At 42.2% G+C, this 121,896-nt stretch overlaps 3 protein-coding genes and 2 long non-coding RNA genes across 57 annotated transcripts; 3 read left to right on the top strand and 2 right to left on the bottom strand.

Moving 5' to 3' along the window:
• Positions 1–8,495: 8,495 nt before the first annotated feature.
• On the bottom strand, positions 8,496–11,720 carry LOC109903185 (uncharacterized). 3 transcript variants are annotated; one of them, XR_002256985.2, is made up of 3 exons: positions 11,635–11,720; positions 11,107–11,418; positions 8,496–10,677 (listed from the first exon to the last, which is right to left on the bottom strand). It is a non-coding gene; the product is annotated as an uncharacterized LOC109903185 (long non-coding RNA). The 3 variants fall into 3 exon arrangements; XR_004209778.1 differs by having other exon boundaries at positions 11,610–11,716; XR_004209772.1 differs by having other exon boundaries at positions 11,576–11,673.
• A 34,079-nt stretch (positions 11,721–45,799) lies between these two features.
• On the top strand, positions 45,800–52,943 carry hnrnpa1a (heterogeneous nuclear ribonucleoprotein A1a). Of its 2 annotated transcripts, none has more exons than XM_020488684.2 (12): positions 45,800–45,988; positions 46,681–46,797; positions 48,859–49,005; positions 49,182–49,392; positions 49,511–49,588; positions 49,684–49,725; positions 49,862–49,936; positions 50,037–50,198; positions 50,322–50,528; positions 50,673–50,742; positions 51,263–52,707; positions 52,848–52,940. In XM_020488684.2, exons 1-10 carry the CDS (start codon positions 45,977–45,979, stop codon positions 50,732–50,734), a joined length of 1,113 nt encoding a protein of 370 aa, XP_020344273.1. In that variant the 5' UTR covers positions 45,800–45,976; the 3' UTR covers positions 50,735–50,742; positions 51,263–52,707; positions 52,848–52,940. The 2 variants fall into 2 exon arrangements, with proteins under 2 accessions (XP_020344273.1, XP_031679068.1); XM_031823208.1 differs by having other exon boundaries at positions 45,837–45,988; positions 52,606–52,707; positions 52,848–52,943.
• Positions 52,944–57,816: 4,873 nt separating this feature from the next.
• On the top strand, positions 57,817–68,486 carry LOC109895015 (coatomer subunit zeta-1). The gene is made up of 9 exons (XM_020488675.2): positions 57,817–57,932; positions 58,185–58,253; positions 61,397–61,478; positions 61,677–61,768; positions 61,871–61,926; positions 63,689–63,766; positions 66,374–66,425; positions 66,550–66,588; positions 67,761–68,486. The coding sequence occupies exons 1-9, from the start codon at positions 57,915–57,917 to the stop codon at positions 67,806–67,808; spliced, it is 534 nt and encodes a 177-aa protein (XP_020344264.1). The 5' UTR covers positions 57,817–57,914; the 3' UTR covers positions 67,809–68,486.
• Positions 68,487–84,579: 16,093 nt separating this feature from the next.
• Positions 84,580–117,802, bottom strand: LOC109894777 (gastrula zinc finger protein XlCGF57.1-like). 50 transcript variants are annotated; one of them, XM_020488465.2, is made up of 24 exons: positions 117,363–117,802; positions 115,614–115,782; positions 115,123–115,308; positions 114,485–114,631; positions 113,793–113,919; positions 113,458–113,541; positions 112,601–112,684; positions 107,857–107,940; positions 105,610–105,693; positions 105,195–105,278; positions 104,430–104,513; positions 103,022–103,105; positions 100,458–100,541; positions 99,441–99,524; positions 95,530–95,613; positions 94,887–94,970; positions 94,561–94,644; positions 93,688–93,771; positions 92,709–92,792; positions 91,663–91,746; positions 91,155–91,238; positions 90,120–90,203; positions 89,534–89,652; positions 84,580–88,006 (listed from the first exon to the last, which is right to left on the bottom strand). In XM_020488465.2, the coding sequence occupies exons 2-24, from the start codon at positions 115,656–115,658 to the stop codon at positions 87,833–87,835; spliced, it is 2,226 nt and encodes a 741-aa protein (XP_020344054.1). In that variant the 5' UTR covers positions 115,659–115,782; positions 117,363–117,802; the 3' UTR covers positions 84,580–87,832. The 50 variants fall into 50 exon arrangements, with proteins under 50 accessions (XP_020344054.1, XP_020344103.1, XP_031679167.1 ...); XM_020488469.2 differs by lacking the exon at positions 117,363–117,802 and adding an exon at positions 116,992–117,192 and having other exon boundaries at positions 84,753–88,006; XM_020488514.2 differs by lacking the exon at positions 90,120–90,203 and having other exon boundaries at positions 117,363–117,801.
• LOC116374019 (uncharacterized) lies at positions 114,578–115,958 on the top strand. Its single transcript, XR_004209820.1, has 2 exons — positions 114,578–114,691; positions 115,112–115,958. It is a non-coding gene; the product is annotated as an uncharacterized LOC116374019 (long non-coding RNA).
• Positions 117,803–121,896: the final 4,094 nt, after the last annotated feature.

Genomic DNA, 121,896 nt, shown 5'->3' on the forward strand with positions numbered 1-121,896 from the left:
GGTAGGCCGTGACCGAGCCAGAGAATTAGCATAGTAAGTGAGTGAGAAGCAGTGTGGTGCCTCTACATAACCCAGCAGCACACAGCTCTCTCCCTGCTTCTAATGACTCCAGAGATGTAATGAAGACAAACCCGGGCAGAAATTAGCAGTGACATTAACTAAAACATTGATAAATAAACCACTAATAAAAAGGAGGGAGTGGGGGTGTGGAGGGGGAAGAGAAGAGAAGGGAGAAGGGAAGTGATTAGTACAGTGCTCGGTGCAGAAACGTGGCGATTTATCTGTCTCGTTTCGTAGTTTCTCGAGACACACCGAAAACAGTAATGGCCAATGGTAAACGGATTTGCCTGGGAAAATCAATGCCCCATATGACCGTGTGCATGTATGTCCGTGTTGTAACCGCACGGTGAACCCTCACTGTTCTTTCCCCCCTGCTGATGCGACTAATATCCTTAGCCTGTATGACTTATCTGTGTGTACCATGTGTGCACCGTCCTACGCTCCGAGAGCACACCATGATTGATGGGCTTTGCAGCCGGGGAAAAAAATAAGTGCTTAAGAAAAATGGGAGTCACACAAGACTTATTAAAACAACAATTCTTATGATAAGTAAAACACTTAGGAGAATTAAAGTTAAACATGAAATCCTTTTTTAATGATAACATTCATCTTGCAAGAATCTATGTAATGCATTTCACAGTAACCCTTTCTTATAAGCAGGATGTTTTTTAAATGACATTTTCTAGAAGATTTTCCAAAAACATGAGGCTGGTTAAAACTGCACATTTAAAAAAAAAACGTTCCTGCTGTATGTGTGGACTGTGTGGAGGTTATCAGTTAGGTGTGCCACCCCCGTGCCCTCAGTCTCCTCATATGGCGGGCGGCCCTGGAGTATAAAAAAGAGTGATGATGCTGATGTTGTGCCATCCACCTCCCTCAACATCCCCCTTCCTCTCCTTCTCTCCTCTCCACCCACACCTCCTTCATCCTCTCTCGCAGAACCCCTCATCCCTTAATTTATCACCTGTCCCATCTCCCCCTCCTCCCTCCCTCTCTTCCCTCCCTCCCTTGCTCTAATTCTGGTTTAATAACTGCCGCCTCCATTCATCACAGTATCGATGGCTCTGACAGGCCGGCAGTGGCGCAGAGGCGGCTAAAGCTCCCCTGTCCTTTCCTCACACGGCCGTGGGGTCACCTGCAGGTCAGGCTGTCAATATGCACGCCCAGCGCCTTTGTTCCTGGGAGTAAGATGCTGAAATGTACATACGCATACCACTCACATGAACAAAAATACTAGTTTACTATAGAATTCTGTTGTAAACTGTAGTGTACTGTATCATTTGCTGTGGAATGTACTTACTATATGGGCTTTATGGGCTTTTGAGTGGCGCAGCGTTCTAAGGCACTGCATCTCAGTGCAAGAGGTGTCACTACAGTCTGTGGTTTGATTCCAGGCTGTATTACATACGGCCATGATTGGGAGTCCCATTGGGCGGCGCACAATTGACCCAGCATCGTTCGGGTTTGGCCGGGGTAGGCCGTCATTGCAAATAAGAATTTGTTCTTACTGACTTGCCTAGTTAAATAAAACCAGAAAAAAATATATATAGAATGTTGTAGTATACTGATTAATACTATAGTAAATACTACAGTAATCTCTGCAAAAACACTACACTTTTAAATATAGTAAATACTACAGTACCTCATTTGCATATAACACACTCATTCCCCTCCCCCATATCCCAATTTGTGCCACCCATAAGTGGAAACCTACTAGCCAAGTATAGACAATATGTTGTGTTCCATTAAGATTATAGAAAATAGATGATGTCATGTGTGCTTCCTCAACCTTCACATGATGTCATGTGAAGGTTATCAGTTCCCTGATAACCTTCACTATATATGTCATTCCCTTTGGTTCCTTCCCCAGGTGTCATTGTTTATGTTCCAGTTTTATGTGTGTTCTTGTTTTCATTTATTTATTAAATGATTCACTACCTGAACTTGCTTAATGACGCCTCACCTAAGGGAAGCATCAGGGAGTGTTTTTTTTGTTTCGGTGGGAATGACGTCGGGTCTGGGAGCCGCTACAGGCTCTCATGCCTCAGACAGATCGCCAGGCTCGCCTGCCGCCGCTGGTTTGTCAGGCTCTCAGCCTCAGCCGGAACGCCAGGCTCCCCTGCTACAGCCGGCTCATCGGGCTTTTATGCCTTCACCGGATCGCCAGGCTCTCTGCTTCCACCGGCTCATCAGGCTCTCATGCCTCAGCTGAATCGCCAGGCCCCCCTGCCTCAGCCGGTCTGTCAGGTTCCCGTGCCCCAGCCAGCGATAGGTCCCATGCATCAGCAAGGGTGACCGGTCCACTCCTGGGGCAGGATTCACAAAACCTTCTTAAAACTTCTTATGGTTGCAGGGGCAGTATTGAGTAGCTTGGATGAAAGGTGCCCAGAGTAAACGGCCTGCTCCTCAGTCTCAGTTGCTAATATATGCATATTATTATTAGTATTGGATAGAAAACACTCTGAAGTTTCTAAAACTGTTTGAATGATGTCTGTGAGTATTACAGAACCTGAGAAGAAATCCTAACAGGAAGTGAGAAATCTGAGGTTGGTATATTTTCAACCCATGCCCTATTGAATTCACATTGGGATATGAATGAAGTTGCAATTCCTAGGGCTTCCACTAGATATCAACCGTCTTTAGAAACTTGAATGAGGCTTCTGCTGTGTTGTGGGACTGAATAAGAGCTGAATGAGTCAGCTTACTGGCAGAGAGACATTTCCTGGTCATGCGCATTCCACATGCGTTCCGTTGCTTCTGTAGACACAAAGGAATTCTCCGGTTGGAACTTTATTGAAGATTTATGATAAAAACATCCTAATGATTGATTCTATACTTAGTTTGAAATGTTTCTTCGACCTGTAATATAATTGTTTTATTTTACCCCGTTTTCGTGGTATCCAATTGTTTTAGTAGATACTATCTTGTCTCATCGCTACAACTCCCGTACGGGCTCGGGAGAGACGAAGGTTGAAATTGTTCGTGTTTCTTGTTTTGTATTATGTTTTAATTTATTCATTAAATTATTCACTCCCTGAACTTGGTTCCGGACTCCCAGCACACACATTACAGCTGGAATGCTGTGTGTTCTTTAGTCTTTCTCCATTAGGTTTCCTCAAGTAGAAAGACTCCACTTCTTTGTCAAAAATGTATATTTTTTAAAACAATAGTAAACACGAGAGTAATTTCTACAAAAACACTATAGTGAATACTACAGTATATAGAGTGGTGAGGAATGTCTGGAAGTGACCTAATTTATTTTCTGTGTTTCTCATTCAAACATCGTTTTAAGCTTTGTGTTACTATTGACAGTTAAAGCTGATTCCAGGATTGTACAGTGCATTCGGAAAGTATTCAGACCCCTTCCCTGTTTCCACATTTGTTACGTTACATCCTTATTCTAAAATGGATTAATTATTTGTTTTTCCTCATCAATCTACACACAATAGCTCATAATGACAAAGCAAAAACATGTTTTTAGAAATTATTTTTACATTAGTATTCAGACCCTTTGCTATGAGACTCAAAATGTCGCTAAGGTGCATCCTGTTTCCATTGATCATCCTTGAGATGTTTCATCTGTGGTAAATTCAATTGATTGGACATGTTTTGGAAATGCACACACATATCTATAAAAGGTCCCACAGTTGACTGTGCATGTCAGAGCAAAAACCAAGCCATGAGGTAGAAGGAATTGTCAGTAGAGCTCCGGGACAGGATTATATCGAGGCACAGATCTAGGGAAGGCTACCCAAATATTTCTGCAGTATTGAAGGTCCCCAAGAACACAGTGGCCTCCATCATTATAGAAGAAGTTTGGAACCACCAAGTTTGGAACCATCATCCTAGAGCTGGCCACCCAGCCAAACTGCGCAATCCGGGGAGAAGGGCCTTGGTCAGAGAGGTGACCAGAAACCTGATGGTCACCCTGACAGAGCTCCAGAGTGTCTCCAGAGTTCCTCTGTGGAGATGGCAAAACCTTCCAGAAGGACAATCATCTATGCAGCCTGCTTGGAGTTTGCCAAAAGGCACCTAAAGGACTCAGACCATGAGAAACAATATTATCTGGTCTGATGAAACCATGTTTGATCTCTTTTGCCTGAATGCCAAGAGCAACGTCTGGAGGAAACCTGGCACTATCCCTACGATGAAGCATGGTGATGGCAGCATCATGCTGTGGGGATGTTTTCCAGAGGCAGGGACTGGGAGCAAAGTGCTGAGAGATCCTTGATGAAAACCTGCTCCAGAGTGCTCATGACTTGAACGTTCACCTTCCAACAGGACAACAACCCTAAGCACACAGCCAAGACAACGCAGGAGTGGCTTCGGGACAAATCTCTGAATGTCCATGAGTGGCCCAGCCAGAGCCTGAACTTGAACCCGATCAAACATCTCTGCAGAAACCTGAAATAGCTGTAGAGCGATGCTCCTCATCCAACCTCACAGAGCTTTTCTGCAGAGAAGAATGAGAAAAACTACCTAAATACAGGTGTGCCATGCATGTAGCGTCATACCCAAGAAGACTTGAGGCTATAATCGCTGCCAAAGGTGCTTCAACAAAGTACTGAGTAAAGGGTCTGAATACTTTCCTTTTTTTTTTTTTTTTTTTTTTTTTGCAAATATTTCTAAAAACCTGTTTTTACTTTGTCATTATGGGGTATTGTGTGTGGATTGATGAGGGGAAAAAACTATTTCATACATTTTTAGAATAAAGCTGTAACGTAACAAAATGTGGAAAAAGTCAAGGGGTCTGAATACTTTCTTGTGACTCCCTGTTGGCCCAGCCAACCTTAGTTCATGGAGATGATTCGCCTACGGGGACCCGTGGAAACTCCCGTTGCGCAGGGACCTGTTGTCCCAGGTGCTAGGGCAGGTTTGGCAAGCGAGGCCAGAGATTTGTTTCCTATGGGCCTGGGCTCTAAGAGGGCCAATCTGATGGCTAGAGGTTAACCTCCAAGTGTTATAGTTACCATTCAGTCTGCAATGGTGCCCTCCACAAGAGGGCTGCATGCGTATTAGTGGCAAGCGTTTGAGCTCTTTCAAACATTATGCACTTTAAAGGTGTACATAGCCGCTGTCTCAGCGTGTCATGTGGGAATTCACAGGACCCTGGCTCACCACCTGGTGGTGCGGTTCCTAAAGGTATATGTCATCTCAGACCGGTCTCTAAACCACCAGTCGCCCACATGGGAGTTGCCACTAGTTTTGGAGGCACTGTGTTCGGCCCCCTTTGAGCCTCTGGATTCGGTGGATCTGAAGATCCACTCCTACAAAACATCCCTGCTCAGGACTTTAGCCTCGGCTAAACCTGTTGTGGACCTACACCCTTACTGTACTAATTTAGCCCCGGGTAAATCTAAGGCGATGTTGTGTCTAAATGCAGCCTTCACCCCGAAAGTCAATGCTTTGCCCTACAGGTCCTTAGCTTTTGAGCTATTTCCCTTTTTCGCCTCCTCCTTTTGCTTCTGAAGAGCAACAGAGGTTACATGCCCTGTGTCCGGTGTGAGCTTTACGCACCTACATTGAACAGACCCGGGATATCCAGTTATGTGACCAACTTCTTGTCTGTTTTGCTAATCCAGCTCGTGGCAGGGCGCTCTCTAAGCAGGATCTCTCTCACTGGATTTTAGAGGCTATCTCCCTGGCATACAGCAGCAAGGGGCAAGGGTGACCTAACGGTGTACGCGTCCACTCCACCAGGGGTCTGGCCGCATCTTGGGCATTGTTTAAAGGGTTGCCTGTAGGAGATATTTGCGCTGAGGCGAGTTGGGCATCACCACACACCTTTGTGAGGTTGTATCGTTTGGATGTCACTGCTCCCAGTATATCACACAGTGCGCTTACGGCTGCGACAGGGGAAAGTCACTAGGCAGCGGGCCATGTTTGCAATACCCAGACTGACGCATCTGGTGGGGTCAGGTTTGGGTGGTCTGCCATGGGGAATTTAATTTAGTATCCGTTGGTGTCAGCTTGTGGCGTGATTATATTCACCATAGTGTGTTGTACGAAAGTTGACTGACTGAAAGGGAACATAACAATATGACTATAACTACTGTTCCTTGAAGGAGGGAAACGAGGTACAAAACCTGTTTGGCCCCACACCGCCCATTCCTAGGCTGGGTGGGGCTTTACCTGCTTTCCACAGGAAAACTGCTATGAACATTTATGTAAAAAATACATGTTTTATGTTTCTGAATGATTCATCATGCTGTTTTGTTGACATTATGGCCCGGTGATGCTCGATTTGAGCAGGGCGTTCTTCCCTAACCACTTTTGCCTGGCGATGTGACGGCCCATAGCACGATTTACCCTGGTTCAGTCTAATCGAACTTCCTCAGTGCTACTTAACGCGGACCTAAGTTCAGTTTTGAGATCCACCAGCATCACTGGTGGATTGGGTTAGATAGGGTGGATAGGGTTTCTGACTGGTATTGGAACTGTGACTACGGGCAGCCTCTCCCCACTTGGCTCGATGGGATATGTAGTGATTTTGCCAACACAGACATATGTACACAGTCTTGTAACCATAACCTTTTCTAAACTGACTATCGTATTTGCTGATTAAATCAGACTTTATTAATATAATGAGTAATCCCGGAATGTAACGAGTTAATTGACATGAAAACTAGAGAAAATTGCAACTCTACTGAGCGCAATGACTACAATGAATGGCAATGAAGTTACTTCTGGAGCTGGAGCAACAAGCAAGCTACAAATACCAAGTCAAACACATGTTGAAGGGATCCGTCTTGAAATGGCAAATTACGCACTTGAGAAACAACCGCATCGATTAAAGCATTAGACTGGACCATATTTGAGGAGGTATTTTCTTCCCTCATTTACCATAATACTGAATGTACCTATGTGTGTCTTACCTATAGGTAACTGCCAAAATAAAGGAAACACCAACAAAGTATCTTAATAGGGTGTTGGGCCACCACAAACCAGAACAGCTTCAATACACCTTGGCATAAGTTCTACAAGTACCTGGAACTCTATCGGACGGATGCGACACCATTCTTCCATGAGAAATTCCATCCTTTTGTGTTTTGTTGACGGAAAACAGCGTCTCAGGCGCCACTCCAAAATCTCCCATAAGTGTTCAGTTGGGTTGAAATCTGGTGACTGAGACGGCCATGGCTTACATCGTTTTCATGCTCATCAAACCATTCAGTGACCACTCGTGCCCTGTGGATGGAGCATTGTCATCCTATGGGGGCATAGCCATGGTAACCTAAATAATGGTCTGACCAGCGTCTTTGTTACATGACCCAAAGCATGACGGGATGTTAATTGCTTAATTAACTCAGTAATCACACCTGTGTGGAAGCACCTGCTTTCAATATACTTAGCAACCCTCATTTATGCAAGTGTTTCCATTACTGTGGCAGTTACCTGTATGAGCAACATTTGTGTGTCCAAACAGATGTATGGAATACTGCGGCATAAAACAAACCCCTCTATTGTCAGCCACCATCTTGCCAGGCCGTTTTCTCTCCACAGCACAGCAGCTGAACTTCACCCAAACCCACAGCCAGAGCCCATACCACAGCACACAGGGGGGTGCTTACTGTGGAGTGAGTGTGTGTGTGTTTGTGTGTGTTGTACTGCAGGACTTTAATCCACAGATCCGCGTCCCATTGGCAAGGCTCATTGAGCTAATTAATAATGCGGCACAAAACAGAGCGGGATGGGAGTCATTAGGGAGCTGCAGCTGTGCTCTCTCAGCCCTGTGGTGTTGTGCCAGTGTGTGTTTATTGTGTGTATGAGAGAGATAAAGAATGCAAGGGAGCTTGTGTGCGTTTTTGTGACTGTATTATATGAAAGTGTGTGTGTGTGTGTGTATATGAGTGAGCATGGGGGAGGATGTGAGAATGCACACATACATGACTACATGTGTCACGGCAGAGACGAGAGTTCAGATAGAGTGCCTGCATTTGAATGTATGTGACTTTGAATGTGTGACTGCAGGTGCTTTGAAGTAAGAGACTGAGAGAGATAGAGTTTGTGTGTGAGAGAGAAATAATGGCCATTTTACAGACACCCAGTCCCGCCTCACCAAGCCCTCCCCAGACAGACACGTCCTCCTGACAAACTCAGTTAAGATGGCAGCACCTTTCCTCTCTCTCACACACATGCACCCTGCAGTGGAGAGGGCCGCCGCTGGTGTGTATGATGTATTCATTATCCAGGATCAAAAGACAAACAACATCACACCACAAACTCCGGGTGACTGGGAGACATTGTGATTGGAGTCAAAAGAGGAACAGAGAGTATTCATGGAAGTCCTTTACACTAAAGTTGCTTATGACAGTGCAATTTAGTTACAACATTCTGTTAGCATGTTGTTACACAGCACCACTGTGTAATGACTCACTAAGCCATAGCGTATAATAATAATAACCGGCTGATCAAAACAAATCTAATAATGAGAATGCAGTATATTGTCCATTTATTGCCTTACAAAATAAATGCAACATAGTGGAAATGAGTTCATGTGCAAAAACATTCATTATAACAATGCCAGAGAAAACTCAATGCAATGAGAAATGTACATCTATTTTTAAAAAACATGGACAAGACAAAAATCTTTAAAACAAAACACTAACTTCAAGTACAAACTAAAGTACATCACAACCCCATAGTATAAGATGAATCCCATGCATATAGAAAAATATCACCTGATTTAGGTTCACACACACACACACTTGATCACCTGCTATGTGGCATTTTGTCTGAGTTGTTCAGAATGGTGTGTAAGGGAGGAAGCATCATTGGAGAGGAGCCTGCAAGGAGGACTGTACACTTGAGCCCCTTTTCCATTACAAGCTTAACCTCCATTACAAGCTTAACCTGAGTGGTATAACAACATGGTGCAAGAACATTTGAGTGCCCTTTATGTCATCAACAAGGGCTTATTCTTATTCATACATGACCTAATGGGGCGTACGTTACAGAGAGGGCTTTACACGTACTATGCACTAGTGTGGGTAAACAGTAGGACATTGACAGTCAGAACTTTCTTAGTAGTAATGGTAGGATTCCAACAGAGGAAGAGACTGCAGAAGTCCTTCCAAGATGTAACAAAGGTAAGGACAGGGCATCCACATACATACAGCATCAGCAAAGGTCAATCGTTGGCTTGAACATGTACTAAATTGGTCAAAGGAGAAACATTGCTATTGCAATGCTGTTACAAAAAAACTGAAACTAGTCTACATTCACTCCCAATTTGCAAACCACTGCTGAGACCAAGTGGGAAACAAGAACAACTACCATAATGACCACAAGAAGGACCCTGGTTTAAATTGAGAGTAAGATGTCATTAGCCTCAGGCTAAATTAGTGGTTCCCAAACGTTTTCACTTGTGCCCCGTTCCTCATTGGGGAACACCCCTGCATATATTTTTTTGAGGGTGGGTGGGGGACATGCCCCTCCCGAACCCTCACGTCCCACCCAAGGGTCGCGCCCCACTGGGCTACATCATGAAGGCAACATAAAGTCATGGCTCTTCATAATAGCGGGTCATTATTGGTAACAAGCTCTGCTGTCTGAGACTGGGTGAGGGAATAGAAAACTCATTAGGAGGTGTGATTGACAAACTACGTTTACCTGGAATATGTAGTGAGGTATTTCTTAGCCAGATCTGGGTGTAATTGCTTCAAGGTAATATGCTACAGAATGTCCTCACAAAGGTCAGAGGTCAGAGACAGTGCAGCTGTCTACATGCTGTGAGGCAGTACACACCACAGTGAGGTAAATACAGACATTTATCTTCTCTGTAATGGATATAACAGGATCTGAGGAGAGTCATTGTGATGCAGTATGCTTCCACATGGCCTATAAACATGAGAGCTCTGGGGTAAATGCTGCTCAACTGGGAACTGCTGTGTGAGAGGGCCTGGGAGAGCAGAGAGGCAGGACAACACCATCTGACAGCAATGTTACAGCAGAGTGATGAGTCATTGAACAATTTGTAAACACAATGTGAGTGTGTTAAAATTTTAAGGTACCGTGGAGGATAGTGATCCCATCAAACATTGCCACTAGATGCTGATCTAAGGCAACTCCTACCCCCAGGCCAGCAAACTGCATTGTTCATGGAGGCTGCTTGGCTAGAGGTTATGTGCTCAGTAGGGATAGGATGCCTTGTTCCTCCAGCTTGGCCTTGGACACCGCCTCCCAGCAGAGGAGTGCATGATGCCCTCCACTCATGCCTCCATGTCCGCAGCCGAGAGGGCTTGCTGTGCTTGCTGCTCTGCAACCCCCAATCCCCATGGTCACGCCCAGCGCAGCCACAGCCTGGCACAGTGCTATGTCACAGGGGGCACAGGAGGGCCTCACATTCCCCAATGACTAGCTCGGGGGGGCATCAGGTTCTTGCCGGTGGTACCCATGAACACGTGGGCACGGGTTGTGTACGAAGAAATGGCAGAATAATACAGCTGGCTCAGCACACAGCTTGCGGAAGAAGTTCCAGAAATGGGTGACTCTCACTTCCCTCTGAATGCAGGCCATGCCTTTAATTAGTCGCTTTGGGTGCTCCGAAGGGGGATGTCCCACCTCACCAGTGATCTTCAGCCAATCATGGGCATGGTTCACCTTACCAACGGGGACCTGAGAGCAGAGGACTGATGATTAGGTGGATAATAATACAATACTCTACTTTACCTTGAATTTGATCAGATTCAAACAGAGTGGACAATGTTATTTAAACATTCTTCATGTGTACCCTTTAATATCCTTTTCATCCCAATTCCAGACCTTTTCATTCTGCAATGGTGAAGATGAGAATGACCAGTATTCATACATGATAAGAGTTTATATTATCCTCTATCAACCAAAATCTCCACTATTTACCACTTACAACGACCTTGGAAAGAATGCAGAGTAGAGGGGCATTGAATGGATGAACTAGGCTAACAAATCACGAGCATTCCAGTGGCAATCCACGACCTTGGAAAGAGTGCAGGGTAGAGGGGCCTTGAATGGATGAACTAGGCTAACAAATCACCAGCATTCGTTGACCTGCTTGCACATCCTTACCCCGGCCTGAGCCATGCCGAAGCGTCCCGGGTTCATCGGACAGACGCGGCTGACAGCCGAAGGGAATCGTCTGTCCGCAGCAAAAGTATGTCTAATCGAAGCAGCAGTGCAGTTCACAGGCATACTCCAGTGGATTGTAGCGCACGGGCTCACTAAACGACAGGTGGCGAAGGTGAACTTTCAGCTCCAACTCCACGTGCAGAAAACCGGAGGCTACCATGGAACCGTACGACATTGACCACCTGACCCAGTGTGAGTGAACAAATGTGGTTCTCCTCCGGTTCTTCCTTCTCCACAACTCCCTTTCCATCTCTGCAAAGAAAGCAATGGTATTTAGCTTATTAATGGGAGTGCTACCTCAGTTAGCCCTCAACGTTAGTGCCTATTACATTCAATATCCACATACACAATTACAATTAGAGTTATTTTAAAGTAGGCATAACAGTGATAATGCGCAGCTCTCTTATACCAGAACGGTTGCATTACTGTCTTTAAAACAGCACCTTTGTCGCTGTAGTTGTTCTGTACCTTTGGAGTTCATGTCTGTTCATCCTGAACGGATGTTTTCCGGCAACAAAGCCAAGCAATTGCATTCTGGGAGTGGTAGTTCCACGCAGATAGGCTACTAGCCATTCTAAACGAGGTGGTGCTTTTTGTTTTATGTAAACAGCACCACCTACCGTTGACTGCACTAATATCAAATGGCATGTTTCTACGGGAACACAGAAGTATGCCTATTTTATCCTGTTTCAAAGCTCAATGATTTTCCGTCTCTGATAAGAGTGTCCTCGGATCTGTACAGAGACGGGTTCGACAAGACGACACACACACACTTAAATAGGTAACACTACAAACAAAAGCTATAGTAAATATGGGTGGTCTGTTTACTTGGAGCCATCCTCCCTCTCTCTCTCTCTCCCTCTAATTTAATTTATTGGCATGTGAAACATATGTTAACATTGCCAAAGCAAGTGAAGTAGATAATAAACAAAAATGAAATTAACAATAAAAATAAACAGTAAACATTACACTCACAGAAATTCCAAAAGAATAAAGACATTTCAAATGTCATATTATGTCTATATACAGTGTTGTAACAGTAAAATAAATAAACATCAATATGGGTTGAATTTTCAATTTGTTTGTTCTTCACTGGTTGCCCTTTCCTTGTGGCAACAGTTCAGTGATGTACTGGGCCGTACGTGGTCTGTAGTGCCTTATGGTCGGAGGCAGAGCAGTTGCCATACCAGGCAGTGATGCAACCAGTCAAGATGCTCTCGATGGTACAGCAGTATAACATTTTGAGGATCTGAAGACCCATGCCAAATCTTTTCAGTGTCCTGATGGGGAATATGTGTTATCCTGCCCTCTTCACAGCTGTCTTTGTGTGTTTGGACCAGGAGCGTTTGTTGGTAATGTGGACACCATGGAACTTGAAGCTCTCGAGCTGTAGATAAGAATGGGGGTGTGTTCGGCCCTCCTTTTCCTGCAGTCCCCGACCATCTCCTTTGTCTTGATCACATCGAGGGAGAGGTTGTTATCCTGGCACCACACTGCCAGGTCTCTGACCTCCTCCCTATAGGCTGTCTCATCGTTGTCGATGATCAGGCCTACCACTGTTGTGTCGTCGGAAAACTTAATGATGATGTTGGAGTCATGCTTGGCCATGCAGTCATGGGTGAACAGGGAGTACAGGAGGGGACTGAGCACGCACCCCTGAGGGGCCCCCGTGTTGAGGATCAACGTGGCAGATGTGTTGTTACCTACCCTTACCACCTGGGGGCGGGCCGTCAGGAAGTCCAGGATCCAGTTGCAGAGGAAGGTGTTTAGTACCAAGGGTCATTAGCTTAGTGATGAGCTTTGAGGGCACTATGGTGTTGAACACTGAGCTGTAGTCAATAGCAATCTCACGTAGGTGTTCCTTTTGTCCAGGTGGGAAAGGGCAGTGTGGAGAGCAATATAGATTGCATCATCTGTGGATCTGTTGGGGCGTTATGCAAATTGGCTTGTAGATGACCTGGAGCCAGTGGGTTTGGCGACGAGTAGGAAGCGAGGGCCAGCCAACGAGAGCATACAGGCCGTAGTGGTGGGTAGTGTATGGAGCTTTGGTGACAAAATGTATGGCACTGTGTTAGACTGCATCCACTTTGTTGAGTAGAGTTTTGTTGGCTATTTTGTAAATGACATCGCCGAAGTCAAGGATCGGTAGGATAGTCCGTTTTACGAGGGTATGTTTGGCAGCATGAGTGAAGGATGCTTTGTTGCGAAATAGGAAGCCGATTCTAGATTTCATTTTGGATTGGAGATGCTTAATGTGAGTCTGGAAGGAGAGTTTACAGTCTAACCAGGCACCTAGGTATTTGTAGTTGTCCACATATTCTAGGTCAGAACCGTCCAGAGTAATGATGCTGGACGGGCTGGCAGGTGTGGGCAGCGATCGGTTGAAGAGCATGCATTTAGTTTTACTTGCATTTAAGAGTAGTTGGAGGCCACGGAAGGAGAGTTGTATGGCATTGAAGCTCATCTGGAGGTTAGTTAGCACAGTGTCCAAAGAAGGGCCAGAAGTATACAGAATGGTGTCATCTGCGTAGAGGTGGATCAGAGAATCACCAGCAGCAAGCGCGACATCATTGATGTATACAGAGAAAAGAGTCAGCCCGAAAATTGAACCCTGTGGCACCCCCATAGAGACTGCCAGAGGTCCGGACAACAGACCCTCTGATTTGACACACTGAACTCTGTCTGAGAAGTACATGGTGAACCAGGCGAAGCAGTCATTTGAGAAACCAAGGCTGTTGAGTCTGCCGATAAGAATGTGATGATTGACAGAGTCGAAATCCTTGGCCAGGTCGATGAATACGGCTGCACAGTACTGTCTTTTATCGATGGCGGTTATGATGTCGTTTAGGACCTTGGGCATGGCTGAGGTGCACCCATGACCAGCTTGGAAGCCAGATTGCATAGCGGAGAAGGTACGGTGGGATTCGAAATGGTCGGTGATCTGTTTGTTAACTTGGCTTTCGAAGACCATAGAAAGGCAGGGCAGGATAGATATAGGTCTGTAGCAGTTTCAGTCTAGAGTGTCTCCCCCTATGAAGATGGGGATGACCGCGGAAGCTTTCCAATCTTTGGGGATCTCAGACGATACGAAAGAGAGTTTGAACAGGCTAGTAATAGGGGTTGCAACAGTTTTGGCAGATCATTTTAGAAAGAGAGGGTCCAGATTGTCTAGCCTGGCTGATTTGTAGGGGTCCAGATTTTGGTATTAAAGACTTGGTCAGGGACAGGTTGATAATGTCAGTGAAGACACATGCAAGTTGATCAGCGCATGCCAGGACAGAGAAGAGCTTGGACTGGGCTGAACGGGAGCTTTGACTGGGCCAAGAGACCAGAGGTGGCAAAGCTCTGGTTGGGGTGTAGGGTTTGAGCTTGAAGGTAGGGAGGGGTAGTTCCTCTTGCTGCTTCGTATGCAAGTACCATGTTGTTATATTGGATAAGAGCATCGGTTGGAAACCAGTGGAGTGTGAGGAGGAGCGAGGTGACATGGGTGAATTAGGGAAGGTTGAACACCAGGGAGGCTGCAGCTTTCTGGTTAAAACCACTTCTGGGAAAATTTGAATATTACATTGAATGAACTACAGGACAAAATGCAAACCCTCTAACCCTAAAAGGCCTGTGGTGTTGATGGTATCCTAAATGAAATTATAAAATATACAGACCACAAATTGCAAATGAATATACTTAAACTCTTTAAGCTGCTCTTCCTCCTGGGGAAGGCCTGCCCAATCCAAGACCTCTTCATCACAGTTGACAACTCCATGGTGTCTCCCTCCCAGAGTGCACAGAACCTTGGCGTGACCCTGGACAAAACCCTGTCATTCTCTGCCAACATCAAAGCAGTGACTTACTCCTGCAGGTTCATGCTCTACAACATCTGCAGAGTACGACCCTACTTCACACAGGATGTCTAGACTTCTGCAACTTGCAACTTATTTTCTATGGATTCTTCAATTACATTGAGATGGTGTCTGACGAGCTGTTCCTTCTTTTTCCTTGCTGTTTTTCTGTACTGTTTTCGTGTTTCACCACAGTGAATGCTCAGATCTTGGTCTCTGTGCTTTTGGTTGGATAGGTTTCACAATTTATTTATATGGTTTCTCTCTCTCTCTCTCTTTCTGCAGACAAGTAATACAAAAATGTAAACTAGTAAAGTAAAAAATGGCATTTGGATCAACCAGTCTATAATCTTAATGGGCAACAAGGAAACAAAGGAGAAAGAAGACATACATGGCTAGTTTGGTGGCTATCAGGCTCAATTATAAACTGATGATTTACTTGTACAATTCTCTCTCTCTCTCTCCTTGTCCTTTGCATGACCTGGAACACGGAGAAAGTAGCATTAGCAAAGCTTTGACACTCATAGCAAGATGGTAGACAAACCCTGCCATCGATCTTTGATGTTACTAATGGCTGTGCAATTAGTTATTACTGACGTGTGTCAGTGTTATCTCCTGTCCTCTGAGACTCCAGGTCAAAGGTTAAACACATTGCTACAGTTTTTTTATTAGTGACATTTATGCAGTTACTGTTGGCATTAAAAGCTTCCTATCTGCAAAAAAAACACTGTGGTAAATACTACATTTTTGTCCCCAACAGCACTACAGTTCGCAAAAACACTTTTTAAAAATATCGTAAATACTACAGCCTTTAATAAGCTTATACACTGCCCATTCCCCTCCCCTATATCACAGTTTGTGCCACCCATAACCATAACCTACATATATACAAGTATAGACCATATATTGTGTTCCCTACAGGTTATAGAAAAAAGCAGAAGCTCTGAACTATCCTATCAGACCCAAGTCCCACCTGCCTACAGGTTATGGAAAATGTGCTCTTTTAGTATTCCTCCAGTATGGAAGAGTCCGCAAAAAACACTACAGTAAAAACTACAGCATACTACAATCTGCAAAAACACCACATTACTATAGAATACGGTATACTACAGTTTTCTTTCACTACAGTATATATACTATAGTTAAATACTACTGTATACTACAGTATAGTCTGCAAAAACCCTACAGGTGAATACTATAGTATGTATACCATAGTAGACTATAGTTTGGAGTTTCAGCTTGTGAAATATTGCCATGCTCTGAACCTTCCCACATGAAGAAATACTATTCAGTATTTATCTACAACATCCTGTAACTGTTTCATAGGCGTTCTTGACCATCTGTGCCAATTCTAGGTGACAATACACTCAACTGAAAATGGATCAATGTTTCTACAACACTTTCTTTGCACTTTTATTCATCGCAGTGGTCCACAGTTATTGAACAATAATTGAACCGCTAATAAAGTATAACAAACACATTTTTAACACTAATGGCATATGTTCAAAGGTGATGTAATTATTTTCCGTATTGATGATTTATCATAGATTTTTCCTTGTGGGTGTATCTTCGTTTTTTTATGTTGTACATCTCATGATCCTCTCTTCAATGCAGAGATAAACAAACCAGCGAAAGAATGCCGAAGAAAAACAGGAGAGACAGAAAGAGAGATATACACCTGGAGGAAGAGTAGGACATGGGGGAAATTGAAAAATAGAAAGAGAGGGAGGGAGAGAGAGAATGCAGTAAAGGAGTGACTGGGAGAGATGACAGGAGTGTTACATTTGAGACCAGGGCTCCAGCTCCTCCGTGCAGCCAGTCTGGTGCTGTTGCCATGGCAGCAGCAGCAGCCCTGTATCCTGTATCCGCAGCACAGGCAGAGAGCCTGCAGTCCCTAACAACACACACCCCTCCCACGCCTGACCTGCAGCTGAACCTGAGTGAGGTCGTAGGTCGATGGCTGGCAGCATATGGAGGACAGTGAGCAATGAGTAGGGGATAGAGAGAAGGAGGGAGTGAGAGAGAAAGAGGAGTATGTGCCACACAGATGGGGAGAGGGAGGGGGGGGACTGAACAGAATCTAATTATCATACAAGGAAAAGATGGTATTGACAGTGGAAGGGTTTTTGTTTGTTTCGCCATGAAAAAGGAGACTTCCTATCTCTTTTGTTTTCCTATTATTATTTGAGGGGTGGGACGGCCATTTTTGCTTATTCAGTGTTCTTTATGGATATTTGCAGGTGTTTGAAGAAAGGGGTTGAAACATAGCAAATCAAAATACCGACAGACACTTCAATCAATTTCACCATGGATCATTTAACCCCTGTGTGCATGTATCTCTGAGTGTGTGTTGGCGTCTTCATGTTGAAGATGAGTGAGGATGGAGGAAGCATAGGTGTACTTGTTCCTGTTTGCGAAATGATTTTGCCTGCATGTCTCTGTGCATTCTGCGTGAATTTGTCTTTGTACAATGTCTCACAATGGTGTTAGACACGGCACATTTTGAGCTATGTGTTGTTCACTGTACCTGTCCTGCGTGCCTGTGTATATTGTGTGTGTGTGTATCGTAAGTGTGTTTGCATGTATTCATGTCTGAACGGCACACTGTTAGATGAGCTTGCTTGATAGATGTTATTTAAACATCTCCCTGTAATTTCCCCTATCAAGCTCAGGGGGTGTGTGTCTGTGTGTGCCTGTCGGGTGCCTGTGTGTGGGTGCCTGTGTGTGGGTCCCTGTGTGTGGGTGCTTGCCTTTTGGGGGCCCTAGGCGAGATTGACGGCAGAGAGAAACATGGGCAATTTTACAGGTAATTTCCTGCAATTCTACACATTTTGCCATGGATTGGAGAGACATTTTTGCCGTATTAAAGCTAATTTCCTGTAATTCTAAACATTTTGCCACGACTAACAAAATCAATGGGGTCCCCTGGAGGTCAGGGTGTTTTGTCATTAAAAAAAAAAAAAAGTGTCTATTTTGTATTTAAAAATGTTTTTTTCAAGAAATCATATAACTGTTTGACAACACTGTTTGTAAGCTTTCAAATTATATCAAACTCAACCGCTTCTCTTTTGGATGAAGACATGGGCGTCTCATGGTAGGGTGGGATATGCAAACGGACCAACTTTGAGCCCATTTATCTCCTGCATGCTGGTCCAGAACGTCACTTTCTAACCACTTCCACCATGTGCAAACATGTACGGAAGGTTTTGTTCAAATCAAATGGGGTGCAGTCAGGAAGTGATTGATATCGCATGGAATGACCCTATAGTATAATAGTTTACTCCTCTCTAAGATATGAATGAAGTAATGCCCTACGGTCTCTGTCAGTTTTTCTATCTGTTCTAGAGGTCTTAACCGGATCTTATCCAGGAGGGACTTGGATACAAGGGGGTCAAGTGAGTTCACCTTTGACTCCTCACCTTACTAAGGGGTCATGGCTGCAGGTCTGTTTGTGAAGTGTCCTAATATTTAGACATACGCAGTGTATACATCATAAAGTGTATACATATCTTGTTTTGAAAATAACGATATGGTCATCATTAAAATAATAACCAAATGATCATTGTAATCACCCTTCAGTCATTGTAATCACCCTTCAGTCATTGTAATCAGTCATTAACAACAATATTCATATTATTAACAATAATATCATATTGTTTCATTATCATCAGTAGCGATAATAGGCAGGGTATTTAGTCAGTACTTGATCAGTAATAGCTGCGGTAAAACCAAGTATTATCGAAATTCTGAAGAAGCAGAGAAAGAAGAGGATAGTTGACTGGAGCCTCCATAGAAAATACATCACAGAGCGCCCTCTAGTGGCTTGCTGATATCTCATCATTACCTACACAAGGGCTGATTGTCAAGTGGTATGATGACAATGCAAAGGATGCAAGTGTCACAGAATATGTCTCTCTCTTTCTCATTCACTCGTTGCCCTTCAGACGTCTCCGTCATTCCCCTCCTGTGTTGGTCCCCCGCCACCAGATCCTCAGTCAAGGGCCTCTAAACATGTTAGGGAGGTACAGGCAGACATCCACAGGAGCCTCTCCATCCATCAGAACACAGGCAATAACTTTAGCAGGACTCCCAGGGCCAGTCTGAAATGTGCAATGACACAAAGCAACCACACACACACACATGCACTAGTAGAATGGACACACGCACACACACATACAGGTAAGCCTCATTCCAAGGTATCTCACCCGGGCAAAATGGTACTCAACTACACACGTATGCACACACGCACACACATGACACACATCTCTGCCTCATTCCAAGTCATCATCCCATATATGCAAATACAACACCATGCAGTGATGATCCCGATCGTCTACACACACACACACACACACACACACACACACACCCCTTCCCAACTGTGACCTCTAGAAGCTCTCCGACTAGAGGCTGGATGAGGGGCAGTGAGAGGGTCATCATCCGTCTGCCTCCCTGTGACCATGCCCTGACCCCAACCTTTAACCACACACACACACACACACACACACATTACCCCAGACAGCTCTCCCTCTCTCCCCAGTCCTTCTCTGTTCTTTCCAAATGCCAAGCCTATTGGTCCCATTCAGCACTGCCTAATGAGTCCCTTACAAAGCCATCAGCTCTACTGCACTGGCTGAGGTAAGCTAGAGGCTAGAGGAAAATGTTCACTAATATACATGATCTGCTTTCTAATATCTATTGCCTTATTAGTTGTAGAGGGATCTTATTGTGGTCAAGTGGTTAACCAATACTTTTACTATCTGTAATAAAACGTTTTGAAAGCAAAGAAATCTGTAACTGGTATGTGGCAATGTGTAATCTGATTGAAGTACTATTAATGCCTTATTGTTGATTCCTCCCTGTGTATCTCTTTTTAAGTCCAGACCTAGGTAACAGGAACTAGATCCCCCCCCCCTGAGCTTTCAGAGTGATATCTAAGCTTTTTCAAAAAAGATTTCCCTTTCTACCTAAGCTATCATATGCATTAAGACATTATATGCTATTATACTATCATTTTCTGTGCACTGGCTATAGATAAGAGCAACAGCTAAATGAATAAATGTAGTACAGTAAGAGCATTGGTGAGGTCTGATGTGATCTCCAGGCCAGGCAGACTAAACGAATGCAGATCCTGCGTGGTGCCTGGTACTGTGAGTACAGGATGTGGACCACATGCTCTATCTGATGATGATTAGGCTGTGCTCCTGGATTACCCTGTCACACCACTCAACTCCTACACCATCGAGCCTCTGTTTCATCTTCAAGTGTCTCCGCTGCCCGCGCCGGGCTGTGAGTACCCTCGGTGTGTGTGTGTGTGTTTGTCTGTCGACCTTCCCTGTCTCTGTGCACAGCTGTTCCATACTTTCACCCCCCATTCCTCTTCTCCCTCTCCTCAGGGTGTATACAAATCTACACCAGAAAAAAAGTATCTCTCCCTCCATCTCTGTTCAGCCTTTAGCGTATCTTTCTCTTGTCCTCTACTGCTCACCTCCCCTGCCTCCTACCCTGCCTCCTACCCTGCCTCCTACCCTGCCTCCTCCCCTGCCTCCTACCCTGCCTCCTACCCTGCCTCATCCCCTCTCCTCTTTTCTTTATATCTTTCTCTCTTACTCTCCATTCTTTCTCTTCCCCTTTCCTTCCCTCTCTTTCTCCTTTGCGCTTTCTTCTCTTATCTCTAGCTCCCTCCCTCACCTCTCTCTCTCATTCGCTCCCTCCCTGTCTACCCCTCCCTCCCTCTCTCTCTCTCTCCCTCTCTGATGGATAACCTTCCCCTCCCGTTGAACTCCTCTGATAATCCAGGGGAAGCAGTAAGAGAGCTTTCATCAGCGACGCTGACAGATCCGCAAGCCGCTGCAGTCTGACATACACACACTACACACAGAGTGGTGGTGTGTGTGTGTGTAATCAACGTTTATTTGTCACATGATTTGTAAACAACAGGTGTCAGCTAACAGTGAAATGCTTACTTACAGGCCCTTCCCAACATTGCAGAGAGAAAAATATATAGAAAAATCATAGAAGGATAATAACACAAGGAATAAATACACAATGAGTAGCAATAACTTGGCTATATACATGGGGTACCAGTACCGAGTCGATGTGCAGGGGTACAAGGTAATTGAGGAAGATATGTACATATAGGTAGGGATAAATGCATAAATGCAGATAGCAGCTATTTGGTTAACTATTTAACTAACTATTTAGCACTATTATGGCTTGGGGGTAGAAGCTTTTCAGGGTCCTGTTGGTTCTAGACTTGATACATTGGTACTGCTTGCCGTGCGGTAGCAGAGAGAACAGTCTATGACTTGGGTGGCGGAAGTCTTTCACAATTTTTTAGGGCCTTCCTCTGACACCGCCTGGCATAGAGGTCATGGATGGCAGGGAGCTCGGCCCCAGTGATATACTGTACCATACACACTACCCCCAGTAACGCCTTGTGGTCGGATGCCAAGCAGTTGCCATACCAAGCGGTGATGTAGCCAGTCAATATGCTCTCAATGGTGCAGCTGTAGGACTTCTTGAGGATATGATGGTCCATGCCAAATCTTTTCAGTCTCCTGAGGGTGTGTGTGTTTGTGTGTGTGTATGTGCACACACAGGATAGCTGCAATATTACATTATGCATGTCTGATGTGTTTGCTTGTGCTCTTTGTAGCATAACAACTTAGCTGAGATTTTATGAACATGTGTGGATACACTGAGTGTACAAAACATTATGAACACCTGCTCTTTCCATGACATAGACTGACCAGGTGAATCCGGGTGAAAGCTATGATCCCTTATTGATGTCACTTGTTAAATCCACTTCAATCAGTGTAGATGAAGGGGAGGAGACAGGTTAAAGAAAGATGTTTAAGCCTTGAGACAATTGAGACATGGATTGTATCGAAGAGCTTTGACTGCTTCTCGATCATCCTATTTTTCCAACTTAATTGAGGAAAATAAGAACAATCCGAAATTTATTTTTGATACTGTCGCAAAGCTAACTAAAAAGCAGCATTCCCCAAGTGAGGATGGCTTTCACTTCAGCAGTAATAAATTCATGAACTTCTTTGAGGAAAAGATCATGATTATTAGAAAGCAAATTACGGACTCCTCTTTAAATCTGCGTATTCCTTCAAAGCTCAGTTTTCCTGAATCTGCACAACTCTGCCAGGACCTAGGATCAAGAGAGACACTCAAGTGTTTTAGTACTATATCTCTTGACACAATGATGAAAATAATCATGGCCTCTAAACCTTCAAGCTGCATACTGGACCCTATTCCAACTAAACTACTGAAAGAGCTGCTTCCTGTGCTTGGCCCTCCTATGTTGAACATAATAAATGGCTCTCTATCCACCGGATGTGTACCAAACTCACTAAAAGTGGCAGTAATAAAGCCTCTCTTGAAAAAGCCAAACCTCGACCCAGAAAATATAAAAAACTAACGACCTATATCGAATCTTCCATTCCTCTCAAAAAAAGGCTGTTGCGCAGCAACTCACTGCCTTCCTGAAGACAAACAATGTATACGAAATGCTTCAGTCTGGTTTTAGACCCCATCATAGCACTGAGACTGCACTTGTGAAGGTGGTAAATGACCTTTTAATGACATCAGACCGAGGCTCTGCATCTGTCCTCGTGCTCCTAGACCTTAGTGCTGCTTTTGATACCATTGATCACCACATTCTTTTGGAGAGATTGGAAACTCTAATTGATCTACACAGACAAGTTTTTGCCTGGTTTAGAGCTTATCTGTCGGAACGATGTATGTCCTCTGACAAATCAACTGTAAATGTTGGTGTTCCTCAAGGTTCCGTTTTAGGACCACTATTGTTTTCACTACATATTTTACCTCTTGGGGATGTCATTCGAAAACATAATGTTAACTTTCACTGCTATGCGGATGACACACAGCTGTACATTTCAACGAAACATGGTGAAGCCCCAAAATTGCCATCGCTAGAAGCCTGTGTTTCAGACATAAGGAAATGGATGGCTGCAAACTTTCTACTTTTAAACTCGGACAAAACAGAGATGCTTGTTCTAGGTCCCAAGAAACAAAGAGATCTTCTGTTGAATCTGACAATTAATCTTAATGGTTGTACAGTTGTCTCAAATAAAACTGTGAAGGACCTCGGCATTACTCTGGACCCTGATCTCTCTTTTGCCGAACATATCAAGACTGTTTCAAGGACAGCTTTTTTCCATCTATGTAACATTGCAAAAATCTGAAACTTTCTGTCCAAAAATTATGCAGAAAAATGTATCCATGCTTTTGTTACTTCTAGGTTAAACTACTACAATGCTCTACTTTCCGGCTACTCAGATAAAGCACTAAATAAACTTCAGTTAGTGCTAAATACGGCTGCTAGAATCCTGACTAGAACCCAAAAAAATCGATCATATTACTCCAGTGCTAGCCTCCCTACACTGGCTTCCTGTCAAGACAAGGGCTGATTTCAAGATTTTACTGCTAACCTACAAAGCATTACATGGGCTTGCTCATACCTATCTTTCTTATTTAGTCCTGCCGTACATACCTACACGTACGCTATGGTCACAAGACGCAGGCCTCCTAATTGTCCCTAGAATTTCTAAGCAAACAGCCGGAGGCAGGGCTTTCTCCTATAGAGCTCCATTTTTATGGAATGGTCTGCCTACCCATGTGAGAGACGCAAACTCGGTCTCAACCTTTAAGTCTTTACTGAAGACTCATTTCTTCAGTGTATCATATGATTGAGTGTAGTCTGGCCCAGGAGTGTGAAGGTGAACGGAAAGGCTCTGGAGCAGCGAACCGCCCTTGCTGTCTCTGCCTGGCCGGTTCCCCTCTTTCCACTGGGATTCTCTGCCTCTAACCCTATTACAGGTGCTGAGTCACTGGCTTACTGGTGCTCTTTCATGCCGTCCCTAGGAGGGGTACATCACTTGAGTGGGTTGAGTCACTGATGTGATCTTCCTGTCTGGGTTGCCCCCCCCCCCCCTTGGGTTGTGCCATGGCGGAGATCTTGGTGGGCTACACTCGGCCTTGTCTCAGGATGGTAGGTTGGTGGTTGAAGATATCCCTCTAGTGGTGCGGGGGCTGTGCTTTGGCAATGTGGGTGGGGTTATATCCTTCCCTTTTGGCCCTGTCCGGGGGTATCATCGGATAGGGCCACAGTGTCTCCTGACCCCTCCTGTCTCAGCCTCCAGTATTTATGCTGCAGTAGTTTGTGTCGGGGGGCAAGGGTCAGTTTGTTATGTCTGGAGTACTTCTCCTGTCTTATCCGGTGTCCTGTGTGAATTTAAGTATGCTCTCTCTAATTCTCTCTTTCTCTCTCTCTCTCGGAGGACCTGAGTCCTAGGACCATGCCTCAGGACTACCTGGCATGATGACTCCTTGCTGTCCCCAGGCCACCTGGCCGTGCTGCTGCTCCAGTTTCAACTATTCTGCCTGCAGCTATGGAATCCTGATCTGTTCACCGGACGTGCTACCTGTCCCAGACCAATTACTTGACCATGCTGGTCATTTATGAGCATTTGAACATCTTGGCCATGTTCTGTTATAATCTCCACTCGGCACAGCCAGAAGAGGACTGGCCACCCCTCATAGCCTGGTTCCTCTCTAGGTTTCTTCCTAGGTTTTGGCCTTTCTAGGGAGAGTTTCCTAGCCAACATGCTTTTGACCTTTGGGCCGCCTGTTGCCAACCCTGCTTAAGGAGTCCACATGCTTCACAGTCGAAACAGTTTAAAAAAAATGATCAAGTACCTTGAGACCTGGTGAACAGCACTGTAGGACTTTATTAAACCTCTTAATCTCTCTGAATTCATTTCCATATAACAGCATGTTGTTATGATGCGTTTGTATTCCAGTCATTGCAGCCAGAGCATCTCCAGGTCTCTCCGCCCGCTGTGTTTTGTCCTAAATGGAGCAGTAAGCCAGGCCTCATTTAGCTCTCCATGGGGAAAAGCCATTTCCATCTCCATCCTCCTCTCCTCGTCTATTTCCCACATTAAGAGACCCAAAATAACAACAGACAAAAATATCCAAATCACATTACATTGTAATGTAGTAAAGACCCCTCATCAGAGTGCTTCAAGCGACACCTAGTGGTGAAAGGGGATATGGCATGGTCTGCGTATTTCGACAAATTGCCACAAATAACCACAAATAACCACAAATGGCTATTGATGTGGATGGGGAACACAAAGAGTACTTCAATGCAAATTGTGTACAAATTGATCCGTTATGTAGAAGGGAGAGTCAATAAGAGGACAAAGACTGTGTAGTGGAGCAGCTTGTGACCTCATGCACAGGGAGAACAGACTCTTCCAAATCAAAAAGGATTGGGGATATAGAACACACCCTCGGTCCATTAGACTTCATCATGAAAAACAACAGGTTCTTATAAGAGTCTATAATTATTGCCCAGATTTTTCCTGGCTGTAACGGCGACTGCTTACATACAGTTTGAGCACATAACTCAAGGCCGAAAGCTACCTGACGTGCTGACAGCCTCTAATGATTATTATCAAGTCATTTTGACTGTCAGGATGATCACTGTCTGACTCATAGTAAATGTAAATTCTTTATCAGGGACCTCAATGAAATTTCAGGTATTGTCATAGAAATGGCCCATCAGTTATTTAACTAGGCAAGTCAGTTAAGAACAAATGCTTATTTTCAATGACGGTCTAGGAACAGTGGGTAAACTGCCTTGTTCAGGGGTAAAACAGCAGATTTTTAACTTGTCAGATCAGGGATTCGATCTTGCAACCTTCCGGTTACTAGTCCAACACTCTAACCACCAGGCTACCTGTTTATGTTATGCCAAAGTTAACTTTGTGAGAGTATTGGAAAATGTCTGAACATGAAGTAAGTATTTTTGTCTTTGAGATTCGATTGAGGTGTTCATTTGTGTAGTGCTTGAGCAGGTGTGAGGTTGAAGAATGTGCATGTGAGTGAGTGAGTGACTCTCCGAAGAGGACAGATTGATTGATCACACAGGTAGTTATGTGAGTGCAAGTTCCACTGTTCCCCTGTCACACAGCTCCTCCTCTGTGTGTGTGTGACTCTGTGTGCATGTATGTGTAGTGGGAAAGGTTACCTGTACGCAGGTGACTCTTCCTCATCTTCTCCTCCTCTTCCTCTCTCCTCCATCCTCCAACTCCACCCCTAATTCCTCTGACTGCGGCTCGTTTTGAGCTTCCGCATTTCTTGTTGACATTTCAGAAGGCTGGACATAGAAAGAGCACGATGACAGTGGAGAGGTGAAGAGAGGTGAAAAACAGATAAGGGGAGGGAGGGATTCCAGCACCATCAGAAATGTCAAATTATTCAACCTGTGAACATTCTGTACAATGTTGATTGTGATTGAAACAATATGTTTGTAGAATACTATATTGTTATTAATAGAATATAATTCAGTCTAATATAACGGTCTATATATTAGATACTGTTTTTCTAAAATAGCTAGCTGCCTTTTGGTGTTTGTACCTGGCAGGTCTGTTTTAGTGGCGCTAATGGACACAGAGAATAGTTCAATGTCTCCCCCTGGTGGTTAATTTGTCCTCTTCAGTTATTTTTTTATTATGGACTAATATAGCTGCTTTATGGGGATCTACTGAGTGGTGAGTCATGACTTCATTTTTCGTTTTCGAAAAATTATATAATTTATGTAAATCATCTCAGCTAATAACAATCCTCATATTTCCCTGGATACTGTTTTGGAATTGTAGCATGTACAACTCTAAGAGCAATTGATGTTTATACAAAATGTAAAAAATGGACTGCTGCACGTGCATTTCCACAGCCCACTGCTGCACCTTCACTCCTTCACCTTTAAGTCCCAACACAAGCACGGACGTACAGGCGGGAGCACACACACACACACACACCTCCCCTCTAGCTGCAGTGTTTTTATGGCGGGCAATTTAGGTGCAGCTGCTCTCTCAGTGATCTCAGAGCTGGGGAGGCTGAAGCCTCAAGTGCAATAAACGGCAGGCCACTGCAGATGGTGCAGACAGACAGAGAAGAGAAATAAGGGAGGAAGAGAGGAATAGAAAGGGGGAAGGAGAGCATTCTGCTAAAACATCCTCTGTGTTCAACATTAAAAAAACACTCAATAATGCAGCAGAGCAGAATTAGGCCGAAACCCGCTAATTATCAAAAACCAGAAAAGCGATGTTAAATTCTACAATTGCCCAAAAGGAAGCAAGCTGGTCTTTGGAATCTGTTCACAAACACAAACAGAGCCCCAGGACAGCAGCACAATTAGACCCAACCAATTTCACGAGAAAACAAAAAGATAATTACTTGACACATTGGAAAGAATTAACCAAAAAACAGAACAAACTAGAAAGCTATTTGGCCCTAAACAGATGACTGACCCAAAATTAAGGAAAGATTTGACTATATACAGACTCAGTGAGCATAGCCCTGCTATTGAAAGAGGCCTCCATAGGCAGACCTGGCTCTCAAGAGAAGACAGACTACATGCACACTGACCATAAAATGAGGTGGAAACTGAGCTGCACTTCCTAACCTCCTGCCAAATGTATGACCATATTAGAGACACATATTTCCCTCAGATTACACAGACCCACAAAGAATTCGAAAAACAAATCCAATTTTGATTAACTCCCATATCTATTAGGTGAAATACCAATTTGCCATCACAGCAGCAAGACTTGTGACCTGTTGCCACAAGAAAAGGGCAACCAGTGAAGAGCAAACACCTTTGTAAATACAACCCATTTTTATGTTTATTTATTTTCTCTTTTGTACTTTAACTATTTGCACATCGGTACAACACTGTACATAGCCGTAATATGACATTTGAAATCTCTCTATTCCTTTGAAACTTTTGTGAGTGTAATGTTTACTGTTAATTTCTGATTGTTTATTGTACTTTTGTTTATTATCTATTTCACTTGCTTTGGCAACGTAACCTATGCCAATAAAGCCGTTTGAATTGAATTGAGTCAGAGAGACGTCTGGGACACCATAATAAAGGAGGTAGAGAAAAGAAGAGAGAAAAAAGCTTCAGCAAGTGCTTCAGTGGTCTGTCTCATCAACACCCACCTGGCTGCACATACTCAGTACAAAGATTAGTCTACTGTCGTCCGGTTGGTTTAATGTCTTGTAAGCCCAAGCCCATTGCAGAAACACCCAGAGGAGCTCATTTAAACTCGCCCCCACAAGCCCCCCACCGCATGCGCACACATACGTACGTAACACACACACACACACACACACATATATCACACACACACAGAGGTTTAGGACTCAAGACTGAGATAAGGACAAGAGGAGAGAGGGTGAAAGGGGGAAGGGTTCTAAAGATGAAAGGAGGACAGGGCTATGAGACAGAGGGAAAGGAAAGGAAAGGAAAGGAAAGGAAAGGAAAGGAAAGGAAAGGAAAGGAAAGGAAAGGAAAGGAAAGGAAAGGAAAGGAGGACAGGGCTATGAGACAGAGGGAAAGGAAAGGAAAGGAAAGGAAAGGAAAGGAAAGGAAAGGAAAGGAAAGGAAAGGAAAGGAAAGGAAAGGAAAGGAGGACAGGGCTATGAGACAGAGGGAAAGGAAAGGAAAGGAAAGGAAAGGAAAGGAAAGGAAAAGGAAAGGAAAGGAAAGGAAAGGAAAGGAAAGGAAAGGAAAGGAAAGGAAAGGAGGACAGGGCTATGAGACAGAGGGAAAGGAAAGGAAAGGAAGGAAAGGAAAGGAAAGGAAAGGAAAGGAAAGGAAAGGAAAGGAAAGGAAAGGAAAGGAAAGGAAAGGAGGACAGGGCTATGAGACAGAGGGAAGGAAAGGAAAGGAAAGGAAAGGAAAGGAAAGGAAAGGAAAGGAAAGGAAAGGAAAGGAAAGGAAAGGAAGGAAAGGAAAGGAGGACAGGGCTATGAGACAGAGGGAAAGGAAAGGAAGGGAAAGGAAAGGAAAGTAGGACAGGGCTATGAGACAGAGGGAAAGGAAAGGAAAGGAGGACAGGGCTATGAGACAGAGGGAAAGGAAAGGAAAGGAATGGAAAGGAAAGGAGGACAGGGCTATGAGACAGAGGGAAAGGAAAGGAAAGGAGGACAGGGCTATGAGACAGAGGGAAAGGAAAGGAAAGGAAAGGAAAGGAAAGGAAAGGCAAGGAAAGGAAAGGAAAGGAAAGGAAAGGAAAGGAAAGGAAAGGAAAGGAAAGGAAAGGAAAGGAAAGGAAAGGAAAGGAAAGGAAAGGAAAGGAAAGGAAAGGAGGACAGGGCTATGAGACAGAGGGAAAGGAAAGGAAAGGAAAGGAAAGGAAAGGAGGACAGGGCTATGAGACAGAGGGAAAGGAAAGGAAAGGAAAGGAAAGGAAAGGAAAGGAAAGGAAAGGAAAGGAAAGGAAAGGAAAGGAGGACAGGGCTATGAGACAGAGGGAAAGGAAAGGAAAGGAAAGGAAAGGAAAGGAAAGGAAAGGAAAGGAAAGGAAAGGAGGACAGGGCTATGAGACAGAGGGAAAGGAAAGGAAGGGAAAGGAAAGGAAAGGAAAGTAGGACAGGGCTATGAGACAGAGGGAAAGGAAAGGAAGGGAAAGGAAAGGAAAGGAAAGTAGGACAGGGCTATGAGACAGAGGGAAAGGAAAGGAAAGGAGGACAGGGCTATGAGACAGAGGGAAAGGAAAGGAAAGGAATGGAAAGGAAAGGAGGACAGGGCTATGAGACAGAGGGAAAGGAAAGGAAAGGAGGACAGGGCTATGAGACAGAGGGAAAGGAAAGGAAAGGAAAGGAAGGAAAGGAAAGGAAAGGAAAGGAAAGGAGGACAGGGCTATGAGACAAAGGGAAAGGAAAGGAATGGAAAGGAAAGGAGGACAGGGCTATGAGACAGAGGGAAAGGAAAGGATGGGATAGGGGGTCTATTACTCCACAGGAATGTTCAATTATTCAGACACAAATGAACACATTACACATACGGACACAAGATGTCATACACATATGCACCGCCATACACTAACACAACTTAAATGATGTCTCCCTCTGTGTCCCACATTCTCTTTCTCTCACATACACACACACACACAGACACACACACAAATGCGCTCGCACTGGACAATAAATCTGGCAAGGACAGCCATGGCCCAGGACTAGAACAGGTGTTGGGGGTATTGGGGGGTGAGAGTAATCAGTGTGTGTCTGCTTGCATGAGTGTGTATGTGTACTTCACTCAGCCAGACCAGGTGGTATCCCATAATGCACTGCAACAGCTCCCTCTAACTCTGTCTTCCAACCTTCATGACCAACATGACTCATCACAGCAACCATATCATCTCTAGGTGAAAACACCTAGTGGTGCTGTGGCTCATATTACTGGACTTGTGTCATTGAGAGGAAGTTGTAAATTCATATAATTTGGGTTGAGAGTTATGTCACTTAACTGCCTCTTAGCCTCAACTATCTTGTAGCCTCTTCTTTACAGGTGGCACAGACTTCCCTGTTATGTTTTGGTATACTGAAAGTCAAGGAGCACACATTACATAGGCTTGTCTCGTATCAAACGCTTAAACTCTTTTACATTACAGTAATAACATCTCATCATAACATATGTATGCTCACGCCAGGAGTCACTCTCTGGTTCACTGGCATAACCTAACTCATACACAACATACATTTTTTACATGGCATTTTAGTCATTTAGCAGACACTTATCCAGAGCGACTTACAGGACAAATTAGGGTTAAGTGCCTTGCTCAAGGGCGCATCGACAGATTTTTCAACTAGTCAGCTTGGGGATTCAAACCAGCAACCGTTCAGCTACTGGCTCAATGCTCTTAACCGCTAGTCTACCTGCTGCCCTAAACACATCAAAATGAGATTGCACACCTGCAAACACACACACGGTTAAAATACATAGCTAACATTGCAGACACACACACAGGCCAACACGTTCTAATGCTTAAGAGGGATGGATATAAACACACACACACGGTTCTGGAACTATTGTGATTTATTGGGGAGTAAGTGGTTTAAGCTGCACATCTCGCTCCGACACATAAACACCTGACAGCGGGCCTCATAAATAAGGCTATACAGACGCCTGCTGGGTAAATTACACTCAGCACTATCTCTTAACCCTTCAACCCTATTCTCAACCAGCTGGTAGAGCATGTTTAGACAATGGATTTAGAAGTGGATATAAAAAAAACAATATTCACTTGAACTTGATTGGTCAACTCTCCCAGCCCTTTTGCATCAATTTACATATGTTGTATCCTTTTGGGTTAAGGCAGTTCAATTGTGGCACGCTAGCTTTGCCCACTCAGAGGGCTTTAAGAAAACTTGATATCAGTCACCAAAGATATGGGATAAAAGGCAGGAATTCAGTTGGTGAGGGATTAATATTGCACCAGTCCTGTTAGTAGACATTGAAGAGTAGGAGTATGAAGATAGTTACAAATGTAAATATGATTGAATTGTTGACAATGCACTATATTAGGCAACATAAATAGGTTATACTACATTTCATGACCCATGACTTAATGTCACCTGTAAAATAATGCCTGAGGGAGATTACACTATACACCACCTGAAAATGTACACCACATCAGTCACTGGCTTCATCAATAAGTGCATCGATGACGTTGTCCCCACAGTGACCGTAAGTACATACCCCAACCAGAAGCCACCAGAAGCCATGTCATCAGTCCGGTGAAACCTGTGCCGGCTCCACGCACCAGGCCTCCAGTGCGCCTTCCCAGTCCGGTATGTCCTGTGCCGGCTCCCCGCACTCACCCTGAGGAGTGTGTCATCAGTCCGGTGAAACCGGTCCCGGCTCCCCGCACTCGCCCTGAGGAGCGTGTCATCAGTCCGGTGAAGGGGAGGCGGGGGGAGCCTTCGGGGTTCTCTATGGTGTAATAGGTCAGTGCGTGACTAGGGGGGTTTTCTAGTTATTTTAGTTCTATGTTGGTGTGTGAGTATGGTTCCCAATTCGAGGCAGCTGAATATCGTTGCCTCTAATTGGGGGATCATACTTAGTGTGTCCCTTTTCCCACCTGCGATGTGGGATATTGTTTTGTTTAGTGCCTATGTGCGCTATGTACTGCACATTCGTTAATTCTTTAAAAAAAGGTTTCACTGGAATAAATATGTGGAACTCTACTCACGCTGCGCCTTGGTCCACTCATTCTTACGACGAACGTGACACATCAAGTTGAAAAAAAAAACTATTGCAAGTTATTACTTATTTTAGTTATTAGTAATAGGAATTTAAGGTGAAATGATTGTTCCAACATGTTTTTCAAGTAGAGACAGTTAAAGGGTTAAACTGACATGTAACGGGTTGGCGCTTTCTATTTAACCCCACGGCCAGTCAGGGGAGAAGAGCCCACTGTACACCACTCACTCCCCACAGAGGTCTGCCCTGGACCTCAAAAGCCTCAGAGAGGGTCTGCACTATGGTGTGGTGACTGTGGTGGTTTCACACTGCACTGTGGTGTGGTGACTGTGGTGGTTTCACACTGCGCTGTGGTGTGTGTGTCTTGTGAAAGTGGGATCTTCTGCGTGCCTGGTTAGTAAGTGGGCATACCATGGCATGCACATTTTGTACATACTATGATACACAACACTGTTATCTTGACATCCTCTTTGTGCTAAAATTAGATTATGGATCGTATCTTATTTGTTGCAGCCTTCTAGTGACTATAAATTAGCTGAAGTACGACCTAAATGAAGTACAAGACATGACTTTGTGTTACACTCCCATGGGAACTGTCACATTTGGCTCGGATTACCATTCTATGTAAATTCGTTAAATTGAGGTGAGTCAGCTAGAAATACCAGGTGTCATGAACAAAACAGATGATACATGGAAATCAACATGAGTGACAAGACCCGCCCATTCACCCTCCTGAAGAGGAAGTGAGATCCCTCCTCCTTTCTTCTTCTTGTCTTTCTCCTGTCGGTTGATTCCAGAGGTGGTGAGAGAGTGGGGCGTGGTGGGAATGTGATGGGCCCTTGTAAGGTGACAAAGAGAGGCTGGAGGCCAGATCCATCATGTGCCCCCTTCCTCCATTCCTCTCTGCCTGGGGCTGGGGAGAGACAGGCTGCAGAGGTGTTTACCTTTACCTAACATACACAGGACACACAGGAACACACACACATGCACAAATACACGTGCATGCACATAAGGGTTCCCATACACATACAGTGCCTTGCGAAAGTATTCGGCCCCCTTGAACTTTGCGACCTTTTGCCACATTTCAGGCTTCAAACATAAAGATATAAAACTGTATTTTTTTGTGAAGAATCAACAACAAGTGGGACACAATCATGAAGTGGAACGACATTGATTGGATATTTCAAACTTTTTTAACAAATCAAAAACTGAAAAATTGGGCGTGCAAAATTATTCAGCCCCTTTACTTTCAGTGCAGCAAACTCTCTCCAGAAGTTCAGTGAGGATCTCTGAATGATCCAATGTTGTCCTAAATGACTAATGATGATAAATACAATCCACCTGTGTGTAATCAAGTCTCCGTATAAATGCACCTGCACTGTGATAGTCTCAGAGGTCTGTTAAAAGCGCAGAGAGCATCATGAAGAACAAGGAACACACCAGGCAAGTCCGAGATACTGTTGTGAAGAAGTTTAAAGCCGGATTTGGATACAAAAAGATTTCCCAAGCTTTAAACATCCCAAGGAGCACTGTGCAAGCGATAATATTGAAATGGAAGGAGTATCAGACCACTGCAAATCTACCAAGACCTGGCCGTCCCTCTAAACTTTCAGCTCATACAAGGAGAAGACTGATCAGAGATGCAGCCAAGAGGCCCATGATCACTCTGGATGAACTGCAGAGATCTACAGCTGAGGTGGGAGACTCTGTCCATAGGACAACAATCAGTCGTATATTGCACAAATCTGGCCTTTATGGAAGAGTGGCAAGAAGAAAGCCATTTCTTAAAGATATCCATAAAAAAGTGTCATTTAAAGTTTGCCACAAGCCACCTGGGAGACACAGCAAACATGTGGAAGAAGGTGCTCTGGTCAGATGAAACGAAAATTGAACTTTTTGGCAACAATGCAAAACGTTATGTTTGGCGTAAAAGCAACACAGCTCATCACCCTGAACACACCATCCCCACTGTCAAACATGGTGGTGGCAGCATCATGGTTTGGGCCTGCTTTTCTTCAGCAGGGACAGGGAAGATGGTTAAAATTGATGGGAAGATGGATGGAGCCAAATACAGGACCATTCTGTAAGAAAACCTGATGGAGTCTGCAAAAGACCCGAGACTGGGATGGAGATTTGTCTTCCAACAAGACAATGATCCAAAACATAAAGCAAAATCTACAATGGAATGGTTCAAAAATAAACATATCCAGGTGTTCGAATGGCCAAGTCAAAGTCCAGACCTGAATCCAATCGAGAATCTGTGGAAAGAACTGAAAACTGCTGTTCACAAATGCTCTCCATCCAACCTCACTGAGCTCGAGCTGTTTTGCAATGAGGAATGGGAAAAAATGTCAGTCTCTCGATGTGCAAAACTGATAGAGACATACCCCAAGCGACTTACAACTGTAATCGCAGCAAAAGGTGGCGCTACAAAGTATTAACTTAAGGGGGCTGAATAATTTTGCACGCCCAATTTTTCAGTTTTTGATTTGTTAAAAAAGTTTGAAATATCCAATAAATGTCGTTCCACTTCATGATTGTGTCCCACCTGATGTTGATTCTTCACAAAAAAATACATTTTTATATCTTTATGTTTGAAGCCTGAAATGTGTCAAAAGGTCGCAAAGTTCAAGGGGCCGAATACTTTCGCAAGGCACTGTATACACTGCACCATACACATATACACTGCACCATACACATCCACACAAAATGTGTCTACTGTCTTCATCTTGTAGCCAGCTTGTTGTAACTGTTTCAGTACAATATTTTCATTACAGAGTCATTTATTAGATGTGTGAGGTGGGTTTCTGGTTACAGATGGCCGAGGCAAGGAGGAGTCGTTTTCTATCTTGATAGTTGTGCACATAAACAACTTTTGACACAGGGTAGGTGCCATGGCACACTGCACTGCCAATATATCTGTCTGTTTTGTGGTTTGGCATGAACTGTCTTGAAATTGAAAGGAATTAGTACAGTATGCATTGGCATCACTTCATTCAACTTAATAAGCATTGGCAGTACATCATTCTCTGCTCAATGTTGCCCCCCTGTGGTAATATGAAAGGGAGGCCATGCTCACTCCAAACCCACTGTTGATATACCATGCAAACTCACATTGACAAGTACACTTCAGAATTTGTAAAAAACATATATAATAAACAAAATGACAGTCAAGCCTAACTAACATTGAGGTGAACTAGATATACATTTTGAGGGAGTTGGGATTACAGGACAGTTGTCTCATGGACCATGAATTGTAGGCTACGCAATCTAGGTGTTCTCTGAAAAGCAAGGGCCAACCTGAAGTTTAGGGATTTTTTAGCACTTTTCTACATGAGTTTCTAAACATTCTACTTTGTCTTTTAACTATCTCCATGAACCTTGTTTGACTAGTTTTAAATTACTCTGGTCTTTGCAGCACAACATAAATGTCCATTTTTGTTTAGTATTTGCAAAACCCCATTTAGGTTTAAGTTACCAATAATATGATGTCAATTGTCTACCTAGAATTCCAGGGTGTAAATAAATATCTGATAAAAGGAGAGGTATTTTCTTCTCCATATGTGTTAAAATGTTAATACATAGGTTTTTACATTGGTTCTGATGATCAAACAGTGACAGTTGCCAATCATTCAATGTTCCTATTCATTTTAAAACATTCAGTCCACAAATGACCAATACTGTCATGTGTTACCGGGTAATAATAATTTTGTTATAGTGCCATGACACAAGTGAAGTTTATTTCCAAATGGTATATCCAGCAATATTTCACATGTGTGTTTTTTCATCAGTAATGATTGCTTATTGGTATCTTAATGTGTGTGTAAAATATTACTGATCTCAGATTTTTTTGTTCATAGATTTGTAGATGTGTTTGATTTTTGTTGTTGTTGCAAAACACAATATATCCGTTGTTTAGCTGGAATGTCATGTTTGTATCCTGTTTTTGACTGTGATATGTGGTTATCTCACCTGGCTATCTTAAGAGGAAAGGATAAGAGCATCTGCTAAATGACTCAAGTGTAAAATGTAAATGTTTTACATACATATCTCATATTACTGTATCGAATATATTGATATTGTTTTTAATTTATTATTAATTAATTAATTAAAAATATTGATGTCACAAATGTATCATTTCTACAGTTCTTTATTAAAAATGAAGTTATTTCTTACATTTGACTGTGTAAAACCGAGCAGTACTACTTATTTCCCTGAGAGTGAGGCAGATATATTGCATTTAGCAAAGAAACATGATTATTTTTCTCTCTGAAATGAAACCATCAAGTGATAGATTTTAAACAAATACATGTCTGTCATTGAACAACGCCATGCCATGACTAGATAGTGACAAAAACACACCATCATTTCTTTAAATAATAAAAGCTAATTTACCAACATTTCTGAAAATGTATATATAGCATTTTGGAATGAAACTCTTCAAGTATGGTTGATAGAAATCTAAATGACTTTGATATTAGCCCTTTTATCAAGAAGGGGGCACATTTTTGCAAAAATGCTGTATATTAAAATACCATAAAGTAGCCGAGCCCAGTCAGCAGTAAAACTATACTGAAAACAGCATGAAAATGGCGATTGATAACAATCCTGAAAGTGAATCTCCTCCCCTTCCTCCACTCCTATACATTGCACTCTTCGGCTTTCTCAGTGATAGGTGGAAAGACTGAGCCAGCCTCCCTCTTTCCTCCCCTGTCTCCACATGTTCCTCCTCCCACCCCTCCAGCCAGCCAGAATCCCCCCCAACCCCACCCCACAGTGCCCCAGAGGGAGCCTGATGAGGCAGCAGCACCTGGATGTGAGGCCCAGCAGGTGTGTTGAGCCTGGAGGTCAAGACTGGGCCCCTGCCAGGCAGCTCCAGTCCAGACCCATGTCGATGGGGCCCAACCCAGCCAGCCAGAAGGTAATTTCCTGTTTCTCTCTCCATCTCCCTCCATCCTGCAGAGCTACCAAACAGATGGGCTTTTTATTCAGCAGGGGGGCCTCCCCCTGGTCACCATAGTAACACATCTGACACACATTTTCACATAGTTAAGATGAAAAAGTCTGTTGTGGTCATTAAAAGCAAGAAATCCCCACAGTCTGATGCTGTTTCTACTTATATATATATTAGCGATGGGACATTTTCAGGAGGAACAATTTGTAAGGAATTTCTAATGGTGCTTTTAACAAAAAGTTTACATTTGGACATCTACCATTCTGAAATGCCCAGCTGACTACACAGACATGGTTCATTTAGCCGTGAGTCCATATCTCAAGCAGTGGACTGGGGAGGATAGGCCAGAGCTGGCTTTGTCATCTCATCAGACCCCACCACAGGTCTCCCAGTGGTGGAAAATGTACCCAATTTTCATACTTGAGTAAAAGTCAAGATACCTTAATAGAAAATGACTTAAGTAAATGTGAAGGTCACCCAGTAAAATACTACTTGAGTAAAAGTATTTGGTTTTAATTACACTTAAGTATCAAAAGTAAATGTAATTGCTAAAATATACTTAAGTATCAAAAGTAAAAGTATAAATAATTTCAAATTCCTTATAATAAGCATATGTACAGATAGCCATGCCCTTCACACTCCAACCCTCAGACAAAATTTACAAATTAAGCATTTGTGTTTAGTTTAGTGAGTCGCCAGATCAGACGCAGTAAGCATGACCATTGATGTTTTCTTGATAAGTGCCTAGAGAAGCTGGAAATGTCTACAGTTCTTACAAATCCGCATCACGCTCTCAGTCTGTTAAACCTTCTGTCTTTGTTAATGGTTGGACGGTTGGTTAGAGGCTACTTTAGGGCAGAAGGCAGGGCAACGATAAGCCACACACACAGAGCCATGCAGTTCTACAAGTCACCGCCAGGGGGCAGATCTACGCATACAGAGTTGGTCCCCCAAAATCCAAGCGAAATGCCTTTATTTTTTTTAAACACCTACATAGTATAGTCTCTTCCTTCATAACGTTCTTCTTTGGCTATATGTCATATTCTCAATCTCTCTAATATTATTTTCAGCTTGATACCTGGACTGGAGGTCCACCTGTGCTCTCTGTGAAGACAAGATGTGAAAAGTCTCTCAGACCGCTCTGTTTCATATCCACCACTCTCTGTTAGCGACTAGAATGATTCCACTTACATTCCCAGTTCGAAAAAGCATGAATCTGTAATCGAGTTAAAGGTGAAACAGCTTAACTGTCATCCATACCTGTCTTGTCTCTCTGTCACTTCCATGGTCGAATCCTACTGGATTAGCTGGTAGCTTTGAACCCCACTTTGCACCACATCCCTCCTTCCCCTGGTTTATTTCCCCTCCTACTCCCTCTACCTTCACCCTTCTCTTTTTTCACCAATATATATTTTTTTATCTGAGCTTGTGCAGGGCACGCATTCGCATTGGGCTTTTATTACAGTCGTAGAGATTTAGAGTGAAGGGATATATCAGTTCGGAGCACACCGAATTAGTTAACAATGCATTATCTGCTTTTTATGGCAGCTATAACTCTCGTTATGCCTCTGCTCGGGAGAGAAGGGGAGAGAGGGCAGAGAGGGGGGAGAGATGGGCAGAGAGGGGGGAGAGGGCAGAGAGGGGGAGAGATGGAAAGGGGGGGGGGCAGAAAGAGATAATTGAATAAGTAAATCATCAGTTTATAATTGAGCCCGATAGCCACCAAACTGGCCATAGTTGTCAAACAGTTCTCCTTAGTTTCCTGGTTACCCTTTATTAAGTTCACTTGTTGATCAAGACTATAGACTGGTTGATCCAAATGCTGTTTGTTACTTTACTAGTTTCCATACTTTGAATTGTTTGCAGATGAGGTGACCGTCTGATAATGTCGGGCAGCAGGGAGGCCTCATCCCTGGCAGAGGATGGCTAAGACCATGAAAACTAAACTGCGTGGTCAGACCAGTCTGGGGGTGAGGAATCTTGGCCGTCTTGCTGGATTGCCCAGGTAGAGGACCCAAGGTCACTATGTCCACAACCTAGGCCCTCTGATGCACACTTATGAAAGGGGAACCCCCCCTGCAAGGCACCACTCAGAGGAAGGTATGAACATACACATTAATCACAGATCACAACCTCTCTACATTATGTGAGCAATCTTGTTCATCTTGTTGGGTTGAACAAAGAGGAGACAATGTTCCTGCTGACCTGACAGTTCAACTCAATCCTTTGGTTCACTCACAACCCTTGCTGACTTTTACTTCTCCACATCTTTTTTAATCAAAGACCAGGTAAGAATTTAATTTTCATTTTTACAAGAACGCAAAAAGATAAAGAGTTTTGTGTTGTTCAGATTTTTTAAGCAAATTACTTTTTAGGAGGGGAGTAGAAGGTGCTTCAAACAACAGCACTCATGGTGAAACCAAAACTCAAAAGAACATTTGGATTGAAAAGGTGAGACACACATAATTAAACATTTATAGTTTTATTTGGCTATTTCAAGTAAAAAATTTCAAGTGGCTTTTGGCAAATCACTTTTTGCTGCATTGGTTAGGAACACATTTACCACAGACACCATGATGGTGGAAGAGGTAACAGTAAGAAAGTATATTTATTAACATAGGACAGCTAATTGACATCATTTGAGTCAATTGGAGGTTTACCTGTGGATGTATTTCAAGGCCTACCTTCAAACTCAGTGCCTCTTTGCTTGACATCATGGGAAAATCTAAATAAATCAGCCAAGACCATAGAAAAAAATTGTAGACCTCCACAAGTCTGGTTCATCATTGGGAGCAATTTCTAAACGCCTGAAGGTACCACGTTCATCTGTACAAACAATAGTACGCAAGTGTAAACACCATGGGACCACGCAGCCATCATACCGCTCCTAGAAATGAAAGTACTTTAGTTCGAAAAGTGAAAATCAATCCCAGAACAACAGCAAAGGACCTTGTGAAGATGCTGGAGGAAACGGGTACAAAATTATCTATATCCACAGTAAAACGAGTCCTATATCGACATAACCTGAAAGGCTGCTCAGCAAGGAAGAAGTCACTGCTCCAAAACTGCCATTAAAAAAAGCTAGACTACGGTTTGCAACTGCACATGGGGACAAAGATCGTACTTTTTGGAGAAATGTCCACTGATCTGATGAAACAAAAATAAAAATGTTTGGCCATAATGACCATTGTTGTGTTTGGAGGAAAAAGGGGGAGGCTTGCAAGCTGAAGGTCACCATCCCAACCGTGAAGCACGGGGGATGGCAGCATCATGCTGTGGGGGTGCTTTGCTGCAGGAGGGACTGGTGAACTTCACAAAATAGATGGCATCATGAGGCAGGGAAAATTATGTGGATATATTGAAGCAACATCTCAAGACATCAGTTAAAGTTAAAGCTTGGTCTCAAATGCGTCTTCCAAATGGACAATGACCCCAAGCATACTTCCAAAGTTGTGGAAAAATGGCTTAAGGACAATAAAGTCAAGGTATTGGAGTGTCCATCACAAAGCCCTGACCTCAACCCTATAGAACATTTGTCAGCAGAAGTGAAAAAGTATGTGCGAGCAAGGAGGCCTACAAACCTGACTCAGTTACACCTGCTCTGTCAGGAGGAATGGGCCACAATTCACCCAAGCTTGTGGAAGCCTACCTGAAACGTTTGACCAAAGTTAAACAATTTAAAGGCAATGCTACCAAATACTAATTGAGTGTATGTAAACTTCTGACCCATTGGTATTGTGATGAAAGAAATAAAAACTGAAATCAATCATTCTCTCTACTATTATTCTGACATTTCACATTCTTAAAGTAAAGTGGTGATCCTAACTGACCTAAGACAGGGAATTTTTACCAGGATTAAATGTCAGGCATTGTGAAAAACTGAGTTTAAATGTATTTGGCTAAGGTGTATGTAAACCTCTGACTTCAACTGTAAGCTTATGTGAATTAATTATAATGTTATTCTGTATTCAATTGTTACATTGTTCTAATCTCTGATATGAACTGTGAGGCTTTATTAAGTCTCTCAAAAATGTGGAACTAGTCATATTGTGTTTTCCTTTGACAGAATAAATCCATAGGAGGAGAGGACCCACCTTTTTTAAACTAAATCGATTTTTAAAATCAAACAACCAAAAGGCCTGTATTTCAAACCATGTGGTGGCTTGTGAACATCCAATTGATAAATATTAATGTGTTGCACAACAGGAGGGTATCAGACAACCACTGAACATCCTCATTGTAAAAGGCATTAAGAAAACATACAGGAAAATGATCTGATGGACTGTTTAAGCCAATTATGCAAGATTCAGGATATCTTTATGGAAGAAGTTTCTGCCTATTTCACCTGCATGGATGCCAATATAGCTGATCAAGTTGTTGGTAAGGGAATAAAATGTGAATGTAGGGGCATGAGTTGGTGGGTGTTGTGCTGCTAAAAATGGAGGTGCTGTGGACAATTTGGACAAAGAGCATGTTGCCTAATGGTTGTTCGTGCTTGAAGTTATAGTGAATCCAAATTCCAATGTTATTCAGATACCCTACTGCAGATAACAAATGGAAAGACACTATGATAACTATGATAATAAAAACACATTCACATCTTGTCGTTGCTCTGGATATAAAAACAATCCAAAATGTATATTTTATACGGCCGCAAAGCTAACTAAAAAAGCTGCATTCCCCAAGTGAGGACGGCCTTCACTTCAGCAGTGATGAATTCATTAACTTCTTCAACGAAAAGATCATGATCATTAGAAAGAAAATGACAAACTCCTCTTTGAATCTGCGTATTTCTCCAAAATGTAGTTGTCCTGAGTCTGCACAGAACTGCCAGGACGTAAGATCAATGGAGACACTCAAGTTTTTAAATCCTGTATCTCTCGACACATTCACGCAAATAGTGATGGCCTCTAAACCTTCCAGCTGACTACTGGACCCTATTCCAACTAAACTACTGAAAGAGCTACTTCCAGGTGCTTGGCCCTCCTATGGTGAACATAATAAAAGGCTCCCTGTCCTCCGGATGTGTACCAAACTCACTAAAAGTGGCATTAATAAAGCCTGTCCTGAAAAAGCCAAACCTTGACCCAGAATGTTTTTATAAAATGACCGGCCTATATGTAATCTCCCATTCCTCTCAAAATATTTTGAAAAAGCTGTTGCGCAGCATTCTTTTGGAGAGATTGGAAACTCTAATTGATCTACACGGACAAGTTTTTGCCTGGTTTAGAGCTTATCTGTCGGAAAGATATCAGTTCATCTCTATGGATGGTATGTCCTCTGACAAATCAATGGTAAGTTTCGGTGTTCCTCAAGGTTCCGTTTTAGGACCACTATTGTTTTCACTATATGTTCTACCTCTTGGTGATGTCATTCAGAAACACAATGTCAAATTTCACTGCTATGGGTACGACACACAGCGGACGACACACAGCTGTACATTTCGATGAAAGCTGGTGAAGCCCCAAAACCGCCTACACTGTGTTTCAGACATAAGGAAGTGGATGGCAGCAAATGTTTTACTTTTAAACTCAGACAAAACAGAGATGTTAGTTCTAGGTACCAAGAAACAAAGAGATCTGCTGTTTGATCTGACAATTAATATTGATTTTTGTACAGTTGTCTCAAATAAAACTGTGAATGACCTCTGTGTTACTCTGGATCCTGATCTCTCTTTTGATGAACATATCAAGAATATTTATAGCACATCATTATATTACTTTCTCATTACTCGTAGTCAGATGACATGTTTTGGTTGGCGGGAACGGGCTTCCATTGATACACCTGGACAACAGCCTGAGGACATGATTGGTGAGGATCATTCTTTTTCCAATAAAATAACTATGGCTGGGGTGGTGAATGTATAGAAAATGATATGCTTCAAAGCATTGATATTACAGTGGTGCTGGCATCTTGTGCTAATAGCAGGACACAATACGAATAAGAATTCAAGTAACACCACATCTCTTCCTAATCCAGGAGGCCTTTATAAAGGTATCGGTGAAGACCATGAAGAAAGTGCTGGAGAGGGTGATGAGGAAGGAGAGTGTGAGGTCTATAAAAAAGGAGAGGGAGAGGGTAAAGTCTATGAAGGAGTAGAGGGAGAAGGTGAGGTCTATGAAGAAGGAGAGGGTGAGGTTTATGAAAAAGTTCCTGGTGAGGGCAATGTGGAGCAAATGTTTGAATTTATTTGTTTAATATTTATTTATCCAGGTTAGTCTCATTGAAATAAAATCTATTTTTCAAAAGAGACTTGGTCCAACCAAGACCAGCAATGATGGTAGCCTCAAGATCCAAACTAAATCATGTTACATTTCACTGTTGTTTCTCGTCACTTATTCTGAATTAGTAGAGTGAGACAAAAGTGAAACGTAGTGTAATTGAGTGTGGACCTGGAGGTTAGCTCTGCCTACTATGATGGTAGCCTTAAAATCTAAAATTAACAATGTAACATTTCACTATGGTTTCACTTTACTAATTCAATCTGGAATTCCTCTAATAGACGAGTACTTGGACTGTCTAAAAAATAACCAGTCCAATCAGTGTCCTCTCAGAAATGATGTGTAAATTTAGAACGAAAACACGCATGGCCAAATGCAGTAGTTTGGATGAGGTTGTCTTTTGAACGGTTGAAGTTGATCTAGAAGCTGACAGGTTTTGAATAATGCCCCACACACAGTAGATACAGGCACAAACCTTTTAAATGAAAAGATGGCCATAATGAATTTGTGAAGTGAAACGGAACAGTTCAGTTTGGATCCAGGCCACTATTTGAAGGCTGTATTGCAGAATTTTGTGGAAGCACTATCAGAGGCATCGCTTCTGGGAAAAGGACCTCTCTAGACCCATTCAACTTCAAAACCAGCAGAGTTGAAGCAAATAGTTTAGAACCCCTGCATCAACCTGACCATCAGCTCAAAACACAGCACCTTCAACTCTCTAAGAATCCTACATAAAAATATCTTACCAGTTCAAGCTGACTATGACTGAGTGTTGATCAACCTGACATGTTACTAGTACTGTTAATTATATTGTAACTATTGTAATTGTTTGTGCATTGCAACCATTAGACCATATGCTTCAGAAACAAAATACCTAATAGCAGCTGTTCTGACTTTGACCAATTAGTGATCCTTTTGTGATTATCTTTGATTTCAATAAAATGCTCCTGATTATTCAGTTGTATCCTGATTCTCTGTATAATATATTAGTCCAAGCAATTTGCAGTAAACTGAATAAAGTGGGAACACTGACCTATCACTGTGTTGGGGCCGCGGGGGAAATTAGCGATTGGAGGAGATGGCGGGAAAGGACATAAGGAAGAAAGTGGAGAATATTATGAATAAATATGAAGTGGGGGATTACAAAGGCCTTCTGAAAGAAGAAAAAAAGGAGAACAGTGGAAATGGTTATGTGCGAATGAGCGATTTCACAGAACTTTTGGAAGAACTTGAGGAAATTGAGAGTGACGAGAGTGAGGATGAATTAGATGTGGTGCAGGTGCAGTGATGACTGTTGAGAAGAAGTTGAGTGTAGAGGGAGGCGGTGTGGCGAGGAAGGTTGGCATCAAGTGCAAAAAGTGGGACATGTGTTACAGAGGCTCTGAGATGGAACCTGATGAGAGGGTGGATGAAGTTCCTGCAGTGAGGACCGCTGATCCATATATGGTGATAGGTTGGGTGGAGAAGAAGTTGGGGTTGAGTTGGTGAAAGTAACTAGGAGTGGACTAGTGATGATTTATTGTGTTTCTTCAGACCAGAGGAAGCTGGCTGATCACTTGATCACTTTGCTCTACATAGCAGGGCACCATTGAAAGGAGTGACAACAGGGGTGGCATTAAATGTTGAGGAAGATCAGTTGAAAGTGACGATTCCCGGTGTCTGCGTAGCTTTCCATTTGGTGCGACGCAGATCCAGTGGAGAGCGTGAGGAAACGGAGAAGACGTTGTATGTCCTGTTGAGTTTTAATGTAGTGTCTTTGCCAGATAAGGTTAAGGAAGTGTAAGTCATCAGGTGAGAGCGTTTGTTCCGAAAATACTTCAGTGTTTAAGGTGTCAGGTTTATGGGCATGTTGCATCAGTATGTAGGAAGGAGAGTCCTAGATGTGAGAAGTGTGCAGGATGGCATGAGACAAAGGAATGTGTAGTTTTGGTAGAGAAAATGGTGTGTCTTAGTTGTAGGGGTGCCCATGGGGCTGGAAATCAGAGGTGTCCAGTGGGAGAAAGGCAGGTTGAGGTTGGTCGGGTGAGAGTAGTACAGAATGTTGTATGCTGAAGCAGTGAAGAGAGCGGTAGAGGAAGATAGTACACGGTGAGGGATCCTGAGAGGATTCATGTGAGTAGGCAGAGACTAATGGAGAGTGATAGGAAGAATATGTAAGGTAGGTTTCTTGACATTCATAGCTATGGTTGTCAATTGTACTGGATAAATAGATTGAAAGTCACAGAAAATTGTTGTGGCAGCGGCAGAGAAATACTTGAGACTGCAAGGTTTTACTGCAGAACAGTTACAGGAGGTGTTGAGTGGTAGTGTACTGGAGTAGGATTAGATAAGGTAAATAGTGGAATGGGGTGGTGTTTTTTTTGTATATATTGTATATATTGTCAGGGTAATTTTTCCTTTACCCCAATTGTATAGTACCGTATCACAAAGAATTTAATGTAGGTAGGCCGTGAATGGCCTCACACTCCAGTACAGTAGGTGGCGGTGTATATACTTTAAATAGGATGCGATTCGCCAACACAATCCCAAAGAACAAGAAGATCACCGCGCTGGAGGGGCGGATCACTATGTTGTTCATTCTGATCACAGCAGTGCTGTTGAGTCTCTAGGCTAGCACGGCTTACGCTAGCTTGGCAATAGCTCTCGCATGAATTAACTCGTTTCTATTTACGCTACGGTCGAACTAAATATATTTTTAAAAATAATGTCGAAGGAGGTAAGTTTGTATTGATTACTATTCATTAACGTGCTGATAGGTTGTAGCGTTTTAGTCCGTAACAGTTGTGCTATTTGAAGGCGACGCATTCTTACTTACCTAACGTTAAACATGACAGCAGGCCATTTGATCTGACAGCAGGCCATTTGATCTGCAGCTGTAAAGGTCTTTGTCAGCATTGTTATTTAGCGAGTCACCAGTATTTTCACAACTTATTATGAAGATGCATTTTTGTAAACATTCGCCCATTTGTTCACAATTGCAACTGAATTTTTATGGCGCCTGCATCAAGTAAAGTGTACAGTCCGCCATTATACCTAGCCAGTTAACGTTAGCTAGTAGAGGGCGCGCGGTGACGCTCGATAGCTAACGTTATCTCTGCGAGATACGTTTTTGTCGCGGACTTTGAATAAGCAAAAAGCGCTAGTGTGTTTGCGTTTAAATTAATTTCAAAATCTGCACTGCTTGTTAATTTGTATTATAGATAGTTTACTAGCTAGCGTTAGCGAAATGGCTTATTCATAGAATGGCTACCAACCCAGGCTCCCGATGCGTTAAAGCAGCAGGCCGCATGCCTAACTAGCAAGTAACGGTAGGCCATTTCTGAGTGTAGTAGTAGACCTGACCTGCCATGGCTAGCAATGATCCCCATTTGCTTCTAATCCAGTGTGTTTCCCTCGTATTATATTCAGTCTCCCCGTGAGCCGGAGCAGCTCCGCAAGCTCTTCATTGGTGGGCTGAGCTTCGAGACCACCGACGAGAGTTTGCGGACCCATTTTGAAAGATGGGGATCCCTCACAGATTGTGTGGTGAGTATTGCATTGCTTTTCTAATACGGAACAAAAATATAAACTCAACAATTTCATAGTTATTTTTTTAATGAGTTACTGTTCATATAGATGAAATATATTCATAGCACTACACACCCTAGTACAATTCCAGGCTGTTTCACACCCGGTCATGATTGGGAGTCCCATAGGACGGCACACAATTGGCCCAGCGTCATTAGGGTTTGGCCGGGTTAGGCTGTCATTGTAAACAAGAATTTGTTCTTTACTGACTTGCCTAGTTAAATAAATAAAACATGTACATCTTTTGGTTAAAGATGCCTTTAAAAAATGGGCCTCACAATTGGCCTCAGGATCTTGTCACAGTATTTTTGTGCTTTCAAATTGCCATTGATAAAATACAATGCTGCTTGTTGTCTGTAGCTTATGCCTGCCCATACCATAACCCCACTCATCATGGGGCACTCTGTTCACAACGTTGACATCGGAAAACCGCTCGCCCACACAACGCCATACACGTGGTCTGGGGTTGTTATGCTGTTTGGACGTACTGTCGGATTATCTAAAATTACGTTGGAATCGGCTTATGGTAGAGAAATTATCTGGCAACAGTGCTGGTGAACATTCCTGCAGTCAGCATGCCAATTGCACGCTCCCTCAACTTGAGACATCTGTGGTATTGTGTTGTGACACAACTGCACATTTTAGTGGCCAATTGTCCCCAACCCATAATTTTAAAAGGCTAATTGATCATTAGAAAACCCTTTTGCAATTATGTTATCACAGCTGAGAACTGTTCTGATTTAAAGAAGCAATAAACTGGCCTCAGACTAGTTGAGTATTTGGAGCTTCAGTATTTGTGGGTTCGATTACAGGCTCAAAACGGCCAGAACAATAGACAAAGAACTCGTCAGTCTATTCTTGTTCTGAGAAATGAAGGCTATTCCATGTGAGAAATTGCCAAGAAACTGAAGATCTCGTACAACGCTATGTACTACTCCCTTCACAGAACAGCGCAAACTGTCTCTAACCAGAATAGAAAGAGGAGTGGGAGGCCCCAGTGCACAACTGAGCAAGAGGACAGGTGCATTAGTGTCTAGTTGAGAAACAGACACCTCACAAGTCCTCAACTGGCAGCTTCATTAAATAGTACCTGCAAAACACTAGACTCAACTTCAACCGTGAAGAGGCAACTCCGGGATGCGGCGTTCCTCTGTCCAGTGTTTGTGTTCTTTTGCCCATCTTAATATTTTCTTTTTATTGGCCAGTCTGAGATATGGCTTTTTCTTTCGAACTCTGCCTAGGCCAGCATCCTGGAGTCGAACAGCTCAAATAAGCAAAGAGAAACAACATCCCATTACTTTAAGACGTGAAGGAAGTGAATCTGGAAAATGTCAAGAACTTTGACAGTTTTTTCACTTGCAATTGCAAAAGCCATGATGGCACTAGTTCTCATGAGGACCACCACAGGAAAGGAAAACCCAGAGTTGCCTCTGCTGCAGAGGATAGGTTCATTAGATTTGCCAGCCTCAGATTGCAGCCCAAATAAATGCTTCACAGAGTTCAAGTAGCAGACACATCTCAACCTCGACTGTTCAGAGGAGACTGCGTGAATCAGGCTTTCATGGTCAAATTGCTGCAAAGAAACTACTACTAAAGGACACCAAGAAGAAGAAGATACTTGCTTGGGCCAAGAAACAAGAGCAATGGACATTAGACCGGTGGAAATCTGTCTGATGAGTCCAAATTGGAGTTGAACTGCAGAGTGAAGGAAAAGAAGCCAACAAGTGCACAGCGCATGTCAGAACTCCTTCAATACTGTTGGGAACGCATTCCAGGTGAAGCTGGTTGAGAGAATGCCAAGAGTGCAAAGCTGTCATCAAGGCAAGGGGTGGCTACTTTGAAGAATCTAAAATATATTTTCATTTAACGCTTTTTGGTTACAAAATTATTCCATATGTGTTATTTCATAGTTGTGATGTGTTCACTATTCTACAATGTAGAAAATAGTCAAAATAAACTTTTGACCGGTACTTTTGTAATTATATCAGCAAATGAACGGTTCAATTCCGAATTCCTCAGGTAATGAAAGATCCAGTCACAAAGAGATCGAGGGGCTTTGGCTTTGTCACTTACAGCTCTGTGGATGAAGTTGATGCATCAATGGAGGCTCGTCCTCATAAGGTTGATGGCCGCCAAGTGGAGCCCAAGAGAGCGGTGTCCAGAGAGGTGAGCGATGTCTGCTGTGATTACAAAACACAGAAGCCTCCCAGTTTCACATATTTTGATGTTGGGGTGCTGCTGGAGTTTCTGAATATGAAGTGGAATTGTTTTTAATTATCTTCTGTTTGTCTTCTGTTTGTCTTTTGAAGTGATTTTAATATTTTGAATGTCATGTTGGACAGGATTCCTCAAGGCCAGGTGCTCACACCACTGTGAAGAAGATCTTTGTGGGTGGCATCAAGGAGGACACAGAGGAGCATCACCTTAGGGACTACTTTGATCAATTTGGCAAGATCGAAGTCATCGACATCATGACTGATAGGACCAGTGGGAAGAAGAGGGGGTTTGCCTTTGTTACATTTGATGATCATGATGCAGTCGATAGGATTGTCAGTAAGTTCTCAAGTCAACACCATTGATACAGAAAAGCTGCTATTGTGTATTTAGATGTTTTACTTTTTTTCGTCAAGTAACTGATCTGTTTTTAACAATCTCCTTTCTCTGCTTACAGTCCAGAAGTATCATACAGTGAATGGTCACAACTGTGAAGTGAGGAAGGCTTTGTCAAAGGAAGACATGAACCGGTCCGGTATGTATTGTAGCAGTTGATTCCCAACAACAACAACTGAAGCTTTAGATGTGATGTTGAGAAAGTGACTGACCTGTTTGATGTCTGAAATTCAGGGCCAAGAGGTGGAAACTTTGGTAGAGGTGGCGGATATGGAGGTAGGAGCACTCTGGTTTTTATTTCCTTTTAAACCATATTCAACCTTGTTCCGTAGGGAATTAATTTACTAGTTGGTTGCCCAGGTGCAATGCAGGCTTCAAGTTATTCTCACATCTGTAATTATTTTTTTTCTAGGTGGTTTCGGTGGAGGGAGAGGAGGAGGTGGAGGATATGGTGATAACGATGGATACAATAACTATGGAGGCAATGGTGAGTTCTTCTAGATATTGTCAAATAAAATGTGGGTAATGTTTTCGGGACGATTTGCCAGTTTGTCCAAAAGCTTAACTTGTTTGACTTATTTCCTTAGGTGGCGGCTATGGTGGAGGTCCCGGCGGGTATGGTGGTGGCAACCGGGGCTATGGCGGAGGCGGCGGCGGTGGTTATGGTAACCAGGGTGGCAGCTATGGAGGAGGAGGAGGATACGACAACTACAACAATGGAGGTGGTGGTGGTGGAAGCTACAGAGGTGGTAGGTCAACCAAGCAATGGTGCGCTGCACATATAAATAGTGCCATCACTTAGTTTTGTATCAGGATAGCTGTGTGTGATAGATAGCTTGGAATTTAAAACTACTATATGTGTCCTCTTGCAGGTAACTACGGAGCTAGTAGTAGTGGTGGTGGGAGCAGCAGTGGAAGTGGTGGTGGTGGTGGTGGAGACTACAATGACTTTGGCAATTACAACAGCCAGTCGTCCTCCAGCTACGGCCCAATGAAAGGAGGCAGCGGCTATAGTGGCGGCGGTGGAGGGGGCCGGAGCAGCGGCCCATATGGTGGTGGTGGTGGTGTTGGTGGTGGTGGTAAGTCCCATGTTACACTTCCCCTTGAAGTAAATAAGAACTGAGCCTAAGTCCCTGGATTTGTAAGGGAGGAAAATATAGGCGTTTCCCTAGTAGCTAGTCCCTTGAGTTGAGCACTTACGTAAGGCCTGGCCCATTCTGCAGGTGGTTACGGAGGAGGCTCCGGTGGTGGATATGGAGGGGGCTCCGGAGGTCGAAGGTTCTAGGTTCTGAGGTAAGCGCTGTACTGAAAAAATTGCACTGCACCTCTAGATTGGACTGTTAAATGTAGTTTTGGAGTCCGTACATTGGAGGAATTGAGATTGCCATTTCCACTATGTGGCTTCCTTGGCACAGCCTAGTCCAAGATGCAGCATAGTTGTTTTTAGAAAACAAAGCACTCCCTTTACATATGGCCAGTAGGCCTAGGCTCGAGGGCAATCATATACCGTGATACATGTGCTGAAATTGATTGTCTTGAGTTCTGTATGGGGGATCCAGCAGCAAACCTTTACTTTCACAGAATCTACCATCTATTGAGCCCCTTGGCATATATGGATTGGACTGAGTTTGAAACATCCCCCCCCAACTCCACACACAATCTGCCCTCCTTGTCTTTGCTATGCAGTGCAACGGGCTTGAATTGAAGGCTTGCTCCTGGCTTTTCTCCTCTTGACCCCACTCAAATGTAGCTGATAATGACGAAAGAAGGAAGGTGCAAAAGTTTAACAATGTTGTTCCGTATTGTCCAACAGGCTACAGTACTTAGGAGAGGAGAGCCAGAGAGGTGACAGGGAAAGGAAGCAGCAGGTTTACCCCCTAGATCTGCTCAGCCAAGCACAGTTGTGGCAGGTTTACATCTGCCACATGAAGAGAAATGTACAGTAGAAAAGGAAAAATCATGTGGAGAGGGAGGGAGGGGAATGGGTGGGTCCTTTTCAAACCGTTCTTGTCAAATGCTTCCCAGCAGGATTATATGATTTTGTAGTTTTGCTGTTTTTGTCTTTGAAGTGTAAAGCATTCCACTAAGGTTTTATGTAGGTATTTTGATTTCCCCCACACCTATAGGGTGTTTTTAAGATGTAACCGCCACCAAATCAAGATTAAATAAACCGCTTTTCAGTTTGTTTTTTACATTGTGTATTTTGATTGATGGGTTCCTGTTGATTGTGTTACATGAGATGAGTAGTCCTCAACAGATGAGTAGATGGTATGAAGTGTAATTGGAATATCCTCAGAGTACTTGCGTTATGTTCCATATTCAGTATCAAAGCATGTCATTGTTTAGAAAAGTGCATTTTTGTTTAGATAGTTTACCTCAATGCCTTTGGTGAAAATACCCTGCTTGCATACAGAGGTCAAAGGCCTTTGTGCTTCTGGGCCGCCGGGCCGGTTTCTCCCCTAAAGTTTAGCATTGTTGCCACTGGACAAAATAAAAGTTTGCTTAATGGCTTTTCTGTTGGCTCATAGCTTCACAATCAATTGGAGTCTAGCTTACACACAGAACTTGAGACTAGCCTATCAATTGGAGGAGCCAGCTGCGAGGCTAGTCATTGGGAGGAACCAGCTAAGGGAGAGAAGTAGCAAGATCCCCGCGAGGAGCCAGTGAAGCAGGGGACAGCAGCAGTCTTTGAGTACAGATGGTTGCTCTTGTAAGACTAGCGAGAGGCAGCTCGAGAAAGGAAGGGGTATTTTATATACCATGCTGGTAGGTAAGAAGAGATTTTTGATCAACTCTTGTATTTTTAACACTCACCTTTTTGAAAATGTTAGCAGTCCATGTTAAGTCTCAGGGTAAATTCACTAACATGGGCTCCGTAGGCATTTTATTCCAGCAAAGGTATTTAATCTTAGAATAAGAGGGCTATAGATTTAGAGAATTAGTTAACTACCAGTGTTTTTGGTTGCCCAATTACCTGAATGATGCAAACCTTGACTGCTACTCAACTGCATTTGTGACAACATAAGTGGCCGGATATCCTCTATTAATGACTAGATCTGGTTACACTAATGTTGGTAGTGCATGAAAATCTAGAATAAAGCCACTCAGTAGCACTAAAAATGTATGTACTTTCTCTAATATCTCTCTCATTTTCAGGAATGTAAGATGTCTGCACTAGTGCACCTCGCATGCACCTTATCTTGCACCTCTACACCTGTACTGAGATGACCAGCGGTTGCAGGACCAATTATGACATGGGTATGCTGGATATAAAAAAAAATTACTTACATTTTTTTGGGGTGATGCCTCACTTTCTCTGCTTTGTGCAGGCCAAATATCAGATTATTTCAAGATGAGGTGTGCTTTGTGTGGTTTTAATTGCTTTGTTTGTCTTTCAGTGTCATTTTAAATGGACAGAAGGGACACTACAGGAATGCTGCTGGACAGTTTTAAACTTTTGTACTAACTTGCAATAAAATGTTTTTTTTTTTTAAGCATTTGTCTTTATTGTAAACACTTATGAGGCTCTGGTCTGTTTTTCCAAACAAAGTCTTGATTGTATGTTCTGTAGAGGCAGTTAATTCTGTATAGACAGCTGTATGTGGTGCAGAGGGACATTTATTTTGTTTTTATCACCTATTTGCTGAATGTCATTCCTGTGTATGGGGTTTAATGGAAGTAGAGTAAGGAGTGGTATGAAGTGGTGGTAGCATTTTCAGACACAGAATGCATGATGTTTTGGGGCGGCAGGGTAAGGTTGCAAGTTCAAACCCCCGAGCTGACATGGTACAAATGTCATTCTGCCCCTGAACAGGCAGTTAACCCACTGTTCCTAGGCTGTCATTGAAAATAAGAATTTGTTCTTAACTGACTTGCCTAGTTAAATAAAGGTGGTTGTTGTTGGGAAGGGACACTAGGTAAGTGGAGAAACCCTGCCATGGCTCATAACATGGCAAGTTAAAACACACAGCCTAAGCAGTCTTATAACATGTCATGTTTTCCTGTGTTAGGGCATCATTCTAACAAGGACTCTATAGACCTTTTTTATTATATATTTATATAGCACTTTTCATTACAAGTAGAATCTGTTGCTTTTTACAAACAATTAAATATAGGGATCTGGCAGTTCATTATGGCACAATAGTCTGCTTTTCTTGCTAACAGGGTAGTGGTTCAACCCCTCTCCAGTTGTTCTCCTTTGCTACTATACTGAGGAAAAATATAAACGCAACATGCAACCATTTTTAAAGAGCAGTATTGAAGTAGATTCAGTGTGCCTTAACCTATGGATTTCACATGACTTGGATATAGATATGCATCTGTCAGATGCCTTTAAAAAAATGGGTCAAATCCAGTCAGTATCTGGTGGAACCACTCATGCAGTGTGACATCTCCTTCTCATAGAATTGATCAGGCTGATTATGGCCTGTGGAATGTTGGTCCACTCTTCAAAAACTGCAAAGGTGCGGTAACTGGAACACACTGTCGATCCACAGCATCCCAAACATGCTCAATGGTGTCGTGTCTGGTGAGTATGGCCAGAACTGGGACATTTTCAGCTTCCAGGAATTGCATTCTCATGCTGAGACATGAGGGGATAGTGGTAGATGAATGGCACGGCAATAGGCCTCAGGATCTCGTCATGGTACAGTATCTGTGCATTCAAATGGCAGAAAAAGGAACAGTAAATTCTCTGGCAACAGCTCTGGTGGACATTTCTGCAGTCGGCATGCCAAATGCACACAAAACTGCACATTTTTGAGTGGTCTGTGTAATTATAATGCTGTTTAATCAGCTTCTTGATGTGCCACACCTGTCAGGTGGATGAATTATCTTGGGAAAGGAGAAATGCTCACAAACAGGGATGTAAACAAATTTGTACATAAAATTTGAGAGAAATAAACTTTTTGTGCGTATCAAAAATGTCCGGGATATTTTCTTTCAGCTCATGAAAAATGGGACCAACACTTTACATGTTGCCTTTGTATTTTTGTTCAGTGTATGTTGGTGGCAGTGATGGCTTAATCCTAGTAGTAGTTCCCAAGGATTTTGCAGTGTGCCTGATATTGGGGTGTTGGCACACAACGACTTCAGATGGGTAATATAGCCACCCATGCAAGATTTCTGGCAATTCAATCATCCCTTGGTCCCTTAAATCAATATATTTCTAGCATTAGGAGGCTGAAGAAATTTGTCTTTGCCCCTAAGACCCTCCTGATCTTTTAAAGATACACCTGTCGGTCTGTATCTCCGAGCTGGTACGGCAATTGCAGGGCTCTCCAGATGGTGGTACGGTCAGCCCAACGCATCACTGGGTGCACACTGCGTACCCTCTAGTACATCTACTGCACCCGGTGTCACTGGAAGGCCAAGAAGATAATCAAAGACCTCTGCCACCCGAGCCACGGCCTGCTCACCCTGCTACCATGCTGCAGAGTATTTTTCTCTGCTCATACAGTGGTGTAAAGTACTTAAGTAAAAATACTTTAAAGTACTACTTATGTAGTTTTGGGTTGTATCTGTAGTTTACTAATTATATTTTTTGACAACTTTTACTTCACTACATTCCTAAATAAATTAATTAACTTTTCACTCCATACATTTTCCCTGACACTCAAATGTACTTGTTCCATTTTGAATGCTCAGCAGAATAGGAAAACGATCAGATGTTTGTCTGACGATTATTTTTTCTCGGCTCATACAGTGGTGTAAAGTACTTAAGTAAAAATCCTTTAAAGTACTACTTATGTAGGTTTTTAGGGTATCTGTAGTTTACTATTAATATTTTTGACAACTTTTACTTCACTACATTCCTAAAGAAAATAATGTACTTTTTACTCCATATGTTTTCCCTGACACCCAAAAGTACTTGTTAAATTTTTAATGCTAAGCAGGATAGGAAAATTGTCAAATTCACGCACTTGTGAAGAGAACCTCCCTGGGCATCCCTACTGCCTTTGTTCTGGCAGACTCACTAAACACACATACTTCATTTGTAAATTATGTTGGAGTGTGCCCCTGGCTATCTGTAAATAAATTTCAAAACTAAATTGTGCCATCTGGTTTGCTTAATATAAGGAATTTCAACTTATTTATACTTTTACTTTTGATACTTAAGTATATTTTAGCAATTACATTTACTTTTGATACTTTGATACTTTTACTCAAGTAGTATTTTACTGGGTGACTTTTACTTGAGTCATTTTCTATTAAGATATCTACTTTTACTCAAATATGACAATTGGGTACTTTTTCCAACATTTTCTATTTTTCAGTGGGTGCTGCAGCACCCTCATCCTCCCGACTTCCTGCGGCTATGTACACACCATCATATATTATTTGACTCTGATAATAAAGAAATAGAAAATATTTCTGTAAAGGAATGTGTTAAATATTTAGGAATACATCTGTCAAAAAAACACTTAGTCAGACAACAGTTGAATTTCTCTCCTAAAATTAAGAAAACCAAAAATATATTCAATAATTGGCTACAGAGAGATCTTTCTATACTTGGGAGAGTACTTCTGTCCAAGACAGAGGGACTGTCTCATTTTGTGTACCCCTCATTATCGTTATGTGTAAATCCTACTACTTGTAAAGAGATCAATAAGACCTTTCTTGACTTCATCTGGAAAAATAAGTCTCACAAACTAAAAAAGTCAGTCCTTTCTAACAAAAGGGCTGAAAGCGGTCTAGAAGTTGGATTTTGGAAGTTGGATTTTGTTGACATAAATAACCATTTCAAGTAAGGAATAAGTCATTGTTCTACCCCAGCTAGCATGTGTGGAATATTGACTTTGTTCTTGATGTTTTCGACAACAAGGGTAATATTCTCACATATGAACAATTTATAACATTGAAAGAGTTTCCAATACCATTCAGAGAGTTTATTTCTGTGATCAAAGTCATACCCAGTGGTCTAACTACACGAATGAAAATTCATCTTAGCTTTGGTAATGATCACAAAGTTGATCCAGAACTCAGATTGGAAGGCGTGGGTTTACTTGAGAAATCTTGTTGTAATAAATATATAAGACACATTCTTCATTCACAAATCCAACTTACACACTGGAAAAATGCATGGTTGAGGCCTTACAAATATTTTATACCAAACAAAGTCAAGGAAGTGCACTTAAAAATTTTACATAAGATATATCCATGTTATTCTATGATATCCAAATTTGTGGCTATTGATGATATCTGCGTTTTCTGTGAAAAAGAAGGTGAGAATCTATCCCACTTGTTCTTTTAATGTAAATTTGTGTCAGAATTTTGGGGAAACCTTGCAAAATACTTATTTACCATTATGAACACTACCTATGTTTTTGACATGAAAGATATACTATATTACTATCGCAATGAGAACAAAACCACTGAAATTATTGTGAATTTTTTTATTTTTGTGCCAAATACTTCCTACACAAACAAAAATTCCAAAATTATATACCCAAATTACACATTTTTTGGATTGAATTTAAATATTTTATTAAAACATGAACCCTATTGAACAATAACAAGAATAATATTTTCCTAAATCATTATAATAAGATATTTTCATAGTGATTACAATTGCACTAGAATTGTTTGTTTTTTATTTCATTTATTTTTTTCAATATTTTCTCCTTAATACCAGCGTTCTGTTTTGTATGATGTAAGAATGTAAATTGTTGATCTGCATTTTGAATAAATAATAATAATAAATCAAATAAATAAATAAAAACACACCATCATATATATTTATATTCTGGACTCTGACATTGCTCATCCTGTTATTTTTTATTTGTTTTATTTTTGTGATTTGTTGGGTATTACTGCACTGTCAGAGCTAGAAACACAAGCATTTCGCTGCACCTGCGATAACATCTGCAATGCGACCAATAGCATTTGATTTGACATAACGATTCAGGAGTACGTCATCAATTCAATTATTCTATCTTGTGTCGTCAAGACACTCTGTTCAAAAGTCTGGGTAAAAGCTGAAACATTTTTACGTAATTAATTTCATTATTCTTTTGGACAAATTTCATATACACAAATGTAAATTTACAAACAGAAAAACACATTTTCGTATCCTACAAAAATAAATTGATCTGTATTTTAAGACGGTTAAATGCTCCACTAACATAAAAGCTGTTAGAATTGTAAGTATATGGATGTCCCTTAAGGTCCTTGTGTAATTGTAATGTGATATTGTACCCCCCAGCTCTATTGTCCATTGTTTGTAATCTATGTATGCTTGTGTTCCCTCGTGTGCTTTATGTATTGATTTGTTGTTAATAAAAAATAAAAATAATAATAATAATACTTTTTTTTAAAGACAAAGTCTGGGTAAATGCCATTTGAGGACCTGATTTGCCTGATGTGAAAGGCAACCAACGGTATGTCTATCTGACCGCATTTCTGTGTTGCACCAATCACAGAGAGAGTTTTGTCCCTGAATCCACGTCATCTGGTAGTAAGACAAAATGGACGCACTCAGCCTGGTACTGTTAGCGCTCTCATAACATGCTATTTATAATTTGAATGACATTATGATATTGATGTATCAGGGGTAGTTGCCACTGTTAGCCCAACAATGTAGAAGGACACAGTTTAACTAGCTAGTTCACAGAATTAGTAGCTAGCTAGCCGGAATGTTATGATTGTTGTCAGATTGCAACTGATCAGTCAGTGCTTGTCGTTCAAGTTGTTTGGCATCATGTTCACTGAACAAAATACCACATTCTCTTCATCAGGAACCCACTCTGTACACCGTGAAGGCTGTGCTCATCCTGGACAATGACGGAGAAAGACTTTACGCCAAGGTAACTAGCTAATCAACAGCGACGAATGAACTACCAGCACCTGCCCACACAGTCAATGTACTTCAAATCAAACCTTATTTGTCACATGTGCCGAATACAACAGATGTAGACCTTACAGTGAAATGCTTACTTACAAGCAGGGGCACTGGTGTCAAGGTAATATGTACATGTAGGTAGAGTTAGTAAAGTGACTATGCATAGATAATAGAGTAACAGCAGCGTAGAAGGGGGAGCAATGCAAACAGTCTGGGTAGCCATTTGATTAGCTGTTCAGGAGTCTTATGGCTTGGGGGTAGAAGCTGTTTAGAAGCCTCTTGGACCTAGACTTGGCACTCCAGTACTGCTTGCCGTGCGGTAGCAGAGAGAACAGTCTATGACTGGGGTGGGTGGTGTCTTTGAGCATTTTTTTGGGGCCTTCCTCTGACACCGCCTGGTATAGAGGTCCTGGATGGCAGGAAGCTTGGCCCCCGGTGATATACTGGGCTGTACACACTACCCTCTGTAGTGCCTTGCGGTCGGAGGCGGAGCAGTTACCATACCAATCAGGATGCTCTTGATGGTACAGCTGTAAAACATTTTGAGGATCTGAGGGCCCATGCCAAATCTTTTCAGTCTCCTGAGGGGGAATAGGTTTTGTTGTGCCCTCTTCACGAATGTCTTGGTGTGCTTGGACCATGTTAGTTTGTTGGTGATGTGGACGTCAAGGAACTTGAAGCTCTCAACCTGCTCCACTACAGCCCTGTCGATGAGAATGGGGGCGTGCTCGGTCCTAGTTTTCCTGTAGTCCACAATCATCTCATTTGTCTTGATCACGTTGAGGGAGAGGTTGTTGGCCTTGCACCACACGGTCAGGTCTCTGACCTCCTCCCTATAGGCTGTCTCATCGTTGTCGGTGATCAGGCCTACCACTGTTGTGTCATCAGCAAACTTAATGATGGTGTTCGAGTCATGCCTGACTGTGCAGTCATGAATGAATAGGGAGTACAGGAGGGGCCTGAGCATGCACCCCTGAGGGGCCCCGTGTTGAGGATCAGCGTGGCGGATGTGTTGTTACCTATCCTTACCACCTGGGGGCGAGGGAAAGCTTTGTAAGCGTCTCTCTGCTTCACAGCATGTCAATATTCATCCGGCTGCATGAGTAGATGCAAAGTAGGCAACATAGTTTTGTAATTTTACATTCAGCTGACTACCTGGGTAACAAATTGCCTGTATGCTCAAAGTATGACTTATTTTGTGACACTGTCAGTGCTTGACTTGGACTGAAATAGGTTCTGGTACTCATTTTGGGTGCTGGTACTGTTTTATATTTAGGTGCAGGAGCTCTTCAAGCTCAAGCAGTATAACATTTGAGTTGCAAATACTCTGCTCCGGTGAGCTCCTGCCCAAGTCAAGCACTTGACACACAGTATTCACACCTCTAGACTTTTTCCACATTGTTACAACCTGAATTTAAAATGGATACAAATGAGATTTTTAAAAATGAAAAGCTGAAATGTCTTGATTAAATAAGTTTCCAACCCTTCTCTTATGGCAAGCCTAAATACGTTCAGTAGTAAACATTTTCTTAACAAGTCACGTAATAAGTTAAATGGACTCTGTGTGCAATAATAATGGATTACATGATTTTTAAATGACTACCCCATTTCTTTACCCAACACATACAATTATCTCTATGGTCCCTCAGTCGAGTTCTGAATTTCAAGCACATATTCAACCACAATGACCAGGGAGGTTTTCCAATGGCTCTCAAAGAAGTGCACCTATTGGTAGATGGGTAAAAAATAAATCAGACACTGAATTTCTCTTTTGAGCAGTGGTGTAAAGTACTTAAGTTGTTTTTGGGGGTATCTGTACTTTACTATTTCTATTTTTGACTACTTTTACTTAACTACATTCCCACTGAAAATAATTTACTTTTTACTCCATACATTTTCCCTGACACCCAAAAGTACTCGTCACATTTTGAATGCTTAGCAGAACAGAAAAATTGTCAAATTCACACACTTATTCAGAGAACGTCCCTGGTTACGCCTTCTGCCTTTGTTCTGGCAGACTCACTAAACACACGTACTTTGTTTGTAAATTATGTTGTAGTGTGCCCCTGGGTATCTGTAAATAAATAAAACATTAAGAAAATGATGCAGTCTAGTTTGCTTAATATAAGGAATTCGAAAGTATTTATGCGTTTACTTTTGATACTTAAGTTTATTTAAAACCAAATTGTTTTAGACTTTTACTCAAGTAATAGTTTACTGGTTGACTTTTACTTGAGTCATTTTCTATTAAGGTATCGTTACTTTTACTCAAGTCTGACAATTGGATACTTTTTCCACCACTGCCTTTGAGTATGGTGAAGTTATTAATTATGCTTTGGATGGTGTACCATTACACCCAGTCACTACAAAGATACAGGTGTCCCTCCTAACTCAGTTGCCGGAGAGGAAGAAAACCACTCAGGGATTTCATCATGAGACCAATGGTGATTTTAAAACAGTTAAGAATTGAATGGCTGTGAGGATGGATCAACAACACTGTAGTTACTCTACAATGCTAACCTAAATTACATAGTAATCGTCATCGGCAAGGACTAGGACATTTTTGTAGGATAAGAAGAAATAGAATAGAGCTAAGAACAGGCAAGTTCCTAAAGGAAAACCTGACACTGGGAGACATATTTACCTTTCAGCAGGACATTAACATAAAACCCAAGGCCAAAAATACATGGGAGTTGCTTACCAAGATGACATTGAATGTTCCTGAGTGGCCTAGTTAGTTGACTTAAATCTGTTTGGAAATCTATGGCAAAACTTTAAAATGGCTGTCTAGCAATGATCAACAACCAACTTGACAGAGCTTAAGAGTTTCCAAAAAGAATAATGGGCAAATATTGTACAATCCAGATGTGCAAACCTCTTCGAGATTTACCCCAAAAGACTGTAATCGATGCTAAAGGTTATTCTAACATGTATTGACTCAGGGGGGTTGAATACTTATCTAATCAATATATATTATTGTTTATTTACATGAATCTAAAAAAACAACATACATCCCATTTTGTAACAACAAAATGTAGAATGAGGCAAGGGGTGTAAATACTTTCTGAAGACACTGTATGTGATCTCCGTTTGACTTCTGCCCCACAGTACTATGATGAAACCTATCCCACTGTGAAAGAGCAGAAAGCTTTTGAGAAGAACATCTTCAACAAGACACACCGCACAGACAGTAAGATGTTTTTTCGACCTAATTAATCATATGCACTTCAGTTTACATTATGGTCACAGGCTTCATTACTTGCTATTCCATCTTTTGCCAAAGGCTTTGAGTGCTGATCTGTTCTCAATTGCATGAAGGCTTCTGTGTATAACTGGTATAATGAAGATGTTGTATCATAGACTGAACTCTCTCCGCTTCTTTACCCAGGTGAGATAGCGCTCCTAGAAGGTCTTACCGTTGTGTACAAAAGCAACATTGACCTCTACTTTTATGTTATTGGCAGTTCACATGAAAATGAGGTAGGCTGGTGGTGGTACGCTAACAAAACACACTGAAACATTGCCTATGTTGGGTTGTTTCTCGCACAAAACATTGATACGTTTTGTTATTTGCTCCCCCAGTTGATGCTTATGTCAGTGCTTAACTGTCTGTTTGATTCGCTCAGCCAGATGCTAAGGTAAGACTGCACTTTATTTACACTGAACAAAAATAGAAATGCAACAATTTAAAGATTTGACTGAGATGCATACCATTCATATAAGGAAATCAGTCAATTGAAATAAATTCATTACGCTTTAATCTATGGATTTCACCTGACTGACTGTAAAAATAAAAAGTAGGGGTGTGGATCAGAAAACCAGTCAGTATCTGTTGTGTCTGCCGTTTGCCTCATTCAGCGCAACACATCTCCTTCGCATAGAGTTCATCAGGCTGTTGATTGTGGCCTGTGGAATGTTGTCCCACTCCTCTTTAAGGTCTGTGCGAAGTTGACGGATATTTGTGGGAACTGGTCCACGCTGTTGTACACGTCGATCCAGAGCATCCCAAATATGCTCAATGGGTGACATGTCTGTTGAGTATGCAGGCCATGGAAGAACTGGGACATTTTCAGCTTCCAGAAATTGTGTACAGATCCTTGCGACATGGGCCTGTGCATTATCATGCTGAAACATGAGGTGATGGCGGCAGATGAATGGCACGACAATGGGCCTCAGAATCTCATCACGGTATCTCTGTGCATTCATTTTCCATCGATAAAATGCAGTTGTGCTCGTTATCCGTAGCTTATGCCTGCCCATACCATAACCCCACCTCCACCATGGGGTGCTCGCCTACATGACGACATACACACTGTCTTCTATCTGCACGGTACAGTTGAAACTGGGATTCATCTGGGGCGGCAGTGTAGCCTAGTGGTTAGAGCATTGGACTAGTAACCGACAAGGTACAAAATCTGTCGTTCTGCCCCTGAACAGGCAGTTAACCCACTGTTCCTAGGCCGTCATTGAAAATAAGAATTTGTTCTTAACTGACTTGCCTAGTAAAATAAAGGTTAAAAAAAAAAAATACACTTCTCCAGCATGCCAGTGGCCATCGAAGGTGAGCAATTGCCCACTGAAGTCAGTTGTGACGCTGAACTGCAGTAAGGTCAAGACCCTGGTGAGGACGACAAGCATGCATATGAGCTTCCAAGAGGTGGATTCTGACAGTTTGTGTAGAAATTCTTCGGTTGTGCAAACCCACAGTTTCATCAGCTGTCCTGGTGGCTTGTTTCAGATGATCCCGCAGCTTAACCACTCCTGAGCTGGAGTGGTTACACTTAGTCTGCGGTTGTGAGGCTGGTTGGACGTATTGCCAAATTCTCTAAAGGGATGTTGGAGGTGGCTTATAGTAGAGAAATTACAAGCATTTCACTACACCTTCAATAACATCTGCTAAACATGTGTATGTGACCAATAACATTTGATTAGATTTGAATTTAACATTCTATTCTCTGGAAACAGCTCTGGTAGACATTCCTGCAGTCAGCATGCCAATTGCACGCTCCCTCAACTTGAGACATCTGTGTCATTGTTGTGTGACAAAGCTGCACATTTTAAAGTGGCCTTTTTAATCGTCCCCGGGTACAAGGTGCACCTGTATAATGGCATGCTGTTTTAATCAGCTTTTGATGTAACACACCTGTCAGGTGGATGGATTATCTTGGCAAAGGAGAAATGCTCACTAACAGGGATGTAAACAAATTTGTGAGCGAAATAGGCTTTTTGTGTGGGGTTTTTTCAGCTCATGAAACATGGGACCAACACTTTACAAATTTGCGTTTTACAGTTTTTGTTCAGTATAGTTGAATAAGCAACTGAATGAGACATTTGTAACACTTTGTTAGTTTCCATAGAGAGGTCAGGATGTGTGTTTAAGCTCCCTTTGTCCTCCTGCAGGAAAAATGTTGAGCGGCGGGCCTTGCTGGAGAACATGGAGGGACTGTTCCTGGCAGTGGATGAGATTGTGGATGGGGGGTAAGTAGAGTACTAATCTCACCCCAAAGCAGGGGTCTCTGGAGCTGTGTATTCTCCTCTAGTATGTCCTTTGACTCCCTGACCAAACCAACTTTTCCATCTAGACTGGATGCTTTCAAAGACAGACATCACACTATGGAGTACAGCAAAATTATTCATCCCCCTTGGCGTTTTTCCTATTTTGTTGCATTACAACCTGTAAATTAAATTGATGTTTGTTTGGATTTCATGTAATGGACATACACAAAATAGTCCAAATTGGTGAAATGAAAAAAAAAAGTTATCAGAGAGATCAGATTAAAAAATGTGTAGAAATGTAATGGAAAAGTGGTGTGTGCATATGTATTCACCCCCTTTGCTATGAAGCCCCTAAATAAGATCTGGTGCAACCAATTACCTTCGAAGTCACATAATTAGTTAAATAAAGTCCACCTGTGTGCAATCTAAGTGTCACATGATCTCAGTGTATATGTATGTGTGTGTGTTCTGAAAGGCCCCAGAGTCTGCAACACCATTAAACAAGGGGTACCACCAAACAAGCAGCACCATGAAGAACAAGGAGCTCTCCAAACAGGACAGGGACAAAGATGTGGAGAAGTACAGATCAGGGTTGGGTTATAAAAAAATATCAGAACCTTTGAACATCCCACGGAGCACCATTAAATCCATTATTAAACAATGGAAAGAATATGGCACCACAACAAACCTGCCAAGAGAGGGCCGCCCACCAAAACTCGGAGAGGATTAATCAGAAGGGCAACAAAGAGACCAAAGATAACCCTGAAGGAGCTGCAAAGCTCCACAGCGGAGATTGGAGTATCTGTCCATAGGACCACTATAAGCTGTACACTCTACAGAGCTGGGCTTTATGGAAGAGTGGCCAGAAAAAAGGCATTGCTTAATAAAAAAATAAGCAAACATGTTTGGTGTTCGCCAAAAGGCATGTGGGAGACTCCCCAAATATATGGAAGAAGGTACTCTGGTCAGATGAGACTAAAATTTAGCTTTTTAGCCATCAAGGAAAACGCTATGTCTGGCACAAACTCAACACCTCATCACCACGAGAACACCATTTTTCATCGGCAGGGACTGGGAAACTGGTCAGAATTTATGGAATGATGGATGGCGCTAAATATAGGGAAATTCTTGAGTGGAAACCTGTTTGTCTTCCAGAGATTTGAGACTGGGATGGAGGTTCACCTTCCAGCAGGACAATGACCCTAAGCATACTGCTAAAAGCAACACTCGAGTGGTTTAAGGGGAAACATTTAAATGTATTGGAATGGCCTAGTGAAAGCCCAGACCTCAATCCAATTGAGAATCTATGGTATGACTTAAAGATTGCTGTACACGAGCGGAACCAACTTGAAGGGGTTGGAGCAGTTTTGTCTTTAAGAACGGGCAAAAATCCCAGTGGCTAGATGTGCCAAGCTCATAGAGACATACTCCAGGAGACTTGCAGCTGTAATTGCTGCAAAAGGTGTCTCTACAAAGTATTGACTTTGGGGGGCTGAATAGTTATGCACGCTCAAGTTTTCTGTTTTGTTTGTTTCACAATAAAAAATATATTTTGCATCTTCAAAGTGGTAGGCATGTTGTGTAAATCAAATGATAAAAAAAAAAGAATTATAATAAATTTCATCCCAGATTGTAAGGCAACAAAAGAGGGAAAATGCCTAGGGGGGTGAATACTTTCGCAAGCCACTGTAGCCAAGAGGAAGACCAGAAGCAATTCTTTGGCAACCAGGGTCGTTCCACAGAATTATTCCCTTTTTGATATTTTAAGTATAAATCGTGCACCAATATTGCCTTTTCAAAGCCTGTTATATTGACCACATCGAAAACATTTTTTTTTATAAAGGCTTGCTGAAGTGCCACAAGTCTCTCTGTGTGGGTTAACCCACTTAACCCCCAACATTTCTCCAGGTTCTCTCCATAGTAAAGCCCTAGTTATTTTGTTGCTTTGAAAAAGTCATTTCTGAAGATTATTATTTATTTCACTTGATTAGTGATTAATTTCAAGGGAAAATAAACCTATCCCTCATTTTTAAGGTCAATCCTGTTACTCTTTTTAATGTAATGAAACAATAAAAATTATAAACCATTAAACATCTAATAGTCAAATCATAGTGTAAAAGCAGGTGAACTGGTTCTAACCCTTTTGGAAATGTTTTGTGGTGGAAAACTAAGCAGGTCGAGCAGAACACGCCAACCCTGTTACCAATAGCTATAAATGTTTTTTTACAATCAAAATGTGTTTTTGAAGCTTGCATTCAATTGCCCCTCCCTGTTGCACACAAGGGGATTTATGGCAGATTTAAGAAGAAATCGTCAACTATTTTATTAATCTAAAAGGTACTCAATTTTGTGGAGTGACCCTCCTACCCACAGATGGATTTGGCCAGTTAAATACTCTATTACATCATTTAAGGTTTCTGAGACTGGATAGGCTCTCAGTCCAATATAAATCAACCATCCTACTAGTCCATAGCTAGGTGATACAATAGCCCCTCGAAGTAAGGTTATTTAGGGTTAGGGAGGATGCCCATTTTGCTTAGCATTTAGATGTCAGCCATTGAGAGTGATCTATGCTCTTCTGTCTTCCAGAGTCATTCTGGAGAGCGACCCTCAGCAGGTGGTGTACCGTGTGGCCCTCAGAGTAAGACCATTGATCCTCCTCCTCCTCAGTCAAACACCATGGTTCTGTTATCATGGAGTACTGTACTGCCCAGATGTCAACAACATTTAAATTGATCTGGACTATATTTCTCTCATGTTTACAGGGGGATGATGTTCCTTTAACAGAACAGACTGTGTCTCAGGTAATTGCGCTTCTTATTTACGAGAAAATCTCATATTACCTAGTAAACCTAACCCTAACTTATTAAAATTGTGTACAATTTATTTTAGTACTACAAATTTTAGGTAGGTGCTTACATTAGTCTTATTTCACACATGTACAAGTGTGTATTATACACATGTGAATTGTAAATATTTTTGGGGCATATCCCACTCCCCATGTGACAGACACCCTTGGAGATTGGGGTCACGGCCAGGGACCAGACATTATTGACAGCGCCCCTGAGCAATTAGGGTTAAGTGCCTTGCTCAAGGGCACATCAACAGATTATTTTTCACCTAGTCGGCTCTGAGATTTGAACCAGCAACCTTTGGTTTACTGGCCCAACTACTTAACCGCTAGGCGACCTGCCGCCTGGTGTACTGGAATTTAAACGTGTGTTTCATAGTAATGTGATTTGGATATCAGTGAACAACATGGCTGAGTGATGACTAGGTGGTTTGTCAGGCTAACAATCTTTAGCACATACTGTAGCTTATGCTTCCCAGCTCTTTTTATCCCTAAAATGCCCTCATTGTTCTGTTAGCTATTTAAAAAATAATTGTATTTCTCTCCAACAGTATATTAAGCTACTACATTAGCTTTATTGTAATGAAAAGGGAAGAGAACAGAGGGGAGCGTACCCAGTGTAGCTGCTAATGAGGCTCCACTGTTAGCTAGGCGGCGTGTCTCCACACCTGGCAGGCTCTCTGAGCACTACGCTGATGGATGCTCCCATCTGACAGGCATTTTACTGGCTGCAGGTGTCTCCCTCTCCCACTCTGTCCATTAATCGTCATCGCCAACCCTGGGCCCGCACGCCTCATAATGGTTACTGAGAGACTTTAGTCTGCAGAATTAAAATGATTCATTCATTGATGTATCGTTCCTGTGTGTAGTAGTATTACTGGTGTCATCACACCACCACTCTTCCCTCATATCACAGTAGGAAAGTTCTGGAAGCTTCCTTCAGTGTTTTATACTGTTTTTTTTCTTCTTCTACCTGTGGTTGGATTTTGAGGTGATGGACATTTACCAAACTATACAGTTCTGCCTTTTGTGGGTTGCTAATGGCTTTCATCTTCTATAAACAGTATTAGAGGGACACTTAACCAAACCGAGTTCTCCTCACTGTTTTTCTCTTCTCTATTTCAGGTGCTTCAGTCTGCAAAAGAACAGATCAAGTGGTCCTTACTGCGATAGGAGAGTTGTCTCTGCTGTCACATACACACCTACCAACACTCACTCACCTGATAACATCATTCCTATTCCTGTGTGTCCCAGAGATCATTGCACTGAAGTCTTCTGATTGAGCCACCAATCAGAACCAGCCAGGCCTACTGTGGCATTTTCTATCCTCCATTTCCTGTCTTGATTATCCATTCCCATGTGGTGGGAGATCCAGAGCTCTTATCGCCCAGACAACAGGATTAGTTTTTTTTTGTTGTCTCAACTCCACACATCCTTACTGTCTCTATGGCTGTTGTTGATTCCAACCTTTTCTATTAGAGTACCAACAAATGTGATCTGACCAGTATGAATCACCCAGTATTCACCTATTCCTAAGGGATTTTGCCTATTTCAGTGGGCATTTTAGTGGGCACAGCTGTTAGCTGTGTTAATAATTGTATGGTATATGAAACATGACTATTAGTAAAACACTGAGCCATCTCCTTGCTGTGCTCGTGTCTCTTTGTATACAACCTTTATTAGAGATTCCACTAAATGTGGCAACTTTTTGCTTGTGTAGTTGTGCATGAAGCATACATTTTGTGATTTAAAATGTGATAATTACAATGATATGCAGGCTTTCTTTACATTGTGTTTCTCTTGTCGTTGTGAAAAGAACTTGGATCAAATAAACTTTATTTAAACCAGCAAGCATTTGATTGGTTTTTCTTGTTTGTGGTGCAGTAAAATATTTGTTTGTTGGGGAAAAGTTTGAGGCTATCTTTTGCCGCAGTAGGGCAGATGCTGCAGTTGAAAGGAATTACATCGCCACCTGCTGGGAGACAAAGCCACTACAGTGCACATGTCAGAGTAGTGACAGAGGATATACTAAGATCATTCATACTGACTTGTGTCCAATCCGATGCATGTTGGAAAGTTGCTTAACAGCAGGTTCGGACACCGTACGCATGACACCTCAATAGAAAGTAGGCATGACGATCACAACAGATCTATGCTAGAATGTGTTAGATTTTAGGAATCCCTGGTATACTGACAGCAGGTACACATTTTCTCCCTGTGTGTGTGTTTCAAAATGTCAAAAGTTGAGACTAAAAGTGTGTATGAGGTTTGCATACTGAGTGTGCAGAGGGTAGGGAAAGGTCACAGGGAAGCGCTGCTGCCATCCTTTTAATTTTCATCAGGGAACGTTAGTGACACCTCCGAGCCGTCAAGGACTCATTTCTCATTGGCTAATTACCCCGGCAGAGCCATAAAGAGGCAGAGAGGTAATTTATATTGATTACACAGAAACCAGGATAATTGACTGAAATGCCACCGTTTGGCATGCTCCTATGTTTTATATACACAGACCGGCAGCATCTGAGTGTGTGTGTGTTCTGCAGGTTGGTGCCTGTATCTAATAACAGGGAATGTTTACAAGTGTGTGAGTTGATGTATGTCAGAGGTCTATAATTAATGCCTATGATATGTGTATTATTGACAACGGGAATGTCCCATGGTTGATGTTCTCGTCTGTCCGTTCAGGTCAGAATGAATATCTTCAGTGTCTACCATGTCTTTATGTTTGCATCTGTCTGTAATTGTCCCACTTTCAAATCTTGACTTCTGCTTGCATAAACTCAGGGGGAAAAAGCTTGTGTTTATATATATATATTTACAATTTAAACTAGTGTCACCTGCACTATATACTATTAAACAATTCAGTGATCCTACACATTGATTCAGTGATTCTACACATTGATTCAGTGATCCTACACTTTGATTTACTGATTCTACACATGGATTCAGTGATCCTACACTTTGATTCAGTGATTCTACACATTGATTCAGTGATCCTACACCTTGATTCAGTGTCGAACAGTGAAAAGTGTGGCGGCATAGATCTTCGTTAATCTTAGCTCATTTGCAAAGCCAAATAAATCAAGGGTTTTGGTTGACATCATCGGATCCACCACCATTAGTCGAAACAAGATGATTGAATGGCCACACTGTGCTATCAGGGATATTGGAGCAGGAGTCTGCCTGATTGCATTCTGCTCCCATCTGTGTTGCTGTTATTATGGCCCTGGAAGCTGTGCAAACCCAAGGCATGTGATAAAGGGGAGAGAAAGACATTCGTTAGGGGATGTGTTTTGCATAAACAAACCTGGAGGTGCGTGTGTGAAAGCAGGGTGAAATGGGATTCTGGGATTGTGTAGCAGTGTGGGCAATCTTAATGTTCAAAGTCAACGTATAACGGTTGTCGTCAAACAGGGATTGCGCGCGCGCGTGTGTGTGCGTGCGTGCGTGCGTGCGTGCGTGCGTGCGTGCGTGCGTGTGTGTGTGTGTGTGTGTGTGTGTGCGCGTGTGTGAGTGAGAGAGAGAGAGAGAGCAGGGTGAAATGGGATTCTTGGATTGTGTAGCAGTGTGGGCGACCATAATGCCACAGCATAACGGTTGTTGTCACACAGGGATTGCGTGTGTGTGTGTGTACCTGTGTAGTTTTTATGAGACGTGGGCCTGGGGCCGATATGCAGCTTCTCCCCGCAGTTTAAACTGTGCTTTATGACTGTGGCTGTTTCTTGTTGTTTACAGATTCTCACTGTCAATTCGGGCCCTGGGACGGAGAGACAGCCAAAAACAACACTATCACCACAATGTTCCCCCCTCCCTCAACTCCCTCCCTCCACTCGTTCCACGGCTATAACTTACCACTCGAGCCACCAGGCGCCCCAATTCTACAGAAAAACGTGTAGCAATACCGCAAGTAGTAATGTGAACATAAATTACTCTCAAATCTCATCTGTGGTCGCAGTGCATGTAAATGTACTTGCTTGTAATGGTGTGAGGTTGCAGATGTACAAGTTGGTTGGACAAGAGGGAATAGCAAGCAAACTTGCCAGTTGTTCCCTATTCCACCCAGTGTATTGCAGGAGCTGCTGGAGAGACAGAGGGAAAAGTAATTTACTATTAGACATAGCGGGGCAGGAAAAGATACATTTCCATTAGTTTGAAAGATTGAGAAAGAGAGATCATACATAGACATACGATGACAATGCTTCCATGCCTGATACACATATCAGTCACACTCAAAATCAACATGTCAGAGTAATGCTTTCTGAACTACTGTGGCGCTGCATAGCTGCACCACACCCCGAGTCTGGGAACCCAGAGGAAAGGAATTCCCTGCATCAAGTATGACTCCGAGACATGAAACTAGAACATATGGGCCTCAAGGATTAAAGACTGGAATTTTATATTCATCATTATGGAATTGGTGTATAAAACTCAAGGCTACACTGTCATTATTCCATTGCATTTATACTGTTTTTATTGTATAGGGCATTATTTTATTTACTAACCCAATTGGGATTATGGTTGGTTGGAGTTTGTTATGTCTGTTCACTACTAAATGATCAAAAACAGTAGTTATGTAACTGATTAGGAGATGGTGGCCAACTAATGTTGAACAGAAACTGTTCTTGTTATAGTCATGATCCAGTGAGCTGTATTACATTATCTTTGTGTGATCAAACAGAAAATAGTGACAGGTTTATGGTCACATCTTGTATATGATTGTGGATATGTTCTTGGATGTTATACAGGGTGAAGGCTGCCGCTTCGGATGTGGCTGGTTTACTGGGTCTTCCTATTCGATGGTCACATGCTCAGGATTGTTTCTGTCATAAATGCCTCCTCTCTCTGGCTCCATGCCCAGAGATCTGTTTTCGTGGGACTCTAACACAGCCAAGGGAAGAAGAGGAAGACAACAAAAAAACACTGCCATTTTCCTGTATGTTTCTCCTCTTAAAGCCACTCTCTTTTCTCCACCCCTCCATCCCCCTCATCCTGCTCCCTGTGGATTCCCCAGCAGCAATGCAGTACCCATTAACAGAGCCCACCCCCCACCTCTCAGACAGATTTACTGCCATTGCCACGCTATTGGCCGCCAAGCTGACAGAAGTGATTTAAAGCTTGCCCCTCATTGGTCCTCGCATGACAAGCAAATTTATTGCTGCACTACGATTCGCTGCCGCCTGCCTTTGATGTGAATTACGGCCTTGTCTGTGATAGGACACAGGAGCAGTGTCAAGTTACTGTCGTAAAACCTGCGTCCCTGGGGGAGGGGAGCGGGGAGGGTGTCGTGTGGTATGCCTGAGTCAAGACTGAGGACGAGAGGAGAGAAAGAGATGGAGAGAGACAGAAAGGCAGACAGCAAGAAAGAGAGAGAGAGGAGCAGCATGGGTTGCTGTATTTTCCAGTTATTCTTTTCTTTTCCTGCAGCCTTTGTTGAAGTCACGCACTACTCAGAATCCCCTAGGACACAACTCAAACTCATTCCACGGAGGGATAGTTCTGCGTGTTTTCGCACCACCCTTGTACTTGATGGATGAATTAAGGTCACTAATTAATAAGGAACTCCCCTCACATGGTGGTCTGGGTCTTAATTGAAAGGAAAAAACTAAAACCCGCAGACACTCGGCTCTCCGTGGAATGAGTTTGACACCTCTGCCCCAGGATGTGGTTTTCATATGGCCTTTATACCTCTTCAAGAGTAGAGTTTTCAGTCTCATGTTATATTCTACAGTCAATCCTTGTGCATTAACTGTTTCTGGCCTTACATTACAGCAGTTTCCCTTCTAAACTAAAATGCCTTTGTTCCTATTTAAAAAAAAATTATACGCTAGAAATTGAAATGAGGGAGAAAAGAAGGCGTGAAACTGCACTGCGTGTTTTATAGAGGTAGAGATGAGCGCCAGGTTTTATGACTCGGGGAGTGGAGGCGGTACAGTGTGTATTAAAGTGTAATCAAACGCATATCCTTTAGTGGGGTGCAGGGACGAAAAAAGTCGGTATAAAAGAAATCGAGCCCCGCACACTTATAAGCTCCTCCACGCACCTTTAACGTTTCGACCCTGCAAGGATCTTCTTCAGGTCATTGTGTATTACCCATGATGCACTCTGAGTTTGAACGCCTCTGTTCTTCTCCTCTCCTTCCCTCTGATTCCATTATCCAGTTTATCCTCCCACTCCTTTCCTCCCTCCTGCTGCCTTCCAGCCCAGAGCCATCTTTCCGTGGGCAGCCAGGCAGTGTATGACATATCATATGGATGTGGTGCGCTGTAAATGACCGTGTCGCATCGCTGATCAACAGAAGAAATCTGCCAAACGTCACTTTTACTCCCTTTTCTATCTGTCTGTTGGTCAGATTATCTTTCTGTTCTGTCTCTAACTCTCTTCAGTTTAGCAACGATCCATTTGCCTGTCAGTGTGTATCTTTTCCTCCATTCCTCTGTTTTTGTAGACATATCCCCGCTCGCTCTCTCAATTTTTCAATGTAAATTTTAAGGAGCTTTATTGACATGGGAAACATATGTTTACATTGCCAAAGCAAGTGAAATAGATATTAAAGTTAACCGTAGACATTACACTCACAAAAGTTCCCAAAAAAGTAATACATTTCATATATCATATTATGTATATATACAGTGTTGTAATGATGTGCAAATAGTTAGTACAAAGTACAAACTGAAAAATAAATCAACATAAATATAGGTGTATTTACAATGGTGTTTGTTCTTCACTGGTTGCCCTGATGTAATTGCACACTGTGGTTTTTCACCCAATAGATATGGGAGTTTATCAAAATTTGATTTGTTTTTTAATTCTTTGTGGGTCTGTGTAATCTGAGGGAAATATGTGTCTCTAATATGGTCATACATTTGGCAGGAGGTTAGGAAATGCAGCAGTTTCCACCTCATTTTGTGGGCAGTGTGCACATAGCCTGTCTTCTCTTGAGAGCTAGGTCTGCCTTCAGCGGCCTTTCTAAATAGCAAGGCTATGCTCACTGAGTCTGTACATAGTCAAAGATTTCCTTAGTTTAGGCTCAGACAGCGGTCAGGTATTCTGCCACTGTGTACTCTCTGTTTAGGGCCAAATATCATTCTAATTTGCTCTGTTCTTTTTGTAAATTCTTTCCAATGTGTCAAGTAATTCTCTTTTTGTTTTCTCATGATTCTCTCTATTTCTCCTTCCTTCTCCCTGATCACACTAACCACCATGGGCCTTAGTCTATTCATACATTCTGACATGAGGTTGAGTAGACAAACAGTTAGTTCTGTGAATTGCCAATCTTGCTCGAAGGACAAAGTAGGACTTAAATTGGGAGACAATGGGGCCCCTCATTGACCAGGAGCCCTGACTGACGGTAGGACTGACAGAGGCCAAATCAGCTCCAGATTAATCCCGGGGCCACAGTGGTAATGGACCTGTCCAAGCCTGAACCCATCATGTCTATCAGTTAAGTGATTTTTACGATGTACCTCCACTTCACATGTGAGTCAAGTATCTCCAACCTGTCAGCAGTGAGGAGGGAGGAAATGTCCAATGTCTGTAGTTTACCTCTGTCCAACCTTTAGTGGAGAAGATCAATGAACTTCACAGTAATCAATACATGAAAATATACACCCACATATACCTTCACGTACTGTATGTTCATTGCAAGCTTCAATTTAACATGGTTTAGGTATGCTAACATTGGATAGACAACTAAAATGGCCCAACATCAGCACCATTTTGTGCCTGACGCAGCTGCTGAAATTGAGTAGTCCCACCCAAAATGGCTGTTGTTTTTCCACCATCCTATGAGAAGGAAAAGTCTTAACAGAATCCTTGGGATATCCCAACTCTGACATCATCCATTTTCCATTGACATTTTAGTCGTTTAGCACAGTGTTTCTCAACCCTGGTCCTCCAGTACACCTTGTTGTTGTAGCCCTGGAAAAACACAACTAATTCAGCTCACTGAGGGCTTGATGATTAGATGACAAGTTGAATCCAACCTCCAACCTCGACTTCCTCTGCCTCTCAGAGACACGGCTCCATAAAACCTCTCCATGTGCTGCTTTGATTGTGCCTGGCTACAATGTTTTCAGGAGAGACAGGATTGAAGGAAGAGGAGGGGGTCTGATGATTTACATTAAAGAACATATCCGATGTATACAAATTGAGTGGTCATGTGATAATGAACTAGAATGTATTGGCCTGTAAATGTATTGTCTCCCCAAATGTATTTTACCCTTATTGGAATGTATAGGCCACCTTCCACCAAAAGTGTGTTTTTTGATCAGTTTAATAACATGCTTAGGGAATGTGATTTTGGGAAAGAGGTCATCTTAATGGGAGATTTAACATTAATTATGAAGACAAGTCTTGTAGGAAAACCCTCAAACGGATCACTAATACCTTTGACCTTACACAGCTAGTTAAAGGGCCAACCAGGGTGACTTGTTGCTCTAAAACACAGATTGATTTGGTGTTCAGTAATAAACCAGAGAGAGTGACTAAATCATTCAATATGGTTACTGGGCTATCTGATCATAATCTGACACTTATAGCCAGAAAGCTGTCTAAGAGCAGGTTTAACCTCTCTACTGTTAGAAAGCCAGATCAACTAAGAATACCTAAGAGTGAATTAAACTATTTTGAAAACGCAATTAAGGGAATTAACTGGAATGATCGCTTGTCCTATACAGACGTGAAAGCTGATAGTCAGGTTTTTCTATCCACAATCCAGACTACAATAAATGGTTTCCTATAGAAAATAAAATCCAAACCTGGCCAAAAGTGAACTCTTCCTTGGCTAAATGAAGAAATCTGGAAATTGATGAAAGAACGAGATTATGCTCTAGAAATAGCACTAAGATCCAAATTGGAGCATGACAGACGTAGGTTTACCATGTTGAGAAATAAGGTGATGAAAGAAATCAGACAGGCCAAGGCAAACCTTTTTATTAACATAATTGGTGAAGCAAAGGGAAATTCTAAATTGAGTTTGGAGAATCTAAAAAAGTTAACAGTGAAAGACCATAGTAACACTGCAAAAAGACTAGAAATCATGGTGAATAACAATGTAACACAGGATGCAATCGAAATAGCAATAGCCTTCAATTCCTACTTTATTGACTCTGTCAAGGTACTGACACAGAACCCCTCCACTGGTTTATTAGGCTCAGTGCTAGTGAATGACGTTCAACCTGTCTTCATCATAAGGGAGGTTTCTGAGTCAAAGGTGAACAAGGTGATTAGCTCACTAAAGAACTCTAAAGCCAAAAATGTGTTTGGGCTGGACTCTACCTTTCTTATGAACTACAATGAGTCACTCGTTGGCCCCATTACTAAGGTCACCAACACATCTATTGGTCTCGGGGTGTTTCCAAGAGTATGGAAGTCGGCCATAATAACGGCCATCTTTAAATCGGGCGACCCTGCTGACATGAGTAACTACAGGCCCATTAGTATACTACCTGTGGTGTCAAAGGTTGTTGAAAAGTGTGTAGCAGAACAACTGATTGCCCACCTCAACAATAGCCCCTTCACATTACACTCCATGCACTTCAGAGTGAAACACTCCACAGAAACGGCCAACTGCTTTCTTCTGGAAAATGTGAAGTCCAAGACGGATAAAGGGGGCGTTGTTGGGGCTGTGTTTCTGAACCTAAGGAAGACTTTTGATACTGTTAACCATGAGATTCTCATCACAAAATTGTCCAAGTTCAACTTTTCCCCCGATGCCTTGAGATGGATGAAATCATACCTTGAATGCAGAACTCAGTGTGTCAGAGTGAGCAATGAGCTGTCGCCCACTCTTAGCTATGATGTGGGCGTGCCCCAAGGGTCAATACTGGGGCCCCTCCTGTTCAGCCTGTACATTAATGATCTGCCTTCTGCCTGTACTGGGTCTGAAGTTCAAATGTATGCAGATGATACAGTGATATATGTGCATGCAAAGAGCAAACAACAAGCTGCACAAGAACTCACTACTGCAATGGTCCAGGTTACAAAGTGGCTCAGTGACTCGTGTTTGCATCTCAATGTGAAAAAAACTGTTTGCATGTTCTTCACAAAGAGGGCAACAGATGCTACTGAACCAGATGTCTATGTGTCAGGGGAGAAGCTCCAGGTGGTATCTGATTTTAAGTACCTTGGCATCATACTTGATTCCAAACTCTTTAAAAAGCATGTGAAAAAGGTAATTCAGATAACCAAATTCAACCTAGCTCATTTCAGATTTATACGAAATTGTTTGACTACAGAGGTAGCAAAACTGTACTTCAAATCTATGATACTCCCCCACTTAACATACTGCTTGGCTAGTTGGGCCCAAGCTTGCTGTACAACATTAAAACCTATTCAGTCTGTCTACAAACAGGCTCTCAAAGTGCTTGATAGGAAGCCCAATAGCCATCATCACTGTTACATCCACAGAAAGCATGAGCTCCTGAGTTGGGAAAATCTTGTGCAATACACCGACGCATGTCTTGTATTCAAGATCCTAAATGGCCTGGCTCCCCCTCCACTCAGTATTTTTGTTAAACAGAAAACCCAAATATATGACAGGAGATCCACAAGGTCTACCATGAGAGGTGACTGAATAGTTCCCTTAAGGAAAAGCACCTTTAGTCAATCTGCTTCTCTGTGAGAGCTTCCCATGTCTGGAATACATTGTCATCAGACACACATAACTGCACCACATATCACACTTTCACAAAATGTATGAATACATGGCTAAAGGTCAATCAGATGTGTGAACATAATCCCTAGTTGTGTATTGCTGCTTTCCATGTTGTCTGTTGTCTGTAGCTTGTGAGGTGTGGAAACACTTTGTTGTTGTTATGAATTTTGTCTTGCTGCTTATTGTTCTATGTTGCTCTGTCTGTATGCTACATCTTGCTTGTTCTATGTTGCTCTGTCTGTATGCTACGTCTTGCTTGTCCTATGTTGCTCTGTCTGTATGCTACGTCTTGCTTGTCCTATGTTGCTCTGTCTGTATGCTACGTCTTGCTTGTCCTGTTGCTCTGTCTGTATGCTACGTCTTGCTTGTCCTATGTTGCTCTGTCTGTATGCTACGTCTTGCTTGTTCTATGTTCCTCTGTCTGTATGCTACGTCTTGCTTGTCCTATGTTACTCTGTCTGTATGCTACGTCTTGCTTGTCCTATGTTGCTCTGTCTGTATGCTACGTCTTGCTTGTCCTATGCTGCTCTACGTGTGCTCACTGCTCAATGATTGTCTATATTGTAATTGTTTTTAATAACCTGCCCAGGGACTGCAGATGAAAATTAGCCGGCTGGCTAAAACCGGCACTTTTACTGAAACGTTGATTAATGTGCCATGTCCCTGTAAAAATAAAATACACTCAAATCAGGTGTGCTTGTTCAGGGTTACAATACTGTAAGTCACTTATCCAGAGCAACTTACATTTTAATACTTGTCCTCCATTGGAATCAAACCAACAACCATGGAATTGCAAGCACCATGCTCTTACCAACTATACCACACAGGACACCCATTAAGATGGCATTTAAAATGGTTAAAGTAAGGGTTAAGGTTAGGGTAACGGTAGGAGTTCATGTTAGGGTTTAGGGTCGTCCCAAGGATCCTGAATTGCGCTAACCATGAGAAGACGACCCTCATTCTCATTCAGAGATTCACCCCGTTTACCATTGATTTATGGTTTAATAAACGATGATGCTGCAGACTATTATTTTTTACAATATTCATTTTGATTTATAACTTTTTATTAGACTAATCTCAGCTGAAAGAATTGCTAAGAGGTCTATCAGTGAAAGTGCCTGCTCTCTTACGTTGTCCTAGTAAATGGCAAATATAACAACATGATGAACCTGCATTGGCTATGATATCATGGTTTCAATACTGCAGGGAAGCAATCAGGAACCACAATAGAATATGATATAATATATACCATTTAGCAGACACCTTTATCCAAAGAGACTTAGAATCATGCTTGCATACATTTTGGTATGTGTGGGTAATTGAACAACATTTCGTTCCATCTCATGATTAGCCAATCATACAGCAACTAGCCTTAATCACAGACACAATGGGACTAGTAGTTGGGGTAGCAGACAGTATTAGAGGCAATAACATTAGTTCCCCAGTAAGTAGGTGGTGTTATGGCAGTCGTTTTTCAAGCTCTACAACACATGGAAAAAGCAGCAAGGGGAGTCATTTTCCCTTCAGTTAGGAATTTACACAGCTTTTAAAAGCATGTGAAGTTACAGTTCTCCATTAAGCTGACCTCTCTGCTCCCCCTCCATACACTAGTGTTGACCAGTCTAAATCACGGTTGAAGTTGAAGCTAATGCACGCTCACTTTAAGATAACTCAGAGGGTTCTCTCACCAATCCACTATGTCACTGCTGAGTAAACAAGCTGACACTCATAAGTCTTTTCTAGATCAGGCACAGAGTGGTTGGTTGTTGATATACAGTGGGGTCTGAAATGATTGACACCCTTGATAAAGATGAGCAAAAATTACTGTATAAAATAAAGAATTCAAATACTGAGCTATGTTGTATGCAAAAAAAAGGGGGAAATTACATTATTTTACACTAATACAATTGATCAGAGAAAGATATTTTGGTTAACAAGTAATACTTTTTCTCTCTAAAAGAGGTTGGGGTCAAAATTATTGACACGCCTATTTTCAATACCTCACCCTGCGAGGATAATGACACTGAGCCTTTTTCTAAAAGGTTTTATGAGTTGGAGAACACATTGGGAGGGATCTTTTACCATTCCTCCATACAGAATCCTACCAGATCATTGATATCCTTTGTCTGCACTTATTGACTGCCATCTTCAATTCAAACCACAGGTTTTCAATGTTTCAATGTTGGAGATGGCCATTGCAGAATGTTGATTTTGATTTATTTTTTTGGGATTTTGATGTGTGCTTGGGGTTATTGTCTTGATGAAAGATCTACTTGCGTCCAAGTTTCAGCCTTCTGGCAGAGGCAACCAGGTTTTTGGCTAAAATGTCCTGGTGCTGGGTAAAGGTCATGATGCCGTTGACCATAACAAGGGCCCCAGGACCAGTGGAAGCAAAATAGCCCAATAACATCAAAGATCCACAACCATTCTCATGAATTCTCATTTTGACACCAAACCCACCACTGGTATTGTTGGCCAAAGAACTCTATTCTCATGTCATCCAACAAATGTAAAAGCCTGTAGTTTGTTTAACGGCATTGGCACATGGAATGGAAAAAGTGCTTTGGTAAGATGACATGAAAAGAGCTCCACCCACCAGTGGTGGGTTTGGCATCAGTTTGGCGTCGAAATGAGAATGCATAAGCAGAGAAGAACCCAATACCTACTGTAAAATATGGTGGTGAAACTTGGCAGCAAGACAATAACCCCAAGCACACATCAAAATCCACAAAGAAATAGTTAATTGACCACAGAATCAAAATGTTGCTGTGGCCATCTCAGTCTCCGGACTTGAAACCCATTGAAAACCTGCGGTTTGAATTGAAGAGTAGCAGTCCATAAGTGCAGACTAATGGTATTAAGGATATTAAGGTAAGTTGACTGACATTCTCATTTAAAGCAATGACCTGGGGAATAGTTACAGAGGAGAAGAGGGGGTATGAATGAGCCAATTGGCAGCTGGGGCCGATTAGGTGGTCATGATGGTATGAGGTCCAGATTGGGAATTTAATCAGGAGACCGGGGTTAACACCTCTACTGTTACGATAAGTACCATGGGATCTTTACTGACCACAGAGAGTCAAGACACCCGTTTCACGTCCCAATCCGAAAGACTGTACTCTACACAGGGCAATGTCCCCAATCACTGCCCTGGGGCATTTTTTAGTCCAGAGGAAAGAGTGCTGGCCCTCCAACACCACTTCCAGCAGCATCTGGTCTCCCATCCAGGGACTGACCAGGACCAAACCTGCAGTGGGATGCAGGGTAGTATGCTGCTGGCCTAAGATCCCTCCCAATGTGTTTTCCAACAACTACAACATTTTAGAAAAAGGCTCAGTGCCATTATCCTCGCAAGGTAAGATATCAAAATGTATTGAAAACAGGAGTGTCAATAATTTTGACCCCTGCCTTGTTAAACTAAATCTCTTTCTCTAAGCAATTGTATTAATATAAAATAATCTAATTTCCCTTTCTTTTTTTAGCAATATAGCTCAGTAATTTAATGATTTATTTTGTAGTCATTTTTGCTCCTCTTTTCAAGGGTGATAATGTAGGATCACACTGAATGTCCATATGACCGAGCGCCGTTCTGTTTCCTTTTAAGTCAACATGATCTTTGGCCTAGATCTTCTGGGCCTTTGTGGCTTGACTTTCTCTCTCATCAAATTCCACAATCTCTTCCTATCTCATTTCACCCATTTGTGAAATGGACCAGATAGCTTTCTACTCTCTCATAATGTTTGGAGAATTTACAACTAACATGTTTTTATCTGTGTCTTTGTGTGAGTGTGTGTAAATGCTGTCATGAAGCCACAGACCCCTCCAGGACATGTATCGACGAGCTTAAATATAATCTTTAATTACCACAGACAGTAACCATGGTGATACCGTAATAGATGACCTAGGGCCAATCACGGAAGTTACAGAGCTGCTGATTAATTTATTAATTAACCACTAAATGAGAGGCCACCCCTGGACCTCATGGTGGGAAGAGGGGTGGGGTGTCTGGGTCTGAGGTGCTTTTAAAGAATGACTCATGATTTATGACAGTGAGGGATCCTGGCTCGACCATTGGGAAAGGAAAGGAGGGTTTAACCCTTTCTAATTTCAGAAATGTCTGAAAGGTCCATGAGAATAGATAAATAAATACTTGATCAAAGTTCTAGAATCTTCCCCACGGCAATATGCCAAATGTCCAACCAAACTGTCTGCAACCTTACCAGGTGTCTGTTATTTAGCGAACCTCTAAAAACAATACCAGACACCTCCCACTGGGCACACACTGGTTGAATCAACATTGTTTCCACATCCTTTCAATTAAATTACATTGAACCAACGTGGAATAGACATTGAATTGACGTCTGTACCCAGCGGGCTGCTTTATGAAAAGACGCACACACCCTTCCCCCCTATCAGCAGACATACTCTCCCCTTAATCAGGGAGGCTCTGTGTTAAGTGCTCAGAGCTCCAGGGTGCTGTAAATTACAGTGTATGGCTGAACCCACGAGAAAGGGAGAGACAAAGGGATGGAGAGAGATGTAGAGAGAGGGAGTGCCCTCTGTGAGTGATGCCTCAGTGAGCTGGTTTCATTAGAACCCCAAAAGTCTGAAAGCATTGCAGTCAGTGTTGAGGTCAACTGAGGTGGTGAGGCTTAAGATATCCTTGAGAAGGAAACAAAGAAAGGTGTGGCCTCAGGGGTATTCCAGAAAGCAGGATCAATGAGTTAGCAAGATCATTTTAGTTAGATCTCAAATGAACTCAGAAACCATGGAAACAAATACATCTTCCCCAACTAACCTTCTTTGTTGAAAGTTAACTCAACACTATCCTGATTATTATGGAATTTTCTGGAATAACCCTCTGCACACATACTTTATTACAGCACCGTACAATAAGGACCATTAAATTGGATGTTGGGGGCATTCCCAGGACATAATATACACTATATATACAAAGGTAGGTGGACACCCCGTCAAATGAGTTGATTCAGCTATTTCAGCCACACCCGTTGCTGACAGGTGTACAAAATCGAGCACACAGCAATTCAATCTCCATAGACAAACATTGGCAGTAGAATGTACTTACTGAAGAGCTCAATGACTTTAAACTTGGCACTGTCATAGGATGCCACCTTTCCAAAAGTCAGTTTGTCAAATTTCTGCCCTGCTAGAGCTGCCCCGGTCAACTGTAAGTGCTGTTATTGTGAAGTGGAAATGTCTAGGAGCAACAACGGCTCAAACCCGAAGTGGTAGGCCACACGAGCTCACAGAGCGGGACCGCCAAGTGCTGAAGTGCATAAACATTGTCTGTTGCAACACTCATTAACAAGTTCCAAAATGCCTCCGGAAGCAACGTCAGCACAATAACTGTCCGTCGGTAGTTTAATGAAATGGGTTTCCATGGCCGAGCAGCCGCACACAAGCATAAGATCATCATGCGCAATGCCAAGCGTTGGCTGGAGTGGTGTAAAGCTCGCTACATTGGACTCTAGAGCAGTGGAAACAAGTTCTCTGGAGTGAGGAATCACGCTTCACCATCTGGCAAATCTGGGTTTGGTGGATACCAGGAGAACACTACTTGCCTGAATTGCCAGTGCCAACTGTATGGTGGAAAAGGAGCAATGGTCTGGGGCTGTTTTTCATGGTTCGGGCTAGCCTCCTTAGTTCCAGTGAAGGGAAATCTTAATGCTACAGCATACAATGACATTGTAGACGATTCTGTGCTTCCACCTTTGTGGCAACAGTTTGGGGAAGGCCCTTTCCTCTTTCAGCAGGACAATGCCCCCGTGCACAAAGCGAGGTCCATACAGAAATGGTTTGTCGAGTTTGGTGCAGAAGAACTTGACTGGCCTACAGAACCTTGACCTCAACCCCATCGAAAACCTTTGGGATGAATTGGAACGCAGACTGCGAGCCAGACCTAATCGCCCAACATCAGTGCCGACTTCACTAATGCTCGTGGCTGAATGGAAGCAAGTTCCCGCAGCAATGATCCAACATTTAGTGGAAAGCCTTCCCAGAAGAGTGGAGGCTGTTTTGGCAGCAAAGGAGGGACCAATTCCATATCAATGCAGCAGTGTAGCCTAGTAGTTAGAGCGTTGGACTAGTAATCAAAATGTTGCAAGATTGAATCCCTGAGCTGACAAGGTACAAAATCTGTCATTCTGCCCCTGAACAAGACAGTTAACCCACTGTTCCTAGGCCGTCATTGAAAATAAGAATTTGTTCTTAACTGACTTGCCTAGTTAAATTTTAAAAAATGCCCATGATTTTGGAATGAGATTTGTATTATTGTACTAGGTCTAAGGCACTGGATCTCGGTGGGATCACCTCAACCCTGGTTCGATCCCAAGCTGTATCACAGCCAGCTGTGATCGGGAGTCCCATAGGGCAGCACACAATTGGCCGGGGTAGGCAGTCATTGTAAATAAGTTGTTCTTAACGCACTTGCCTAGTTAAAGGTTAAATGAGAAAAAAAATATGAAAAGAAAAACAGGGCTCATCTGGGAGACTTTGGTCTCAGCAGTGACTCCCTATCAAAATGAAGGTGAATAAACAGACCTTTGAGTAGGACACCCCTGACTAACTCCCTGCTTCAGTCCTTCTCCTCCTCCCTGCCATCTCATTATGTTCAGCCCTCCTCTGCAGGTGTTGATTGTTTGAGGGGGATGTGGGGTGAAGGACCAAGGTCAGTGTTTCTGGGGAAATACATTCAAAAAGAACTTCCTGATCACAAACACGGTTTAATTGAACCCAAGGCGGGCCATTTAATTTGACAAGAAATGGGTTGCAGTTATATCAACTACGCCTTTCGAATTCATGCCAACACATGAACACCAACTACTGCTTGTTATAGGCTCTCTAGAGGACGCCACAAGTCATCCCAGTTACATTTTAGGATCAGCATAAATTTTTTAAATGTTTATATCAGGCCCAATGAAGAGTATATAACAAAGCATAGCAATGTTTCAATAAAACACCAAAGAACAAATTATTCTATCTAGACAGTGGTGCCATATTACCCCAGTCCCAGATCAGGTTTGTGCTCTTGCCAAGTCCATTGCTCATTGTCAACAAGCCAAACATGCTTGGCATGACACTAAGTGACAAGTTGACATGATAGCACATACCGGCACTCAGGCTAGTCAGTGTCATATTGTAGATTCCGTGTTCATCTCATATTTCCTCTCAACTTTGGCACCCTCCTGAGGACACATATGCATACACTCCCCATCACGGCATCGATCCTAGACAGGACTGTCGGGATTAAAAACAGACACAAAACTCACGTCTTTTACAAAGTCTTTTTATTTCAGCATAATGGTAAGAAGCCTCTCTCCTTACTCCATACAATTAAAACTAACTGGATCACAAGGTTTATTTTTGATGCACTTATTTTGCCTACACAAAAGAATAATCAATATAAGATCCCATCTTACCTGGAGGACCAGAACTGCATGCAAGACTAACAGAGAAAAATAAAAGGCTAACCTGTGATAGCTACTGTAGATGCTGTTGCTTACCTCTAGCAATATCATTTACTACAAATAGAAGGGGATTTGTATGAAAACAGTCATTGTCTTGAGGTACTACCACCTCGAAATGTTTAAATTACTAGATGCCCTGGGCTCTCAACACAGTACTGATCCAAATGGTTCTGTCCATCTTCTTTGTCAAGTTGAGGAGTAAGAGGCTCTGTCTAAAGACTAAAATCTAGTACTGATTTAAAAAAGAAAAATATCCATATTCCATGTTTTTTTGTCTTTTGTTTTTATCACTCCAGTGTTTACAATACTTTCAGAAATAAAATTTTTAAAAGGTCCTTGAAACATTAACAGAATCGTCAAATGCGATGGGGAAGAGAGAAGAGCTCTTCTCTAAATCGCTCCATCCTTTGTCTGATGCTTAGAAGAAAAAAACATTTCACTGTATTAACTGATCAGACAAAGATTCTATTGCATTTTCACCATAAGATTGATAACAATACTTAAAAAGACAAGAACATAGGGATTTAAAAGTTCATGGCAACCCGCCTTGCCCTACGGCCTCACAGGTGGGCAGTCGTGGTCACTGGTGGCATTTCCCCCACATTTCTTATGGAAAGGGCTTGTCAAATCATACAGTAAGCTGGAGTCTCTTAACCCTGGTACTAGGAGGCACCTGTGTTTGCTGGATGGCATCCTCTAATCACTCAGGCATAATTTAACAGTTCAATCTCTTAACTACTGCCGACTGTACATCGCAACATTTCTGGAATATACATACGGTATTACTAAATAAACAAAGGTACATTGTTTCACTAACAGTAGTAGCATGGTGATATAGAGAAACATGAATTCAATTCAATGATTCGGTTGAAGTGAAGTCCAGCACACACAGGGAGTCCTCAGGGCCAAGTTTCAGAGAGCCTCTCCTAGGCTGCTCTACTAGTCCAGACAGGCTGCTGGGGAACACCGCCAACAGACCCACTGACTAACCCACATAGAAATAGATAAAATGTCAGAGTAGGTAGACATTAACTAGAGCATCTCCGTGCTCTGTAACCATTACAATTAGAGGGGGTAAACCACAGACATGTTTAAAAGTTTGTTACATGTTACAGTCATTCATTACAATATCATTTAGCACTACATTGATTATTTAAGAGTCAGATCTTATTTGGGTTAAGGCTAACCCCAGAAAGAACATAACACAAATCCTTTATACACACACATACCCCACATAACTCAGGAAAAGGCATTTGTTAGTGTGTAGTGAAGCAATTGCTGATTTAGCTATGACAAAATGATCGATATGGCCTGTAGCTGGCCAAAGCACTGCCTGACTGATATTAGCACTATTAGCATCTCACTGGAATTGTCAAACTCCCAGGGTTACTGAATGATTACACAATGGGTTACATTATTAACAATAATAACCAGCACTATATCAATTATCTCAAAGAACAGAGGAAGGATTTGCCAATGGCACTATAAGCCTATGCCTTATAGTGCCATTGCAGTAAGCAGTGTTCTATAAGGTTGACAGCTTTGGAAAAATATACCCCGCTTGTAAAAGGCAGTGGCTCGTCCTTATAATCGTATAATAATAATTAAACCATTAATTCAAAAAACAAAAAGGCAAATGAATAAAATACAAAACATATAAAAAATAAGCACGCTCTAAGGCCACAAGATTTTGTATACCTCCTGCTATCCTCTCAACATGAGGATCTGTACAAACACAAAGTAATGGGACTTGCTGAAGCTGCCATCTTGTGCCGTTGTTTTCCACGTACATCTGTAATAGAACTGACCGTGAAAGAGCCTGCGATCTTCTCACATAGACCTCTGTACATACGTACACCGTTAAAGAGTGTAATGGGAATTGGTAACGCCGTCATCCCGCCTGTGCCACTTCCTGAGTCATCAGCACATCCTCTATCCAATAAAACATCCTCTGACCTGACCCTTCACCTTTGACCTGTTAGGACGTCCTCCACTTGCTTATACCGTCCTAAATTAACTATATGGAACCCCTTTTTCTTTAACAGTTCTGACACCTGTACCAGTTTGACAACTTCTCCTTTTTTCCCCCTTTCACAAACTACATGTTCTACATTTTCCACAGACATCCTCTGTTGTATATTGTTATATATTCATGTATATATATATACACACACACACATTCATCATTACCATGGTGTAACGACAAACAGTAACCCCACCCTCCCCAAGAGTACCACCAAGTGCACAAACAATAAACCTAAATAATACAAAACTTAACTTTGAGAAAGGATCTGATATATTAAGAACAAAATAGACTAACTATCGAAGGAAACTCGCTCTCAAAAGACGACAAAACACAACAAATAAAAACAGGTAACTGCTAAAATAAAGGAAACACCAACATAAAGTGTCTTAATAGGGCATTGTGCCACCACGAGCCAGAGCAGCTTCAAAACACCGTGGCATGGATTATACAAGTGCCTGGAACTCTAGTGCATGGATGCGACACTGTTCTTTCACGCGAAATTCCATCATTTGGTGTTTTGTTTTTTTTGGTGGAGGAAAAATCTTTCTCGGGCGCCGCTCCAGAATCTCCCGTAAGTGTTCAATTGGGTTGAGATCTGGTGACTAAGACATACACACACACACTTTAAACCCCTATGCATCTTTGAGACCCGTTTCAAAGTCACAGATCTCTCCTTCTAGTCATAGGAGCTAAAATAAGGGGCAACTGAGCATTTTCACACATGACCCTAAGCATGATGGCATGTTAATTAAGTCAGGAACCAAACCTGTGTGGAAGCACCTGCTTTCAATATACTTTGTATCCCTCATTTACTCAAGTGTTTCCTTTATTTTGGCAGTTACCTGTATTTGTCCTTCTGTCATAGTAACCTCAGGACTGGAGCTGCAGGATCAGTCTTTGCCAGAGTGTGGCCACTGAGCGCAGGGCTGCGTGACAAAGACCCTGTGGCAAGTCCTGTCTCTCTGTGGAGGTGGTAGTCGTGTATGTGTGTAAGTGTATGGAGGGACGATGGGGGTGGGGGGAATGTCAGTCAGACAGCCAGCCGACCAGGAGGGGGGTGCAGGGGGCTCCAAGTTGGTGGAGCGGGTGGGGGCTCCTGGGAGTAAGGGCGGGGCTCGCAGCACGGCTGGTTCTCCACCTTGGCCACACCCCTGCCCTGGCACAGCCGTCGATGTCGAAGCAGCCGGTCCGTCCGCGAGAAGTTCTACAACACATACAGAGGAGGATTTATTCAGCATTCATTTCAAAAAACAGATGAGTGTGTGGACACATGCCCAATACAACTAAACCCACTGTGTCTGTTTGGTCAAATGGGACTTTCTCGTGCATTGAGGCTCGTGTGCGCCTGTCAAGAGTATGTGCACACATTCTCTTACCTGCTGGCACTGCTCATACGGAGAAGGCATCTGTTTGTGTTGGTATGTGTCACTGTGTGCATCACCAGTGAGATACGTTATCTTACGTGATGGCACTGCTCGCCCTCAAAAATTACTTTTCTAACCTGGTAGGGGACATCTTTGCTACAAGTGCTGCATAGGTATGATGCGTGCCTGTATCAGTATGTATGTGTGCTTCTGTGATAACAGTCTGCTATGAGCTGGCACTGCTCACCCTGCGACAGACGTTTTGTGATGTAAGAGGACATTTCCATGTGGGTCCACGTGTGCATGCGTTCCTCAGTACAAGCACATAAGGCGTGTTCTGTTATGTGCTGGCACTGCTCACACTGAGAAGGGATCTTTCCAATGCGGGCGGCTGTGTGTGTGTGTATGTGTACGTGCCTGGGTGTGTGTGTGTGCCTGGGTGTGTGTGTGTGCCTGGGTGTGTGTGTGTGTGCCTAAGTGTGTGTGTGTGCCTGGGTGTGTGTGTGTGCCTGGGTGTGTGTGTGTGCCTGGGTGTGTGTGTGTGTGCCTGGGTGTGTGTGTGTGTGCCTGGGTGTGTGTGTGTGCCTGGGTGTGTGTGTGTGTGCCTAAGTGTGTGTGTGTGCCTGGGTGTGTGTGTGTGCCTGGGTGTGTGTGTGTGCCTGGGTGTGTGTGTGTGTGCCTAAGTGTGTGTGTGTGCCTGGGTGTGTGTGTGTGCCTGGGTGTGTGTGTGTGCCTGGGTGTGTGTGTGTGTGCCTAAGTGTGTGTGTGTGTGCCTAAGTGTGTGTGTGTGTGTGCCTGGGTGTGTGTGTGTGCCTGGGTGTGTGTGTGCGCCTGGGTGTGTGTGTGTGCCTGGGTGTGTGTGTGTGTGCCTGGGTGTGTGCCTAAGTGTGTGTGTGTGTGTGTGCCTGGGTGTGTGTGTGTGTGTGTGCCTGGGTGTGTGTGTGTGTGTGCCTGGGTGTGTGTGTGTGTGTGCCTGGGTGTGTGTGTGTGTGCCTGGGTGTGTGTGTGTGTGCCTGGGTGTGTGTGTGCCTGGGTGTGTGTGTGTGTGCCTGGGTGTGTGTGTGTGCCTGGGTGTGTGTGTGTGCCTGGGTGTGTGTGTGTGTGCCTGGGTGTGTGTGTGTGTGCCTGGGTGTGTGTGTGTGTGCCTGGGTGTGTGTGCCTGGGTGTGTGTGTGTGCCTGGGTGTGTGTGTGTGTGCCTAAGTGTGTGTGTGTGTGTGTGTGCCTGGGTGTGTGTGTGTGTGCCTGGGTGTGTGTGCCTGGGTGTGTGTGTGTGCCTGGGTGTGTGTGTGTGTGCCTAAGTGTGTGTGTGTGTGCCTGGGTGTGTGTGTGTGTGCCTGGGTGTGTGTGCGCGCGCAAGTTCTCTTACCTGCTGGCAGCGCTCACACTGATAAGGCTTCTCTCCGCTGTGGACACGCTTGTGTCTCTCCAGATGGTAACGCTGGATAAACCTCATGTCACACATGTCACAAGCAAAAGGCTTCTCCCCTAAAAGAGCACACAAACAGATTCATCACATCAAATCCACAGAGTCCAACCACAACAAACTGTATATGATTTGCTCTTACTAAAGTCTCCTGGTTACATTAACTGCATCTACAAATGTTTGTTAAAGTGATGGGAAACTAATTTTCTTTAGTTCTCATGACAAAACTAAGTCAATTTCTGGACAGGAATTAAGCATGATAGGAAACTACACTTCCGGTAACATTTTAAGATGTTTTGTCATCAACTCATTATGTGTAGATTAGAGTGGAATCTCCGTTTTTGTATTAAAAAAATGATATTCATCATACCAACTCGATGCCCCTGAAACGTTTTACTTGATAGTTTGAGGCTGGTTCAACATCCCATCAAATGACTTGACAATCCAAACTCGAGTTTGTTGTGGTCGTATTTGTTTTGATTAAAAATAGCCTTTCTTGGGGATAAGGGTATGGTAAATGGGCGCATACCCGTATGAGTGTGGCTGTGTCTCTCCAGGTGGTTACGCTGTATAAACCTCATGTCACACATGGAACAAGCATACGGCTTCACCCCTATACACACACAGAGCAATACATTAGCTCTCATTCTCCAATGTGTACAAACAAAACTTAAAGAGCTCAAGCTAGCTCTACAAACACTATTCTGAGAGAAAAGTTGGCTACCATAAGCATGTTACAATTACAGTAAGTGCTTTTTGTCATGTCACAATGTGGACAATCTATTACAAGGATGTGAAGATGCTGCAATCTAACTTGTTTTATCAGCTCAAATGAAGACTACTGTTGATATTTAAATTGTTGCATCAAAAAGACACGAGTAGCTAAATATGAACAATCGACACATGCAATTGTGAACTAATTGTGAACTAAGCACAGAAAAAAAGTACATAAAATCTGGAATTGTGTGTCAATAAAGCCTTTGCAGAATGCATTATCCCACCACAAAATAACTAGCTCGAAAGCCAAATATCACTAAATAACGTACCATGTGTGTCAACATCGAAAACTAACCATTTTACAATGTTAGTTGTAGTTACAAGTTAACAGAAATGTACACTAAATAATAATTGTCTAGCTAAGTAGCTAGACAATCTCTCACAAGCCTAAAACGCCACCTTGTTTTAAAATATAAATGATTTAAGCCGACATGGAAGTGCCTGGTCAAGCCATGTTGGAAACATTTCATTATTCTAATAAATGAAGTATTCATTATCTTGACATCCAAATGATAAATTCGCAATTAGCTGAAGATCTTTAGGGGTCTAGCTTTACAACGGCATTTCTAAAACAGACAATATGGAACATGTACTAGAATGTATTACAAATAGCGTTGCTGCAGTGTTTAAAACTTAAAACAAAATACTCATTTCTCGTTACAAAATGATGTAGATGAGAAACTGTTCTTTTCTAGAACTCTTCCAATACTTTCATCTGTGAAAGTCCATTACTAACATCCTTTACTAGCTTCTGTATGTGTGATGGGTACGGTGAGCGGGCCCATACCCGTGTGAGTGAGGCTGTGTCTTGTCAGGTGGTAGCGCTGAACAAACCTCATGTCACACATGGTACAAGCGTAAGGTTTCACACCTGAATGCACAGAGCATTGAGATATTACTTTTGTTCCTCACACTCCAATTGGAAGTTTAAAGTACAGTATATCCATTTATGCTTCAAATTTAACCACTCATTTCAATCCATGCAATCATTTACAGGGGGATTCAGACGGAAGAATAAGGGAGATGTTTTCTCCAACAGAATTTTTTCACTATGTATTTTTCAAACGCTTTAGTCCACAGCCACAACACATCACATGAGCTGATGATTGTAGTCTAAACGGTAAAAATATCCCTTCTCATCCAGACTTCTGGAAATCAAACCTAACTTGAAAACAATACTTCACCTATATTTCTTTGTGCATGACGACTAGCATATACATCCTGAAAACCCGGTATAGTGGGGTTCAGGTGTGGCCTGATCTTGGGCACAGTGGGTACGGTGAACGGACCCATACCCAAATGAGTGAGGCTGTGTCTTGAGAGGTGGTATCGCTGGTAAAACCTCTTGTCACACATGGTGCAACCGTACGGCTTCACCCCTACACACACACACACACACACACACACACACACATACATCAATACACAACTTTGTACCTCGTTAGTCTTCCACTATTAGGTGTACCACACATTTCAGACACAAATACAGCACAGACAATATACACCAGGTGTTGTTATCAACCTTCTGCCTTCACGCAACAGAACTGGTGTTGGCAACTTTTTGTGGGGAAAGCAAACAGGTATTAGTAGCGCAATATATCACTAGAAACTGTAGACGAAGTAGAAAATTGATTTGTGTGATAATGTCAACACAAATTTGTAAGGCATGTGATCATCAGCACAGTGAGTGCGTATGCTGCTGTTCTGAATAGGCAAATTCACTGCAAGCAAGTCGCTGACTTTCTGAACACTCTCAGAGTTAAAACTCAGAATTCCTTAAATGTTGCTGAATTTTCCTTAGTCATGTTTAGGGGGGAAAGGAGAGGGGGATCCAAAAGATCTAGTGCAAAGTGGCTAAGTTCGCAACACTGAGCAGGATTGGATGTTTTCAGGATTGGATGATTGTAGACATCTAACAGTTTCTGCAGGTTCCCAATAACAGCAATTCCAAAAACACTCATCATAACTGGTTTGAAAATACACCTAACCTTTTGGAAGACATCTCGACAAACGTGAGTTATTCCAATTAAAAAATTATTGAGGCATGTTTTACTGTGTGGTCAGTGTAGTTATTTTCGCCAATTAAGATTAAATGCATTTATTATGCTTTAGTCCACAACACATGTCATGGCCTGATGACATTTGGTTGTAAAACTAGTCCTTCTCATCCTTAAGATAAATTACATGGATTTCTTGGGGTAATGAAACTGAACATCTAAAACAACATTTCACCTATATATTTATTTTAGCAGAACTAGCATATCAATTCTGCCAACCCTGTATACTGGGGTTCAGGTGTAGCCTAATCTTGGGTACGGTGGGTACGGTGAGCGGACCATACCCAAATGAGTGAGGCTGTGTCTTGCCAGGAGGTAACGCTGGTAAAACCTCTTGTCACACATGGTGCAACCGTACGGCTTCACTCCTATACACACACAAGAGCATCAATACATTACTGTTGTGCCTCCCACGCCATATTAAAGTCCAATATTAGGTTAACCATAAACTCCAAGCACAAAAACAACAGGACTGACTATATACCTGTGGCTATTATGAACATTCTGCCTTCACACAACAGGACTGGTGTTACCAACTTTTTTTTGGGGGGGGGGGGGGGGGGGGGGGGGGTAGCTATTGGCTGCACAATTTGTCACTAGAAGTTGTTAGATGACAACAAATTTCAAGGAATGTGAACATCACATAGCCTGTTGCTAATTCCTGAAACCTCTCAGAAGCATACCCTCTGAGAATGCCTTGAATGCCACTTTCAGGGGGTAAAAATGGGAGGAGGGATCCAAAACTTTGCTAGATCTAGTGACTCTAGCGCAAAGTGGCCAAGTTGGCAACACTGAGCAGGATTGGGTGTTTTCAGATTGTAGAAATCTTTAACAGTTTCCAATGACCTCCATTTACAATAACACATAACGGTCTGGTTTGAAGAAAAAAAAAACACACATACAAATCCTGGAAGACATCTCCATAACCATCATTTAAAAAAATACATGTTTTTTAAAAACTTACTGAGGCATGAGTTACTGAGTGGTCAATGGAGTTTCTAGCCCAAAAATGTAATGCTTTTATCCAGAAGACATCATGTGCTGATGTCATCTGGAGGTAATATTAGCCCAACAGAGTCATCCTTAAAGGGTAATTAAATTCTGGACTTATTTGGATATTAAAAACCTATAATAAAATAAACAATATATTTCACCTGTACATTTCTTTGTGCATGACTAGTTTATAAATCCTGCCAACCCTGTATACTGGGGTTCAGGTGTAGCCTGGTCTTAATGACAGGAGTACAGTGAGCTGACCCATACCCATGTGAGTGACGTTGTGTCTCGCCAGGTGGTGGCGCTGATAAAACCTCTTGTCACACATGGTGCAAGCATACGGCTTCACTCCTACACACACACACACACACACACACACAGAACATCATTGTATTATTTTTCTGTTTCACAGTCTAGCAATTGAAAATGTTCAGGTCGATTAATATGTGTACGCATTGATTGTTTATTAACCACTGTTGTAAATCTATGCAATTATAACAGAGGATTCACACTGAAGAAATGTAAATTACACCGCCACTTCGATAACTCGCGGTGGTTTTGGGAGTCCAACAAAGCACAAGTTAATGTTATATTTTTGTATATACGTGAATTGAGGCTGAGCAACAAAATGTTATCTTTATAGAACACCATTAATTATGGTAGAAAATATAGGGTTTAGAAAGTAGAAATATCACAATTAATGACAAGTTCACCATCTCATACCTAAAACACCACGTCACACAGAATACAGGACAACTAATAATATGTACAGAGTGCCGTTATGTTATCAACAAGCTGCTTTCATGTAGCAGAACTGACCCGTTTTCAGATGGTAAACCTACTTCAACTACTTTACAATTATTATTTTTTTTTTAAGAACTTGCTCAATTCAAATATTTTCGGGTTGAAAATAAACAATTAGATGACGCAAGTTATCTGAATCCGCATGCTATTGAGGTGCGAGTTATCGAACAGTCGGTGTAGTTGTTTTTCCCCAAATATCAAAACACATCACATGAGCTGATGACAACATCTGGTAGTAATATTAGCCCTTATCATCCTCAAGGGAAATGGAATTATGGGCGTGTTGGATATCAAACCTAACATGCAAACATTTCACCAATAGCCTTAATGACATACCCATGTGAGTGACGCTGTGTCTTGCTAGGTGGTGGCGCTGGTAAAACCGCTTGTCACACATGGTGCAAGCGTACGGCTTCACCCCTACACACACAAAACAATATATTACTTAGGTTCTCAAAATTCATCCACTAAAAGTACTCCAATATTGTGTATTAATTTAAGCGCCACTGCTTTCCATCAGAACTTATGGGAGATTGTTATCAAATATCTTATCTGCACATTTCTTTGTGTATGATGACTGGCATTTACATCCTGCCACCCCTGTAGACCAGGGTTCAGGTGTAGCCTGATCATAATGACACGGGTAGTGATTGGCCCCATACCCATATGAGTGACGCTGTGTCTCCGCAGGTGGTGACGCTGATAAAACCTCTTGTCACACATGGTGCAAGCGTACGGCTTCACCCCTACACACACAGAACATCAGATTATTTTAGTTTCTCACTCAGTCAATATTATTAAATTCCGTTAAAACTGTATACTAAAATGACTGCATATAAACATCTGATGTGCTTTATTAGCCGGTGGTACGCCAACAACTCAAATCTGGCCTTAGTGGGTGTGAACTTACGAAGTGACGTATTTGTAATAGTTTGATCTTAGCAAACCAATTTGAGGCATGGCTCCAAATCAGAGACGTGTGGTGTGTTAGCGAAATATACAAGACCTGCAGGTTATACATCGTCAAAATCTGTGGTCAATGTGTAGCGCTTGTGGGGAAAACCAACTATCCGAAAAAAAAAAAAAAAAAAAAAAAAAACAACAGAAAAGACTGAAGCAGCTAGCCACATTTTCCAGGGCTTTCTCCCGTTGTTACTATTGGGTTAATGAAGGCAATTTTTTACCCTATGGTATAATCATATATTTTGGTGGGGTGGGGGTAAAGGGTCTGGTGCGTGAGTATGTATACCAGGGTTCATGTGTAGCCTGATCTTAATGACACGGGCATGGTGAACAGACCCATACCCATATGAGTGATGCTGTGTCTCCGCAGGTGGTGGCGCTCATAAAACCGCTTGTCACACATGGTGCAAGCGAATGGCTTCACCCCTACACACACAGAACATCAGGTTATTTTTGTGTCTCACTATTCATCGAGTGAAGTCTTCCAATATTAAAAGGTCAAGTATATACATTTATACTACATTGATTTCCTATTTAAAAATAAAAATACATAAAAAAAAAAAAAAATGACTGGATGTCAATAATTTACAGGTTATTTACCCTGAGGAATCAAAATACTCCGCCACCTCAATAGCTTGCGGTTGTTGGGGTTTTATTTAAAAAAAGTGTTGACAAGATGCGTGAATTAAGGGTAGCCAATAAAATCTGCACTTGGATGACGACAAGTTTGTGATATCTTACCATTAACTTCACACCACATAACAGTATGACCCACAATATGTACCAAGCTGCATTATTGTTATCAACATGCTAATTTCAAGCAGCAGGATTGGGTGTGTTATGGTGTTTCCACGAGACAAGAAAACCAATTATGGTAACACTTGATCAATTCAAATATTATTGAGTTGAAAGAAAAGTAAAAATACAAAATTTGAAGAACCACAATATAGCCAACATTCATCATATACTAGTTACAGTGCCCTGGGAAAGTATTTAGACCCCTTGACTTGTTCAACATTGTTACGTTACAGCCTTAATAAAACATTCTCAATCTACAAACAATACAGCATAACTACAAAGCAAAAAAACAGGTTTAGACATTCCTTTATTTTTTAGAAATTTGAAAAAAAAAAAAAAAGGAAATATTACATTTACATAGTATCAGTCATAAATGGACACACCCATTCCAGGGTTTTTATTTTTACAATTTTATACACTGCAGAATAATACTGAATACATCAAAACTATGAAATAACACATATGGATGGAATCATGTAGTAAACAACAAAAAGTTCAATCAAAATATATTTGAGATTCTTCAAAGCAGTCTTTTTGCCTTGACAGCTTTACACTCTTGGCATTCTCTCAACCAGCTTCATGAGGTATGCACCTGGAATGCACTTCAATTAACAGGGGTGCCTTGTTAAACGTTAATTTGTGGAATTTCTTTCCTTCTTAATGAGTTTCAGCCAATCAGTTCTGTTGTGATATGGTAGGGGTGGTATACAGAAGATAGCCCTACTTTGTAAAAGACCAAGTCCATACTACGGCAAGAACAGCTCAAATAAGAGAAATGACAGGCCATTACTTTAAAGACATGAAGGTCAGTCAACCAGAAAATGTCAAGAACTTTGAAAGTTTCTTCAAGTGCAGTTGCAAAAACCATCAAGCGCTGTGATGAAACTGGCTCTCATGAGGACCGCCACAGGAGAGGAAGACCCAGAACTACTACTGCTGCAGAGGAAAAGTTCATTACATTTACCAGCCTCAGAAATTGCAGCCCAAATAAATGCTTCAGAGTTCAAGTAACAGACACATTAACATCAACTGTTCAGAGGGGACTGCATGAAATCAGGCCTTCATGGTTGAAATGCTGCAAAGAAACCACTACTAAAAGGACACCAAAAAGAAGGAGACTTATTTGGGCCAAGAAACACGAGCAATGGACATTAGACCGGTAGAAATCTGTCCTTTGGTCTAATGATTCCAAATTTTAGATTTTTGGCTCCAAATGCTGTGTCTTTGTGAGACTCAGAGTAGGTGAACGGATGAAATCGTGTGGTTCCCTCGTGTGGCATGGAGGTGGTGTGATGGTGCTTTGCTGGTGACTGATTTATTTAGAATTCAAAGTACACTAAACCAGTATGGCTACCACAGCATGCTGCAGCGATACACCATCTCATCTGGTTTGCGCTTAGTGGGACTGTCATTTGTTTTTCAACAGAACAATGACCCAACACATCTCCAGGCTTTGTAAGGGCTATTTGACCAAGAAGGAGATTGATGGAGTGTGGAATCAGATGATCTGGCCTCCACAATCACCCAACTTCAACTCAATTGAGATGGTTTGGGATGAGTTGGACCGCAGAGTGAAGGAAAAGCAGACAAGTGCTCATATGTGGGAACCCCGTCAAGACTGTTGGAAAAGTATTCCAGGTGAAGCTGGTTGAGAGAGTGCCAAGAGCGTGCAAAGCTGTCAAAGGCAAATGGTGGCTACTTTGAAGAATCTAAAATGTGTTTTGATTTGTTTAAAACGGTTTACTACATGATTCCATGTGTTATTTCATAGTTGAGGTCTTCCCTATTATTTTACAATGTAGAAAGAGAGAAAATAAAGAAACTATTGAATGGGTAGCTGTGTCCAAGCTTTTGACAGGTAGTGTAAGTAATTCAGACCCTTCACTCAGTATTTTGTTGAAGCACCCTTGGCAGCGATTACAGCCTCGAGTCTTCTTTGAGTATGACGCTACAAGTTTGGCACACCTTATCTGGCAAATTTTTCCCATTCTTCAAGCTCTGTCAGGTTGGGTGGGGAGCGTCGCTGCACAGCTATTTTCAGGTCTCTTCAGAGATATTCGATCGGGTATAAGTATGGGCTCTGGCAGGGCCACAAAGGCATTGAGACTTGTCTCGAAACCATTCCTGCGTTGTCTTGGCTGTGTGATTAAGGTTGTTGTTCTGTTGGAAGGTGTTCGTTTGCCCCAGTCAGGTCCTGAGCAGGTTTTCATCAAGGATCTCTGTATTTTGCTCAGTTCATCAATCCCTCGATCCTGACTAGTCTCCCAGTCCCTGCCACTGAAAAACATGCTGCCGCCACCACCAAAGAGTTTAATCTTGATTTCATCAGACCAGACCAATCTTGTTTCTCATGGTCTGAGTCTATAGGTGCCTTTTTTGCAAACTCCAAGCGGGCTATCATGTTGCCTTTTATTGAGGCGGCGCTTCCGTCTGGCCACTCAAAGTCCTGATTGGTGGAGTGCTGCAGAGATTGTTGTCCTTCTGGAAGGTTCTCCCATCTCAAGAGGAACTCTGGAGCTCTGTTAGAGTGACCATCGAGTTCTCAGTCACCTCCCTGACCAAGGCCCTTCTCCCCCGATTACTCAGTTTAGCCAGGTGACCAGCTCTAGGAAGAGTCTTGGTGGTTCCAAACTTCTTCCATTTAAGAATGATGGCAGCCACTGTGTTCTTGGGGAGCTTCAGTGCTGCAGAAATGTTTTGGTACCCATCCCCAGATCTGTGCCTCGACACAATCCTGTCTCGGAGCTCAACGGACAATTCCTTTGACCTCATGGCCTGGTTTTTCCTCTGACATGCACTGTCAACTGTGGGACCTTATATAGACAGTTGTGTGCCTTTCCAAATCAATGGAATTTACCACAGGTGGACTCCAAGTTGTAGAAACATCAAGGATGATGAATGGAGACAGGATGCACCGGAGGTCAATTTCGAGTCACACAGCAATAGGTCTGAATACTTATGTAAATAAGGTATGTATTTTATTTTTAATACATTTGCAAACATTTCTAAAAACCTATTTTTGTCATCATTTTTAGGATATTGTGTGCAGATAGATGAGGGGAAAAAAATAATTAATCAATTTTAGAACAAGGCTGTAACATAAAATGTGGATTTGATTTATTTTACCTTTAATTAGGCAAGTCAGTTAAGAACAAATTCTAATTTTCAATGACGGCCTAGGAACAGTGGGTTAACTGCCTGTTCAGGGGCAGAACGACAGATTTTTACCTTTCGGTAAAACCTTTCGGTTACTAGTCCAACGCTCTAACCACTAGGCTACCCTGCCCTGAACAGATAAAGGCAAAAGGGTCTGAATACTTTCTGAAGGCATTGTATATTTTATTGGTCATCCTTAATATGCACAGTGGTTGGCATTTAAACCCTGCCAACTCTGTATACCTGGGCTCAGGTGTAGCCTGATCTTAATGACACGGGCATGGTGAACAGACCCATACCCATATGAGTGATGCTGTGTCTCCGCAGGTGGTGGCGCTCATAAAACCTCTTGTCACACATGGTGCAAGCGAACGGCTTCACTGCTGTACACAGAGAAAATAGTGTTTTTAAAGTCTCTCTCCATCGACTGAAGTCTTCCAAAATTAAGCTTAGGTGTGTATACATTCACTTCTGATAAACCACTGATATCAATGGTGATGTGCTGGAATGGTTCTCGTATTGTACAGTTGGTGAATTCGTAAATATGACACGAGTGCGTACAATGACATTTCAACTTGATGGCAAAGAACCAACATTGCTAGATTGCTAATGTGGACAATGTGTCAACCCAGACATTATGGGCCAAACTAGCTGCATTACTGTAAATGGCTTCGCTTTACCATATTTGGTCAAAAAGTGTCATATACAGGGACGATATGGCGCAACGCAGAAATTCTGGTATTTTTATACTGGCCCAAGTTTCCCACCACTCCAACTTGGAGGGTCGTTCAAGTGGTTATTTCCGAGTTGGGAAGTCATATTCTTTTATTTCCAACAGCAATCAAACGCACCATAACTTCCAGGTTATTCACCTTGAAGAATCCGATTACACTACCACCTCAATAGCTTGCGGTTGTTGGGGTATATACATTTTTTTTTTTTAAGTGTTGGTAAGTTGTGCGAATTAATGATGGCCAATAAAAGTTTTTTTTAAGGATGAGGCAATTTTACTAGGTGTCACCCACAGAGCTGAGAATGCAAGAAATTGCACAGATGATAAGTTAATTATCTAATACCAAAAACTTCACACCACATTTAGTATGATCAACAATATCCAAAGAACACTTATCAACATCCTGATTTCAAACAGTAAGATTGGGGGGGGGGGGGGGGTTCAGATTGTAGCACAATAAAATTCTACAACCAATTGTTTTTCATCATAAACAAATTATGTTTTCTTAGCCATCCTTGATTCGTGCAGTAGCTAGAATATAGGCAAAATCGTTCCAACCCTGTATACCAGAATGGACCCATACCCATATGAGTGACGCTGTGTCTCCGTAGATGGTCTCGCTGGAAAAACCTCTTGTCACACATGGTGCAAGCATACGGCTTCACCCCTATACACACACACACAGAACATCATATTATTTTTATGCCCCACTGTCCGTCAATTAAAGTCCTCCAAAATTAAGATGTATACATTTACAGTTCAGTCGGAAAGTATTCAGACCCCTTGTCTTTTTCCACATTGTTACATTACAGCCTTATTATAATATAATTTTTTTATATCCCTCAATCGACACACAATACCTCACAATGACAAATTTTAAAAAACGGTTTTTAGAAATGTTTGCAAATGTGTTAAGAAAAAACTGAAATATGACATTTACGTAAGTATTCAGACCCTTTTCTCAGTACTTTGTTGAAGCACCTTTGGCAGCGATTACAGCCGAGTCTTCTTAGGAGTGACGCTACAAGCTTGGAACATCTGTATTTGGGGAGTTTCTCCCATTCTTCTCTGCATATCTTCTCAAGTTCTGTCAGGTTGGATGGGGAGCGATGCTGCACAGCTATCTGTAGAGACCTGAAAATATGTTAGATCGGAGAGATCTGCTAGTCTCCCAGTCTCTGCCACTGAAAAACATCCCCACAGCATGATGCTGCCACCACCATGCTTCACCGTAGGGATGGTGCCAGGTTTCCTCCAGACGTGACACTTGGCATTCAGGACAAAAGGGTTCAATCTTGGTTTCATCAGACTAGTAAATCTGGTTTCTCCTTTAGCTACCTTTTGGCAAACTCCAAGTGGGCTGTCATGTGCCTTTTACCGAGTGGCTTCGTCTGGCCACTTTACCATAAAGACCTGATTGGTGGAGTGCTGCAGAGATGGTTGCCCTTCTGGAAGGTTCTCCCATCTGCACAGAGGAAATCTAGAGCTCTGTCAGAGTGACCATTGGGTTCTTTGTCACCTCCCTGACCAAGGCCCTTCTCCCCAGATTGCTCAGTTTGGATGGGCGTCCAGCTCTAGGAAGAGTCTTGGTGGATCCAAACTTCTTCCATTTAAGAATGATGACAGCCACTGTGTTCTTGGGGAGCTTCAATGCTGCAGAGATGTTTTGGTACCCATCCCCAGATCTGTGCCTTGAAACAATCCTGTTTGAGCTCCATAGACAATTCCTTTGACCTCATGGCTTGGTTTTTGCTCTGACATGCACTCTCAACGGTGGGACCTTATATAGACAGGTGTGCACCTTTCCAAATCCTGTCCAATTGAACTTACCACAGGTGGACTCCAATCAAGTTGTAGAAACATCAAGGATGATGAATGGAAACAGGATGTACCTGCGCTCAATTTCAAGTCTCATAGCAAAAGGTCTGAATACCTATGTAAATAAGAATAATAATAATAAATATCTGAAACCTGTTTATACTTTGTCCGTACAGGGTATTGCGTGTAGATTGATGAGGAAATGTTTATATTTAATCCATTTTAGAATAAGCCTGTAACGTAACAAAATATCAAGGGATCTGAATAGTTTCCGAATGCACTGTATACTTATAATAAATATCTTATAAAAACACTGATGTCGATCCACACAATAACTTCCCGGGTATTGGCCGTTTAGAATCTGATTACACTACCACCTCAATAGCTTGCGGTTGTTGGGGTTCATCAAAAAGGTGTTGACAAGGTGTGCAAAATTTAGGATCGGCCATTCGTTTATGATGAACCACAATTTGACAAGGCGTCCATCCACAGAATGTAAGAAATTGCACTTCATGATCTCATACAACACAGATTAAGGGATTATATTATCTGGTGGTAGTTCTTGGCCTTCTTAAAGTGCTTAAATTTAGGAAGTTGCGAAAATAAAGTGGTTTTCTAGTGGCGGCTTATGACCTAGTTCTACTGGGAACTTCGCAAGTACAACATAGCAATGATGCAATACAACGCTTTTCATCAAAGGCATTAACTTGCAAAGGACTGCAAATCACGATAATTATTGAGTCCTAAATCGTTGTTGAATGTGTGGTTGCATTTTTTTTTACTAACATCCTTAACTAGCTTCTATATGTGAGAAGATTACGGTGAGTGGACCCATACCCGTATGTTTGAGGCTGTGTCTCACCAGGTGGGAGCGCTGAACAAACCTCATGTTACACACGGTGCAAGCATAAGGTTTTACACCTAACCCCACAGAGCATCAATATATTATTTTAGTGCCTCTAATTTTTTAGGTTTAGTTATATGTATATACTTGGATGGTAAATCAATTGGTAGTTAACTACTAATTTCAATACTTGCCACAACGTAATAGGTATTCACAAAAATCTTTCAAATGTTACCCCCAATGTAGTGAGAGATTCTTTTATGCCCCCCCCCCTCTCATGATTTAGTCCACAACCATAACACATCACATGAGCTGATGATGTCACCCGGTGGCAAAACTAACCCATTCTCATCTTTAACATAATTAAATTAAGAACTTTTTGGGGATATGAAAACAATATTTTTTTTGTGCATGACTAATTCATAAATCCTGCCAACCCTGTATACTAGGGTTTAATTACAGGGAAAAGGTGAGAGGGTGCATACCCATATGAGTGAGGCTGTGTCTTGCCAGGTGGTAGCGCTGGAAGAACCTCTTGTCACACATGGTGCAACCAAATGGCTTCACCCCTACACACACACACACACACACACACAGCACCAACTTCAGTATAAAAAAGTTCAACTGCCAAAAATGATCAATCTTAAAGGAATAATCCACTCAAATCTTATTTTTTTCATTAGTGCACTGATTGATGGTGGTCCAAAAATGTTTTGCATTTCAGCAATCAAGTTCCGATATAGGACTTTCAAGAAGGAAATGATCACTTTCCACATCATGAAGAAGTGTTTCGCATCACCATGTTGATGTGGCACGTGACAAATAGATTTTTGAAAGACCTATATCTTGAAAACTTGATCGCTGACAAGCGAAACATTTTGGGACTATATCAACAGGGGACGAACGGAAAAAAATACCAAAAGATTTGAGTGGATTATTTCTTTACCTTTAGTGCAGCTAAATAAGCTTAGCACAGTTTGTCTTGTTCACCAGAAAATCTTGTTACAGCAGTTGGTCAAAAAGGTACAATCTACTAATCCAATTGGGACTTGATTTTAGCGCCCAATGAGTATTAGGCAGTTAATGTTTAAAAGGGCAATGCTCTAATACACCACCATAATACAAGGCAAAATCCCTGTTGTAGCCTAAGCGTGGGTACTAGCTACCAATGATTCCAATGGTTTAGCTAATAACAATTGCAATTTTGCTGAGTTAGGTTAGAATTTGGGGTGAAAATGGCAGTGGACACATGGCTTCACATCATGCTGTTCATATGAACATTAGATATTAAAATGTTAAGCAGTTGGTACATATTTAAACATAACACATTGACACAACCATGTGATTTTTGGCATGCTATTGTGACGTCTCAAACTCCTGAAGCGGTCTGGTTCACCTGCTATCCTAAACGCCATCAAAGATGGCTTCCATAGGACATTTTTGGAAATATAGTCAGCCTGAAGTTGTGGCTCTTAAGCCAGACCTCAAGCTCAATTCCAACATGGTGGTTCAAAGGTTTTATCGGACCTGGGACATCGATTTACAAATGTTGTGCAATGATTTGGGGGGTTTGATTCAAATCTATCAGTCCTCTAAACTGGTTAGCGTGGAAATCTTTTGCCTACATAAAACAACATTCAAGATCTTTCTCTAAGATCTGACAGGAATCAAGGCTAAGTATTGGTAGTGCTGTGCTGGGACAATAGTCTTTAATTTTGAAATAAAATGCCTTTAACAATACAAACTCGAGTTTGATGCAGTCATATGTATGAATTCAATTCCATTATACCCCAACATGACAACTCATGTAACCACACATTGCAGTGGGGCTCATGCATGACATTTGCAATGTCAGGTTGAAGCGAGAGGGAGATTTAAAGTGAGGACACATACCCGTATGAGTGAGGCTGTGTCTCTCCAGTTGGTAACGCTGAATAAACCTCATGTCACACATGGAACAAGCATATGGCTTCACTCCTAAACACACACACAGAGCAGACAAATATTAGCCATCTTTGTCAGTTTTAAAATATGCATTCCCTGATAAAAAAAAAAAAATCTAGACATTAACATGCTGGATTTCCTGCTATACAACTTCAATAATTGTATAAACAAATCACTTCGAGGGGAACTACAAAGAAAAAACAAATTGTGCAACTACCCTTAAGAGTACTTGCAATTACATTTCTCATATCATACAATGACTTTCTCTAAAGCTAAAAAAACACTTAAATTAATCTCATCTGGTGATTAATCACTCCCCTTGTTAAAAATACGAGTCAATTATATGAGAAACTTCGTTAGGAGATCACTGACTAGAAAAAAACCAGATGTATAAAACACAACACACCACTCCACTCTAATATTTGATAACATGGAGATTGAGATTGCTCTTTCCAGTGGACAGTAGTTTCCAACAAAGCCTCTTCATTCCATTCACTTTGAGATTAAGAAGGGGTTACCAACACAAGGACATCCAACACTAAATATCCTGTATAATTGAATATCCTGAGTGCTAAAAAAGTGGCCTAACCCTACAAATACATTTTGTCAGAACATTTGACAATGCATGGGGCTGTTGGGGACTTAACATGTACATTCAACTGAATAATGTTGCGTCACTAGCTCCAGTGAGGTAGCAGTGAGCAGACGCCATACCCGTATGAGTGAGGCTGTGTCTCGATAGGTGGTAACGCTGGTAGAACCTCATGTCACACATGGAGCAAGCGTACGGCTTCACCCCTATACACACACACACACACAGATCACCAGTCATGTCAGTATATAAGGCTTGTTAAGAGCATCATGCATATATTAACTGGGTTTGTATTGTGCCAGACAAACATATGGACAAACATTTTTGAAAACTCAGTGGCCTATTTTTAAAAGTAGTGGCAGCGGTGGAACGTGTCCATAACATTGCAAAACTAATTAAAGCTGTTCCTATAGAGCTTCTTGGAGTCCATCTGCAATATTTCATTGTTTGTACGAATCCAAACTCGATGGTCTTACGTAAAATTATTTCACTGGAGTACCTAAATATGTGAGATGGGTACGGTGAGCGGACCCATACCCGTATGTTTGAGGCTGTGTCTTGCCAGGTGGTAACGCTGGAAAAATCTTTGATCACACATGGAGCAAGCGTATGGCTTCACCCCTATACACACAGAGCACCAACTTTAGAGAAGTCTGCCTCTTGCCCTATGCTTAAGTAGTCCTCAACACTCATCGAAGAAAGCCTGATGCACCAGAACAAGGGCAGCAATTAAAATGATCTGAGACGTCACAATAGCCATGCAAAGCTTGCACTGAGACATTCCATTATTCAACAGTTGATTCGGGAAAGTATTCAGACCCCTTGACTTCATCCTAATTTAACAAAATATGCTTTATTCTAAAATTTATTAAATTGTTTTTTCACCTCATTAAACTACGCACAATATCCCACAATAACAGAGCAAAAACAGGTTTAGAACGTTTTGCTAATTTATTTCAAATAAAACACTGAAATATTACATTTACATAAGTATTCAGACCCTTTACTCAGTACTTTGTTGAAGCACCTTCGGCAGCGATTACAGCCTCGAGTCTTCTTGCGTATGACGCTACAAGCTGGGCACACCTGTATTTGGAGAGTTTCTCCCATCCTTCTCTGCAGATCCTCTCAAACTCTGTCAGGTTGGATGGGGAGAGTTGCTGCCCAGCTATTTCCAGGTCTCTCCAGAGATGTTGGATCGGGTTCTGGGCTCTGGCTGGTACCCCCAATGGACATTCAGAGACTTGTCCCGAAGTCACTCCAGCATCGTCTTGGCCATGTGCTTAGGGTCATTGTCCTGTTGGAAGGTGAACCTTCACTCCATTCTGAGGTCCTCTGGAGCAGGTTGTCATCAAATATGAGAAACTTGGTTAGAGACCACTGACTAGAAAAAAAACAGATGTATAAAACACATTAACACACCACTCTCTAATATTTTATAATTTTTGTACTTTGCTCCAGTCATCTTTCCCTTGAGCCTGACTAGTCTCCCAGTCCCTGCCACTGAAAAACATCCCCAGAGCAGAATGCTGCCACTATGCTTCACCGTAAGGATGGTGCCAGGTTTCCTCCAGACGTGACTGTTGGTATTCAGGCCAAAAAGTTACATTGGTTTCATCAGACCAGAGAATCTTGCTTCTTGGGGTCTGAGTCCTTTACCTGCCTTTTGGCAAACTCCATGCGGGCCGTCACGTGCCTTTTACTGAGGAGTGGCTTCCGTCTTGCCACTCTACCATAGAGGCCTGATTGGTGGAGTGCAGCAGATATGTTTGTCCTTCTGGAAGGTTCTCCCATCTCCACAGAGGAACTCTGGAGCGCTGTCAGAGTGACCATCGGGTTCTTGGTCACCTCCCTGACCAAGGCCCTTCTCCGCCGATTCCGCAGTTTGGCAAGGCAGCCAGCATTAGGAAGAGACTTGGTGGTTCCAAACTTCTTCCATTTAAGAATGATGGCGGCCACTGTGTTCATGGGGAGCTTCAATGCTGCAGAGATGTTTTGGTACCCATCCCCAGATCTGTGCCTTGAAACAATCCTGTCTCGGAGCTCAACGGACAATTCCTTTGACCTCATGGCCTGGTTTTTCCTCTGACATGCACTGTCAACTGTGGGACCATCTATAGACAGGTGTGTGCCTTTCCAAATAATGTCCAATTGAACTTACCACAGGTGGACTCCAATCAAGTTGTAGAAACATCAAGGATGATCAATGGAAACAAGATACACCGGAGCTCAAATTCGAGTGTCATAGCAAAGGGCATGAATACCTATGTAAATAAGGTATGCCTGTTCTTTAATTTTAATACATTCGCAAAAATGTCTAAAACAGTTTTCAATGTGTAATTATGGTGTAGTGTGTAGATTGACGAGGGAAAAAAATATGATCGATTTTAGAATAAGGCTGTAGCAATACAAAATGTGGAAAAGTGAAGGGGTCTGAATACTTTCTGAATGCACTCAACATATTTTAAAAGGGCTATAATGTAATTCAAAACAATTACCAGCATACCTCAGCATACCTTGAGTATACAAATATAGCTTATTAATGCACTATCCTACTAAAGGGCTGGTTTGGCAATTTACCAAGACAATGAAATTGCCAAGATAGTGAATCCAGAGATATTAACCAAAAGCCACACATTGTTAAGCGGTTCTAAAACTCTAGTTTGTTGTGGCTTTACGCCACCCTACGCAAGTACAACATAAGGAACCTGTGTATTGGTGCTTAAGTGCAGCATCAGTGTTTATAGCCCATTGTTAAGAGGGGTACGGTGTGCGGACCAGTACCCGTATGAGTGAGGCTGTGTCTCGCCAGGTGGTAACGCTGGAAGAATCTCATGTCACACATGTTGCAAGCAAACGGCTTCACCCCTATGCACACAGAGTATCAATATATTAGCTAGTTTTCCTATTGCATAAAGTGGAACACAAAACAATACCCAACTCCCAAACTATAACCATATACATTTCACACAAATGTAAGGACTGATTAGTTCTAGTACTAGAGGTAAAATGTTTGTTGCCATGTCTTAACCCCTGGGGACAAACACTTCAGTGTGCATTTAAGGTTAAAACAATAAAATGTTTTATGCCCAATCAAATTCAATTTGGGTTCAATTGCAACAATTGGGAATTAACTACAGAAATGTTAGCTGGCAAAGTGTAAGAGAGGAAACGCTTCACTGACATCAAAATAAGTTTTTACCTAAAAGAAAATTGTCATCAGTAATAATCTGTACCAACTTCAAGCCATTATCGATTACAATAACTAGCCATGAACTACGACCAGTAAGTAATGTGCGAGGCTTTGACATCAAGAGACCATTCCCACTGTTGGCAAGAGTCTGATAGTTTTAAACAATTTAAAAACATATACAGTGCCTTCAGAAATTATTCAGAGCCCTTGACTTTTTCCACATTTTGTTGTGTTACAGCTTGAATTTAAGATGGATTAAATAGAGATTGCATTTTACTGGCCTACACACAATACCCCCATAATGCCAAAGTGGAATGATGTTTTAGGATTTTTTATATATAAATTAATTAAAAATTAAAATCTGAAATGTCTCGAATCAGTAAGTATTCAACCCCTTTTATGGCAAGCCTAAAGTTCAGGAGTAAAAAAGTGCTTAATTAAGAAGTCGCATGGACTCACTGTGTGCAATAATATTGTTAAATATCATTTTTTTTTATAAACTACCTCATCTTTGTACCCCACACATACAGATAATTGTAAGGTCCCTCAGTCAAGGAGTGAATTTCAAACACAGATTCAACCACAAAGACCAGGGACGTTTTCCAATGCCTCGCAAAGGGCACCTATCGGCAGATGGGTTAAAAAGAATAATACTAAGATATACATTTTTTTAACACATTACATTTCCTGAGTGGCGCAGCAGTCTAAGGCACAGGCATCTCAGTGCTTGAGGCATCACTAGACACCCCGGTTCGAATCCAGGCTGTATCACAACCGGCTGTGATTGGGAGTCCCATAGGGTGGCGCACCATTAGCCCAGCATCATCCGGGCCCAGTGTAGGCCATCATTGTAAGTAAGAATTTGTTCTTAAAGGACTTGCCTAGTTAAATTAAAACAGTTACACTTTGGATGGTGTAGCAATACACCCAGTCACTATAAAAGATAGATATCCTTCCTAACGCAATTGCTGGAGAGGAAAGAAACCACTCAGGGATTTCACCATGCTGCCAATGGTGACTTTAAAACAGCTTGGAGAAAACTGAGGATGGATCAACATTGTAGCTACTCCACAATGCTACCCTAAATGAGAGTGAAAAGGAAGCATGTACAGAAAAAAATATTCCAAAACATGCATCCTGTTTGCAATAAGGCACCAAAGTAAAACTGCAAAAAAGGTGGCAAAGAAATGTACTTTAAGTCCCAAATATAAAGTGTTTTGTTAGGGCAAATCCAACAACACATCACTAATTACCACACCCCATATTTTCAAGCATTGCTGCATCATGTTATGGGTATGCTTGTCATCGGCAAGGACTAGGGATTAGGGAGGGTCTGGCCAGTAGGGATATCCTTGTCTCATCGCGCACCAGCAACTCCTGTGGCGGGCCGGGCGCAGTGTGCGCTAACCAAGGTTGCCAGGTGCACGGTGTTTCCTCCGACACATTGGTGCGGCTGGCTTCCGGGTTGGATGCGCGCTGTGTTAAGAAGCAGTATGGCTTGGTTGGGTTGTGTATTGGAGGACGCATGACTTTCGACCTTCGTCTCTCCCGAGACCGTACAGGAGTTGTAGCGATGAGACAAGATAGTAGCTACTAACAATTGGATACCACGAAATTGGGGAGAAAAAGCAGGTAAAAAAATTAAGTAAAAAAACAGTAGTACTGTAGGAATGGCATTCGTGCTGAAGGCCACAGGCCCAAAACAGTATTGCCGCATATTAGCTTTGCTTGAATTGCCCTAAATGCATTCTTGTTCTTCTCAGACCACTTTTTAAATTATATTTCAACATTTGAGGTAGGCAATATGATCACACCGGTAATAGACCAGTTAATGTATTACTTGTGAGGCACAGCTAAGTGTGATGACTACAGGTGTGATTACAACCTCTGATGAGTTTAGAGCAGGGCTACACAACCCTGCTCCTGGAGAGCTACCCTCTTGTAGGTTCACACTCCAACCTGATACAGAGCATCAACTAGCTAATTATTAGAATCAGGTGCGCTAGATGAGGGACAAAGTGAAAACCTACAGGACGGTAGCTCTCCAAGAGCAGGGTTGGACAGCCCTGGTTTAGAGCTGGAGGTAGTCACCCCATACAAGTACTTGGACAGTGTACCATCTAACCATACTCCCTTCTCTCAGCACATATCAAAGCTGCAGGCTAAACTTAAATCTAGACTTGGTTTCCTCTATCATAATCACTCCTCTTTCACGCCAGCTGCCAAACTAACCCTGATTCACATGACCATCCTACCCATGCAAGATTATGGAGACGTAATTTATAGATTGGCAGGTACGGGTGTTCTCGATCGGCTAGATGTTCTTTACCATTCAGCCATCAGATTTGCCACCAATGCTCCTTCTAAGACATGTCACTTCACTCTATACTCCTCTGTAAACTGGTCATCTCTGTATACCCGTTGCAAGACCCACTGGTTGATGCTTATTTATAAAACCCTCTTCGGCCTCACTCCCTCATATCTGAGATATCTACTGCAGCCCTCATCCTCCACATACAACACCCGTCCTGCCAGTCACATTCTGTTAAACGTCCCTAAAGCGCACACATCCCTGGGTCGCTCCTGTTTTCAGTTCGCTGCAGCTAGCGACTGGAACGAGTTGCAACAAACACTCAAACCGGACAGTTTTATTTCAATCTCTTCTTTCAAAGACTCGATCACGGACACTCTTACTGACAGTTGTGGCTGCTTCAAGTGATGTATCTACCCTTTGTGCTGTTATTTGTGCCCAATACTGTTTGTACCATGTTCTGTTGCTACCATGCTGTGTTGTCATGTGTTGCTGCCACCATGTTGTGTTGTCATGTGTTGCTGCCATGCTATGTTGTTGTCTTAGGTCTCTCTTTATGTAGTGTTGTGGTGTCTCTTGTTGTGATGTGTGTTCTGTCCTATATTTAAATGCCAGCCCCCATTCCCGCAGGTGGCCATTTGCCTTTTAGTAGGCCGTTATTGTAAATACGAATTTGTTCTTAACTGACTTGCCTAGTTAAATAAAGGTTCAATTTAAAAAGTTAAATCATATTTAAATAATTTGCTTAATATTTTTATTTCGCTGGGCTGATGGAGCAAGACTCAGCAGAGGGAGAGGGCAGCAGACTAACGGTCCACCTCTCAACATCCCTCCACTCTCTCTTTCCTCCCCTGACACTGACCAAAAAACGTTCTTCCAGCTGATGGCGAAACTCGAGCTGCACCGCATTGTTTCTACCTCATGCAAAAAGGTATGACGTTACTCCTATGACCAGACAAATTAAATATTCCTCGATATTACAAAAAAGGTGCAAGCCGCTAATAAATGCAATCCTATCGATACACTTTCCTTCTCATTCATTCATTGCAACTGCAGCGCTAGTTGTAGAGCGAGTGGAAGTAGGGAGAACGGCTGATAAGAAAAAAAAGTGTTGAATAGAAAGTGTTGACAGTGCTAAGTAAAAACATAAACTCACTGATAAACAGCAGCGCTTTAATATAGACATTGACAGTCTCTCTCTCTAGTCATGGTTTTAAAAGTTTAGAATGGGACATGTCTCCTACTCGGCGTGCAAGGCCGCTGAATCGGGTGCATCTACTGCCAACAGTGCGAGATGAAGTCAAATAATTGGAACGCAAGGCTTATCGTACAGAAATGTTTGGCGATCGAACAGTTCCTAGAGGGTGAATGTTCCGGAGTGGCCTAGTTACAGCTCTATATATAATTGTCTTGCAAATCTATGGCAAGACTTAAATGGAGGCCTAGCAATGACCAACACCCAATTTGACAAAGATTTAAATGAAGAAATGTGCAAATATTGTACAATCCAGGTGTACAAAGCTCTCAGAGACTTACCCAGAAAGGCTCACAGCTGTAATCACTGCAAAAGGGGATTCTAACATGTATTGACTCAGGGGTGTGAATACTTATGCAAATAAGATATTTCTGTATTTCAGATTCAATACATTTGCAAACATTTCTAAAAACAGGTTAAAACTGTCGTTATGGGGTATTTTGTGTAGATGGGTGAGAGGGAAAAAAATGTAATCCATTTTGAATTAAAAGGCCGCAACGATGTGGAATAAGTCAACGGGTAGGAATACTTTCTGAAGGCACAGTAACTGTATATTAAGTTTGCATTTCTACCTATATGAAGGCCACATGGTTTTTGTCCGAGCATAAAGATCTTTGTCACATCCTGAGCTCCCGAAGCTGGCCAACTGCCATGCTGTCTTTTTGATTTTACACTCAATACATTTCTACTGAGAGGCTGCTCTATGACAAACAGGAGTAAAATGGGTCGCTTGTTTTATGTGAGATGGGTACGGAAAGAGGACTCATACCCGTATGAGTGAGGCTGTGTCTCTCCAGGTGGTAACGCTGGAAAAACCTCATGTCACACATGGAACAAGCGTACGGCTTCACCCCTATACACACAGAGCATACAAATATTAGCTATTCAATCTGCACAGAATTTGTTTTAAAGAAAAAAAAAGGATTTATTCCAAATTGCAAACTGTCCACTCAAATGAACTTGAGTAGGATTATTGGTTATATTTACAAGGATAAACATATGGCCAAATGATGAACACACCCATAATACTTGACTATGATCCGAATGCATCTTGCTTTAGGTCAGGTCAAATGAGAATTTCACAAATATCAGATAACAAAAAAATCTAAAGCAAATAGTTTTCACTGTAAATTAAAAATGCAAACGTGTAAAGCAGTGTTTTATTTTCCAATATAGGAGAAGCTATAGACCACTATTCAAATGGTCTACTTACCAATATTACAAAATGTCTCAGAAAATCAGTCGCTTGATGTCCATGCAGTAAATTCTATTCAAAATCTCATACTGCATACAAAAAGCTACTGCTAAACTAGCAACACCTTCACCTACTAAAAGCAACATTGTCCTAAAAACTGTGACCTTTGTGCAGCCTCCTATGGCCAATCTATAAACATTTGTACCAAATAGATCTTTCACTTGTACTCTCATTGGTGTTGGGGGACCCATTTGTACATTTGTGATAACCCTCTCCTTCACATAGTTGAGGTGAAAGGAATGTTGAGCTTTGTTGGAAATTACTGTCCAAATGACAAAAGAACACTGAAAACCCTGTACACTTGGGTTCCGGTGCAGCACTACAGGTGTAGCCTGTTTAGTGAGAGATGGGTACGGTAAGAGGACGCATACCCGTGTGAATGAGGCTGTGTCTCTCCAGGTGGTAACGCTGAATAAACCTCATGTCACATATGCCACAAGCATACGGCTTCTCCCCTAAACCGAAGAGTACCAGTTTTAGTGAAAGGTCCCCACAGAGAACACCAAAAACTGTGAATGAAAATCTGACACTAGACAATCTCTTTTTGGAGGCCATCTCAAGATTAAAATCACTGGTCACTTAATTCAAACGGGTGTTTCTGCTGGCCTTATGTATTTTTGTACTGTATTAGCTAAGCATGTTAAACATCTCCCTAACTGGTAATGGAAAACTTCCAGTAGTAGGCCATTGTGGTTGGGACACATACCTGTATGAATGAGGATGTGTCTCTTCAGGTGATATCCACTCCTAAAGGCTCCGTAACAGTGATCACAGATGAAGTTTTTCTGCACTTTGGATATGGGACAGTTACCATTCTCATCCACAACAACCACCTAGGCAGGATATGACAGAATAGTGGCTCAGCATAAAATTGTAGGCCTAAATACACCATAGAGAAGAAATAAAACTTGCAAACGTACACATCTACTAAATCATCACAACAACCATGTTGTATAGAAAGAAACATATGACACAATCATTTTAGTATGAGAAAAGCCAGTGCAGACATAAAGGCTGAATTAAATTAAGGTAGTACAGGATTAAAACAATGTTGACCATTTTGGCCATTTAAAGCAAAACCTAGAGAAGGGTTAACCCCCTCCCACATGTTACTGCTCCCCCCTCAAACACAATAACAGTTATTGTGTTCCCCTCCCCCCTCTTTCCTCTCCAGAGAACCCCACCCCCTCCACATCTCATCTGCACTCCTCCCCCCACACAAAATGTGCAAACTCAAAGGCACCAACTCAGCGAGAGACAAAAAGTCAGTCACACACACACACACAGAAGCACAAAGCGAGCCAAACACCCACAAACACACCTTCAGACCGTTTTTTATAACACAATCTCTCCTAAACACACGGAGGCTGTTTTGCTTTAAAATTCAGAGACACTGACCTTCCCTCCCCTCCCGTCTTGCTCTCTCACTTTACAGGGCGTTCCTGACTTCCTGTTCTTCTTTTTCAGCTGCATGTCTTCGTTGGCCCTCATCTCCTTCTCGTCCAGAAGGCGGGGGGCGTGGAAGTCAGCCTCCTTCCGGATAAGCTGGGGAGCACATACAAGAGGGAGAGAGGAGCCTGTGAATCAGCCTTCCTGGTGGAGATGGTATGAAACTTAAAATGAGAAATGACCTTACAGATAAGGCCTACATTTCAAGACAGAAACAAAACAAGAACGGAATGCAAGGAATGTTTTCTAAATGTGTGAAATTTAAACATGAACCACAGGATATTTTAGAATCGTTTAGATGATTATGCTGGGAAAACAAATAATAATGAACAGTAAAAAAATAGGCAAAAGAGAGAAATACAGAATGTAACCTATGACTACTTTTAAATGGTGTATATATTCTGGCGGCCTCTTTAAATCATGAATGAAGACTTATTTAGGCATATTAGCAGGCCACAGTAAGTTACTTCAGAGACCTAGCCAATGGGAAATATATCCATTTCTAATTTGTTGTTCTTTCAGTGGGTGACAATGATAAACAACAAAGTTCCCTCCTCCCCCTCTGCATTGCCCCAGCTCCTCCTAACCAGGGGTGGGCAGCTCATTCCAGATGGCAGGATCATGTGGCTCTGAGGACCGCGGTCTAAACCATCCCTCTGGGGTGGTGGACCATGGCCGAGCGGAGCCATCATCTTCTTGGGCGGACCGGCCATGGAGCTGGCCTGCATCAGGGCCATACTGGAGAGGACAGCCTCACAGCCAAGCAACCCCGCCTAGGAACAGAACCGAGCCCGAGTCAGGGAAATCCAGTACCAATCAGACATTTAGAAAATATATAAAACAGAACCAGTCTGGGTGTAGAGGAGCTAAACAAATGAGAAGACAAACACTCAGACTGTCAGAGGCCAAGTTACAGTTACACCAGAAACAGTATGAAACCCAATGATAAAAATTAAAATCAAGCACTTTACATTTTATGACGACCACATCCTGAGTGACAAAAGATACTGTATAATGTTGCCTAATAGTAGGCATGTTGTTTGTAGCCATTTTATCATTTTTTTGTTGGAAAACAAACCCATTTCATATGGTCGCGGACTGAGCTGCTGGGCAGGTGTGACATTGCAGTGGGAACGGTGTATGTGAGGGCGGGGATGGGGGCGGGGACAAGGTCATCCAGGGATCCGTCAATCAGGATGGTCAGTCTGACGGGGGGCCACACCCACCACACTCATCTAGCACTAAAACTGAGGAAGAGGAGGATGTGGACAATACATAAAAATACATTCAATAATAATGAAATGATTTTTAAAAACAATAAAACCAGCAATGAGTCACAGATTGTAACTGCACCAACCACACAAAACCCAATTATAACTCAAAAACTAGCATCTCCATAATAAACTGTAAGTCATTTGGTTTACTCCTTGTTTGTCACTGTCATCAGGTCACTTTGCTAACTATGAAATATGATCCTGAAAGAGCTGCGCCTACAAGCCCTGAACACGGGTCACATTAATACAACACATCTAGCTAATATCCAAAATGGGATGGTCAAGCAATTCAGTCAGGGACCCAATTCCAATTGTGTACATAATCATATAGCTAATGTTAGCTAGCAAACAGGTGTAAAAACTATAAACAGTATAGCTAGCTACCATGAATTTGGGACAAAACGCTAATACTGTAGATAGGTTAACCTAACTGACTACCATGATTAAGAATAGCCATACAGCTGAAAAACATTTTACAAATTAAACCAATGGCACCAACATTGGCAAGTTAATGGCTATAGCCAAAGCCATGCATTTAGATATTCCAAATTTAAAAAGTTGACCTAACTCTAGCTAGCTAAATATATGCAATGTAATAACAATAGTCAAATAATATGGCTCTGGCTAAATTATGATCCAGGGAAAGTCTAAAGCTATCTTTTAGCAACCCCATAGCTAGCTAACATTATTACATGTAGCCAGCAGCAACATTTTGATACACTAATGTCTAGTTATCGTTGCAAATATGAGCAGTTTTCCCTGGATGCAGCTAGCTACTGACTAACTTCGTAATTGGCGAAGTTAACGAAATAACTAGCTAGTGTGGGAAGGCAATGGACAATCAAGTAGTAATATACAGTGAAACACATTTAATAAAACGTAGCTGGTTAGCTAACGTTTGCTAGTTAGCCTGCAATGGTAGAAATACTAACGTTAGCTACTTGAAGTTACATTTAAATGGCTTAACCCAACAATTAAAAGGATTATCTCGTAATCGTATAATCATTTCAAGATTATTGCACGAATCGCTCAGGTTAAGAATCTGCTAGTTACAAAATTGTTAATGTAATCATAGCCTCTCGATGATTTGTATCGGAGTTAACTAGCCGCTAGCCAAAACAGAAACAGATAGCTAGCTAATAACGACGTAGCTAACGTTAGCTAGTAGTGGCTTCCACGTACATCATCACATCTTACTAACTTCAGTTGCCACCCATCAACAAATCGAAATATAATTATATCGTTAGGCAATTTCGATATGATTAGATCCGGATAAATACAGCCAGCTATATAAAACAAGTTTGAGGATTGCGATCAGATTAGCCACAAAACGACGAAGCAGCTAGTACAGCAAGATTTCCCGATAAAGACATTCATTCGTGATGGTCGATGCGTACTCCCCCTCCCCTGTTGTCAAGCTAACAAGTCGTGTCAGTCACTGCTTTTTAGCTTAGAGACGGAGGCCAAATCTGTCAAATATCGCCTGATACACGACTAAACATACAATAAGTGAAACCATTTGTGATATTCAAACGTCGTTTTTTGGTGTTTACCTTTAAATTTTCCTCGTTTGTCGTGTTTCGACGCCCGTGGCCTGAGTTCCAATTTCTTTCAATTTACAAACACAGGAAACGCCACCGGATGTGCTCCCCGAGGAGAACCCTGCCATGTGATTGGAGAAAATGGGTATATACGTCTGCCATGTTGGAAGATGAAAACGTTACTCCATTTTAGTTCGGATCAATTAGTAGCCTGAACCACGTATAATTTCAGTTTAGAAAGACGTATCTTTGCCCCGACAGTGCCTGTATTCATACACGTAGATTTTCAGCCTTCCCCCTCCAAAAAAACACCAGCAACTAGGATTTTGTCTGAATAATCTGTTGGTCAAATGCACACAGTCCATTCGAGTGTCAGTTGAATTACACGCAGCAAAAACATAAACGCAAAATCTTAAGTGTTAGTCCCATGTTTCATGAGCTGAAATATTTTCCATACATACAAAAAGCTTATTTTTCAAAAATGTTGTGCACAAATGGGTTTATATCCCTGTTAGTGAGCGTTTCTCCTTTGCCAAGATAATCCATCCACCTGACAGGTGTGGCGTACCAAGAGGCTGATTAAAGAGCATGATCATTACACAGGTGCACCTTGTGCTGAGGACAATAAAAAGCCACTTTAAAATGTGCAATTTTGCTGCTCAACACAATGCCACAGATGTCTCAAGCACTGAGGGACTGTACAATTGGCATGCTGACCGCAGGAATGTCCACCAGAGCGGTTGCCAGAGAATTTAATATTAGTTTCTCCACCACCTGAGACCTCTAATGTCGCTTAGAGAATTTGGCAGTACATCCAACGAGCCTCACAACCGCAGATCACGCGTAGCCAGACCAGGAGCTCCACATACGGCTTCTTCACCTGTGGGATCGTCTGGGGGGGAACTCATTCTGATTGGCTGGGCCTGGCTCCCCAGTGGGTGGGCCAATGCCCTCCCAAGTCCACCCATGGCTGTATCCCTGCCCAGTCCTGTGAAGAAGAAAAAACATCAAGCAGTATGATGAAACTGGCTCTCCTGAGGACTGCCACAGGAATGGAAGACCAAGAGTTACCTCTGCTGCAGAGGATAAGTTCATTAGAGTTACCAGCCTCAGAAATTGGAGCCCAAGTAAATGCTTCACAGAGTTCAAGTAACAGACACATCTCAACATCAACTGTTCAGAGGAGACTGTGTGAATCAGGCCTTCATGGTCGAATTGCTGTAAAGAAACCACTACTAAAGGACACCAATAATAATAAGAGACTTGCTTGAGCCAAGAAACATGAGCAATGGACATTAGACTGGTGGAAATTTGTCCTCTGGTCTGGAGTCCAAATTGGTTACAACCACTTAGTCTTTGTGAGATGCGGTGTGGGTGAATGGATGATCTCCACTATTTCCCACCGTAAAGCATGGAGGAGGAGGTGTGATGGTATGGTGGTGCTATGCTGGTGACACTGTCTGTGATTTATTTAGAATTCAAGGCACACTTAACTACCACAGCATTCTGCAGCAATACGCCATCCCATCTGGTTTGGGCTTAGTGGGACTATAATTTGTTTTCAACAGGACAATGACCCAACACACCTCCAGGCTGTTTAAGGTCTATTTTACCAAGAAGGAGAGTGATGGAGTGCTGCATCAGATGACCTGGCCTCCACAGTCACACAACCTCAACCCAATTGAGATGGTTTTGGATTAGTCGGACCGCAGAGTGAAGGAAAAGCAGACAAGTGCTCATCATATGTGGGAACTCCTTCAAGACTGTTGGAAAAGCATTCCAGGTGAGTTGGTTGAGAGAATGCCAAGAGTGTGCAAAGATGTCAAAGGCAAAGGGTGGCTATTTGAACAATCTCAAATATAAAATATATTTTGATTTGTTTCACACTTTTTTGGTTACCAAATGATTCCATATGTGCCATTTCATAGTTTTGATGTCTTCACTATTATTCAAAAATGTAGAAAATAGTCAAAATAAAGAAAAACCCTTGAATGAGTAGGTGTTCTAAAGCATTTGACCGGTAGTGTGTGGGGCGGCAGATACCCTAGCGGTTAAGAGCGTTGGACCAGTAACCAAAAAGTCGCTGGTTCGAATGTTGATATGTGCTTGATCAAGGCACCCTAATCACCCCTGTAAGTCGCTCTGGATAAGAGTGTCTGCCAAATGACTAGAATACGTTAAGGGTAGGCTATACCGTGTCTCCGAATCAAGGATTGCCAGGTTTTGAATAATTCTCTATCAATAGGCATAGGCCTATGCAAACACTTTTACAAATAGTTATCCAATAACCTTTGTGTTTTTATCAGCGGGATATTTGTAAACAGCGTATTCTCCAGTGTTAAATTTAACACCGGTCCAGTGTCTATACTGGTCCCCACTTTTCAGTGTTAAATTAACACACTGCTATCTGCATATTTCCCAGACTGCCTTGCCATCCTGGTGAATTGTAGAGTTTACAACCCATGGTTGTATTTGTTAGTGAAAGAGACATCCCTGCTGCAGTCATTAAGGTTTTGATTTGTGGGCTTTAAACAAGTGAAATCCTTAGTGACTATGTAATCATTAAAATTACATGATTCAACACAATATAACTATTTAATAAGGTATTAATTTGAGGGCTTAGCTTTACCCTATTACAGTGGCCTGAAATTCACGTTTTTCAGGCTTGTAAGTCACATTATGATAGCTTGCAAAGTGATGTGTAATTCCTATTGGAATCAAATGTTGTTTGTCACATGCGCCGAATACAACAGGTGTAGACCTTACAGTGAAATGCTTACTTACAAGCCCTTAACCAACAATGCAGTTTAAAGATAAATAAGCGTTAAGTAAAAAATAGATAAGTAAAAAATAAAAGTAACAAGTAATTAGAGTGCAGCAGTAAAATAACGGTAGCGAGGCTATATACAGGGGGTACCGGTACAGAGTCAATGTGCGGGGGGGCACCAGTTAGTCGAGGTAATTGAGGTAATATGTACATGTAGGTAAAGTTAAAGTGACTATGCATACATAATGGAATGGTCTGCCTATCCATGTGAGTGACGCAGGCTCGGTCTCAACCTTTAAGTCTTTATTGAAGACTCATCTCTTCAGTAGGTTCAGTGTAGTCTGGCCCAGGGGTGTGAAGGTGAACTGAAAGGCACTGGAGCGACGAACCGCCCTTGCTGTCTCTGCCTGGCCTGTTCCCCTCTCTCCACTGGGATTATCTGCCTCTAACCCTATTACAGGGGCTGAGTCACTGGCTTAGTGGTGCTCTTTCATGCCGTAACTTGAGTGGGTTGAGTCACTGAAGTGATTTTCCTGTCCTGGTTGGCACCTCCCTCGGGTTCGTGCCGTGGGGGAGGTTTTCGTGGGCTATACTCGGCCTTGTCTCAGGATAGTAGGTTGGTGGTTGAAGATATCCCTGTAGTGGTGTGGGGGCTGTGCCTTGGCAAAGTGGGTGGGGTTATATCCTGCCTGTTTGGCCCTGTCCGGTGGTATTGTCGGATGGGGCCACAGTGTCTCCGACCCCTCCTGTCTCTGCCTCCAGTATTTATGCTGCAATAGTTTACATGTCGGGGGGCTAGGATCAGTCTATTATATCAGGAGTATTTCTCATGTCTTATCCAGTGTCCTGTGTGAATTTAAGTATGCTCCCTCTAATTCTCTCTCTCTCTTTCTCGCTGTCTTCTCTCGGAGAACCTGAGTCCTAGGACCATGCCTCAGGACTACCTGGCCTGACGACTCCTTGCTGTCCCCAGTCCACCTGGTCATGCTGCTGCTGCAGTTTCAACTGTTCTGCCTGGAACTCTGACCTGTTCACTGGACGTGCTACCTTGTCCCAGACCTGCTGTTTTGGACTCTCTCTCACTCTTTTTATTTAATTTTTTGTTTCACTTTTATTTAACTTGGCGGGTCAGTTGAGAACAGATTCTTGTTTTCAGTGGCAGCCTAGGAACAGTGGGTTGGCTGCCTTGTTCAGGGGCGGAGGGACAGGTTTTTGCCATGTCAGCTCGGGGATTTGATCTTGCAACATTTTGGTTGCAGGTCCAACGCTCTAACTACTAGGCTACCTGCCGCTCGCTTTACCGCACCTTTTGTCTCTAACTCTGAATGATCGGCAATGAAAAGCCAACTGACATTTACTCTTGAGGTGCTGACCTGTTGCACCATCTACAACCATTGTGATAATTATTATCTGACCCTACTGGTCATCTATGAACGTTTGAACATCTTGGCCATGTTCTGTTATAATCTCCACCCAGCACAGCCAGAAGAGGACTAGCCACCCCCCAGAGACTGGTTACTCTCTAGGTTTCTTCCTAGGTTCCTGCCTTTCTAGGGAGTTTTTCCTAGCCACTGTGCTTCTACATCTGCGTTGCTTGCTGTTTGGGGTTTTAGGCTGGGTTTCTGTACAGCACTTTGTGACATGGGCTGATGTAAACAGGGCTTTATAAATAAATGTGATTGATTGATAATAAATAGAGAGTAGCAGCAGTATAAACAGAGAGTAGCCATTTGATTAGCTGTTCAGGAGTCATATGGCTTTGGGGTAGAAGCTGTCAAG

The sequence above is a fragment of the Oncorhynchus kisutch genome, linkage group LG1 (genome assembly GCF_002021735.2).
Source record: "Oncorhynchus kisutch isolate 150728-3 linkage group LG1, Okis_V2, whole genome shotgun sequence".
Classification (NCBI taxonomy): Eukaryota; Metazoa; Chordata; class Actinopteri; order Salmoniformes; family Salmonidae; genus Oncorhynchus; species Oncorhynchus kisutch.

Excerpts from the sequence above, each read along its gene's own strand:
- hnrnpa1a (XM_020488684.2), top strand. Across the intron at positions 49,589-49,683 it reads GGAAGACATGAACCGGTCCG|GGCCAAGAGGTGGAAACTTT; the intron begins GTATGTATTGTA and ends TCTGAAATTCAG. Across the intron at positions 50,199-50,321 it reads TGGTGGAAGCTACAGAGGTG|GTAACTACGGAGCTAGTAGT; the intron begins GTAGGTCAACCA and ends GTCCTCTTGCAG.
- LOC109894777 (XM_020488465.2), bottom strand. The coding sequence starts at position 115,658 with ATGTCACACCTGCCCAGCAGCTCAGTCCGCGACCATATGAAATGG. Across the intron at positions 99,525-100,457 it reads ACACAGCGTCACTCATATGG|CAGTGAAGCCGTTCGCTTGC; the intron begins GTATGGGTCCAT and ends CTCTGTGTACAG. Across the intron at positions 94,971-95,529 it reads ACACAGCATCACTCATATGG|GGGTGAAGCCGTACGCTTGC; the intron begins GTATGGGTCTGT and ends CTGTGTGTGTAG.
- LOC109895015 (XM_020488675.2), top strand. Across the intron at positions 61,769-61,870 it reads GCAGTTCACATGAAAATGAG|TTGATGCTTATGTCAGTGCT; the intron begins GTAGGCTGGTGG and ends TTGCTCCCCCAG. Across the intron at positions 66,589-67,760 it reads CAGAACAGACTGTGTCTCAG|GTGCTTCAGTCTGCAAAAGA; the intron begins GTAATTGCGCTT and ends TCTCTATTTCAG.